This window comes from Equus asinus, chromosome X, assembly GCF_041296235.1.
Source record: "Equus asinus isolate D_3611 breed Donkey chromosome X, EquAss-T2T_v2, whole genome shotgun sequence".
In the NCBI taxonomy this organism is placed as follows: Eukaryota; Metazoa; Chordata; class Mammalia; order Perissodactyla; family Equidae; genus Equus; species Equus asinus.
In genome coordinates, this window is record NC_091820.1 from 60036843 (window position 1) to 60181021 (window position 144179).

General features: G+C 38.0%; 1 protein-coding gene across 1 annotated transcript; it reads right to left on the reverse strand.

The window, feature by feature from the left end:
- Positions 1 to 6400: 6400 nt before the first annotated feature.
- Positions 6401 to 88673, reverse strand: ZDHHC15 (zinc finger DHHC-type palmitoyltransferase 15). The gene is made up of 12 exons (XM_070503276.1): positions 88333 to 88673; positions 81620 to 81646; positions 67605 to 67699; positions 52621 to 52741; positions 49211 to 49280; positions 47378 to 47410; positions 46499 to 46619; positions 42049 to 42181; positions 39992 to 40118; positions 37545 to 37648; positions 26837 to 26915; positions 6401 to 20491 (listed from the first exon to the last, which is right to left on the reverse strand). Exons 1-11 carry the CDS (start codon positions 88466 to 88468, stop codon positions 26869 to 26871), a joined length of 1014 nt encoding a protein of 337 aa, XP_070359377.1. The 5' UTR covers positions 88469 to 88673; the 3' UTR covers positions 6401 to 20491; positions 26837 to 26868.
- Positions 88674 to 144179: the final 55506 nt, after the last annotated feature.

A 144179-nucleotide genomic window follows, 5' to 3' on the forward strand; every position in this document is an offset into this window, starting at 1 on the left:
CCCTTGTGATTTTTTGGAACAATTTGAGAAAGATTGATGTTAATTCTTCTTTAAATGGTAAAATTCACCAGTGAAACCATCTAGTTTGGGGATTTTCCTTGTTGGGAGATTTTCCATTACTGATTCATTCTCCTTACTAGTAATTGGTCTATTCAGGTTTTCTGTTTCTTCCTGCTTCAATTTTGATAGGCTGTATGTTTCTAAGAATTTTTCCATTTCTTCTAGGTTGTCCAATTTGTTAGCATATAGTTGTTCATGGTAGCCTCTTATGATCCTTTATATTTCTGTGGTAGTAGTTGTAATGTCTCCTTTATCACTTACAATTTTATTTGAGTTCTCTCTCTTTTTTCTTTGGTTAGTCTAAGGGCTTGTCAGTTTTGTTTATTTTTTCAAAGAAACAACTCTCAGTTTGGTTAATTTTTTCTCTTTTTCTGTGCTTCATTTCATTTATTTCTACCCTAATCTTTATTATCTCCTTCTTTCTGCTAACTTTGGGCTCAAGAAGTTAGAGTAGGTTGTTTATTTGGGATCTTTCTTGCTTCTAATGTAGGTGTTTATTGCCATAAACTTCCCACTTAAAAGTGCTTTCACTACATCCGATAAGTTCTGGTATATTGTGTTTCCATTTTCATTTGTCTCAAGAAACTTTTTAATTTCCCCATTAATTTCTTATTTGATCAGGAGAGTGTTGTTTAATTTCCATGTATTCATGAATTTTCCAGTTTTCCTCTTGTTATTGATTTCTAGTTTCATGCCATTGTTGTCAGGGAAGATACTTGGTGTGATTTCAATCTTTGTGAATTTACTAAGACTTGTTTTGTGGACTAACATCTGGTCTGTCCTAGAAAATGTTGCATGTATGTTTGAGGACAATATGTATTCTCCTGTTGCTAGATAGAATGTTCTGTATATAGTCTGTTAGGTCCATTTCATCTATAGTGTTGTTTAAATTCAGTTTCCTTATTGATTCTCTGTCTGGATGATCTATCCATTGTTGCGAGTGAGGTATCAAACTGCCCAAATATTATTGTATTACTGTTTACTTCTCCTTTTAGCTCTTTTAGCTTTGGCTGTATATATTTAGGTGCTTTGATGTTGGGTGCATAAATATTTACAATTTTTATATATTCTTGATGTATTGACCCCTTTATCGTTATATACTGACATTCTTTGTCTCTTTTTACCATTTTTAAAGTCTATTTTGTCTGATATAAGTATAGCTACTCCTGCTTTTTTTGGTTACAATTCTCTTGAAATGTCTTTTCCCATACCACTCTCAGTCTACAGGTGTCTTTAAGGCTAAAGTAAGTCTCTTGTAGGCAACACATCATTGAATCTTGTTTTTTTATCCATTTAGCTATTCTCTGTCTTTTGATTAGAGAATTTAATCTGTTTACATTCAGAATAATTATTGATAGGTAAGGACTTAGTATTTCCATTTGTTAATTGTTTTCTGGTTGTTTTGTAGCTACTTTGTTTCTTGTTTTTTATCCTGCTGTCCTTTTTTGTGTTTTGATATCTTTTGGTATCAGTATGCTTTGACTTAAAATCATATTCTTTAGTGTAATTGCTACAGGTTTTCCCTTTGTTACCATGAGGCTGACATAAAAATATCTTAAAATTATAACACCCTATTTTGAGCTGATAATGGCTTAACTTCAATAGATTTCCTAAACTTTACACTTTTACTTCTTCTCCTCCTCACATTTTAGGTTATTGCTGTTGCAATTTACATATTTTTATATTGTGTAACTAATGGCAGATTATTGTGGTTATGATTATTTTTATTATATTCATTTTTAAACTTTTAAACTAGAGTTATAAGTGTACTACATACCACCGTTATTGTATTATAGACTTTAATTTTGACTATGTATTTACCATTACCAGTGAGTTTTATGCTATCTTTTTATGTTTTTATATTAATTAGCATCCTTTTACTTCCACTTAAAGAACTCCTTTCAGCATTTCTTGTAAGGCAGTTCTAGTGGTAATGAACTCCCTCAGCGTTGTTTAGGAAAGTCTTTAGACCTCCTTCATTTCTGAAGGACAGCACAATGGGTATAGAATTCTTGGTTGACAGTTTTTTCTTTCAATATTTTGAATATGTCATTCCATTTTCTCCTGGTCTGAAAAGTTTCTGTTGAGAAATCTGCCTATAATCTTATCTGGGTTCCCTTATATGTAACGTCTCTCTTTTCTCTTGCTGCTTTTAAAATTCTTTCTTTGTCTCTGTCTTTTGACAATTTAATTATAATGTGTCTTGGTGTAGCCCTATTCAGATTAACCCAATTTGAGATCCTTTGGGCTTCATGGATTTGGATGTCCATTTCTCTTCCCAGGTTCAAAATGTTTTCAGTCATTACTCTTTAAATATACTTTCTGTCACTTTCCTTTTCTCTTCTTCTGGAATTCCCATAATGTAGAATATTGTTTCTTTTCATTGTGTCCCAGAAGTCTCTTAGGCTTTCTTCAGTATTTTTTATCCTTGCTTTTTTTTTTGCTTCCCTGACTGGATAATTTCAAATGCCTTATCCTTCAAGTTGCTGATTCTTTCTTCTGCACATTTGAGTCTGCTTTTTGAAACTCTCTTTTGAATTCTTCAGTTTAGTTATTATATTTTTCAACTCTAGACTTTCTGGGGTTTTTTTGATGGTTTCTATTTCTTTGTGAAACTTCTCATTTTGTTTATGCTTTATTTTCCTAATTTTGTTAAGTTATCTGTCTGTATGTTCTTGTAGTTTGCTAAACTTCCTTAAGAGGATTATTCTGAATCCTTTTTCTAAAAGTTCATGGTTCTCCATTGCTTTAGAGTCAGTTACTGGAGCTTTATTAGTTTCTTTTGGTTGTGTCATATTTAACTGCTTTTTCATTATCTTTGATTTCTTACGTTGATATCTGTGCATTTGAGTAATCGAGCTCATTTTCCAGACTGCACAGGTTTGCTTTGACAGACAGATCTTCACCTGTCACCTTAGTTGGGATTTATGGTGCTATCTGCTGGTAATTTCCTTGGACAGGTGGGGCTTGCTATTATGATCTATTTTTGGTTAAGGCAACTGTTTGAGCTCTGAGGCTGGGAATGGGGAGAGGGTGTGTGCCACTGGCTGAGAACAGTTAGATAGGACTGTGGCCTGGTTCCCTATGCAAGTGAGGCTCTAGGATGGATTCCTTGGCTGCCTAAATTCTCTGGTCAGGCTTACTGGGTGGTCAGAACTGGGTACTATATTCATTAGTAAATGGGGCTATGAATTAGCTTGCCTGCCCCAGCAGGGCAGCAGGATGGGACCCAGGGTCTCTATGACTTGTTGTTTAGCGACCTGAATCAAGCAAGAGTGTACACTGAATTCCTGGTCAGAGAGGCCACCAATTTTCCTCTGCAGACAGGGAGAGCCATGGGCTGTGCTCTATGTTCAAGTGCCACTGTAAGCAGGGCTTCTGGATGGGCTACACAGCTTCCCATGTGCTCTGGTTAGGTTCCCTGTTTGGGCAGGCTGGAGGCTGTGTTCAGCAATGAGCAGGACTACAAATTAGGTTCTCTGCCTGGGCACAGTGGGAGAAACATCTCTAAAGTTGGTAAAGGTCTTTGTTGTCTTTAACTCAAGCCAACCCACATCCCAAGTTCCCTGGCTGAACACGGCCACTGGCTTTGCTCTGCAGACTATTGGCTCTGCTCGAGTGTTGTTGCCTTATGCAGCTTCCAGTTGTTCTCACCAGCCCTTCTGGTCAGATGAGGCCAGAAGACACTCTCCACAGTAGGTATGGCTATGTCTCAGTTCCCCGGCCTGGGAAGGATGAGGAGGAGCCACTTCAGGTCTCTCTCAACATTTGCCAAACAGGCTTTCTGATCAGGAGGGGTTGAGAGCTACTCTCAGCCTAGGCTACAAATTAATCCCCCTACCTTTGGCATGGCAAGAGAACCCTCCATGCCCTGTACTGGCTTTGCTCTGGGGGTAATCAGCTGTCTGCCTGCCTCCTGGCTTGAGCATTGCTGGGTGGCACAGCTTCCAGGTGCTCTCACCAGCACCTCTGACCAGAAGGGTCTGGGAGACACAGTCCCCAGTGGGTGGGACTATGAGTCAGCTCCTTGCCTGAGTGTGAGGCTCTAGGGCTGGCAAAACTCATTTGAGGGCCTGAATCAGGCAACTCTGCACCCCATTGAGTTCCCTGGTCAGAGTGCACTACCAACTTGGTTCTGCAGATGAGCAAAGCTGCTGGTTGGGATTACTACTTGGGGATTGCAGGTATGAACTCGGTCTCCCAAGATTCATGTGATGGTTGTTGAAAGCCCCTTCCTCCTTCTCTGTCACAGTCAGATTCATGGTGGTTGAGCCCCACAGATTCCCCCCTGCAATACCTCTGGGGCAAGACCAGAGTAGGGGCTCCCATGAAGTAACCCACAATGCTGGGGGACTGGTTATCACCCCAGGCTCTCTTTTCCCACTGGAGGAACTGGAGGCTCAAGGGAGACTTCTCTGTGTGGTGCTGTGTTGGCCTGGGGTAGGGGCAATGTGGTCAGTGTGTAGCTGCTTCTCTTACCCTTCTAATGCAGTCTATCTTGGTCTCTGTGGTGCAGGGGGATGCTTTAGCCTCATCCCCATGTTCTGTCTCTCTCTCTATGTATATATCCTTAATATATATATATGTCATATATGTTCTAGTTTGCATGTAGTGTTGTTCAATTCCTGTATTTTGTTATTGATCCTCTGCCTAATTTTTTGATCCATTATTGAAAATGGTCATTGAATTCTTCAACTATTATTGTACAACTGTGTATTTCTCCTTTCAATTCTGCCAGTGCTTGCTTTATATCTTTTAGGCCTCTGTTAATGGCTCATATATGTGTATAATTGTTATATATATATGTGTGTGTGTGTATGTATATATATATATATATTTTTTTTTGATGAGGAAGATTCACCCTGAGCTAACATCCATGCCAATCTTCCTCTATTTTGTATGTTGGTCACTGCCTCAGCATGGATGCCGATGAGTGGTGTAGGTCCATGCCTGGGAACTGAACTTGGGCCACCAAAACAGAATGCACTGAACTTAACCACTAGACCATGGGGTCAGCCATAATATAATTGTTATATATATTGTTGGTGAATAGATACTTTAATCAATATTTAATGTCTGCCTTTTTCTCTTGTAATAATTTTTGACTTAAAGTCTATTTTTTCCCTAATATTAGTATAGTGATGTTTGCCTTCATTTGGCTACTATCTGAATGGAATATATTTTTCCATCCATTCACTTTTTAACCTATTTGTATCTTTGGATCTAAAGTGAGTATCTTGTAGACAGCATGTTCTTGGATTATGCTTTTTTATCATTCTGCAAATCCCTGGTATTGATTGGAGTATTTAATCTACTTACATTCTTGATAAGATGGACTTCTGCCATTTTTTTTCTATCTTACAGGTTTTTATCCCTCATTTCCTCCATTTCTTCCCTTTTGTAGTTAGTTGATTTTTTGTAGTGACCTGTTTTGATTCCCTTCTCATTTCCTTTGTGTATATTATTTAGGTATTTTTGTTGTGGTTATGATGGGGATATTATTTAACATCCTACATTTATAAAAATCTAATTTGAATTGATACTAACTTAACTTCAATAGCATACAAAAACTCTGCTCCTATATAAATTACATCTTTATGCATTGTGTGCCCAGTAACATAGACTTATAATTATTTTCATGCATTCATTTTTTAGATCATGTAGGAAGTTAAAATTAGATTTACAAACAAAAATACAATAATAATGCCTTTTGTATTTGCCCATGTATTTACCTTTACCACAGATTTTTATTTCTTCATATGGCTTTGAATTACTATCTAGTTTTTCATTTAATTTCAAACCGAAGGACTCCCTTTAGCATATTTTGTAGGGTAGTCCTAATTTTAACAAACTCCTTCAGCTTTGTTTATCAGGGAATGTCTTAATTTCTCTCCCATTTCTGAATGACAGTTTTGCCAGATAGAGAATTCTTGGTTGACAGTTTTTTCTTTCAGCACTTTAAATATGTCATTTGACTGCCTTCTTGCCTCCATAGGTTCTGATAAGAATCAGTTGTTAATCTTATTGAGGATCACATGTATGTGATGAGTTACTTCTCTCTTGCTATTTTCAAGATTCTCTCATTGTCCTTGACTTTCAACAGTTTCCTTACACTGTGCCTCAGTATACTGTGCTTATACTATGTCTCAGTGTGTGCCTCTTTGAGTTTATCCTGCTTGGACTAGATTGACCTTCTTGGATTTGTCAGTTCATGTCTTTCATCAAATTTGGTTCATTTTTAGCCATTATTTCTTCAGATATTCTTTCTGTCTCTTTCTTCTTCTTCTCCTCCTCCTTCTTCTCCTCTTCCTCCTCTTCCTTCCTCTCCCCCTCCTCCTTCTTCTCCTCTTCCTCCTCTTCCTCTTCTTATTCTCCTACTCCTCCTTGTTCTTCTCCTCTTCCTCCTCCTTCTTTTTCTTGACTTCCATAGTAAATATGTTGGTCCATTTGATGATACCCCACAGGTCCCTTAGGCTCTATTCATTTTCCTTCATTCTTTTTTCTTTTTGCTCTTCAGACTTGAAAATTTAAATTGTTCTTTCTTCAAGTTCACGGAATCTTTCTTCTACCTGCTTGAATTGGCTATGAAATCTGTCTATTGAATTTTGGTTTCAGTTGTTTTACTTTTCAGATCCAGAATTTGTGTTTAGTTTTGTTCATAATTTCTTTTCTTTCTTGATATTGTAATTTTTGCACCTATTTTTTGATTTTCTTTCATTTTTGTCCATGGTTTCCTTAGCTTTTTTTAAAATCATATTTAAGACAGTTGATTTAAAGTCTTTACCTAGTAATTTCAATGCCTGGGCTTCTTCCGGGTTTGTTCCTGTCAAGGTATTTCTTCCTTTGGGCCTTACATTTATGTTTTTCTTGTATACTTTGTGATATTTTTTGAAAACTGGACACTTGAATATTATCATGTGGCAAGTCTGAAAATAAGATTTTCCCCCTTCCCTGGTATATTAATCTGCTCAGGCTGCCATAACAAAATAGTACAGACTGGTTGGCTTTAAACAACCGAAATTTGTTTTCTCACAGTTCTGGAAGCTAGAAGTCCAAGATTAGGGTGCTGGCAGCATGGTTTCTGCTGAGACCTCTCTTCTTGGCTTGCAGATTTCTCACTATGCCCTCATATCACCTTTCCTCTGTGCACATGCATGCCTCGTGTCTCGTCCTCTCCATAAGGACAGCAGTCTTATTAGAGTGGACCCCATACTTATGCCTCCATTTAACCTTAATTACTTCTGTAAAGGCCTTATCTCCAAATACCATTGCATTGGGGGTTAGGGCTTCAACTTATGAATTTTGAGGGAACACAATTGAGTCCATAACACCAAAGTTTGCTTTATTATTGAATGCTATAGTAGTTCATTTGTTTAGTGACTTTTTGAAAATATTGATATAGTTGGATTTAGGATGCCATTTTACTTTTTATTTTCTATATGCCTTATGTCTTTTTCCTTCCTCTATTCCTCCTTTACTGATTACTTTTTACTAAATGGATATTTTCCACCATAACATTTTAATTAGGTAATAATTTTTCACTATATGTTTAGTGACTTCTACAAACTATTTTGTGTAGACTATGCTTTTTTGTGTGTGGCACTGAAGTCTCTGTTCCTTTTGCTCATGTTCAGCTGATGTTATGACAGAGACTTTCTCGAATGCCAGAGCTAAAGACAAAACAAGGGAAAACAAAAGAAGCATATAAGAAAAGCAAAATCCCTCCCCCCTGAAACCAAACAGCTCTTACAGTTTTTGCAGATTGGCTCTGGACTGGGGCACTCCTTTAACACTTACCAGGCTTGCACTGACCCTAGGGATAAGCCCAAGGTGAAAGCTTAGACCTTCTCAGGTCTTTCCTGAGCATGCATCTTGCCCTGGGTGGGCACATGGGTTTCTAAATTCCCCTGTATCCATGGGTGCTTTTGGGTGTCCTAATTTTCCAAACAATCTCCTTCAGCTTTTCCTCTCAGGCTCTATGTGGTCTATGGTCTCAACCATATCTTTTGCCCCAGGTATCTGTGAGTTTTTAGTTCTCCTTGCAATATTTTCCAGCAATGCCCACCACTCTTCCAGCCTGAGTTCCAAGTTTGGAAAAACAGAGACTAATGCCATTCATCAGTCCTTCAGGTTTCCCCCAGACAAGTTAGAACAGACATACAGGGGTTAGAGCAGAATAAGTTCTGCTCTGCTCCCTGTAGAAGTAGAGATCAGGATCCCACAGTGGGAACATGGTCTGCCACCACTTCAGTACTGCCACTGCACTAAGGAAGGGGTGTGGCAAGGGCAAGTAAAAATGACACAAAGCTTTCCTGTTTTCAGATTTCTTTTTTATTCATTCACTGTTCACTTGGTTGATGTAACCATCTGACTGTTTTCCAAATTTCTGACAAAGTTGATCCAGACAGTTTCTGCTTTTTCTTAACGTTTCTGTGAGAGGACAAGAGCTTGGAATTGCCAACTCTGTCATTTTGCTGATGTTACTCTCTCTTTCATTTTTGAAAGATAGTTTTGCTGGATTTAAAATTCTTGGTTGATAGATTTTTTTTCTTTCAGCCTTTTGAATCTATCTTCCTTCTGTTTTGGCCTACCTTGTTTCCGGTGAGAAATAAAGTGTTACTCTTATTGAGATTGCCTTGTACATGATGAGTCATTTTTCTCTTGCTGCTTTCTAGATTTTCTCTTTGTCTTTGGATTTCAAAATTTTTACTTTAATGTATCTGAGTGTCACTCTCTTTGAACTTATCATACTTGGAGTTCACTGAACTCTTGCATGTATAGCTTAATATTTTTCATTAAATTTTGGAAGTTTCCAGCCATTATTTCTTTGGATATTTTTTATGCTCCTTTCCCTCTCTTGTCTTATTGTGGTACTTTCATTACACATACGTTGATATACTTAATGATGCTCCACATTTATTTGACTCTGTTCATTTTTCTTCATTCTTTTTCCTCTCTATTCTTTGGATTGCCTAATCTCCATCATCTGTCTTCAAGTGTGCTGATTCTTTCACTTCTAGCTCAAATCTCCTGTTGAGCACTTCAGTGAATTTTTCATTTCAATTATTGTTGTTTTCAACTCCAGAATTTTCTGTTATCTTCTCTTGTAATTTCTGTCTCTGTTGATTTTCTTTATTTGATAAAACAGTGTCATCATACCTTTATTGCTCTAATAATGGTTTCCTTTATTTCTTTGAACATTTTTATTATAGCTGTTTGAAGTCTTTGTCTGCTAAATTTGACATCTGGGTCCTCTCAAAGGCAGTTTCTATTACCTATATTTTCCCCTGTGTATTGGTCATACTCATGTTTCTTTGCATGTTTCATAATTTGTTATTGAAAATTGGAGATTTCTGATAATATATTGTAGTAACATGGAGATATTGATCACCCTGCTGTGGGACTTTTTTTTAGCTTGTTTTTTAGTTTAGAGACTTGGCTAGGCTATTTTAGTGAAGTCTATTTCCCCTGCAATGTGAAGTCTCTGATGTCACTTTTCACAGGATGCATACATTCCCATGAGACAACATACTTTTAGCAGGTCTCCTTTTTACTGTTTCTTTCTCTGATTTGTTAAGCCGTCTGCCTTTGTTGGTGTAATACCCAGCTGTTAGCCTCTACTAATTTGCTCTATTTTTTTTTTAAAGATTTTATTTTTTTCCTTTTCCTCACCAAAGCCCCCCGGTACATAGTTGTATATTCTTCATTGTGGATCCTTCTAGTTGTGGCATGTGGGATGCTGCCTCAGCGTGGTTTGATGAGCAGTGTCATGTCTGCGTCCAGGATGTGAACCAATGGAACACTGGGCCGCCTGCAGCAGAGCACGTGAACTTAACCACTCAGCCACAGGGCCAGCCCCTGCTCTATTTTTTAAAACAGTGGCCTCGGGCATAAATTGCCCTACAGTCTGATCCAGTTAAATTTGGGCACTTTTGCAGCAGTAGTCTTTGAAACCAGTCTCTGAGGTTTGCTCCTACTACAGGACTGCTCTTGCTTTCTGTCTCTTACCATGATTCTTTGTTAAACATCCAGCTGGGCTATGACTTAGCTTGTTGCTCTAATGGAGCTGTAGCCTCCTCTTAATTGCTTACCACTAAAATCTCCATTGGATTTAAGAGCATCCTAGCCTTGAATTATCCTACATTGTGTTCCAAATAAATTCTGTTCTCTTGGGAAGAGCACTGAGCTATCTCTTCTTATGTCCTGCCTTTCATCCTTGAGCAAAATCTCTATACCACTGCTGCAGAACAGTTTGGAAGGAAAGTGGCCCACTTTTCTCAGAATGAAACTCCTGCTTTATGTGCAGGGCACTGGTTTTGGGTAGTAAACTCGGGTCTTCTTGGTTTACCTCTTCTGGAGCTCTCTCCTTGGCATCCTCTCCTTGCTGAATGAGCAAGCATGTGTGAGGGTGATCAGGGCAGCGGTATTCTCAACTTGCCTTGCCTGAGGTGGAACTACTGTTCCACAATTATGGGCTGGTGGATGAAGAGTCCCCAAATTCTAAACCACTCTTGCCTGGGATAGAGCTTCTGCCACATGGAACCAGAGCGTAGAATGAGAAATGTTGGTGGTCTGCCACTCCATGGCAGATACCATAGCCTTCACTGGTGACTAGAGGGAGAGGGAGCCCTGTGTTCTTGCCTGCATCTGCTTGGGGTAGAGCTTGAAACATGCTGAGCTGGTGAGGGGGGCAAATGGAGGGAGCAGGTTGTTTTTCAAATGCTACAAACTTGCTGTTACTAGTGAAATTTAGTAGATTTTTTTTTAAGATTGGCACCTGAGCTAACAACTGTTGCCAATCTTTTTTTTTTGGTCTCCTCCCGAAAGCCCCCCAGTATATATCATTGTATATTCTAGTTGTGAGCGACTCTGGTTGTTCTATGTGAGATGCTGCCTCAGCATGGCCTGACTATTGGTGCCATGTCTGCGCCTGGGATCCAAACCTGCGAAACCCCGGGCCAATGAATCAGAGCATGCAAACTTAACCACTTGGCCATGGGGCCGCCCCAGATTTTTTTAATCATTATTTTTTCATTTACTGTATGCTCTTAGGACAATTTCCAGAGATTTTAAACGACTGTTTTAAAACTAATTTTTACCAGTTATGATTCTTTTGCTAGAGAGAGTGTCTGTGGAGCTCCTCACAACACTATTCTGGAATTTATCTCCTTTGGCCATTATTTCTTCAAAATGTTTTTCTGCTCCCTCCCCTCTAGGACTAACAATTACACTTATATTAAGCAGCCTAAAGTTATCCCACAGTTCACTAATTATCTATTCTTTCTTTTTCAATCTTTTTTCTTCTTCTATTTAATTTTAGTTTCTAAACTAAACTTGCTATATGATCAAGTTCACTAATCATTTTTCTGTAGTTTCTAATCATCTGTAAATGCCATCCAGCACATTTTTCATCTGTCATTTTTTTAACTCTAGAAGTTCAATTTTTATATCTTTCGTGTTTCCTCTTTAACATGCTTTTCTTCTACCTTTCTGAACACACAGAATGTAGACATCATAACTGTTTTAACACGTTTTTCTACAAATTCTGTTGTCTCTGTCACTTCTGGGTCTGTTTTTACCAAAAATTTTTCTTAACTTTATTGGTTTTATTTTACTGCTCCTTTGAACGCCTTGTGATTTTTCTTTATTGGATTCCAGATACTGAAAATTTCATCATGTTTAGTGCTAGATATTTTTGTTATCATTAATATTCTTGAGTTTTGTTCTGGGACACAGTAAAGTTACTTGTGAACAATTTGATCTTCATAAAATGTTGTTTTTAAGCTTTCCTGAACAGGTCCAGAACACCCCTTAGTCTAGGCATAATTTTCCCACTATTCACTACATAAAACACTTGTGAGCACTCTATTTAGACCATGGTCCATGAATTACCAGTTTTTTCCACTCTGGCTGGAGATAAAATTAACTGTTTCTGGTCCAGAGATTCAGAGGTTGTTTCTCTTGTTACTTTTGGATGGTTCTTTAGGGTCCCCACTTTGAGAACCACTGCCGTGCAGCATTAATACATGCACAATTTAAAAATCTGTTAAAACTTTAGGCATGCATCTTACAAAATCCAATAAATAACAGGATTTGAAAGTAAAAAGGAGCATAATGCTCATACTAGAAAATTCTCTTTAAAAACCCATTTCTGACATTTAAAAACCAATGTCAATGTCACTAAAAATAACAGACATGAGCTAAATATTCCAACAGCTGTCATCTTAAAACTCCTTTAATTTGATGAGAAACATTTGGTCCTCTGTTGAAGGAAGAGAGGACTTTATATAGCACCTGCTGTGTACACAGCCCATCTCTCTGATATCCTTAGCAACAACCATTCTGCTGCTCAGCCAACTGCTCCAAAGCCTTGGGTAATGGGGTGGAGGATTATGGAAATAGCAAATTCTGAAAAATATAATAAACTCAGTAATAGACTTTGCATTAATTGGTAACCCATAGCCCAGTTTGATAATATAACACAGTATCACATACAAGTTCACTTATTTGATTTGATGATTCTATAAAGATGGGATACAACTTAAGGTAGGAATTCTTAACTAGGGTATATGAATATATTTCAGAGTCTCTGAAAACCCTCTGAAACTAAAATTCTATGTGTGCATGTGCACATGTATTTTTATGTGGAGGCTGTCAATAGCTTTCTTTAGATTCTCAAAGGAGTGCATGACCAAAATAAGGTGAAGGTCCCTGGTTTAAGGCAATCTCAAATGAGTTCGAACAACTTTCCTCTCTCCCTCTTTTCCTACTCCCCCTTTTTTCTTTTGTAGGGGAGCAGAACTTGGCACCCCAAAATGTGTCTCTTTGGTTTAATTATTTTTAAGAACCAAATACTCAGGAAGAAACTTTGACCTTCCCCCTAACTGCCTAAAGGAATTTAAGGTAGAAGGCCTGTTTCAGAAAGGAGCTATCATCATAGATAACTGTAATATAATATGAACTAGGTGTGGTAGACAGGGAGGAACCTAGCAAGGCCCATTTGATCAAAGTGCTCCCCATGTCCCATTGTCTTCACAAGGTATGGCAAACATTTGTTTACTAAACATTTGCTTTTCCATCAACATGTGAATTGCCTTCCTCCCCTTTGCAGTACCACCCTCCCCCAAGATCCTCTTTTGTTTTTAGCTGAAGATGGTATTTAAGGTGGTAGCTTCAGCCATTTTGGGGAGTTACTCAGTTTTCCTGGGTTTCTCTCATGTAGACATGTTATTAAACTTTTATTTTCTCCTGTTATTCTGTCTCATGTCAATTTAATTCTTAGGCCAGCCAGAAGAATTTATAAGGGTAGATGACTATTTCCTCCTCCCCTGTACTTTCTTGACAATAGTGTTCACAAAGTTGGTAGCTCATGGCAGTGAGAATTATCATGAAGAAGTAGATTTAAAAGCTAGATTGGGTAGCAGTAGAAAGATGACATTAAAATACATTGTTTTATTTATCAACTAGGATTGTAGTGTCTATACCCTTTGAAAACAGTCATATGGAGGCAAAGTTTTTTCTGATAACTTTGGCTGAACTGAGGTTGTCCAAAACTTTCAGGTGAATAAAAAGTAGAAAACTTCATAAGTTCATGACAAATTAAAGTATTTAAAAATAATGTTTAGAAATAGATGCTCCAGGTCATTCTGTTAAGATAATCAAAGGCAGTGATAGAAATGCAAATCTGAAGTTGTCTCTGGATCAGTCAGTAGGATACATAGAGAAGAGATAAATTAACTTTACCTTCAACAAAATTACAATTTAAATAGATTGAAAATATGTAGGTAGAAAATAGAAGGCTTCAAAGTTTAGAGGAAATTATAATGAAGTGGAAAAGGGGTTAAATTGTTAATTGTTAATGTTTCCTATCTCATCTTGGCTCATTTCCACCAGTATTCCCCTTTGATTTTTTTTTTTTTTTTGAGGAAGATTAGCCCTGAGCTAACATCTGCTGCCAATTCTCCTCCTTTTGCTGAGGAAGACTGGCCCTGAGCTAACATCAGTGCCCATCTCCCTGTACTTTATATTTGGGACGCCAACCACAGCATGGTTTGCCAAGTGGTGCCATGTCCGCACCCAGGATCTGAACTGGGAAACCCTGGGCTGCTGAAGTGGAATGTGCAAACTTAACCGCTGCATCACTGGGCCGTACCCCCACTGATTTTTTATATGTCACAGAACCCTCAACCCTCAGCACCCAGTAGCCCTGCCACACACAGACTCCTGTGATTCAGAAATGACTTCAGGTTTGCATTTGTAGTGGGTCCCTCAGAACCACATTACTCTAAGTGCTTTCTAATTGTCCGGGGCAATTTATGTATGGTATGACCGTGAATGGGAAAGTATAATAACACTTTTTGACTAACTGATAACCTATATTCTTTAATGTTTCAATAGCAAAACTTATGCTTCCCCTACAGCCAGTTGTATTTTATTTTCATTGAAATTCTTATATGCTGTGGCCAAATTTATTTTAGAGTTTGTCAACGTTGTCAGGATCTAGGTCTGATACCGTGCTAATTTCCAAAATTGATTTGAATACTTCAGTTAAGGTTTATGAGGAAAATTTCTTTCAAAACCATAAACATATTCAAATACTTTTTTTAAAGAGTTTGCTAAAATGTGCTTTTCACTGTCATAAATTTTCCACCCATGTAGAGTTGGAAGTCTAAACACTGAAACATTATGCTACTGTGTGAGAATGAATATTTTAATATTCAAAGAGAAACTGACTAGTTTTTCAATGTCCCTGCATATGGTGAGAAAATTAATTTCAAAATTTTGTTGTTTATAACACGAAGAAAATGCATGTCAATATGTTTACACATTCTTATATAAACCATTATATCTTTATAAAGTTTCCTTTTAAACATCTATGTCTTGAACTTCCTTAGTAACCTCTATTCAAATAAGATTCTTCTGGGGCCGGCCCTGTGGTGCAGTGGTTAAGTTCACACATTCCGCTTCAGCGGCCCAGGGTTCACCGGTTCGGATCCCGGGCACAGACCTATGCATGGCTTATCAAGCCATGCTGTGGTAGGCGTCCCACATATAAAGTAGAGGAAGACGGGCACAGATGTTAGCTCAGGGCCAGTCTTCCTCAGCAAAAAGAGGAGGATTGGCAGGAGATGTTAGCTCAGGGCTAATCTTCCTCAAAAAAAAATCAGATAAGATTCTTCTATAAAGGTTTCCTCTGTTATGCCATTTTTTTAAATCTAGAAAGAAATTAGTTGTCCTTTGTTTCTAGTATTTGAATTTTTTTGCAGTGTGCTCATGATGCAAATTCAAGCTGTTTGTAGCTGATGCATTGGAATAAATAAAATGGGATTTTCAGCTAAGATGTTTCAAGTCTTTACCTGGGACAAAGTAAGCACTTTTTTTATAAGCTTAACTAGAATAAAAGACTTCTTTCTGGTTTTGTGTTAAGCCTGACCTTTACAGGTTGGGCATCTCTGAGGTGATTCAAATTCTCCATTATTAATTAGTCACGATCAGCACTGAGTGTTCCAAACTTCAGTTTTAAATGCTCTGCATTTTTGTGGACTTCTGCCTTCTTGTTGGCTAACTGGGGGGCTTTTCTCTATTCTGTCTGAAAAGGACTCTGTGCAAATGGTGCATCTAGTGAGGGAAAACTTATTTGGGGCTTACTTAATAAGGGTCTCTTAAAATATTTCTCTGAGGGTAATGTATAATTTAGGAACAAGTGGACAACTGTGTTATTTTCTCAGAATCATTATATTCTTTTTTCAGGTGACATGCATCTGGAGAACAGTAAACATAGTCTTCAGTGTAAGAAAAAGCAAGCCAGAGTTCATATCACCCTTAGGCACAAAAGGGAAGTTCTTTCTTTTACTTTTTACTTATCACAATAACAGGAAAAGGCAAAAGATGTGTGAAGCTGAGCAGAAATTGAACATGATTAAGTGCCATTAGACAAGTCAGCTTTCTATCTAAAAGCCATTGCTGCTAATTTACCAACTCATATCCATGTTTGAACGTAAGACAGAAATACTGAGCATGGGTGTTTGGAAGATGAGATGTTACAGAGGAGTCTACATATCACACATACCAATCAACCTGGGAGTGAATAAACTCCACTATACCCCCATGAATTGAGATATACAGAAACTTCCATCAAAGTGGTTTGAAATTTTGGGCTTTGCCAACGTTGTTTAACAAAACCATAATACATAAAAGAAATGACAATTTTATGCATATACTTTTAATAAAGAACATAGGAAGATAATGCTGGTCAGTGTTTGTGGATATTTCTGTAGCAATACATATGTTTTTAAGAATACTATATACAATCACTTTGAGCAGACTGGTGGAAAGGATTTGCAGCAAATGGCAACTTGAGCTTAACTGCTGAGGTCCCCAGTGCCTTTCTTTTTATGGCTCTCCAATACATTTCCTATATTACCAAGACCCAGTACCAGATTTCCTGCTGTGTCCCTTTGCTGATTTAGCTAGCAGAGTGACAGCAGTTATTCCTTGAATGCATCTTATCTTATTGGTTTTTTTTCTTTTAGTGTTTTCCCTACTAAAAATCCATTTCCTGATATATTGAATTCATTGTCTGTTTTAACTCATTTTGCTGATGGCCATATACCAGGCTGCTATGAAGAACACATTTAATAGTTTTGACCATTATGTGGGACACAGCCCTAGCCCTTTTGGGGAAGTAAATAGTCATGGGTTGCATGCTAGTAGGAGCCACCCATTCATTATTATATTGCATAACACCTGCATGCAAAAGGCTACAATTTAATATGGTACATTACAGCTATGGTTAAAGAAATGCAGATGTACCATACCTCATAGACCATTTCCTACTGATTGGATGGAGCTCATGAATTTTCTAAGACGATGAGACTTATGGAAGTGTCTGACAATCTTTTTAGATGCCTTATGTGCCTCTGATAGAGGCACAGATCATGTCTTTTGCACCAACTGAGTACCTCAGGTACTCTGGGAGCAGAGGTTCTAGAATGTGTGAATGGAATGTTCTTCACTTGCAGTGACTATTGGACTTTTTTCTAAAAGGAGAAGACAGAGAATCATTCCTTTAAAGCATTTGCTCCTAAAGACTAGGCAGCCTGCTTTGGGGGGCAGTGTGTGTGTGTGCATACGCGTGTGCACACCTGTATGTAGATATGTATGTGTGATGAGAGGTGAAAAAGATAGGTGTTGCAAGACTGCTACATTCCTGTGAATTTGGGCCATGTAAAATTTCAGGTGCACATTACAATAACGTATATTTAATTTTCTTAAAACATACCTGCTAGGATTGTGCTTAAATCTCCATTAAGCTCAATGCCTATACTTGGTGCAATTTGGCATAAACATAGGGAAGCATATTCTTTTCCTTGGCAAAGACAGCCCTGAGATTGGGCTCTATGGGTGCTGGAGGAGATAATGACACTGGCTGATGCCATGTAGTGTGAAATATGTGTCACATGGGGCCAGTGAGGGAAAGAGGCACATATTACATTTCTACCACATAGAAAATGAGTTTTATAAATTGCATACTTTTAAGATTTTGGACAAAATGGGACTCTTCTGAAATGTGATCCTGCCCTCATTGCTCTCAGTGTTCTAAGCTGCTCCATGGTAATTCCAGTACTCGGAAGCCAAGTCACTCTAACAGTGTACTGGACATGGTAACTGTGAGTTCTGCCCCAAATAACTATGTGCTTTTGGAGGGCACTTCATTTCTTTTGCCCTTAATTTTTCCAGCTGTACCATGGGGAAAATAATTTCTATTCTGTCTCTTTCTAGTTGGAATGAAAGGAAAAACATTAATAAAGTACTTTAAACTCTGCAAGAACAAATCAGCAATGAGAGCGTGGAAGAAAAGAATGGAGCACACTAGTTTGCTTAGAAATGCTGTTATAGTTAAACTTTTCATTCCAGTCCTGCAATGAAAGACATATAAGAGCACTAGGGAGTTACATAGCACCTTTCAACTGTAGGATCCTAATAATGAGTGTCTTTGTTTTGCAAATGGGGAAAATGGGTACCAAAGATTGGGGAATGAGATTCTGCAGAGGTTATTGGACAGGGCCCCAAGGAAAAGCAAGCAAAGGAGCCAGATCAGGGTATGATAATTATCAAACAAAACTTTGTCTTTATCAATATTCAATTGGTGGGGATGCCTATGTACAGTAGTCAATACTCAATGATCTATGGATAGGGATATTATCAGAGTCTATAAACTAGTGGAACAAAGGTACAGATAGGAACAAGGTTTCTTTATTTCTCCAAGCCCCCACGTAAAACCCTGATTTATTTGGCCTTTTGAAGACAGTGTAAGTCTGGAAGACATTAAACAATCAGCTTTGCATTATAGCTCTCCTGAGCTTTACCCTTCCTGTGTTTCCCTGCCGTTTCCTGACACTGTCTTTTATGACCTGATTTCTATGAGTGCTGAATGCTGATACACTCTGTGCATCAAAGAAGTTCTTGATTCCTTCCTGGTTTTGAATCATAGTTAGCAGCTACTCTGCCTAAACCTCTGGCAGAAGATGATAGATGGAAAAGGGAAAGATTGCTTTGAGGCCCACTGGCTATGGAGTAAGTAATGGCCCTACCTTTAGAGAAAGGTGCATTTCTATATGAATAGAAGGCAAGGCTTATCCATCATAAGACCATATGGATGGCCAAATAAACTTTCAAGAGAAACCTAGATAGGATAGTGTTTTGGAGGGAGAGAGGAAGGAGAAAAATCTTCCTATCTGAACATATACAATTTCATCGTGAAACCCAGTGTGCATAGTCTTCTAGCCTGCTTCTTGGTGTCTGAGTTTGAGAAACAGTCCCTGGTCCCAATAGACTTAGTCATTTCTAGTGTTCTCTCAAATGAAATGCTGGCCACAATCCATTTAATGTATGCTAAAAGTCTTACCTTGACCAAAATTTCCTAGAGAATCCAAATGAACAAGTTTTTTGTTGCTTTAAGGAACTGGATTGCTCACTTTCTCAGCTCCACTAGAGCCCTAAGACTGAACCGTTTGTGGCAGGCAACTCTTTTTTTACTCAAAAAGCTTTCAGGGGGGAAAATTTAGTAGACCTAAGATCCCTCTGGGAGCTCAACTCCTTGGTATCTCTAAGATGCCTCTAACTCTCACTGATCTCTGTAAGAGTTGGGGCTTCTATTGTCAGCAGATGGGCACTGGCTGAGAAATGAAAACCATCAATACTCTTAGGTATTATTATTATAAAGAAGCAGCATTAGTGTCCATACTCACTGATTCAGGCACTAGGACTAAAAGAACGGCTGATTATAAATAAATGGGGAAATGGATGTAAACTATCTTAATGGCTGAGCTGCCACTGAAGCTAAAAAAAAAGAAAAGAAAAGAATTGTCACATTACTATTAGGCTATCACTATCTGTACACTAACCCCTGCTGTGAAAACATTGATCCTTTGTGCTAATCCTTAGGCTAATTTCAACTGTGAAACTTCGCCTTTATGAACAGTACTGTAATTAAACCTGAAAATCACCATTAAACCCTTTAAAAAAATCTATGGTCTGTAACTTAGGCTTATAGTTTTTCTTTCATCATAGAGTAACCCATAAAGGCTAAAATAAAGCTAGGTAGCAAAGATAAGAATAAAAGTAATTGGAGAATTTTACCACAGTCTGGCATTAAAAGTCTTTAAAACACAATCATTATATTTAATACTGTGGCAATCTGACCTGATCTTCTCTGTTAGCTGTGGTGCTTTCAGGAACACCACACCTCTATGACAGAGAAGAGGTTTTACATTGTTGTTCAATTCCCAGTTCAAGCACCTTGATCACAGTGTATTGAATCTCCCTTTCGAATTTTAGGTACCTGATTTAGGGATGGTGTTCACAGCTCAGCAAATATCTAAATTTCTATTTATGGAAAAAGCACGATTGAATAAAACCATCAGAGTTTTTCAACCTTGATTTTCGCAACACTACGGTAGACTTTTGTGTAAAGATGCTGCACATATGCATGCTTATAAATGCACATGCACACAAGCAGCAAACATAGTTTGATTTCCCACAATACCACAAAGACCCTATAGATATGATTAATAGTTTTTCCAAGGGAGATAAAGACTCTGAGGAAGTCTTTTGAATTCCTCTTTACCTGACAAGAGGAATGGAAAGAGCCCTGGAAAGATATATATGTTACACATTTAGGCTTTCAAAGATTGGAGGAGGGGAAATAAAGAAAGAGAGGAAGACTAGCTTGAATTAATTGCTACCAGATTGATGAGTTCAGTCAGTAAATTAAATAACTTGTAAAGTCCTGAAACATCTATCTGCACAGCAAGTATTTGATGGGATGCTTTCAAACTGTGAAGGTTTCACTCCGCCATGGTGACTTATTTTGAAGATTAGAATGGTTCCCAACATTGAACTCTGTAAGCCTCATGGGAGATGGAGGGTTCTAGGAATGAAAAGAAGAAATTCACAGGTGAGCTGAACAACTGTAAATATCCACACAGTAACATCTATTGACAATAATACATAACTGTAAAATTATGTTTATGAAGAGTATGGGTCAGCATTGAAAAACAAGTGAAAAAAGCAGGATGCAAAATATTTACAATGTTATAATTATTTTTAACCCAGAAATTGTATCTGGAGCAAAAGACTGAGGAAATACACTAAATTGTTAAAAGTGGTGGATTCATGGGTAATTTATTTTCATTTTCTTTACTTTCTATTCATATTTCCCACATTTTATCTAGGAAATAGATAATAATTTGATAACACAAAATATTTATTTTTGAAATTCACATGGAAATAACATGAGCTTTGAAATTGGGCAATTCTGAATTTGAATTCTAGCTTTGCTACTTGCTATCTCTGTGATTCTGGACAAATAATATCAATGGACCTTAGTGTCTTCATCTGTACAACAGACATAATAAAATCTACTTAAAACAATATCTGGCATACAGTAGGCGCTCAAGTAGTTATTAGTACAAGCTTTCTGGAAAACAATTCGGCCATATATATTAAGAGTCTTTAAAGTGTTCATACCAGTAATTTTGCTTCTAGGATTCTATCCTAAGAAAATGAGGAAATGATTTATAAGGAAATAAATCAGGAAAAAGATTTATGTTCAATGATATTATTGACAGCCTTATTCATAATAGTGAAAAATTGGATACAATCTTAATGTTGGACAGCTGAGAATTGGTTAAATAAACAATAGTGCCTTGATATAATGGGAAATTGCTTTTTAAAAAAACTTTTACCCATCCAAGTATGGGTGTGAAGAAATCTCCTTGTGGTTTTAATTTGCGTTTTCCTAATGGCTACTGATGTTGAGAATCTTTTCTTGTGCTTATTTCCACTTCCTTGGTGAAATCTCCATTCAACCCTTTTGCCCATTTTTTATCATGGTGTTTGTTTTCTTATTTTTGAGCTTTTAGAGCACTTCACATATTCTGGATACAAGTCCTTTATCAGATATGTGTTTTGCAAATATTTTTTCCTAGCCAGTGACATGTCTTTTTATTCTCTTAACAGTGTTCTTCTCAGAGAAAACACTTTTAATTTTGTTCAAGTTCAATTTATAAATTTTTTCTTTTATGTATCTTACTTGCTTACTTTTGATGTCACATCTAAGAACTCTTTGCCTAACTCAAAGTGATAAAGATTTTCTCCTATGTTTTCTTCTAAGAGTTTTATAGTTTTACATTTTACATTTAGGTCTATAATCCATTTTGAGTTAGATTTTGTTTATGTTGTGAGGTGTACATGGCGTAGGGATATCCAGTTGTTCTAGCACCATTTTGTTGAAAAGACTATATTTTCTCCATTGAATTACCATTACATCTTTGTGTAAAAATCAGTTGACCATATTTATGTGGTCTATTTCTGTATTTTATTTTTTAGTCTGTTCCATGGGTTTATGGGTCTATCCTTTTGCCAATACCACCCTGTCTTGACTACTGTAGCACTATAATATGTCTTAAAATTGGACAGTTTGAGTCCTCTGACTTTATTTTTCTTTTTCAGAATTCTTTTGGCTATTCCAGTTCCTTTACTTTTCTGTATAAATTTTAGAATCAGCTTGTCTGTATCTACAAAAATTTCTACTAGAATTTTAATTGGGATTGCATCAAACCCGTCTATCAATTTGGGGAGCATTGACATCTTAACTATATTGAGTCTTCTGACCCACGAGTATAGTATGTCTCTTCATTTCTTTAGGTCTTTTTTGGTCTTTTTCATCAGTGTTTTGTAGGTTTCGGCATACAGATCTTGTATATGATTTGTTAGATTTATATCTAGCTATTTAATTTTTCAGAGTTATTGTAAATGGTATTGTGTTTTTGATTTTGGTTTCCTAACTGTGCACTGCTAATGTATAGAAACACAATAGGTGTTTGTGTGATCTTGTGTGCTGTGAACTTGCTAAACTCATTTATTAGTTCCAGGAGTTTTTGTAGATTCTTTCGATTATCTATGTAGACAATCGTGTCATCTGCAAATAGGGATAGTTTTATCTCTTCTTTTCCAATCAGAGTGCCTTTTATTTTTTTTTTTCTATCCCTGTTGCATGTGTTAGGACTTTCATTATGATATAGGATAGGAGTGATATGAGAAACTGTATGAAGTTGTGGTTGACAAAGGAAAGAACTACTGGTAAGTAGCTAAGTAGGTAAGTAGTGAAGACCTATTAGGCCAGTTTAGGCTGGAGACCACAAATGTATAATCTCAGTTCTGTTATTTGTAATCAGCTGCAATCAGTATTTATAATTAGTTGTGTTATTCTTGTAGTAGTTCTCAGCGGCCTGAGTATAGAAATGGAGAAGGCAGATGGCTGGATTAAATCTGAAAGTTGGGCTTTTGCTGGCTGAGGCAATGGTATAAGTGAGATAAGAATATTGGTCAGACAGAGGTTAAAGTGTCAAAACTGGATAGACAAGGAAGTAACCCATGTACAAATTTTGTTTTTATTTATGTTTTTGGTATATTTCCTTTCAGTGTTTTTCTACATATGCAGATATATTTTAATACTTAAAAGTTTTAAATGAAAATTAAAAATGTAATTTTATAAAGTTTTCAAGGTTCATCCATGTTGCAGCATGTATTCTTTTGGTTGCCAAATCGTATTCTACGTCTGGATATGCCACATTTTATTTATCTGTTCATCAGTAGATGGACATTAGGGTTGTTTCCACTTTTTGGCTATTATGAATAATACTGTGAACATTCATGTAGAAGTTTTGTGTGGACGTATGTTTTTATTTCTCTTGGTTATATCCTTAGGAGTAGAATTGTTGGGTCATATGGTTATTCTATGTTGAACATTTTGAAGGACTGCCAAACTGTTTTCCAAAGTGACTGCACCATTTTATACTCCCAACAGCAATGTATGAGGGTTCTAATTTCTCCACATCCTCATCAACACTTGTTATTATCTGTCTTTCAGATTATAGCCATTTTAGTGGAGATTAAGTGGTATCTTGTGGTTTTGATTTGCAGTCCCCTAATGGCTAATGATGTTAAGCATTTTTTCCTGTGCTTATTGATCGTTTATATATGGAGAAATGTCTATTCAGATCCTTTGCCCATTTAAAAAATTGGATCTTCTTTTTATTATAGAATTGTAAGAGTTTTTTTTTAAAAAATTGTTTTATGGAGGTCATAATAGTTTATAACATTGTGTAATTTCAGGTGTACATTATTATATATTACTTTCTGTACAGACTAGAATTGCAAGTGTTCTTTATATATTCTGCATACAAGTCTCTTATCAGATATTTAAATATTTTCTCCCAAAAGACCACATATTGTATGACTCCATGGAATCATGGATTATACAGAAGGTCCAGAATAGGCAAATCTACAGAGATGGAAAGTAGATTAGTGGTTGCCTAGAGGTGGGAGTGGAGGAATGGGGAGTGACTGCTAATGAGATTGAGGTTTCTTTGTGGAGTAATGAAAGTATTCTAAAATTGATTGTGGCGATGGTTACACAACTCTGTGAATATCCAAAAACCACTGAATTGTATGCTTTAAGTGGTCGAATTAGATGGTATGTGCATCATCTAAATAAATCTGATAAAAATGTACTTTTAAAATTAAACTACACTTATACAGTTTTTTCACATAACTCTATTACTCTTCAAAAGAATTACTCCTAATCATGCATAATATTTTATCATAATGATGTAACAATTTATTTCACCATTCCTCTATTGTGAGATATTTAGTTTTGTTTGCAATTTTATGCTATTATAATAAATTGATGATGAATACTTGTGCAGATCTTTGATTATTTTATTAAAATACGTTCTTAAAATGGAGTTATCAGATAAAATTGTATGAAAAATTTAAGGTTTTAATATATGTTGCCAAATTGCCCTCAAAAAAAGATCTATGAATTTAATCTTACATCAGCAGTACATAAGAGCAGCTGTTTCAACATGTCCTGGGCAACACTAGGTACTATAATTTATAAAAATTGTCTGCTTTAGTGGAGAAAGTTGATATTTTGAGTTATTTTAATTTGCATTTCTTTCTATTGAAATTGAACAATTTTCACGTTTACTCTTCATAACTTTTTTGTTGATTGTTCGCAACCTTTGCCTATTTTCTGTCGTATTTTTCTTTTTCTTACTGATTTGCAAGATCTTTCTAAATTAAGGATGTTAAATTTTGTGTTATATATTTTTCAATGTTTCTTCAAGTTTGTCTTTTCATTTTGAAGGAAATATCATCTAGAATTAGTCCCTTTTTGTGTAAAAATTATGGCAATAATTTCCTTTTTATATATAAAAATTTGAGACAAAATGATAAAATATGTTAGCATTTGTTAATTCTGAGTTGTAAATAGATGAGTATTCACTTTGTCCCTCATACTTGAATTTTAAAAACTTTCAGGGGAAAATATGTATAAAATATCTAATAATTTGGACATAATTTATTCGACCATTCTATTGATAGACATTCTGGTTGTTTTCCATTTGGAGCTTTTACAAACATCATTGTAGTAATTATCTATATACATTAAAAATTCTTCATATCTTGATAAGTTTTGAAATGATTCTCCTACTCTTCCCGCCTGTGTCCCCAAACACTTTTCTGTTATTATCAGAGCATGACTCTTGCTGTCCCCACAAAATTAATCAGTTAATTTATTTGAACAGAGTACCCTGGGAAAAGCATTGTTTAAAGGCAATTTTGCTTATCTAGGGAATCATATCAAAAATATATTTATCATTTAATATTCACTTAAGGTGTTCTGAAAAAAAAAGGGTTACATGGTCATATAAGTTTGGGAAAAACTTATTCCACTTTTTGGAATTCACAAAGTTCCTTAGCATATTAGAAGTCCCGACAAGTACTGCACTAAAGACAAGGTTTCACAATCTGCACAAAAGAAAATAAGTTCGCAGGGCTACTACATCCTCTGGGAGCATCACAAAACTCATTTGCATAGTAAAAGCCTTGAGAATTCCAATGCTAAAGACAACTCTCTAATTTTGCTTACATAGGGTTTCCTAAATTTATTTCACCAGAGAACTTTTTTTTTCCGTCCAACATCTGTTAACATATCAAAGTACTAGAGCTCCATAGGATACCCATAGTAAAATGGTAAAATAGGAAAATGAGAGAGATAAACACCATGGATAACTGAAATCTAGATAATACTAGCATACAAGTTGTCTCACTTAAACATCAAACATTTCCTCAGGGTTTTGGAGAAGAAGACAGATTTAATTCTTCCCTCTTTTTAACCTTTAACTATAAGTGAAGATACACAGTAAATAGCCCAAGTCAGGTTTTTAAATGTAGTGCCACAGTAGAAAGAGTATGCTCTAAGGTTACATAGACCTGGGTTGCAATCTTAGGTTATCCACTTATTAGCTGGACAGGTGGTTTACCCTGTCTGGACTTCAGTTTTCTCATAAGTAAAATGGGAATAGTAACATTGACCTCACAGACTTGATGTGAAGATTAAATGACATAACATATATCAAGTACATAGCAAAGGAGCTTGGCATATACAAGGTCTTATGTAGTATCTATACTGGTACACAGCAGAGTTCTGTAAGGGAAAGATGTAAAGACTTGAGAACCCACAAACAGACTGATAGCCTTCTGAATAATTGCTAGCTTTTTCATGGGAATAGAATTGGAAGACTTATCAAATCAGAGCTTTGAGCTCCATGCATGGTATTTCTATTATTGAAATTCTCCTTTTAATACTGAATTACTTGGGTTTATTTACCTGTGAATGCTGCAAAGAAAAGGTTGTTTAGCTTTTCACTAGGCCAAAGAGAATCTTATATGTAAGGCCACCTGCTACTGATGAACAAATTAGTAGCATTTTGGGAGTTGGAGTGCGAGGATGGTGCTTTTTTGCCTGTGAGTGGGTAAGAGGTTATTAATTGACATAATGGAGTCAGGCAAAAAGAATCCATTGGTAATCTATATCATTTCAGAGACCTGAAATGCCCCAGGACAAGGTTTATAACTCACAGTATGAAAGTAAATAACCTGAACAGGATGCTTGGCTGTTTCTGGATAACCTGGGGCCCTTTAGCCCAAGTGAATAGTGTGAGTGTGCAGGGAATAAGGGCATCTTTTTCATTATGTTACACAGGGAAATTACGTAAAGGATTTCTGCTTATGTGAATAATACAACAGTGAAGAATTTAACATCTTGTTTGCCAGGATGAGAAGTTACTCCTTTTCTAGATCTGCTCCCAAGACTGATTCTTAGCAGTCCAGGTGGCACTCTATATGCCACCTTCAGAATACTGACCTGTCTGAGAGATGCAAGAAATGTGAAAACAGCTACGTTTCCGTTTCCACGGCAAGAGATGATGAACCTTCTGGATAATCTGCAAGGTTGAAAAGTGAAGGTGATCAAACATGCCTTTCTCTTACATGGGTGGGTATTCATTCATTGGCATATTTCCTTTTGTTCAATCCCTGGAGGCAGCAGACATCTGCAGATCTCTAAAGACTGGTTCGCTGCACCAAAGCATTTGTAACCAGTCCAGAAATTTACATTCCAAGAGTAGTCAGCCTATTGTACCATGAACTAAGATTATTTTATTTATCAGTATTATCTGATCTATAATACTGGCTGGTATTTGACTTAAGCTCAACATCATATGGCTTTAATGTAATGTTTTGGGTCTTGCTACTTACAAAATCACCCTGTCTTGCTATTATTCCACTGGACATAACTGAGATAGCTATTATAGTACTTTAGGTATTGGTGTGTCTCTAAAAATGAATGAGATATCTAGAAAATAAGAAGCTTTGGAATTAACAAGCAACATCATTTATGGTACAAATGTTTTTGTTTCCAACCTCCAGCCGTTTGGTGGTAGCAAAATACACTCTAAATCAGCTTGCTTAATGTACAGATAATCACTTTCTTTATACTCCCTGCATAATAATATACTTGGCACTTTGAGATTAAAAAAAATGTTGACAGTGGTTGTCTCTTACAGTTTCTGTTTTGTATCTTCTCCTTTATGAAATTAACGTGCCATTCAGAGTGCTCCCATAAGTGTGAGATCTGGATCTCAGAAGATAGAGGCCAGCCAAAATGGGTTACTCTTGCCACAGCAGGCTGGCAAACTCTCATGCCACTGAGTTAATGAGGCAGGTTCCAGAGATAAGGTTTCTTTCTTATAGAAAGAGTGGAAAAGTAAAAGTGGCTCTGAGAATGTCTGTCTTTAGAATTATGGTTCCATGGTGGGCACAACATTCTGTCTTGCCTGGAATCCCAGACTTAGGGTATTTTTGCCCTTAAGTCTGAACAGAAAGCAGCCGTATTGGCCTAGCTCTCTAGTGAAGGACATATAGAGAATAGTTCATGTTTGTCAAACAACTCAAAGAGAAAAAGAGACATCAAGTTCTTAAGCATACATCTCATCACACCTATACATTTCTACCAAGAAACTGATTGATAAAGTGTTAAAGGCAATTCTGGAAGTGCAATGCACTATTTTCCTTGCTGCTCCTTGCTGATGGTTGGCTGTCTCAGAATTTTGCAGGTATCGTTTGGCAATGCACCTTTTCCATAATTGGCATTTAGTATTCTGCTAAATAGGTTTCATTTACTTTTCACCACTGCATTCCGCACTCATATTTGGCACAGAATACTTCCTCTTGGCAATTATTTGAGTTAAAATAAGGCTGGCAGACATTGAAGCCTGAGCTGAAAAACCCAATCATCAACTTCTTTCATGGTTCCACTCCTGGGGAAGATTAAGCTAAGATTGTAAAGGTAGACTCATACCTGGTGAGGACTAAATTGAAAAAATGCAGATACTTCAAAAAAATCAGGCTCTGCCTAATAGAAGACAAATGCAGAATTTAGGAAGTCAATTTACCTTCTCCGTCTACCATCTGCATCTATACTGCTTTCCCCACCCTCACCTGCTCTTGCTGCTGATGCTGTAGTGATTTCACCATCAGTCAATAGATGTCTACTTGAACGAAGAACAATGTCATTTTAGTCTTCATGTATGCTGGCTTCCTTTAAAATCTCCTGTGTTCCCACATAAACCCATGATATTATGGGAAGTGACCATTAGAGTATATGTACACTTCTTTCTAGCCATTAGTTCTCAGAGATTGGGAAGAGTAGGGAAATGGACACAATATGGAATCTGGAAGAACTTAGGTTGAGTTGTGACTGCTTCATGGCTTTAAATTAGTCACTTTAACTCCCCAGCCTCAGCTTTTTCATCTGTAAAATAGGGCAATACTCTCTCACTCACAGTATTTTTGTGATGCTCTCCCTTGAATTATGAGTGTCCTCTAAGGTTGTATCCTTTACCCTGACTTTCACTTTCTCCATTTGTTTCCTTGTCCACATGGATGCATGTCAACATGGATTAGATGATTCCAAATTTTCCATTTTATTTCCTTTCCCTAGCTTTATTCTCTCCCTTGATTATCTCCTATACCTCTCATGGGTTTAATTGCCATCTCTATACAAATGACTCCTAGAGCTCTCTAGTCACTGGGACTACTCCCAGTTATTTAAAATGTCTCCAGGCTTTGATCCTTCCTCTCCATTTCTAATGTTACCACCACTCACGCAGCCATTGTTACACATGTCCAACTATCTACTGATCTCTCTGGTTCTTGTTTCTCCAAATTTCAATCCATCCTGCATACTAGTACCTGAGTAATCTTTCTAAAATTTATCTTTCACTATATCAATATCACTCAAGATTATAAAATTAATAGCTATTTCCTATTGTATCAAGTTAACAAAGCCCTCTACCATCTGGCCATATCTCACCTGTCTAGGATTACTGCCCACAACCCACAATGCCCACTCTGTACTTAGGAATGGATGGCCTCATCAGTGTTCTTGCCACATTCATGTCACACGCCTTACCTGGAATGTTATTTTCTTCTTCCTAGCGTCTATCAAGACATTACTCATCCTAATAACATCTAGCTTAAGTCCTGCCTCTTCCTCAAAACTTTCACCACTATAGCCCATATGCTTTCCCCCTTTATTGATATACTCAATGTTTAAGCATCACTACAATCACACACTTACCATGTGTACCACACAGTACTTAGCAGAGGGTAAGCCTACATTAAGTGTGTAATTGCGAGCATCGCTTTTATGGCAATGGACACATTACATCTTGTGTTAGACTTGTGTGCTTTTCCTATCCTTTCTTACAACTGCAAATTCCTTGAGGGCAGAGGCCACATTTTATTTATCTTTGTCTCCCCCACAGTACCTTGTTAGAGGTCTATCTTCAGGAAATGCTTTCTGAATTGAACTGATTAATTGGAGACCTGCAATATTTCAGAGACACATACTAATTCAGAGCTCAGGGTTGGACAATGCAGGTAAAGCAGTAAAAAATGCCTAGCTACCCAAAAGAGTAGCCCCTCCATAACCCAGTATATTATGTTTGCTGCTTTCAGGGATGAGACCTAGGATTCCCACTCTCTAGTAAAGGCAAATGACAAGTGTGAGAATAGGTTCTGGTGGTCAAAATGCTAGGTAGAGATGATAAGAGGGAGCAACTGGGTGTACCCAGACAGAGTACTTGAAGAAAGAAATCTGATTCCAGAATATGGAAGGTATATTAATAATGTAAGTTTACAGTGGCCTCTAGTATATATTTCTTCCAAAAAAAGAAAAGAGGCATTTGGTGAAAGATGTCAGGTGTGGTTATTCAGCTTGACTTCTGACTCCTCAGTATCAGACGGGATCATAGAACGTCATGCCCTGGAGCTGAAGATGGCTTAGAGATCATGGAATTGAAACTGAGGTCCAGAGAAGAGAAGGGACTTTCCAAAAGTCATACAATGAACCTAGTGGCAAAGCTGGGAAATGATTCCCGTGTCAGAGCTTTATCCATGTTTTTCCATTATTCTATTTCTGATGAAAGAGGCACAGGAACTGATATAACTTTTGTTTTTTTTTTTTTTTTTGAGGAAGATTAGCCCTGAGCTAACATCTGCTGCCAATCCTCCTCTTTTTGCTAAGGAAGACTGGCCCTGAGCTAACATGCGTACCCATCTTCCTCTATTTTATATGCGGCACGCCTACCACAGCATAGCTTGCCAAGTGGTGCTATGTCCGCACCCAGGATCCGAACTGGCAAATCCCGGGCTGCTGAAGCAGAATGTGCACACTTAACTGCTGTGCCACTGGGCCAGCCCCGATGATTGTCTTTTAAATAGACCATAAAAAGGTCTATAAACTGAAAAGTAAACAGGAGCAAAGGAAAGACACTGACTGGCTGGCACAGTGGTTAAGGGTTTGGACTTTGGAGCCAGATTCTGTCACTTACTTGCTGTGTGAATTTGAGTTTCTCTGTACTTGAGTTTCCTCATCTATAAATGGAGTTATTTAATATTTACAATTCACAAAGTGATTATGACTCTTAAATGTGACAATGCCTGAAAATCACCTGGCACATAAGAGTCATTCAATAAATGTTAGTTGTACCCTTGGAATCAAACAATCATCTATATGCACCATTATTTTGCTAGAGTTGGAGAGAATAATGAAATAAAGGAGATGAAGTCTCGGACTTCAAGGAGTTCCTATGCAGTCCCTTACCATCCAAACTCTTTGGTGGCACCAGGTTACTTTCTTCATCACTTAGCTTGAGGGTCTCGTGAATTACTTATGACTTTCCTTGTACCTTTTGTCTCTTCATTCCTTGCCATCAATCTAAATCCTATCTAATCTTTAAGACCCAAATTCTACCTCCTCTGTAAAGCCTTTCCTGACCAGCCGTGCCTACGGGAATCACTCTCCTTTGAATTCCTGTAGCATAAACTTTATGGTTTTACTCATTTGGTCAACATCATATCCTGTATTGTGTTTTGTTAGGCAACTTTTCACGTATGTGTCTTATCTCCCCAAATAAATTTAACAGATGTTAATTTCTCCCTCTTCTCTCTCCTTTTCCTATATATTCTTGAACAGCCAGCCAGACATCCTCCCCCAGAATGGTACTGCCTATTATATTGTAGGCATGAGAGAAGAAAGCCTTTCGGAAAACAGTCACTCACCTAATCATCCCAAATGTGTAATCATAAGTATATGATTCGTGGAAAGATCAGGTTGGTAAGATGTTAGTATAGCCCCATGTATCTTGAATTTCTATATAGAAAGCTGGTAAGAAAAAATTGACTGAGGGGCCGGCCCCATAGTGCAGCAGTTAGGTTCACATGTTCCCCTTCTGCGGCCTGGGGTTCACCAGTTTGGATCCCTGGTGCAGACATGGCACCGCTTGGCAAGCCATGCTCTGGTAGGTGTCCCACAGATAAAATAGAGGAAAATGGGCATGGATGTTAGCTAAGGGCCAGTCTGCCTCAGTAAAAAGAGGAGGATTGGCAGCAGATTTTAGCTCAGGGCTAATCTTCTTCTTAAAAAAAAAAAGAAAACTGACTGTGACTAAGAACTTTTCCATAGTTGGCCCTACCTACTGACACTATGCATGGGAGTAAATAAGGGCAATTTGGTGCCCCTGAAGGAGTATATTCTTTGAGGTAGAAAGCATGAATTTAACTTAGGACCTTGCTTAAGTCCTGTGGTAGTGTCTTAAAGTTCTTCAGGCATAATCTAGAGGTCTGGTTAGGCCCAATGAACTAAGTGATAAGGTAATTTTTTCTTCATGCAAGATTTAATTGCTACCTCTGACTGGGGGGTGACTGCACAGAATATCACTCAAAGATGTTTCTAAAAAACAAAGCTCTTGATGTGAAAGGCCTCTTATCTCAGAACCAGAGCACTTATATACAGGATGTACTTGGAGGGTTTGAGTTCTGATAAAGAGAAGGGCTCTTACAAATCTCAAAAGGTGTGGGGATTAGAGCAATGTCTGGCATAGGATGGGAGTGTGCTTTGATAGGAGTATCACTTCATTATCTTCCTAAAAGAACATTTTCCTGATATCATAGCCTTGCTCAAAGACCATCAGTAGTAGTAGTTCATCATCTGTAGAATAGTGTCCTTAGTCTTGTATCTAAGGCTCTGCCCAATCACACACCAATTTACCTGCTGAATTAATCTAACAATTATCTTCTATGTGCAACCCTATTTTGCAAGGGTTGCAGAGAATACTGAAATGAAGGTGACAAGGTCTCTAACTTCAAGGGGTTTCCACCTAGTTCCCTACCATTCAAATTCTTTGCTGGAGCTTGGCTACTTTCTTGGTACCCTCTTCACTTAGCTTGGGGTCGCATACATTACAACCTGTGACTTTCCTTGTCCTTTCTGCCTCTTTGTTTCTTGCCACCAATCCAAATCCTATCTAATCTTTAAGGACCAAATTCTACCTCCTCTGTAAAGCCTTTCCTGATTAGCCCAGCCCATAGGAATCACTCTCTCTTTCGAATTCCTAAAGCACAAAGTTTATGGTTCTATTTATTTGGTGAATAACATATCCTATATTGTGTTTTGTTAGGCAACTTTTCAAGTATGTGTCTTATCTCCACAAATAAATGCAAGACTCTTGAGTTCAGAGACAATAATGTATAATGCCCCTTATGGGTCTAATGTCACACCCTTAATATGCTGTCAACAAATACTAGTTTATTTCTTCTGTTATTTTTCCTAATGGATGATTTACCATGGCAGCAGAAATTACCAGACTGAAAATAAACCAGAAACCTCTTCTACCTTGAATAGTTACTCATGGTCTCATACAAAAAAAGTTTTACTCAAAGAAGTAGGAAATTAGGCTATATTTAAAACACTTAACACAAACACTTCAGCTAGCGTCTGAAGTCAATGTTTTTCTAGATAAGTGTCTAGCATTTGACAAGTCAGAGATTAATTCTTCCAAGCCCTGGTTATCACCGATACCAGAAGATTGTATTAGAAAATTAAGGCAAAGTTTTTTGTATTATAGAGATTTTTTTACTTTATAAAAATATCCCTTCTGGGATATACTCTTTTAAAATTATCAAATTAAAGAGTTAATTTTCAGTCTCATTAGCTGGAGATAGAAAGCAATTTTGGTTAGTTCAGGAAAGCTCAGTTCTTCTTCTGCTGGCTTCTTGTAAAGTGTTGTTCTTGTCATAGTTAGTGCATTGATATAGAGTAACTGGAATATGCCGTGCATAATTATTGTGTACCCTAGGACTTGATCCTGACCTGGAGCTCCCTACGGAATTCTCAAACCAGGCTTCTGGAAGAACTGGGTAAGACGGAGGAAAGGAACTAGCTTTACTTTCCTTACTACGAAGTAAAGGAACTAAGTCTAACGGATAGAGGTCATGTAATTACAATTGACAGATGTTAACCTTAGTACTTTTATCAAAGCCAAAACTGAGTTCAGTCCCTGTGAGATGACCACAGAATAGGTGTTCTTGGCAGTATTTTTTGAAGACTTCAATCTGTGAGTCTGGGCTGGGGAATATTGCAAAACAGATTACTATGAGTTTAGGTTCATCCTACATAACAGGGAGAACTGGGAAGTTCCCTGTAAACTCTGGGACAACTTTTCTCCGGAAGCTCTGACTCTCTCTATTAGGGTTAAGTCTACACTCTTACGAAGTTTCACGGCCGCCATCCAGGGCTCAACTGACTTGCTTCTCTTACAGCTTGGGCAAATTCATACCTCATGGGAAAGTGTGTAGGAAGATATTGTCTGGCCAATCATAATATACATTATTACATAGTTCCCTATTGGGCTTCTCTGTTGGAGGACCCCAACAAGAGGACTGCAGGTGACTCGAAGCTGCTTATTTGAGTCACTATGAAAACAAATCTCTCACACTTTCTTTGGTAAAATCTTGCAGAATAAATTTTCCTAACAAGTGGGCTATTTTAATATTTACCTTAAAATATTTCTGGATGAAAACCTCTCCAGAGCAAGATAATATCATTCATTATTCAATCAGTGGTGTTGACAAAAGAGTTACTCCCTTGCATGTGGAAAAAGCCATTGCTCTGCTGTTGGAGTCTTTGTCCATGTCACTGTTAAGTTCACTGCCTAGAGAAAATCACTACCTGCTCTGAATTCCAGGGATGCTGTATCTTAAATAAATGTCCATGATCAAATAGTTCAGCAACTAATCTGAAAGGGGTGATAGTTGGAAAATGGCATAGGCTCTGTTACCTGCTGAAACCATAAAAGGACATAGAGCATTTAGAAAGGCACCAGAGCCATAAACACAAAAAGAATATTGAGAAATCACCTGTATGAAAAATTATTAAGGAACTAGGATTATTCCCCCTGAGAAGGCTGAGGGGGTTCTTTATGGGTTTTGCATACAGGCAGACTTTGACTTACAGCAGTTTGCATTTGAGAATCACCCTGACAATCACACCCATCTTATTATTCATGACATATATGGCAGGCAGGGCCATAGATGCCACCCATATTTGGAGGAAATGGATTCCAATTTTGAATAGAGCAGAAAGACTTATATTGCAATCTCTAACTCTTTTTATGCAAACTACAGAAAATTAGTAATGAGTAACAGAACAGATATCTCTGCATCATTTCCTCAAAAAGCTTAAATGTAGCCCGAAGTCTCTGAAAAGACTTTTAAAAGATGCCTGTTAAAATCTCCTCAGAAGAATATATTGATTTGTCACTTTTGATTTGCACATTTTTTTCTATGCATTTGTATATTAAACACTTTACTGTAAAAATATCATCAGAGAAGCCTATTTAAATCTCTTGACTTCATAAAAGTGTTTCTTTGCCTAGTACATTGCTGTACTAAAATAAGGCAGGGATTTCAAAGAAGGCAAAGACTTTAATTAGTTGCTGACTGTGAAATTACATTTTTACTTAACACGTTACTGTTTTACCATACTTTATCAATTTATATACAATTTAGAATGCTTTGCATTACACAATGTACATCATTTATAGTAAACTAAATCTTATGTTTTGGGCAAGAACAAACCTTGATATTATTCCTAAAAGAAATTAGGTTCAACACACATAATTTTAACTTATAGCACCTTTATCAGGAATCTAAGTTGTTAAAAGTGCAAGGACTATTTGTATATGACCAGTTATGCACAGAAAATGGAGGCAACTGAGGATAACACAGAATCAACTGGATAAACAATGCAGTATGAGAACTTGTGTTAGAGAAAAGTACAGTTTTCTAATAGTTAAATTTGTTAGATACTGGAATGGGTGATAAAGGAGAGTTGTGAAAACTCTGTCAATCGACTTAAGAAACCTCATATATCTGGGACGGCATGGTGGTCCTGCTAAAGCTACAGGCAGCTTATAGTCTGATTTTACAATGTATGTAGGAAGCAGTTGAACGTATCAGGTAACAAGACGGCATCCAATCACACCACTGTGTCTCATATGTATTTGTTCAAAGGACAGACATAGAATTGTATAGAAAGAATCCAGGATTTGGAATCAGCGTACCTTACTTTAAGTTCAAGTTCTGCCTCTTTCTTGCTATGTGATCTTGGATGAGTTACTTAAAATCTCCAGATCTCAGTTTCCTCAATTATAACATGGGATGGTATTAATAAAATTGCCTACTTAACCTGGCAGTTGTGAGAGACAAAGGATATAAAAAGTATATGAAAGTACTTTGTAAACTATAAAACGGTATACACATTTTTTTAATGATTGAATGTTTTTGAAAAAGTCTGGAATTGGAAACCACTTCAAGAAAATAAGCTCTTTATAATGTAGTGCTATATCCATACTCAAAGTGTTCCACTTGCCAACACAAGGCTCAGATATGAATAGTTTTTTTTTCCATTGTGGAGATATTTCAAACCAGGTTAAGATCCTATAAGTCTCCGATTTCTATTAGAGTTTGGGTTTCTCAATACCAAAATAAAAGTTCTTATCACTTGTAATTGCTGTGAGTAAAAGAAACACTGTTCAGAAACACCGACAGCTGAAGAAAGGTAGGTCAAAATACAGTCAGAGTTTCAATAGAGTCAGCAGGAGGAGGTAAAGGAGTCGCTTGCATTGAAGTTCTTTAGGCTGGGCAAGAACTCTTTCCTTTTGTAACTATGGATTTTGGACTGTTTTGTTTTCTTTAGTCCTATTAACCTGCCTTGTTGTAAAACTGGACTTCCAGGGAGAGAACCTGGGCCTAGCTACTCTAACTGGGTGAACATTTAGAAATGCTTGTCTCCCATCTCTGGGCCCCACTTCAATGCCTTTCCATGTCCTCATTCAGCCTCATTCACCCCAACTACAGTTTGTGACAAGTACTACAAGTTCCCACTCAAAATTTCTGTCAGCTATTGAATTATTGGGACCAGCCGCTAAAAATTACTCTTTGATTCCTGGAATTAGCAACATAGACAAATGTTGGAGGCACAGTAGTAAGCAGAGCATCACACGGAGACAAAGAATAGGTGGCAAGGAGGGTACATGGCACGAGAACTTAACTTTGAGCTCTTCACAAAAAATCTCAAGACGATCCAATAATCTGGTGGGAAAATGTGGACGGGCAGTTCTGCTTCCTTATTTTTCCTTTGCTCTTCTGCCTTTTAGAAAAGTAGACCACATGCATGTGTAGGTTTGCCCCCATATACTATCTTTTTGTGTGTGTGTATTTAAACCATCCTAACAGAGAATAGGAAGGAGATTTTAAAGAAAACTTAACCAATGTGAATTAATCAGAGTAGAGAAAGGTGATCTGTTGCCTATTGATTGAATTAACTCAAGCAAAGCACTGTGAGTAACCAACTGGCAGGTTGTTTACAAACATTCATCAACACTGTTTTAGTTTCCTTATTCATCTGATTGGTTATAAATCATGGTATCACAAAGCTGGAAAGGAACCTCCCAAGCTGCTGTCTAATCCTACCTAAGCCACCCATATTTGCTAAACAAATCTGGCCATACTTGTTCTTCTCTATCCAAAGGGCAATTATGAGGTTAACATGCTTATATAGTCTTTCTGGACACTATTTTCTCACTACACTACGTTGGTTGTGTTAACATGGTCTTTATCAGTGCTTGGTCTGCTGGGTGGAAAAAAGACTTCCTTCTGAGCCTACTTACCTCGGTTGTCATCCTCATTGTCTTCCCAGGGCTCTTCATTTGCTAGCAATGGGTTCTGCGACTCATTCATAGACCTCATAGGGAAGGAGTGTCCATCACCAGGGCTGGTGGGGAAAGGAAGACAGTGAGCTCTTGCAGCTGACATAGACTTTTTATGAAGGTAATAATCCTATTGGGAATATGGAGGGGGCTCTTAGCAAGATTTTAAACCATTTAACTTATTGGTTAAAGCCATGGTGGAATAGGCTCTCACAATAGCATCATTTAGTTGCTGTATTGCTCTCAATTTCTTTTTTTTTTTTTTTGGTGAAGAAGATTATTGCTGAGCTAACATCTGTTGCCAGTCTTCCTCCATTTTTGTGTGTGGGACTCCACCACAGCATGGCTTGATGAGCAGTGTGTAGGTCTGTGCCTGGGATCTGAACCTGTAAACCCCGGGCTGCTGAAGTGGAGTATGAGAACTTAACCACTGTGCCAGCAGGATGGCTCCTCAATTTATCTTGTTTGTTTGTCTGCATCAGACAAAAACTGTTTTTGTTTGTAAGCACCTTCTTAACTTGCTCCCCACAATGCCCATTATGGTAATATGCACACATAGCAAGCTTCATAAATATCTTTTAATGAAGATGATTCCAATTTATATCTCATTATCTTAATGATTTGGTTCTAAATTTTCAAGAAAAATTAGCAGATTCAAAATCAATGAATAAAGTGGAGATAAGCTGCTGTGAACTGGCTTGTATGGCAGAAAGGTTATTACAAGCTGGAGGAAAGAGCCAGAGTGAGGCATCTCTAAGAGTATAGATTCTGGGGGAAATTATCCGTATGTGGGATCCACTTTGAGGATATCTATGGTAACTTAGGGCCACCACCCTGGTTAATCTCTGGTCACTAACAGATGGAATGCACTGGAGGAAACTGAGCTGGCCCTGCCTAGAGTGGGTTACAGTTTGAATATTTGAGTCTGTATATCTCTGAATGCATTCCAAATTTACATCTGAGTGACTTTTGGATTATTCATTCAATATTACCTATGCCTTTTCTCCTGTTCACAAATGTGGTTAATTGAAAATTGACAGATTTTGTTGATAGTTCTCTACAGAGGATGTAAGTCTACTGATTAGTAAGTAAATGGGCTTTGATTTTTGCTTTTGTTCCTTATTCCAGAGAAGACTCATCTTAGACCCCCCTTTGATGTAATCATAGTGTATGTGTATTTGTGTGTGTACATGTGTGAGTGGGGTGTAAATAATTGCTGGTAACAGTTATTAATCAATATTTCCTGCAGACACAGTTTTGTCCTGTGATTTATAGCCAGGATAGTAGGATATACCACAACTCTTATATATATGAGCCTGTAAAACACTAACTGGTGTAGAGGAAGTACCAGGGCCATGAGTGAAGGGGACGAGAAAATTTTTCTTAATTATCACCCTACTCCAACAAAGTTTCCTCAGTTAAATGAACAAATGGATGTGTCCCTGTCTGAGGAATGGATCTAAAGGGGGCTGCAAGAAGCCTCCAAAGAAGCTTTGCTCCAGAGCTAGTTTAGTTGATGGCAGCTCAATCTGGTTCATGAAGTCACTCAGAGGACACAAGCTCATCTCTTCTTCACTGCTTTCCTTTCACTCCGATTGCAGTTCTAAGAATTACCTACAATCTCTAAATGAATCTTTTTTGTTCTTGCTTTTAGTTTTAATTTTTTCTTCATAAAAGTAATATAAGCATTTGACCCCAAAGTATGAAAAATGGAGGCAAGAAAAATAATTTCTAAGACTATTGCCGTTACTACTTATAGCATATTTGGGGTATATTTTCCCTCTGTTGTTTTTCTTCTGTGTGTATTTGTACATATTTTTAATCACAGTGCACATACCATTTTGAATTCTACATTTTTCACTTAAAATATAGTAAGCATGTCCCCTTATTGAGACATAGTCTTTATAACCATTACTTTTGACTACATGATATTCCATCCAGTGGAGATATATATATATACACATGCACGCACACATATATATATATATGTGTGTGTGTGTGTATACAGTCCTATATTGTTGGATGTTTAAGTTGTTTCCTAATTCTTGGCTGGAAATAATGCTGTGATGAACATCTTTGTACCTAGTTTGTCTCTGTCTTTAGGATAGACTCCCAGAAATGGAATTACTGAGACAATGGATACATAGATTCTCATAGTTTTGGATACACATTACCAAATTCATTTATAAAAGAGTGGTACCAGTTTACAGTGCCACAACAAAGCATGAGAATGCCAACTTTATTATACTCTCTCCTCCTGATTTGTCTTTATTAACCTAGAAATGAAATATTTGGGGATTAGAATTTTACATTGAACTGATACCTACTGCATACTACCGTCAACATTGAATTTGCTACTTCAAGGCATGGTCCAGCATCACCTTCTTTCATTGGTAATAATTACCTACCTCGACCCAATAGGTATTAACCAGAACTTCTTGTTATCTCCAAACACCTGCTGGATATTTTTGATGAAGCCAAGGTTGAACCCATTTTTCTCTGGGCCACTTGTAAACACTGGAGTACAGAAGGCCTCTGTGGCAGGGTAGGGGAGTTGAAGAAAAGAGGAAGAAAGCAATAAAGGAACAAATTTCAGGACCACCATGATTTTACAGTTCTCCATGAATGTGACTTGCTTCTATAGTATCTTTTTGCTGTGAGAGCATAGGCTCCTCATTTTTAGTTATTGCTAAATTACTTGGCAAAAATCAGTTTAATCACTTAATACAAAGTAGGTTTGCTATTACATACAAAGAATCAATACCTTCTTTTTTTTAACAGCTTATTCTTCCTGCCACTCTCTTCTAACCTTCAATCCACCTGCTCCTTTCTTTTTTTTAAAGATTGGCACCTGAACTAACAACTGTTGCCAATCTTCTTTTTTTTCTGCTTTTTCTCCCCAAATCCCCCTAGTACATAGTTGTATATTTTAGTTGTGGGTCCTTCTAGTTGTGGCATGTGGGACGCTGCCTCAGCATGGCCTGACGAGCGGTGCCATGTCCGTGCCTAGGATCTGAACCAGTAAAACGCTGGGCTGCCGAACCAGAGCGTGTGAACTTAACCACTCGGCCACGGGGCCAGCCCCCAATACCCTCTTTTTTTAAAAAAAAAGTCAGAAGAAACACATGATGTAGAAATAATTAAGCAGCCATGGGGGTAGTATTTTGTACTGCTGCATGTAAGGAATGAAAGAACAAATTTACACAGCAATTTGTTTGAATCAAAGTGGCAACAACAGCCAAATGGTCTCCATCTTTAGAGCTGGGACCAAAGTAATGACACATAAAGAGATGGTAATGACATTGATTTCGTTTTGAAACATTTCAGAAATGAAGATGTTCACACTGAAGACTGCAATGTAAGAAACTGAGTTTTACTCCAGAAAAAAATGTTAATGGGTGAACTATAATCACCTCAAAGACTATGAAGAATTGGACCATGTTACTAGTGCACGTTATTTTTGGACACACATCCCATTGAGCAAACACTTTCACTATTGGACTCTGGCTGCATGTGGCCATTTCCCACTTGTTCTTTGTTTTCAGATTCTGTTATCATGAAGCTTTTGGTACTTTTCTACTTTGCAGCTGACCTCAAAGCCAAATGTGCTAATCTACCATGCTAGCATCTAAGTGCTACGTATATATTTGGTTTAGAAAATGAGTGCAAATACTTTCTTAGCTGTTAGCATTATTAGCAAAAGAGTTCCAAAAGCATAGAGGCTTTTGCACTAAACTTTCCTCAAATCTATCCTAGCTAAACATTAGACACTTTCTCCTCATTCCTCATGCATTGATTTGTATACAATGTAAATGTTTGTTTCAGCATACATGAAAAAAATTGTTGTACTGGAATTCATCAAAAATATAGTTCTCCAAATAACAGCCCAGAGTCTAAAGGACGGAAAAAAATGTTCATTTCTTGTACTCATTTTCTAGAGACTCACTTGTGCAAAGTGCATATCTCATTCCCACAGTCTCTACACAGCTTCTTGATGACTGTAGATATTTAATGATTTGTTGATTTGGATTCTTTCCCAGGACTCTGTCTTTGGATGTACTCAGTAAATTAGATTCTTCTGTCTTTATTGACCTTCATCTCTCCCTTTTGATGTTTCCTTCTGCACTGATTCTTTCCTTCACTTCCTCAGGTGAACAACTTTTAGAAATTTTCTGAGCTGTAAATCTAGGGCGCTATTACCCAATACGAACTATAAAGAACAATGGTCATTTTTGGTTTTGTGTGAGGTTTCATTCACTAATGCTTTCTTTAGTCTGTAAGCTTTATTCATTATGGCTCTCTAGTTTGGTAAAATGTGTTTACATCTGTCTCAGTTTGGACGCAAAGAGATGTCACTGCAGCTAAAGTGCTTCACTGCAAGTTCTTCTCTGCCTTAGGAACAATCCACAGGTCACTGTCATATACATCAGTATGTTTTTTTCCTAGTCTTAATATCCAGTCTTACCTAAAGTGGTTTTGTTTCTGCTGACAAGCCAACAATGGTAACCAAAGAGAATCACAAGGCTGACAAAAAACATGCAGGCCACAAAGAGGAGAAAGAGGACATGGAACTTAGAGCGAACACTGGGCAATTCCCCCTAGAAAAGAAATAAATAGAAACAAAGAATTAAATTGGTAAGGTTTGGCTAGTTTTTCCATATAGGTTAGTACTTTTTTCATACGTATAAAATATCTAGGCGCAATTTAAAAACAAGATTTTGTAAAATTTTTACAAGACAGTTCTTTTTACTGATGACCATACCTCATTATGGATATGCTTTCAACATACAAATCCTAAAATGGATCCTTGTTTAAGCACAAATCAGTGTAAAATAAAAGTATATAATGTACTAGTTATAAAAGGGTAATGTGAAAAGGGTATACTCAAGCTGTAATTGGTATGCAACCTCTTATAGCTTTTACGCCACTTTGTCTGCAAATTATGAATCATTGGCTAGAGGCGATCTTGAGGTCATATGGTTCATCCTCTTGTCTCAAAGTGCTTTATTCTGGAATACTTTACATGTCATGTTTTCTTGGACATATGTGTGTTGAAAATGTCATGATGATATATGTAGGAAGTTAAAACACATAGATAGAATTTTAAAATGTTCTACCTATAAGTCATGACCTGATTTTAAAGCTACTGCATATTTTGTGTAGTTGTTTTTCACAGCTGAAGTAGAATGTGCTGGTGTATTACATCCTGTGGAAGAGCTGTTCAGATAGTAAAGTCAGGCAGGATTTGACAGGCAACTGTAGAAGTAGGTAGCTAAAGATTTTTATAGTTAGCTAGGACATCTTATTTTCCATGTGGTGCCAGCTTTTTTTTTTTTTTTTTACATGTAGAACCTAGATCAGAATGAATTTTCTAAATTTTTATAGCATGCACAGCATGTAACATTTTGTCTTTTGAAGAGAACCTTAGAAAACATTTTCAATTTTGGAGTGAGCAGTTGGGAGAATGACTTTTCTTTATTTCCTCCTTTCCTGTGTTGATCATTATTTTGGGGTGCTAAATTGCTTTGAAATATTTCCAAGTCCTCTTGAGTAATAAAGCTAAAGGTGATTCTTGAAGTGGACCTTAACGTTAGGATCTGGTTCTACTCCAGTTTGCAAGGAGAAAGTTAAGGCTTAGAAACACTTGGCAAATTCAGATAGTACATATTATTTTCTTCTCTTAGAGGTTTTCATTCATTTTGATGTAAGGAAATACTGGGAATCTTCCAGAGTGTATATATTTGAAGGTATGAAGATAAGGGGGAGTAAGCCAGTCAGATGCTTTCGGCTAAGGGATAGCTTGGGTGAAATTTGCATGGGGGCAGGGCACCCCAGGAATAGCTACCCTACGGACTTCAACCTTCAGGAACTTTTATCTGAAGCTCCCTTTTAAAATGATCCCTCTATAAAATCTTGGCCTAAGCACTCAAACTGAATTTGACTGCTTTTTGATTTGTTTTGTTTTGAATTTATAGGAAACTGTATATATCACTTTGAGGTGGTTTTTGCCTGGCTGGGTTCTTGCTTTCATAATCTCTACTTTTTGAGTCTGTTTTTTTCACAGCTTTTAAAGCTTACATTTATTTTACTTCTTATCTTTCATGTTTAAATGGGCAACAGGAAATGGCTAGGCAAGAGAAACTGATGTAAGTCAGTTCACACCCTGGTTAGCTGAGCTGGCAGTCTTTCCTTCCCCTAATTACTCTTACAGAACTCTCTTCCATCTGCCAAAGCATATCTACTGTGTTGTCCTTTGATAAAGTCCTTAATATTTAAGCTTTTTTTTTTTTTGTTAGAAGAGGATGACAGCTCTCTGTTCAAAATTACCTTCTCAGGAGATAACCAAGCTAAATTACTCAATGCAATAACCACCAGAAACAGTTCAGGGAATACTGGTAGAATACTACTATTATCTTGGTTCTAAAATAATTCATAGCCTCTGTGAGGAGATTCATGGCCCAGTGTGGGAGGTGTCTATTACTATTTTTTTCCTAAGGCAAAGATCAGTTTCCTATCCAAGTAGCCACTCTTTAAGTTAATATTGAGAGAAGAGACACGATCTGATGGTCTTCTGAATTCCTTATTCCAAAGGAGCTGGAGCTTCTCCATAGTAGGACCTTAATGAGCGGTAGGATATGGCTCAGTGTTTAAGATCACTGGACTTAGGGTCAGACAGGTTCAAGTCCTGACTTTGAAACTTACAAGCTAAGTGATCCTGAGCAAGTCACTTAACCACTATGAGCCTCAGTTCTATCGTCTTTAAATGAGACTAATAATTCCTGCTTTGTCGTCTTCACAAGGTTATAGTGAGGATAAGATGGGATAATAGATATGAAAGTGTTTTGAAAATGGTACAGTACTATACAAACGGAGGTTACTGTTCTTAGGAGCACAGTCTCTTTGATACGTGGCTTTTAACATACATGGCAGTGTTAACTCTTCATTTTAAGAGGAGACTCAATTTAAACTGAGAAAGCCATTCCTAAACCACACCAAAGTGCTCTCTGGCTGGAGAGACTGTGAAGAAGCATTTCTCTGAACTGTCAATGCCCTTTTCATTATGAGGGCAAGCCAAGACAGGTTTCCTTGCCTCTCATCTGTCAGGCATGAGCTAGTCTATCGTGGAGAAAAAATGAGGGAATAGGAAAAGGACTAGGCTATGTTCACCCCTGATATTTCTTGCGAATACTGGAATGTTTTTGGTGATTAATTCATGTTCAAATATTATCTTTCAAGAGTAAAAACAGCAGATAGTACCTGGCCACCTGGCTGGCATTGTGGTATTTGACTATTGGCCAACTAGGAGGGCCAAAGGCAAAATGTGTGAAATGCAACATCGTTTACTCTGTTATGAGAGTAAAGGATGGTTCTTAAACAGCAGTCTACTGTGTTAAGGACCAAGTAAGGTCTGTAGTGAAGACCCAGGCTGACACTTTCTCTGCTGAATTGGATGCAGTAGAGTTTCTTTACCTTCAGGATAGTAGCTCAGCGTGTGAATGCAATGCCAAACAGGTCATAGAAACCTGAGCAATAGATAAAAGATCCTGTGCTGTGGAAAGTGGCCAAAGAAAAGACACTAACATGGTGAAGCATTTTGTATTTGGGGAAAATTTATGAGAAAACTTCATTTCTGCTTATACTTTTGTATCTTTGAGTTGAAGATTTTGATATCCATTATATAATTCCTGATTCTTAACGTTATTAAATATCTGAATTGATTAAGCAAGTTGAAGGGAGAATGGAAAGCACAAATCATTATAAATTTCTACACTATATTTTCTACACTAGTAGGGATCAAAGCACTAATTAATAATTTAAATATTCTCAGCTATTTAGTTCCTCACTGCCTTGTCTCTCCTTTTTTCACCAGTTTATTATAATCTATAGTCTGGTCACAGGATTCACATTTTCTCCCTACTGCTTTACCTCTCCACCTGAGGTGAGATATTCCTCTTGTGCAATTCCTAAAGCAATTATTAGTAGCTCTGCTCGCATCCCTCTTTTGCTATTCAGGTTCAGTTTGGGCAACACTCATCATGGAAGGTTATGATGTCTTAGCAACTGTATTGAAGCTGTGGGGAAGGGATGTCTTCTGGAGTCCATTGGCGTTAAAAAAAAAAATGTCACTATACTTTGCCAGACCCTGTACACATATGCAAACTGAAAATCTGCCTTCAATTCTTTTGGAAATAGGTGGGGTAAGATTGATATCTTCAAATAGAAGAAAGATGAAAGTAGGAATTTTTTTGGATTTCATTATAATTATTGGAATCACATTTTGAAAGGTAAAATACCTTCAACATCTATGTCATTTGCTCTTAGCAATGAGCCAGTGAGGCAGGTAACAGAGCTAGTATTAGAACTTAGTTCTCCTAATTCCCAACCCGGTGTTTGTTATACAAAGTTCAAATACGACTCCCCATTTCATTTTGGTCACATGTGAAGATGAGTCAATGAATCTTTCTGTTCTATAGGAATTTTGCAACTCTCCTTTGAACAGGGAATTAGAAAGTATTTTCTAACAATGAGGGAGTACTTTGTTAGCCTTTTTCTTAGGAAACTAGGGATTTAGAATTAGTTTCAACATTTTTTAAATCTATAATTGGTAAGAAGTGGATTTTTAAAACTTGACTAGAGAAGTACATTGTAAAGAATCAGTAAGAGTCAAGAGGTTAAGTTCCTGAAGGCCTTAGCAAGATTCTCATATATGATAGAAATTTGTTTAACTGGAATCTTTAAATAATAGTCTTCTAAGTCTCAGAATACTTAACACAGGTAACTTTTGGTGCTTTCCCTTCTGGTTACTTCAGTATTAGCTATTTCAAAATGTAAAAAAAAGAGAAAATAAACAATGTCACAGACTGGAGTAGGCATGTGTTGGCTCTGGGGGGAACCTTCAGGATTTTTTAACTTACTCTCCAGTATTTGATGAAATAGCTGAAGACTGTTGTAGCAATGTACAGGCAGTAAAGAACAGAATAAGCTAAGAACTGAAGGAAGAATTTGTAGTTGGAAAATCCAATGCAGTTGTTAACCCTAAAAAAAAAGAAAAAAGAAAAACTAATTTGAAATCAGGACCCACTGATTGAGAATATACTGATACTTAAGTGAACTAAGCAATGGAAGTATGTTACTCCTGCTGCTTCATTATGTGTTCTGTAGAAACTCAACAGAAACAGAAGTCCCTTAATAGGAACAGACTGGTAAAACAAGTTCACGTCTCACTTATTTCTTCTTTCATTTATAGGCACAGAGACACCTGGCCTACCTAATAGTTCTGGAGTTGTTCCTGACACACCCAAGCAAAACTGGATCTTTGATGCTGAAAACATATTACAATCTCAGTACACTTAGTACACTTAGTACCGTGTGACATGTGCTCTTTGTAGTTAGATGGTTTAAGACTGGTCTAGGTCAGACAAACAAAATTTGGAGAAGACTTGCTGAGGTTAACAATCTAGAATATTTCAAACATAAATACAGCTAAGGATAGAGCTGAATTGTATAATATCAAAGAGGAGAGCCATTTGCGCTCTATTCCATTACTATGCCCAATTACTAAAGCTAATGGACAAGAGACTATTGGCTTTGTGACCCTGAGAATACATTACCATAGCTTTGGTGGCATATTTATTCTTGCTTTAAAATGTTATGCCTCCTCTTTCCCCATACAAATACAAAGCCCAGTGAATTATGGTAGCAGAAATAGGCATGTTACAACTATGCTTAGGAAACTAGGCATACTAAAGAACTTTGACCCTTTTAGAGGAGAGAAATGAATCAAAAGGACATACCAAGGGCAATGATGGTCCATTTTTAATACGCACCTACAAAAGGAACAAAATACAATATAAGTGGGGCTATGGGAATGAAGCAACACCTCATAATTGAACTAAAGGTCTCAACAATATTTTTACATGGTACCAGTCCACTCATTCCTAGATTTCCACTATAGCTACTCCAAAACTATTGCGTCCTTAGTTATTCCTAGGATGAGCCAATCACAACACTTTATAGGATCATGCTGGCAGCAAGTTACATGCCTAGAAGTCCAACCTTTAAAGGGATTGGGATCCCTAGGATATTGATACAGAGAAAAAATCCAAGATATCGCCCCTCATTTTTCTCAATACTCAGTTTAATAAACATACGGAAGAAAACATATGGCTACAGCCTGTGTTTCAATCAAGGGTAAGAGAAATATGGGTGGAGCAAGCACCCAACAAGAAGGACATAAAGATTGTATTTATTAACACAAAAATAGAGTGTTACAAATCTGGAGCAATTTGAGTATCAAAATAAAGTACTATTGAGCTATAACCCAAAATATAAAATGATTATCCACGTCTACATACTGACATAAATAAATAAACAAATGAGGGAAAAGACACGAATCTCCCATGCAGAAGAATTCCAAATAATTTACGTAGATACTCTGGCTTCAAGGAACTGGAGTATAACTTCTCATTCCTTTAGCGGGGGCTGCACATAGTGACTTCCTTCCAAAGAGTGCAGTATGGAAGTGGGAAGAGGGTAACTTTACAATGGAGAAATATGACAAACACTACCTCAGCCAGATGATCAAGATTAACATCACAATGAAAAGTCATGTTTATGGTATATACCCTTCATATGATATGAAAATGGCACTTTATCTCTATGGTCTTCTTTCCAAAAACACATTATCCAATCCAATCATGAGACATATATCAGACAAATCCCAACTGAGGGATATTCTACAAAATACCTGACCATTAATCCCCAAAACTGTCAAGGTTATCAAAAACAAGTAAAGTATGAGAAACTGTCATAGCTAAGAGGAGCCTAAGAGCACATGACAACTAAATGTAATGTAGTATCCTGGATGGGATCCTGGAACACGAAAAGAACATTGGGGTAAAGCTGAAGAAAACTAAATAGACTATGGACTTCAGTTAAAAATAATATACAGGCATACCTTGGAGATATTGCAGGTTCAGTTCCAGACCACTGCAATAAAGTGAATATTGCAATAAAGCAAGTCACATGAATTTTTTGTTTCCTGGTGAATATAAAAATTATGTGTACACTATACTGTAGTCTACTAAGCATGCAATAGTATTATGTCTAAAAAAACAATGTACATACCTTAATTTAAAAATACTTTTTGCTAAAAAATGCTAACCATCATCTGAGTCTTTAGAGAGTCATAATCTTTTTTCTAGTGGAGGGTCTTGTAAAAACACAATATCTGAAAAGCGCAATAAAGCAAAGTGCAATAAAATGAGGTATGCCTGTATCAACGCTAGTTCATTAAGTGTAACAAATGCACCATATTAACATAGAAGGTTAATAATAGGGGGAACTGGGTGTGGGACATACGAGAACTATCTTCACAATAATTCTATAAATCTAAAACTGTCCTAAAATAAAATGTTTATTTGTAAAATGGGGTTTTATTTCTCTTTCCTATATTTAGAATAGTTTGAATCATCATCATCCCTGTGAGGGTGTCTGGCATGTGCTCATTATGATTGAAAGGAAATGCTCTTATCTAGGCACGGTTACATGTTAGGATCAGTCACTTTGTTGTCTAGGCAACCATCAGTGGCCAAGCTCAGCCCAGGGGAAATATGGCTGTCACTTACACGGCACAGACAGAGCAGTGGTGGCAGCGATCTGGCTTGATCAAATGGCACCGGTCACAGAATCGTACAGCTAAAGGAAAAATAAGGTGGTTAGCACTGGTTAGGCTCAATATGACACCATATATCTTACTAGCCTATCTGGATCAAGCAGTCAAATTCATCTCATTTCAAGTCACCAAGCAAAAGGCACATCACATGAGAGGATTGTGGTATGTATTTTTTCCCTGTTGGATTGATCTTGAAAGCACATTTTGGGGGACGAAAGTAAGGGGAAAAGTTTTCATATCTGGATATCTGATCACAAGATTTTGTATTATTGGGGCCGGCCCCATAGCCGAGTGGTTAAGTTCACACTCTCCGCTTCGGTGGCCCAGGGTTCGGACTCTGGGTGTGGACATGGCACTGCTCATTAGGCCATGTTGAGGTGGCATCCCACATGCCCCAACTAGAAGGACCCACAACTAAAATATACAACTATGTACTGGGGGGATTTGGGGAGAAAAAAAAAAGCAGGAAAAAAAATTGAAGATTGGCAACAGTTGTTGGCTCAGGTGCCAATCTTTAAAAGAAAAAGATTTTGTATTATAAAACAAACTATATTGTTAACTGCTGAGTGATCTTGGGAAAATCATTTAGCTTCTGTTTACTCCAACTTTCCTACCTAAAAACAAGGATTCATAACTTATCTCCTGTCTCCAGAGGCTGGGTTGTATGAGGTAGATAAAACTCCTAAAGCACGGTAAAGAGAGTGGTTCTTAGAACAACAACTTGGAGAATACAAGAGACATTCTAGAACAATTAGTTCAATTGACTGTTTCACAGATAAAGGAAGTAAAGACCTGAGCCATATCAAGTGACTTACACAAGGTCACATAGCAAGTGAGTGGCAAGGCTATGACCAGTACAGCTTTTCTGACCCCTTAGTTCAGGGTTCTCTTCATTCTGTAAGTCTGATATAAAAGATCATTTCTCTTTCCCTCCCTTTTTCCTTCCTTTCTTTATTTCTCTTAGATGAAAGGCATTCTCCTTTCCTTCTTATTTTCTCTGTGTTCATTGATAGAGTATGACTGTGTTTAATGTGATTATTATTAAGTGTAATAACTAAAATTATGAATAATTTGAGCTAATATAATAACAATGTAAAGTGTAGATTAAATACAGATAACTGATTCAACATAATGGACGGCTAATTCAGCAGAGTTTGTGTTCATTTCTAGCAATTGGGAGGGGTGACCAAAGTATGGGTATAATTGAGACAATGAGGAAGGGAGAGGGACATGCATGTTTGGGTCCTTCAGCATGTTTTTAAAGATATGGTCAACGCCACTACCCAGTTTAAGCCACCATCATCTCTCGCTTGGATGACTGCAATAGCTTCCTGATTATTCACTCTGCTTTCATTCTTGCCCCCCACAATACATTCTCTACAGAATATCTGGGTGATCTACTAAAATGTAAATCAGATCACACCACTGTACACTTAAAACCTTCAATGGATTTCCAACACCCTTAGAATAAAATCTAAACTCCTTACCATGGCTTGCATCATCTAGCCTCTGCCTACTTCTTCAACCTTAACTTGTACCACTGTCCATCTACTATACTCCAGCCACACTGGCTGCCTGGCTGCTTTTCTAATACTGCAAGCTTGTTCCTGTCTCAGGGCCTTTTGTACTTGCAGTGCCTTCTGCTGAGGACTCTAGTCCCTCTGCTCTTTGCATGGCTAGTTACTCCTTATTATTCAGGTCTCAGATCAAATGACATTTCCTCAGAGAAGCCTTCTCTATTACTCTATACCACGGGGGCTGCAAACAAACATTCAAGAGTCCAGGGAATAGTGAATAGTGAGTGAAGCAGCCATTTGGAGACTGTGGGAGAAACTGAGAATTCATGCCATGTTTAAAAAGAGTAACTACTGCTCAGCTCTAGCTAATTTTTGCCATGTGAAAATGCAGATCGAATGTTGCCAGAGTGTCTGAGTTTCCAAGAGAAGCCAGAAACCTGGATTTTCATGAGGAAATACTCTAATTGTTAAAAAGTAGTAACAAATGCAAAGTTTTAAAAGACATCAAAGATCAAACAAAATATACCTCTGGGCCCAATTCATCCAGTATGCCTCTACTTTGTAACTTCTACTCTATCACAGCATTCTGTTTACTACTGTTTGAAATTCTATAGGTAATTTCCTGTCTGTCTCTTTTTCATCATATTTGAGTATGCATAAAGACTTTTAAAAAATCAGAACCACCATGACTAATGCTCTAACAAAATTAAGAATAAGTCCTTAATGCCATCTAATATCCAGACCATATTAAAATTTCCCCAATTGTCATATAGGATATTAATAAATATTTGTTGAATAAATAATGATAAACAGAAGAAGATAGATGACTAACAGTATACTTCCCCAAGCCTTGAAACACGATCTTTCTTTTAGAAACATTAGGACGACTTGTCAAAAGAACCTTGGTTTTCAAATTTTAGAAGGCAGAGAATTGGTTCAGCTAGTGCTGTTCTAATCATGCAGATGGAAACTAAAACTCCACAGTGGATGTTTACCAAAGACAAATGAAGACATATCTCTGCACAAACTCTTATACAAGAATGTTCAGAGCAGATTTACTCATCATAGCTAAGCACTGGAAACAACCCAAATGTGCATCAACTGGTGAATGGATAAACAAACTTTGATATATTCATACAGTGAATTACTACCCAGCAACAAAATGAATGAAATACACAACAACATGAATGAATCTCAAAAACATTATGCTGAATAAAAGAAGTCAGACGCAACAGTATGTACTGTATGATTCCATTTATATGAAGTTCTAGAGCAGGTAAAACTAACTTTTGGTGGAAAACTATCAGAACAGTGATTATCTTTGGTGGTGGTGGTGGAATTGACTGGAAAGGAGCACGAGGGAACTTTCTCGGGTATGGCAATATTTATAGAGGTTTTGGTTACACAGGTGTGTACTTTTGTTGAAACAGTGAATGGTACACTCATGATTCATGCGTGTTTTTGTATGTACATTTCACCCAAAAAAGAATGATAAAATATTTAGGTGGATATGTACTGATATCTGCAACCTTGAAATGAATCAAAAAATAGGATGGCTTGCTGGGTGATGGATAGAGAGATGGATTTGTGGACAGATACGTGATAAAACGATATAGTAAAATGTTAGTGGTGGACTCCAGTGGTGGATATACAGATGTTTATAAAATAATTCTTCCATCTTGGATGTATGTTTGAAATTTTTTATAATAAAATACTGAGAAAAACTCTATAGTGTTTTTCAGAAGAGAGAGGAAAAAGGGGGCTAGCTAGCCTGAGGATGTACATGACTCCGCCTTTCTGAGATCCTTGCTGATCTGCCTCTCTAGCTGACTTTGGATGAACTGACCTCCACTTCCAGTTCTCGTGTAAACTGGTAGCTTTTTGGCCATATCAACAAGCATCTGCTTCTGGACCTCAGGTCTCTCTTCGTTTTCATAGCGCTCCTTGTCTGTACAGGACAAGTGGAACTGGAAGCAGAAGCGAGAGGCAAGAGTTTATTTTCCAAGGTTCACAGAAAAGATTAAAAACAACAGTAACTATTTAGATGAAAATATTTGTTACCTACCCTTGGAGCCCAGGTACCAATTTGGTTTATAACTTTCTCTGGATAATTATCTTATCTGGCTTTTATCTCAATCTTCATAATTCTATTTGATAGGTGGTATTGTTTTACAAATAAAATAAAACTTAGGGAGATTAGGTACCTCATCCATGATTATACTCACTCAACTAGTAAGGAGCAAAACTAAGCCCCCAACCCAGTTCACCTGACTCCGAGACTTGTGCCCTTTCCGCTCCTTTATACTCCAATATGATGGTGCATACAGATGTGTGACACCTTGCTGCCAGGACCATACTGATGATTAACTTTGGTTGCTATTAAGTTGTGAGTATTTTTCATATGTAACACTCTTGGAGAAGCTGGAGGAGACTGCTTGCAACATTGTCTGCATATTTTAATCTTGCAAATGAGTAGAAATGCAGATATTCTTACTATTTCAGATATTTTTAGTCTGGTATAGAGCTCGTGGCCATGTTTGCACCAAGCTTTGCTAATCTTGCAAAAGATATGCCAATGATTTTCCAAAGTAATACAGACCTGAAAGCTTTCTTCTGTCTGGGCCAAAGGGTATGCAGAGGTAAAAAAGAGAAGGATCTATGGTCAGATTTTCTGGGTTTAAACCTTATCTCTGCCACTTAACAGCTAAAAAAATCACTTTGGAAAATGAGACACTCTCAGTCTTTGTTTCTTCATCTGTAAAATAAAGGAAATAATACCTACTTCACAAGATTGGTGTAAGTGCTGGATAACAACAAGTATTTACAGTTTCTTTTACAAGTCCAATTTCTTAAATCATTTAGAAGTATTTGATCCTGCCAATCTTTTAAATTTTAACTATTCTAGTTAGTGTGTTATGGTATCTTCTTGTGATTTTAATTTGCACTCCCCTGATTACTAATGACATTGAGCACCTTTTCATGAGTTTATTGGCCATTTGGGTATCTTTTTGTGAAATGCCTATTTAAGCCTTTTGTCCACTAAAAAAGAATTGGGCTGTTTGTCATGTTTTGTATTGATTTGTAGGAACTTTTTACATATTTTGGATACTAGTCCTTCGTTGAATATTTTCTACCAGTCTGTGACTTTCCTTTGTACTTCCTTTATCAAGCATTCTGATGAACAGAAGATCTTGGTGGGAGTGTAGATTTATGCAACCACTTTGGAAAAGTTTTTGGAATTATCTACTTAAGTTAAACATATGCCTACCCTATGATTCAGCAATTACATTCCTAGTTATATGCCCAAGAGAAATGAGTGTGTGTGTGTGTGTATGCCAAAAGACATGTACAAGATTGTTCATAGAAGCTTTATTCATAATAGAAAAAAACAACAACCCAAGCGTCCTTCAACTGGTGAATGAATAAGCCAACCGTGATAAAAGGAATAACTACAGCAGTAAAAGGGAATGGAAAACTGGAACATGCATCAACATGAATGGATTTTGAAAACATTATATTGAGTGAAAGGCTTACATAAAACAGTGCATATTATGGTTCTTTTCTTGTGAGGTTCGAAAACAGGCAAAACTAATCTATGGTGATATAAGTCAGATTTGTGGTTACCTCTGAGAGGAGGTTGATTGGGAAGGGGTATAAAGGAGATTCCTGAGGTGTTAGAAATATTCGAGATCTTAACCTGTATAGCGATTATATGGGTGTACATATAGGTAAAAATTCACTAAACTGTAGTCTTGACAACTTAATTCTGGGAGTAGAGCATGTATGTTATACATCAGTAAAATAGTAAAACAAATAAATTAATAAAATATTTAAGATATTTTAAATGTATCTAACTCTAAAAATTAGAAATGTATAAATTCAAACACTGTATTTTTTTTTTTAGGAAGATTAGCCTGAGCTAACTACTGTCAATCCTCCTCTTTTTTTCTGAGGAAGACTGGCCCTGAGCTGACATCCATGCCCATCTTCCTCTACTTTATATGTGGGATGTCTACCACAGCATGGCATTTGCCAAGCAGTGCCATGTCTGCACCCGGGATCTGAACTGGCGAACCCCGGGCTGCTGAGAAGCAGAACGTGCGATCCTAACCACTGCACCACCGGGCCGGCCCCAAACACTGTATTTTACGAACCATACCTAGTGGTGCGTTTTTATGGTAGGTCTTTCTCAAGTAGAGTGAGAATTGAGTACCTAGCTGGGGGTATGTAGAAATACGTAGGGGCGCTTTTGCCTTTTATAATAAGTGTGGTGCACTATGGGCATTTAATGAGTGGGGGCCTGGTGTGCTAAGGGTTCTGCAATGAACTGGACAGATGCAGAGAACTAAGAATTTTCCCAACCAAAAGGCTATAGATCAATGTTATAAAATAGTAATTAAATAATGTAAATTTAATATAAAAACAACTTGTTATTTTGTTTTCTTAGAAGAACAGTTATACTGACTAACAGTATAAATTTTTAAACAATTCTTTTTAATTTTGATAATTAAAATTAGCACTTTGGGGCGGCCCTTTAACTTTTGGGATGTCCTTGGGAATACAACTTTCTTGTGGTATACTATATGTGCTTAAAAGGCAGAGACAGAGTTGTTACTGCTTGTATGTGATGAAAACCTTGCGGATTATTCAAGTAGGCCTTGGTTTGGAATAAAGATGTCATGCCCAGATGCCTTATTTCTGGCACTAACCAAGCCTTTCTAAGAATTACAATGCAACGAGCCAGTAAATGTATTTTGAGTGGGACAATTGGTGATAGACTGGGATGTATTTGGTATTAGACAAGTTAATATGGTGGCTATCAAATAGGCCCAATGACTCACCTTTTCTTTTTACCAATTAAAAATGATGATGATGTGGTCTTAAATGCTAGACATTTGCAGTATGTATCTAAATCCTGTCATCATCTCACCCAGTTTAGGCCTACAAAATTCCCAACCACTCAGTCTTTCTTCTGGCCTACAAGTTTCATAAATAGCATGAAGGGGACAATTATTTTCCTTTTCTCTTTTTTAATTGAGGTAACGTTGGTTTATAACATATAGATTTTAGGTGTACATCATTATAATTCGACTTCTGTATACACTACATCGTGTTCACCACCAAAAGTCTAGTTTCCATCCATCACCATACAAACGACCCTCTTTACCCTTTTTGCCCTTCCCCTCCCCGCTTCCCCTCTAGTAACCACCCATCTGTTCTCTGTATCCATGTGTTTGTTTGGTGGTGGTTTTTTTTTTTATCTTCCACATGTGAGTGAAATCATACACTAACTGTCTGTCTCTGTCTGACTTAGTTCACTTAGCATAATACCCTCAAGGTCCATTCATGTTGTCACAAATGCCAAGATTTCATCTTTTCTATGGCTGAGTAGTATTCTATTGTTATGTATACCACATCTTTATCCGTTCATCTCTCACTGGGCACTAAGGTTGTTTCCATGTCTTGGTTACTGTAAATAAAGCTGCAACGAATATAGGGGTGCATGTATATTTTCAAATTAGTGTTTTCATATTCTTTCGATAAATGCCCAGAAGTGGCATAGCTGGATCATATGGTAGTTCTGTTCTTAATTTTTTGAGGAATCTCCATATTGTTTTCCATAATGGCTACACCAATTTACATTGCCAAAAGCAGTGTATGAGGGTTCCCTTTTCTCCATGTCCTCTCAAACAATTGTTATTTATTGTCTTTTTAATAATAGCCATTCTGATGGTTATGAGGTGATATCTCCTTATGGTTTTGATTTGCATTTCCCTAATAATTAGGGATATTGAACATATTTTCAGGTGCCTGTTGGCCACTGCATGTCTTCTTTGGAAAAACGTCTGTTCATGTTTTAATTGTTTTTTTTTTCTGTTGTTGAGTTGTATGTGTTCTTTATATATTTAGACATTAAGCCCTTATTAGATGCATGATTTGCAAATATCTTCTCCCAATTGATAGCTTGTCTTTTCATTTTGTTCATGGTTTCCTTTGCTATGAAGAAGCTTTTTAGTTTGAGGTAGTCCTATTTGTTTACTTTTGCTTTTGTTTCCCTTGCCTAAGGAAACATAAGCAAGAAGATACTGCTAAGACTGATGTCAAAGAGCATTCTGCCTATGTTTTCTTCTGGGAGTTTTATGGTTTGGGGTCTTACATTCAAGGCCTAAATCCATTTTGAGTTAATTTTTGTGTAAGGTGTAAGACAGTGGTCTACTTTCATTCTTTTATGTGTGGCTGTCCAGTTTTCCCAGCACCATTTACTGAAGAAACTTTCCTTTCTCCATTGTATGTTCTTGGGTCCTTGGTTGAAAATTAGCTGTCCGTAAATGTAGAAGTTTATTTCTGGGCTCTCAATTTTGTTCCATTGATCTGTATGTCTGCTTTTCTGCCCGTACTATGCTGTTTTGATCACTAGAGTTTTGTCATATACTTTGAAATCAGGGAGTGTGATACCTCAAGCTTTGTTCTTTTTTCTCAGAATTCTTTTGGCTATTCGGGGTCTTTTGTTGTTCCATATTAACTTCAGGATTCTTTGCTCTATTTCTGTGAAATATGCTGTTGGAACTTTGATAGGGATTGCACTGAATCTGTAGATTGCTTAAGGAAGTATGGACATTTTACCTATGTTAATTCTTCCTATCCAAGAGCACAGAATATCTTTCCATTTCTTTGTGTCTTCAAGTTCTTTCAACAATGTTTTATAGTTTTCAGGGTACGGGTCTTTCACCTCTTTGGTTAAGTTTATTCCTAGGTATTTTTGTTGCAATTGTAAATGGGATTGTATTCTTAATTTCTCTTTCTGCTACTTCGTTGTTAGTGTATAGAAATGCAACTGATTTTCATATGTTGATTTTATATCCTGTACAGTTCTGAGTTTAGTTTGAATTTTGATGTATGGCTTTTCCTTAACTTATGATAGGTTTACATCCCAAAAATTCCATCTTAAGTTGAAAATATTATAAGTTGAAAATGCATTTAATACACCTGACCTACCAAAAAGCATAGCTTAGCCTCGCCTACCTTAAATGTGCTCAGCACACTTACATTAGTCTACAGTTATGCAAAATTATCTAACACAAAGCCTATTTTATAGTAAAATGTTGAATATCTCATGTAATTTATTGAATACCATACTGAAAGTGAAAAACAAGATGGTTGTATGGGTAAAGACTGGTAAGTGTATCAGTTGTTTACCTTCAGGACTGCATGGCTGACTGGGAGCTGTGGCTCACTGCCACTGCCCAGCACCATGAGAGAATATCATACTGCATATTTCCGGCCCAGGAAAAGATCAAAATTCAAAATTTGAAGTATAATTACTCAATTTGTATCACTTTCACACCATTGTAAAATCAGAAAATTGTAAGTCAAACCATCATAAGTTGGGGACCATCTGTAGTCCAATTTATCTATTTTTACTTTTGTTTCCTCTGCTTTTGGTGTCATATCCAAGAAATCGTTGCCAAATCCAATGTCATGAAACCTATCCCCTACGTTTTCTTCTAAGGATTTTACAGTTTTAGCTTTTTAGATTTAGGTCTTTAATCCATTTGAGTAATTTTTGTATATGGTATTAAGGACCCAACTTCATTATTTTGCATGTGCATATCCAGTTTTCCCAACACCATTTGTTGAAAAGACCATCTTTCTCTACTGAATTGTCTTGGCATCCTTTTCAAAAATCATGTGATCATACATGTGAGGGTTTATTTCTGGACTCTATATTCCATTCGTCTTCGTGTCTGTACCACACTGTTTTGATTACCATAGCTTTGTAGTGAGTTTAGAAATAAAGAAGTATGAGAACTCCAATTTTGTTCTTTTTCAAGAAGGTTTTGGCTATTTGGGGTCCTTTGAGATTCCATATGAATTTCAGGATGGAATTTTCTATTTAAGCAAAAAATATCATTGGGATTTTGATAGAAATTGCAATGAATCTTCAGACTAATTTGGGTAACGATTACATTCTTAACAGTATTAACTCTTACAATATGTGAACATGGGATGTTTTTCCATTTATTTGTATCTAATTGCTTTCACCAACATTTTTTTGTTTTCAGTGTACAAGATTTTCACTTCCTTGGTTAAGTTTATTTCTAAGTATTTTATGTTTTTCCATGCTATTTTAAACGTCATTGTTTTCTAAATTTTTCTGATTATTGTTAGTGTATAGAATTGTTATGATTCAATGCAACTGATTGTTATGCATTGTTATGATTCAATGCAACTGATTGTTATGCATTGATGTGTTGATTTTGCATCCTGCAATTTTGCTGGGTTTGTTTATTAGTTCTAACAGGTTTCTTTGTGGAATCTTTAGGATTCTCTCCATATAAGATCGTGTTACTGTGAACAGAGATAATTTTACTTCTTCCTGTCCAATTTGGATGCCTTTTTTTTTTTCTTGCCTACTTGCACTGGTTAGAGGAGGTGTTCTTCTCTCTTCTATTTTTTGGGAAGAATTTGAGAAGGATTGCTTTTAAGTATTCTTTAAATGTTTGATAGAATTTACCTGTGGAACCAGCTGGTCCTGGGCTTTTCTTTCTTGATAGATTTTTGACTAATATAATCTCTTTACTTATTATAGATATATTCAGGCTTTTTATTTCTTCTTGATTTAGTTTTGGTAGTTTGTGTTTCTAGGAATTTGGTCATTTCATCTAGGTTATCTAATTTGTTGGCACATAATTTTCCATACTATTTTCTTGTAATTCTTTCTGTTTCTTTAAGGTCTGTAGTAATGTCCCACTTTCATTTCTGATATACTAATTTGTGTCTTCTCTCTCTCCCTTTTTTTTGGTCAGTCTAGCTAAAGGTTTTTCAATTTTGTTGATCTTTTCAAAGTCCCACTTTTGGTTGTATTGATTATCCCTATTGTTTTCAATTCCCTATTTAGTTTACCTCTGCTCTAATCTTCATTATTTACTTTTGCTAACTTTGGGGTTAGATTGCTCGTCATTCTCTGATTCTTTAAGGTATAAAGAATATTGAACTGATATGTTACTCCTTTTATAATGTAAGTGTTTATAGCTATAAATTTTCCTCTGAGCACTGCTTTATACATTCCATAAATTTTGGTATGTTGTTTTTCATTTTCATTCATCTCAAAGTATTTTTTAATTTCTCTTGTGATTTCTTAATTCATTGGTTGTTTAAGAGTGTGTTGTTCAATTCTACATATTTGTGAATTTATAGTTTTCCTTCAGCTACTGATTTCTAGTTTTATTCCACTGAATTCAGAGAAGATTCTTTGTATGATTTCAAATCTTTTAAATTTATTGAGACTTGTTTTGCGGTCTAACATATGGTCTATACTGGAGAATGTTTCGTGTGCACATGACAAGAATGCGTATTTTGCTGTTTGGGGGTGGAGTGTTCCATACATGTGTGTTACATCTAGTTGGCTTACAGTGTTGCTAAATGCTCCTTTTCCTTATTGCTCTTCTGTCTTGGTGTTCTATCCATTATTGAAAATGAAGTATTAAAATGTTCAACTATTATTGTAGAACTGTGTATTTTCTCCTTCAGTTCTGTCAGTTTTTACTTCCTATATTTTGGAGCTCTCTTGTTAGGTGTATACATGTTTGTAACTGTTACATGTTCTTGCTAGATTGACTCTTTTATCAATATACAGTGTCCACCTTTGTCTCTTTCTTTTAGGATTAAGTACTGTATTTTATTTTTTTCCAGCTTTATTGAGGTGTGATTGGAAGATAAAAATTATATATATTTAAGATGTACAAAGTGATGTTTTGATAAACATATACACTGTGAAATGATTACCACAATCAAACTAATTAACCTATCTCACCTCACATAGTTTCATTGTTGTTGTGCTTTAAACATTTGAGATGATTTTCTTGGTATTTCTTTCTTTTCTTTTTTTTAAATTTCGTTTTTTTAAGCTTATTTATTTATTTGGATGTACATCATAATATATTTTGAATTCTGTGTAGATTACATTATGTTCACCACCCAAAAACTAATTATAGTGCATCCCCTCACATGTGAGCCTAATCACCCCTTTTGCCCTCCCCCTTCCCCCCTTCCCCTATGGTAACCACCAATCCAATCTCCAATGCTATGTGTTTATTTGTTGTTGTTTTTATCTTCTACTTATGAGTGAGATCATACGGTATTTGACTTTCTCCCTCTGACTTATTTCACTCAGCATAATACCCTCAAGGCCCATCCATGTTGTCACAAGTGGCCGGATTTCATCATTTCTTATGGCTGAGTAGTATTCCATTGTGTATAAATACCACATCTTCTTTATCCATTCGTTCCCTGATGGGCACCTAGGTTGCTCCCAAGTCTTGGCTATTGTGTATAATGCCGCAATGAACATAGGGGTGCAAGTATCTTTATGCCTTTGCGTTTTCAAGTTCTTTGGATAGATACCAAGCACTGGGATAGCTGGATCATATGATAGATCTATTCCTAATTTTCTGAGGATACTCCATACTGCTTTCCATAGTGGCTGCACCAGTTTGCACTCCCAACAGCAGTGAACAAGGGTTCCCTTCTCTCCACATCCTCTCCAACATTTGTTGTTTCCTGTCTTGTTAATGATAGCCATTCTGACTGAAGTGAAGTGATATCTCATTGTAGTTTTGATTTGCATTTCCCTGATAGCTAATGATGTTGAGCATCTTTTCATATGCCTGTTGGCCATCTGCATATCTTCTTTGGAGAAATCTCTGTTCAGGTCTTTTGCCCACTTTTTAATTGGGTTGTTGGTTTTTTTGTTGTTGAGCTGCATGAGTTCTTTGTATATTTTGGATATTAACCCCTTATCTGATATATGGTTTGCAAATATCTTCTCACAATTGTTAGGTTGTCTTTTTGTTTTTTTGCTGGTTTCCTTTGCTATGCAGAAGCTTTTTAGTTTGATGTAGTCCCATTTGTTCATTTTTTCCTTTGTTTCCCTTGCCCGGTCAGACATGGTCCTTGAAAATATGCTGCTCAGACTGATGTCAAAGAGCGTACTGCCTATGTTTTCTTCTAGAAGTTTCATGGTATTTCAATTACACAATACATGATTATTAATAATAGTCACCATGCTGTACATTAGATTTCCATAACTTATTCATCTTATAACTGAAAGTTTGTACCCTTTGACCAACATTTCCCCTAACTCCCATCCCTCAGCTGCTGGTAACCACCATTCTACTCTGTTACTATGAGTTTGACTTTCTTTTAAGATTCCACATAAAAGTGAGATCATGCAGTATTTGTCTTTCTGTGTCTGGCTTATTTCATTTAGCATAACGTCCTCAAGGCACATCCATGTTGCTGCAGATGGCAGGATTTCTTTATTTTTAAAGACTGAATAATATCCATTATATGTATATACCGTATTTTCTTTATTCATTCATCCATTGATGGACATATAAGGTGTTTCCATATCTTTATGACTGTGAATAATGATGCAGTGAACATAAGAGTGTAGATATCTCTTTTGAGATACAGATTTCCTTTTTTCTGGATATATAGCCAGAAGTGGGATTGCTGGATCACATAGGAGTTCTATTTTTAATTTTTTGAGGAACCTCCATGTGTTTTCCATAATGGCTGTACCAATTTACATTCACACCAACAGTGCACAAGGGTTTCCTTTACTCCATATCCTCACCAACACTTGTTATGCTTTGACTTTTTGATAATAGCCATCCTGACAGTTGTGAGGTGCTATCTCATTGTGGTTTTCGGAAAGTGTGATGCCTCCAGCTTTGTTTTTCTTGCTCAAGATTGCTTTAACTATTTGGGATATTTTGTGGTTCCAAATAAATTTTAGGATTGTTTTTTCTATTTCTGTAAAAAATGCCATTGGACTCTTGATAGAGATATCATTGACTGTCTAGATGGCTTTGGGTAGTAGGGATATTTTAACAGTATTAATTCTTCCAATCCATGAATGCAGGATATTTTTCCTTTTATTTGTGTTTTCTTCAATTTCTTTCATCATTGTTTTATAGTTTTCCTTGTACAGATCTTTCATCTCTTTGGTTACATTTATTCCTAAGTATTTTATTCTTTTTGATGCTATTGTAAATAAAATTGTTTTCTTATTTATTGGATAGTTTGTTTTTAAGGTATAGAAATGCAACTAGTTTTTTTTTTATCCTGCAACTTTACTGAATTCGTTGATTATTTCTAAAAGATTATTGGTGGAGTCTAACATATGATCTATCCTGGAGAATGTTCTGTGTTTGCTTGAGAAAATTGTATATTCTGCTGCTGCTGTTGCATAAAATGTTCTGTATATGTCTGCTGGGTCCATTTGGTCTATAGGGTTATTCAAATTTGCTTTTCCCTTATTCACTTTCTGTCTGGATGATCCATCAATTGATAAAAGCGGGCTATTGAAGTCCCCTACTATTATTGTATTGCTGTCTATTTCTCCCCTCAGTTCGGTTAATATTTGCTTTATATAGTTAGATGTTCCAGTGTTAGGTGCACGTATATTCACAATTATTATTCCTCTTGATGAGTTTACCCTTTTATCATTATATAATGACCTTCTTTGTCTTCTGTTACAGTTTTTGACTTAATGTCTATTTTGCCTGATATAAGTATAGCTACCCTTGCTCTCTTTTGGTTTCCATTTGCATGGAATACCTTTTTCTATCCCTCCACTTTCAGCCCATGCGCATTCTTAAATCTGAAGTGATTCTCTTATAGACAGCATATATAGTTGTGTTTTGTTTTTTTTAATCCATTCAGCCACTCTCTCTCTTTTGATTAGAGAATTTAATCCATACAGATTCAAAATAATGATTGATAGGCAAGGATGTAATATACCATTTTGTTAAGTGCTTTCTAGCTATTTGTAATTTCTTTGTTCTTCTCTTCCTCCTTGCTGTTTCTCCTTTGTAGTTTGATAATTTTCTGTAGTGGTGTGTTTTTATTTCTTTCTCTTTATCTTTTTTGTATCTGATAGAGGTTTTTTTTATAGGTGTCATGGAGCTTTCATAAAACATCTTATATTTATAACATTCTATCTGAAGCTGGTAAAAAGTTAATTTCAATTGCACACAAAAACACTACCCTATTACTTCCCATCATTTTATGTTTTTGATTTCAAAAATACATCTTTTTATAGTGTATCCATTAACAAATTATTTCAGCTACAGTCCTTTTAAATATTTTATCTTTTAACCTTATACCAGAGTTAAAAGTGATTTATACACCACCATTACAGCAGTAGAGTATTATGAATTGGTCTATATACTAACCATTACCAGTGAGTTTTTTTACTTTCATATGTTTTCATGTTACTAATTAGCATCTTTTCATTTCAGCTTTAAGTACTCCCGTCAACATTTCTTGTAAGGCAGTTCTCCTGGTGATGAACTCCCTCAGGTTTTGTTTGATGGGAAAGTCTTTATCAGTCCTTCATTTCTGAATGATGACTTTGCTGAGTAAAGCAATCTTGGCTGGTAGTTTTTTCTACCAGCAATTTTAATATATCATCCCGTTCTATCCTGGTCTGCAAGGTTTCTTCTGAGTAATCCACTGATAGCCTAATGGGGGTTCCCTTGTTAAGTGACCAGTCTCTTTTCTCTTTCTGCCTTCAAAATTCTCTCTTTGTCTTTGATTTTTGAAAGTTTGATTATAAAGTGCTTGGTGAAGCCTTCTTTTGGTTGAAACTGTTTGGGGACTTTTGAGCTTCATGTACCAGGATGCCCATATCTCTTTCCAAATTTGAGAAGTTTTCAGCTATTATTTCTTTAAATAAGCTTTCTGCCCCTTTCTCTCTTCTCCTTCTTTTGTTCCCATAATGCATATATTCTCATGCCTGATGGTGTCCTACAGGTCCCATGAGGTGTCTTCACTTTTTCATTCTTTTTTCTTTTTGTTTCTCTAACTGGATAATTTCAAATGACTTGTCTTTGAGTTTGCAGATTCTTTCTTCTGCTTGATCCAGTCTGCTGTTGACACTCTCTATATAATTTTTAACTTAATTCATTGTATTCCTCAGCTCCAGAATTTGTTTGGATCTTTTTTTATGATTTCTCTTTGTTTAACTTCTTATTTTGTCTATGTATTGTTTTCCGGATTTTGTTAAGTTGTCTGTGTTCTCTTGTAGTTTGCTGAGCTTCCTTAAAACAATTATTTTAAGTTTTTTTCATAGATCTCCATTTCTTGCAGTTGGTTACTGGAATATTGTGTTCCTTTTGTGGTGCCATTTTTCCCTGAGGTTTTGAATTTCTTGTAGTGTTTCATTGATGTGTGCACATTTGATTGAGCAGCCACTCTTCCAGACTTTATGGACTGGTTTCAGTGGGGAAAGACCTTCACCTATGGGTGGGTGCAAGGGTACAAGCTGGTGAGATGAGGCAGTTCCAGCTCCAGGGGATGTGCAGTGATGTAGTTTCTGTGCAGCTGTCAGCTGTCACCAGCATCAGAAAAGACTAAAGAGGTCCTCAGTGGCTAAAGCTGTGGGTTTCTGCAGCAGCCATGAGGGCTGGTGAGTCTTCAGTGGTGAATGCTGCTGGAGTCCTCCTGATCTCTTTTTCTCCCTTGGTAGAAGTCATGGCTGAGAGGATTCCTCAAGGCTCTGGGTCCAGCTGGTGGGCACACTTACAGTGGCTGTGTCAATGGTGTTTGATGCACAGGTACCAGTGGTGTGGCCATGAAGCCAGAGTTTGGAGTGGAGGCATGCATGAAGCCATTGGAGTGGCTTTCATGTCTGGGGCAGTGATGATGCTTAAGTACAGACACCCCCACTGCAGCGTTGGTAATGGTGTGTGAGGTATAGGTGCTTGTGGAGCAGCCATGGAGCTAGGGTCCAGAGCACAGGATTGCACAGAGCTACAGAGGGTCTGGGGTCTGAGGCACAGGTACTCTTGCTGCAGCAATGACTCTATGCCCTAGGTGCATGCACTTGCAGAGAAGTTACAGAGCTTGGGTCCAGAGAATAGGTGTTTGTGGTGCATGGATGAGCCTGCTATAGCAGTGGCTTGGCTGTCCTAGGCTTGGGCACTTGTGGAGCAGCTATGGACCTGGGTTCTAGAGGGCAGGTGCACCCACTGCAACAGTGTTCCATTTTCCGTGGTGTAGGCAGTTGCAGAATGACCATAGATCCAGGGTGCAGAGCATAGGTGTGCATGGAGTGATACTGTCTCCATGGTCTGAGGCATGAGATCGTCCACAGCATCAATGGCTCTGGAGTCTGAGATGCTGCTGCATGTGGAGTGGCCATGGAGCCAGCGTCTGGAGCATGGGCATGTGTGGAGTGGCTGTGAAGCTGGGGTCTGGTGGCAGGTACACATGGAACAGCCATGGTTCTGGGGTTTAGCATAAGTGCAGGGTTGGGGGGGCGTGGCACAACAGTGGCTTCTTCTTGTAGGAAGGTCTCAGCAGCATCTCACTCTCTGGGAAGTCTGTGGCAGTGATGGCCTTTGGTTACCTCAGTGGCAAAAGCTGCCAGTATCCTCTGTGGAGCAAACTGCTGAGGTCCACAACAACAAGCACTCTGGGCTCTTCTGCTGTTAAAGCAGTGGACATTCATGGCTGTCACGGGGGCCGTTGAGTTCCTCAGTGGCAAAAGCTGCCAGGGTCCTCCGCAGAGCAGGCCACTGGGCACTGCCACCTGGCTGATACTGATAGCCCCTGCCCTGTTTCTTTGTTCTCAGCCTTCTCCAGATGTCTCAGCCATGCTGATCTCCCCAGCAATCCTTTCCATGTGGTTATTTTCCATTTTTTGTTCCACTGTGTTGTTGCAGGTTCTAAATTAGACTCTTGAGCCCTCTCAGGGTGACTTTCATTCATGCATTGCTGTCTGTTGTTTTTTGTGAGGGGACGAAGGCTGGTATCTTCTACTCTGTCATCTTTCTGAGTTCATTCAGTAAGGTCTTTTTCTTTTTTATGTCTTGTAACAGTTTTTGGCTTAAAGCTTCTTTCATGTGATATCAGTATAGCTACCTTTGCTCTCTTTTGATTACTATTCGCTTGGAATAACTTTTTCCATCCTTTCACTTTTGACCTACTTATGTCTTTGGTTCTAAAGTGAGGCATTTGCAGACAGCATAAAGATAGATGATAACGTTTATCCATTATACCAATGTCTGTCTCTTAATTCTATAGTTTATCTATTTATATTTCAAATAATTACTCATAAGGAAAGACTTCTGCCGTTTTGCTATTTATTTTCTCTATATATCTCTTATGCTCCTCAATTCTTGAATTACTGCTTTCATCTGTGTTTAATTTCACTTTTTGTGTACCATTTTGATTCCATAAATGGGAAAATTTAAACCAGTACTTTTCTTAATGTTTGGAGGCCGTTAAAATCTCTTCCATTTTTTTTTAAATTCAGAACCTAATCTGTTTTACAGTAGTCACACATTATAAATGCCTAATATGATTACAAATTCTTTGATGAACCCTCCCAAATATTGCATGGAACACTTTGATTCAAGGGAACACAGTTTCAAAATGATCAATTTAACAACTGTCATTTTTTTTCTAGGAGTTGTCTTCCAGAGTCTTGCTGGGTTCTAAAATAATATAGTTTCATAGACTTGAACTAGATAAGACCTCAGAATTCAAGTGGGTTCTTGTTTCTCTAATTATATTCCTAAAGCAAGTAGTGGTTTCCTAGTCTTAAAGATATCCGTGGCTGGTGATTTCACAAACTCCTTCAATAAGACTATCCTACCCTTAATTTACCTTTATCACTAAGAGTCCTTTGTATAGATAATCCTGAATCTCTCTTTCATAATGGAAGGTTATTTGCTCCTCTTTTTGCCCCTTTCTTGCCTTATTGGCACGTCTACTTTCCTCTGATTTTAGACTTTATAAAGTAACCAGTATTCTTACCTTTTGGTTTGGCTGTTGTGGGAGTGTAAAAATAGACTTCCAGTAGGTCCAGGTAAAGAACACAAAGATGGCATGGTAGAATATGAGGTAGATAACTGAAATTTAAGGGGAAAAAAATCAGTGTTTATACTATCTTTTTGTCCATATCTAAGAGTTCAGAAAGACAAAAAGCTCAACAACAAATTTCGATTTTCTTTCCTATTATCAAGTATTTTCTAGCATTATAATGAAGCATTAATTCTTACCTTTCTCCTATGCAGTGACAGAAACAAGTTATAATGCCCAATTTTGAAACAGAGACTTTGTGGAAGTTGCATGTTTTAAAAGTTGCCATATGATTCTGAGAGTAAAGGGGAAATGTCCTTTATGACAATGTGGGGGAAGCTACTGTAGCCAATTGTCACTATCTCTACCACTGTGGGTGCTAAAAGATAATGATAGTATTTGCACAGCACTATAGAGTTTACGACATGCTTTCATAATATCGCATTTTATTTTTTCAATAACTTTGTGAGATAGGTAATAGGATAGGGATAGTTGACTAACTATCAGGGGTAGTTTATTATCCAAAGTCACACAGCTACTATATAATATAGCCAAGTCTTAAACACAGAACTTCTGACTCTAAATCACAAGTTCTTTTCAGTAGCCCCAAAGACTACACACTGTTGAAATGTGAGTGGTAGCTTTGAGACAGTTGTAAAAGTGGCTCCCCGCTGCTTTTCTTTTTATACTCTTTGCCTCCTAGATAGTTCTTCTGATATGAGAAATTTCAGTATTCTCCACAGAGTTCATTATAAAGCTGAAAGTCAGTTTCCTGTTTCATTGTTAGTCCTTGCATGGTGAGGTCACATTACTCTAACCCATCAGAGAGACTCGAGGGAATGCTGTGACTCAAGACCAAGTTAATAGGGCTGAGACTCTCATACATACATGGCAGAATCGAAAAAAGGCTGCGCTCTCCTGGCCCAGTGCTCCTAGCCCTATGGTACAAGATCTTTTTTACATGCTTAATTTGTGTAATTAAGAAATTCCATTTTCACATTCAAGCAATATAAACTAAAAAGTAAACGTCCATTTCACACATACATCTAACCTCACATCTCCCCCTCCTAAGGCATAACACTTATTTGGTGTGTATCATTCCAGATCTCCTTATTTTTATATGTTTATATAAAATAAATATACAACATATACATATATGAACACTATACACATATGGAATTTTTATAATATTTAAAATTTTTTTCATTGTATTTCTTTTGAAAGATAATACATTCACAAGACTCAAAATTTGAAGATATAAAACAGTACATAGGAAAAAGTCTCCCTTCTATCCCTGTCCCTGAGCAACCCAGTTTCCCTCCCTGGAAGTAACAAAGGTCACAGCACCATGAATTTATTCTGTATCCTTTCAGATTGTATATATATAAAAAGCACGACAATAGTGTGCTTTTTCACACAAATAGCAGTATTCTATATACACTGTTTGTACCTTATTTCTCTTTCACTTGTTATAAGTTGGAGATCATTCCACTTAATATAACTTGGAGAGAGTGAGCTTTCTCACTCTTCTTTTAAAAAGTAGCACAGGATTCCATTGCATGAATGTCCCATAATTTATTTAACCAGACTGTCTCTGATGAAAACTTAAGTTTTTCTTCTTCTTTTGCTAATACAAATAATGCTATAATGAATAACTTTATATATGTGTTCTTGGCACATGTACTAAAACTATCTATAGGATCAATTCCCTGAAGTGGGATTGCTAGGCCCCAACATAGGCCTTTTGGTAGATATTGCCAAACTGCCATCTAAAAAAGTTTTATTTACTTTACATTCTCATCAGCAATGAACGAGAGTGACTCTTCCTCCACAACCTGGCCCTTGGGAAGTGTTACTAGAATTTTTGATCTTAGGCAAGACTTTTAAATTGTTTCTTTATGTGTTATCTTTTGCTATGTTTTTGTTTCTTCGATTTTATGAGGTTTAGATGGGGCAGATTCCATGATTATCCAAGTTAGAAAGGACATATGTTAACCACTTGTTCCTTCAGTGTGGAGTGGGAGTATGGAACTTTTGGTTGCAAAGAAATTAGAAGAAAATAATTTTATGTTTACCCTCTTATTATGCACTTCAAAGGTAATAAGTTTCAGCAATTTGGGTCACCTGAATGGTGAGAACTAAGCTCTTACCCTTGGTAATATTTTAAGGGTGTTTATTTTTTGTTTCAACGATTGAGATGGGAAATGTGGGACTTTAACTTCTTCCAGGTCACACTACATATTAACAACTGCTTTAATCATGGAACTGAAAACAGCTAGCTCCCATTCCTGTATTCCAAGGTTTCACAGAAGTTATAAGTAGTTTTTTATAGATGAGTGGAAAATGAGGGATTATGAGGTTAAACGACTAAGTCAAAGTCATTAAGCAGATTAGTAGAATAGGAACTATACTATAGATCTCACAACAATCTTAGAGTTGGGTGAGAACATAGAGATCATCTAGTTAAACCTCCTCATTTACAGACAGATAACTGAGGCCCAGAGAGGGTAAGTAACTTGATCAGGGTTACCCAGCAAAGTTATGGAAGCAATGGAACCGGAATCCAGGTTTCCTCACTTCTAGTCCAGAGCTCTTTTCCTGAGAGCAATGGTTCTCAAATTTCAGTGTGCATCAAAATCACCTTGGGAGGCTGTTAGAATGCAGACTTTCAAGCTCTACACCAAAGATTCTGAATCAGTGGTCTGAGATGGAGTCCAAGAATCTAGAAACACCCCCAGGTGATTGTGAGGCAGATGAACCATGAGAAACAGGGCCATTTGGTTGTCCAGCCTACCAGCCCAAGGAGGAAGCTCCTCTCCAACATCCCTGGCAGGCAATTACCACATCTCTGCCACATTTCACTCTGCAGTGAGTATTGAAGTATGGACAGGCCCCATGATTCTTGGTTTTATGTCTCTCTCTATATATATGCTGCTCCTGATCCCAAATGTGTGGAAATCCAATCTTTTTCTACCTTAAAAATAAGCAACATTTTGTTTATGATTAATTATTTTGTACCTAGAATAATCATCCTTATATACGGCAGGGACATGGAGTCTTTCTTTTTAAGTGTGATGCACTAGTGAGATTTCACATCACTAGAGAAATCAAACAGCTTGTGAACTGTATCCCTGCATTGCCACTACTCATTAACATTGGAATGAAATGGGAAAACATCTTTTTTAAGTAAATGTGCACAGTAGAGCCCTTCCCTTATCTGGTAAGTGATCATAGTCATGGGGCATCAGAAGGTGCTGGAGCTATGATTACCATATGAAAGCTAAAAGCTTTTCAAATGTTCTTTTTTTTTTTTTTTTTTTTTTTTTTTTAAAAGATTTTTATTTTTTCCTTTTTCTCCCCAAAGCCCCCCGGTACATAGTTGTGTATTCTTCGTTGTGGGTTCCTCTAGTTGTGGCATGTGGGACGCTGCCTCAGCGTGGTCTGACGAGCAGTGCCATGTCCGCGCCCAGGATTCGAACCGACGAAACACTGGGCCGCCTGCAGCGGAGCGCGCGAACTTAACCACTCGGCCACGGGGCCAGCCCCACAAATGTTCTTTTTTCTTTCACAATGTGCAAAGGTTTTCAGGAGAAGCAGAAATCAGCCATTAGGAATGTGACCAACTGCCAAAGAAAAATCCACCTAAGCATGCAGTTGTTATGAACTTAGTCACTGTGTTGCAATGGCAATATCCCATTATGGGAATAGCTTCTGAAGTGAGAATGACTACTTGAGATTTTTTTCTGAAATAATGATTCATAAATACCTGATAAAATTATAGAATCTGAAACTACATGGTGAAAGTAGCATAAAGCTGCTATTAACAAAATCTTTGGCCAGCAGGATGTTTTTTCTAGGTGTTACTCCCAGGGACTAATGGGAAGTGAGAGACTTTTGTGTGTGTGTGTGTGTGTGCATGTGTGCACATACATACCATTCTTGTGTGAATAATAATGAACACAGCAGATAGACTGCTCTGAATGCAGCAAGATGAGCAACAAAATGGAGAAAAGAGAAAATAATGAAGCTTTACTATATATATTCAGAGACATAAATGCTAAGGCTATTACTGTGGAATTCTCTAACATACCTCTTTTATTAAAAAGCTATTTTTGAAAACTACGTTTAGTTTAAAAAGATACTATTTTCTATAATATCTTTTATATCAATTGATGACTAAAAGCATTTGAGTTAGTATAGGGGGATATTGGGGTGAGGGGTGCACGTTTTAACTACATACTATAATTCAAATAGGAACCGCAGCTGTAGCTTTAGCAATTGAAAGAGTCCTCACTGAAATCCCCATTTTGGCTCAAGATAGAAATCTCCAGATTATGATCAGGGCAAATTTTTCAGACTTCTCCCTTTGAACAGGACACCTAGCAGTGAGGTATTGACTCTAATATCTGAGTTCACTGTCTTACTTTACTTTCACTGCCTTAAAAGTTCTTACAAAGAGCTGGACATTATCGCTCAGCTATTTGAAGAAGTATTTGGAGAAAATGGAGTTAGAGGCACAGAGGTTGTAACCAAGGAGCTAAGGATAGTTAATGAGAATATAAGAAGTATTCAAAAGTTGTTTTCATGATTTAGCTACCCCCAGGAGAATACAAGACTTTCTCAAGAGTTATTTCCAAGGTTTAGTCAGCTGCCCCCAGGAGTCTCTCTGATGGTGGCATCAAATTCTAGGCCCAATATATGGCATCATGTTTTGAAAGAGCATGGTTTTCCCTATTGATATCAACTTCAAAAGTTAGGGTTGTCTACCAAGTATACTAATTTCCCTTAATTATCCATTAGGCATCTACCACTTATATTGATAAACCCTTTATGAAGTTGGTTATGTCTTTAATCTATATCAATTCTAGGGGGTAATGAGTCTCACGAGTTTGCCAGTCACTGTGCAAAGCAGGGCTTCATTTTGGTTGTCTTAAATTTAGTATTTTTCAGTTTGAAAGAGCTTTCTAGTACAGGTGTATCGAGATTTGGTAAACAACACAAAGCTCATAAAATCTATAGCCTTCATGTGTTTATGAACTTGGATTATAGCCTCTTTCAGAATTTTTTCTCCATGCCGAAGAGGTCTCCCTTTTGGGTCTGCTTCAGGCATTGAGATGTCGTGCAAAATACACTGGATTTGGAATCAGATGACTTAGATTTGAACACTGGATCTGCAACTTAATAACTGTGTGTCCTTTAGAAGTTGGTTAACCTTGCTGATCTCATCATATGTGTAAACACATACACAACAATACACAACAATAACAACCACCTTGTCAGGTTGACATTAGTTTTCTTCCTCTCCCATCCTCTTAAATTTTAGTGATTTGTCTCCTGAGATACGGTGGTAAAAATGACACAGATTTCAGGGGCAGACACACCATGACTTTATTCAAAAAGAGGAAAATGGTTTGTTTCCAGTCCTCTTCTTGATAATGTCTACTTAACATTTCACTGATTACTGATCTTGGGGATAAAAAAGTACTCAGGGCTACATCTGTTGGGGAATAATCTTTGGCTACTTTCTTGGTTTAAAATGGATAGTTGAGATGTCATAATTCTGTACGTATCTTTTGGCTTAAGTATAGCCCAATACCCGCAGGTTGTCAGGGATGCTCACAGCGGACACCAAAGCAGAACAGAGAATCTCTCTGGTCTGTACAGTGGCTAGGGATTTGTGAGCCAACTTTTCACTTTCTGGGAAACTGGCAGGGATTATCACAATCCCAGTTTGGTTCCCTCAGAATGTATTTCCTTTTGTTGATGCAACCAATAAATTCTCTACCTCATTAATAAGATGTTGACTTGATTTATTTTAATATTATAAAATTTTAGATTTGAAAGAGTCCTTAGGTGCCATTTGGTCCAACAGTCTCCATGATACATAAATCTGCTTTGCATTATCCCTAATAATTGGTTACCCAGTTTTTGTTTAAACACCTGAAGTAATGCTTATCAACTCTCGGGACAGTCTATTCTATTGTTGGATAACTCTGATTGTTAGACACATCTTTGTCCTATTAAGCAGAAATATGCCTTCTGCTAACTCCCTCCCATTGATCCTAATTTTGCTCCCTGGAGGGGCATCATACTTGCTTAAAAACAAATAGACTTGTATCTGGACATTTAAACATCTCTTACAATGCAAAAATAAGACAAACAACTCAATAAAAATAGTCAGAAGACTTAAACAGATACTTCATAAAAAAAAGATATACAGATGGCAAACAAGCACATGAAAAGATGCTTATCATTAGTCATTACAGAAGTATAAATTAAAACCACAAGGAAATACCACTTCATACACAATAAAATGGTTAAAAGAAACCTGACAAGACCAAGTGACAGTGAAGATGTAGAGCAACTGGAATCTCATATATCACTGATGCAGATGCAAAATGGTAAAGCTGCTTTGGAAAACAGTTTGGCAGTTTCTTAAAAAGTTAAACATACAATTACCATACAACCCAGCAAAAATACTCCTAGATATCTACCCAAGAGAAATAAAAACATACATTTCCATGAAGGCCTGCAATGGATATTCTTCTCAGCTTTATTCATAATAGCCAAAACTGGAAACATACCAAATGCTCATCAACGAGTGAATAAATAAGCAAATCGTGGTACATCTATAATCTAGAATACTACTCAGCAATAAAAAGGAACGAACTACTCATACACTCACTGACAGGGATGAATCTTAAATGCATATTGTTAAGTGAAAGAAGCCAGATACAAAGGGCTATGTATTATATGATTTAACTTATATGACATTCTGAAAAAGATAAAACTATAGGGACAGAAAACAGATCAGCTGTTGCCAGGGTGCAGAGCGAGAGGACTGCTTGCAAATGGGGCAGAAGGAATATTTTCAGAGTAAAGTAAATATTGTATATCTTGATGGTAGTAGTGTTTGCATCACTGTATACATTTGTCAAAACTCATCAACCTGGGGCTGGCCCCGTGGCCGAGTGGTTAAGTTCGTGCGCTCCACTTCGGCGGCCCAGGGTTTCACTGGTTCAGATCCTGGGCGCGGACATGGCACCGCTCATCAGGTCATGCCAAGGTGGCGTCCCACATGCCACAACTAGAAGGACCCACAACTAAAATATACAACTATGTACTGGGGGGATTTGGGAAGAAAAAGCAGAAAAAAAAAGAAGATTGGCAACAGTTGTTAGCTCAGGCGCCAATCTTAAAAAAAAAACTCATCAACCTGTACACTTATAAATGATGATTCTTGCTGTATGTAAACTATATCTCAATAAACATGACAAAAACAAAAAACAAGGGGATCTAAGAATGGGCCTTTTCCAGAGGTGAAGTGATCCAGTCACAAACCAAGGAACACACGCCGTCACTGGAAACTGGAAGAGACAAGATTGGGACTCTCCCCTTTAGCCTTTAGAGGGAGCATGGCCTGCTGACACCTTGATTTCAGACTTCTGCCCTCCAGAATCATGAGAGAATAAATTTCTGTTGTTTTATGCCACTATGTTTGTGTTAATTTGTTATGGCAGCCCTAACAAACTAATACACTCTCTATACTCAGTATTTTCATCCATAAATGGGTATATGATAATACTTAATTCATAGGGCTGTAATGAGAATTAAATGAATCAATACACTTAAGGCACATTAGAGCAGTAGCTGGCAAGTAATAAGTGCACTTGAAATAGTATTTATGATGACTCTTTAATAGTTAAGTGACCTTAGCTATCTTTGAGCCTCCAATCCCTTTACCTGTTAACTGATAATAATAAAAATACCTAGTCTAACAACCTCAAAATAAATAAATAAGTAGATAATAAAAATGGGCTTTTTCCTTTGATGTTTTTCATCTTAGATTTTCTAACATAACATAGTAGATAGCTATTTATTCTGACTTCCCAGCCTAATAGTTTTATTTTCTTCATAGTCATATTTATTTATTTATTTTGATGTGACTTTGGTTTATGACATTACATAAGTTTTAGGTGTACAACATTATAATTTGACATCTGTATACCTTACAGCATCCTCATAGCCATATTTAAATGTGTTGGGAGTTACAGGTTGTATGATTGAAAGCAGTGTCGATAGGTATACAGCTAGGGTAGAAAGCAAAACCATGACTGCGAAACCCAGCATTGGCTGCACTCTGGCTGATCTTTCCTCACACATATAGGTCTCATCATTTTGGCTCCATGTATGCCCCCAACAAGTAGTAACCTAATACAGGTCAGGGGTTCCAGGAGTCATATTGGGAAGGGCACAAGACCACGGAAGCTCAAGCCCAGCCCACTGGGGAGGGATGAATTGAAGCATGGGAGAGTCATAGCTTTGAAATGCTACATTCAGATGTAGCAATATCAAAAGAGATTTGTCAAAACGTAAAGGAGCAAAATCATTTTTTAAAAGATTTACCAAGTGGTACAATAGACAGCACTGAATCTTACCCCATCCTTAACCCCTGCAGTAATTACAAACAACTTACACTTTCTACCTTATTCATTTCTATATCATTTGCATTTTATGAGGTTATATTACTTTTATAATAATAAAGTTTTATTTTTAAGTTCATTATTGGGGAATGGTTAAATAAATCACAGAACATGCATCCTGAGATCATTAAAAAAATGAAATACATTTGTATATACTAACATGGAAAGATATCTATGAGATATGATTAAGTGAAAAAAGTAAGTCATAGACTAATATGCACAGTATCACCCAGTTAAAGAAACAACCAACCCCATGTAAATATACACTTCTATACTCGTATTTTTGTAAGTAAATACACAGGAAAAGATCTAGAAGGATACAAATCAAAGTAAATAGAGTAGTTATCTGTGAATAGCGATAGCAGAGGGGGCAGTGTGAGGAGGACTTTAATTTTTTTATTTTATACATTTTCGTATTGTCTGAATTTTCAATAAGCATTATTTTTATAACAAAATTATATTAATATTAATTATTATATTAATTATATATAATAATTATTATTATATTAATATTAATATAACATTCTTTTAGAACTGAGTTAGCCTCTAAAGAAAGCTTTTGTCTGCTCTCCCAAATCCTCACTATAAAGTAATTTTATCATAATAAATATAAAATAGTATATTAAGAGCACTGAGATAACTGCTCAAAACCTTATTGAGGATTTCCTATGCAGTCTGGAGGTGAGTATAAAACATCATACTATGGCCCAAACTTTTTCCTCCCAGTGGTTTCTCACCCTCCTGGTGTCTAATATATCACCAATAAACTAAGGTTAGTCTAATCAAGAAGCCAACACAAAGCAGATATGTCCATGCTCTGGATTTTCAAATGGAAACCTGAATAAGTTCTTGTACTAGTTTGCTAGGGCTGCCATAACAAAGTGCCACAGATTGAATGGTTGAAACAACAGAAATTTACTTTCTCATAATTTTGGAGACCAGAAGTCCAAGATCAAGGTGTCGGCAGGGTTGGTTTCTTCCAACGCCTCTCTTGGATTGTAGACGGCCGTCTTCTTCCTATGTCTCCACATGGTCTTCCCTCTCTGTGTGTCTGTGTCCTGATCTCCTCTTCTTATAAAGACACCAGTCACATTGATTAAAGGCTACCCTAGTGATCTCATTTTAACGTAACTACTTCTTTAAACCCTACCTCCAAAGACAGTCACATTATGAGGTGCTAGGGGTTGGGATTTCAACATGTGAATTTTGGGAGGACACAATTCACCCCATAACAGTTCTATTATTTAGAAATTACATCTATTTCTAAAAAGGTAAATAATTACAATAATTTTTAACTTTAAAGGAGAAACCAGAGAATTTAGTATGCAAACCATTCAAAATGCAAATGAATTCTCAGAGAATTAAATTTTTGCTTAAAATGATTAACGGCCCTTTTTGAAGATGAGCAACTGAGGTCAATACATTACTCTTGCTTTTATGTGGATTGTCTGACAGATGGTGCCTAATCCCATTCCTAAATTCATGTGTTAGCCTCCCCAAATCCTTGGACCCTACTAAATTTCCAACCTCCATCTCATCTCAGATCCTCACCTCAGGGGTAGACAAGGTAAGATCTTTCAGTTAAGATCTTCAAAATGTAGACAGTGTGATGCTGAATGAGATCATCTATACAAACATTCTCGTGAAAGCAAAATAAATACATTATTATTATGTTTTCTAGTATGATCTATGGAAGAAGATATGGACTCATGTCTTAAAAAAAGATTTTTTGAGTCCTGTATAATCAAGGATGACATAACATATAACATTCTGGACTGTGGTTCAGATGATCTGGGCTTTAATCCTTTCTGTGCACTAGAATCAGCGTGACTAGGTCAACATATTTTACTTCTTTGGGTCTCAGCTGTTCTATTTACAAAAGACAAGTGCATGGATTGTAACAATATATTTACGAGGGTAGTAGCAGGAATCAGGAACAGTCCTGAAATGTTATGCTCCTTAGAAGAAACATCTTTTAGGTCCTTTCCAATGTTAATGACAATAACAATAACAGTATCTACTATTTTGTACTTATCATATGCCAGGCATTGCCAAGAGACTTAAATACACAATCTCATTTAGTGCTCCAAATGACCATAAAAGGTAGGTATTGTTAGCCCCATTTTACTGAGTAAGAAAGTGAAAGTTAGTGAGGTTAAGTTCTCCAACTTATACAATAAGTGGCAAAATCAAGATTTGATCCCAGGTATATGTGACGCCAAAGTCTGTGCTTATTTGCTACTGTTACAATGCTCTTTTAACAGTGCATTAGAGATTGAAATTTATCAGGTACTGTCTTAGTTTCCTAGGGCTGTCATAATAAATTACCACAAACTAGGTGGCTTAAAACAACAGAAATTTTTTCTCTCGGTTCCAGAGGCTAGAAGTCTGAAATTAAGGTACAGGCAAAGTCAAGCTCTCTGAAGGCTCCAGAGGAGGATCCTTCCTTGCCTCTTCCTAGCTTCTGGTGGTTCCTAGCAATCCTGGATGTTCCCTGGTTTGTGGCAGCATCACTCCAATCTCTGCCTCCTTCTTCACATGGCCATCTTCTCTCTGTGTATCTGTGTATCCAAGTTCCCCTCTTCTTATAAGGACACCAGTCATGGGGCCCACCCTAATCCAGTATGACCTCATCTTAATTTGATTACAACTGCAAAACTCTATTTCCAAACAAAGTCACATTCACAGGTTTCAGGTCGATATGAATTTTGGAGTGATACTCTTCAATCCAGCAGAGGAACCATTAACCAGACAAGAAATGGAAAAACTTTTGCAATATATTTGACTATGGTTTTCTTAAGCTGTGGAGACTGAATAAAAGGTTATGTGATTAGAGGCTTTCATTTCTTTGCCCCTTATATTTTCTTTGCCTATGCCAAACAATGTTCTTACTGGCAGTCATATGCTATACTGTATTCTACTTTAATAGTGAAGTGTAATTTCAAACAACCCACAGATTCACAGGGTTAGAAAGGACCTCAGATAGTCATTGGACCTACTGGTTTGCTTCTAGGCATGGCTCACTGATTCATGCCAGAGTTGGGTGTCTGATACTTTCTGAAAAGGAGATTTCATGGCATCTCCTAGTGTTTCAGAAGTTCTTTATAAGTCTAACTTTCAACCTTCTGGTTATAATCAAATCTAATTATAGTTTATGGATTCCACTGTCTTTGAGAATCCTGACATTCAAAAAAAATGTTACAACTGAGATTGTTAATACTTAATATTTACAAAGCAGTTTACTGCTGTATACTTTTACTTGTGCTAGCTTATGATAAATCTGTAAGATGCTATTAAACTAGCCCCATTTTACAGAAATTGAGGTTCAGAGAAGTTTAGTTACTTACCAAAGGTCATAGAGCTAGTAAATGATGGAGCTGGAACTCCAACCCAGATCTTCTGTCCCTAAATCCTGTGCTTTGTCCCATTATGCCCCACTGCACAATAAAGAAGTAAAATCTAATCTTATTCTTTACTGTATCAATAAATTTAAGAGCTATCAGGAGAAAGTGTCTTGGAACCACAGAATTCTAGAGTCAGAAGGGACCTTAAGAATCATAGATTGTGGTTACAATCTCCTAAAGAGCTCAAATCCTGGTAACCAGATTGATGCTACTTGGCAGGCTTTGAACTGAGTTGACATTACAAGTAACACTTTACACTGGCGTGGTTCAGTTCACAGATAATATACAAAAAAATGATGACATAGTACTCTGGACATTAGAAAAAGGAGCAACTGAGCATCAAGTTTCTGAGTAAGGAGCTCAACTAAACAAATGAGGGAGCTGCAGATTGAAAAGTAAAAGACAAGTGCAGGTTTGCTTAAGAGCATTGACTTTGAAGCCAGACAGTTCTGGATTTGAATCCTACCACTTACTAGTTAGATGACCTGGGATAAGTTACTTAACCTCTCTAAACTTCAGTTTCCTTCTCAATAAAAATGGACATAAGAGTGTCTACATCGTTGTGATGATTTAATATTGAAAAACGTATATACAATACTTAGGAGGGTACCCGGCACAATAAATTGTAGTTTCCGATAATAACAACAATATTGCTGTCATTATTCCTATTATGGTAGAGCATCATCTAAGCCCCCACCCAATTTGTCTTGAAAGTTTATTGCAGAAAATATTTATTTATAATTATTTCATATATGTATACAAAAAATGATCTCTGAGCCTAAGAACCATATAGAAGAATAAGAGGCAACTCACAACTTGCTCTAAGCCTACAATGATAGTAGTAAACATTTATTGAGTCATCAGAATGTGCTTTACTCACCACTGTCCTAAGTGCTTTACTTGCATTAACTCACTAAATTTTCACAACTCTATGAAATAGGTAGTATTATTATTTCTAATCTACACATGACTAAGATGATCACGAGGAGGTCAAACAATTTGCTAGAAAGTAGCAGAGTCAGGATTTGAATTTGGACAGTCCAGCTCCAGAATTCATACTTTTTTCCTAATTTTTGTTTTGAGGAAGATTAGCCCTGAGCTAACATCAGCCGCCAATCCTCCTCGTTTTTACTGAGGAAGATTGGCTCTGAGCTAACATCCGAGCCTATTTTCCTTTATTTTATATGTGGGACGCCTGCCACAGCATGGCTTGATAAGCAGTATGTAGGTCTGCACCTGGGATCTGAACTGGCGAACCCTGGACCACTGAAGCGGAGTGTGTGAACTTAACTGCTACGCCACTGGGCTGGTCCCAGAATTCATACTTTTAACTACTATGGTCTACTGTCTTCCCATCTCTCTGCTCTGTTGTCTCTATAGCTAACACCTCTGTCAAATGAGTAATAGCATATTGGAGCTTTAAAAGAGCATAATATGAATGCTACATAGTTAATGAATTACAACAATTAATTCCCATGAAGTGAAAATTAAAAGTGACTATATAAAGTGGCTACATAAATACTTATGTTAATATCTGAAAAAATAATATAAAGCTAAAATTTTGTTAAGACTCATGCTTAGCTTACACATTTTTAATGAAAAATGCCTCAGTCTCTTGTAGCTCAAGCCAAAATGGGGGTGAGGAGTGGAGAGGGGTACAGTAAATACGTTGGAACTGTGATGGTGATGGACTTAACCTTTAAAAGCCTCCAGTGGGTCCCTTACTCCATGCCTTGAAGAGGGGATGAATTGGGCAGAAAGACAAGGTACGGAGGACAACAGTGATGAACCAAAAGAAAGCCTAGTGTCACTGTGGCCAACAGAGTGGTACCTGTGCCCTTCTCTATCATAAATTCTGGTAACTTTCAATTTCTGTCATATAGCCAAAGGGGTCACTAAAAATATACTCTGCTCTACCTCTGGGTAAGCTTCCTGAAAACTGCCATCCTAAACTTTCCACTCACCTCAGTGTGTTCCTGGGAAAGGTGCTCAATTTATAGGCTTTTATGTAGATAGATAGATAGACTTTTAGATAGAAAGAGGGATATACTACCGACCAATACAATTTACAATACCCTCTTACCTTTTTCTGCTGGGCTCAAAACAGTTACTGTGAAAAAAGAGAGAAAGGTCAAAATTAGTGATATTTAAAAACAGTATTTTTCTAATCCATTTTTCCATAGCATCATTTTTGAGCAATTTATTCAATGGTACTTTAGGAATCCACCAGCCTGCTAAGATAAGGAAAAGCAAGGATGATTAAATTACATCCTTTCCTATCTTCCTTCATCTTACAACTCTAGTAATTAAGAATTTCTACTCCTTCAACAAATACAGGTATAACTTGATTTTTTTTAAAAAAAACCCCAACAAATAGAAACACTCAAGCTAAACAAAAAGGTAGTAAGAACTGAAAAGCTGAAAAATTAGGAGATGTTTATTCATTTTCCTAAATTATTCACTGTAGAATACCTTTAAATATCAAGCTTCACTTGTATATTTAGAAGTAATATAGTGTGGAGGTTGCATGCCAGCTCTGAAGTCAGACTGTCTGAGTTAGAAGTCCAGTTGCACTATTTTGTGACCCTGGGCAACTTCCTTAACAGTATCTTCCTCACAATGTTACTTCAGAATTAAATGAGTTAATGCATGCAAATGATGTTTAGCATAGTATCTAGCACAAGGTAAGTACTTAATGAATATTAATTATTATATTTGAACTAAGATTTCCTAGAATATCAGAACTGGAAGGGACTTTAGTGATTATCTGGTTTATCTGTCTCATTTTACAGATGGGAAAAATGGACTAGAGTAGTATCAAATGATTTGCTCAAGGTCATAGAGCAAGTTAGGGGTAAAGATGGGACTAGATTACAGCCTCCAGGATTTTTTCCATGTACTGTGTTTACCTTCCCCAATCATTCCTTGCTAGCTTACTGTGATACATATATAACTTTTGTTCAGAATGTCATTTGTACAAAGTGAGGCCTACCTGTTTTTACACCACCACCATTTGTGAGCACTTGTATTTGGTGCTAAGGTAAAGTGAAATTTTACCTTAGCACCTCAATCTTAATTGGTTCTCAATCTTAATAAGCTATTAAATTAAGACGTTTTTCACACACAATGATAAACACTTAAGGGTCAGAACAATGGAACAAAAATCCAAACAGAGAATGGGACCATATTCTAGGGGCTATTCCCTCAGGTCCTTCAATAGTCATACCTTCTCTTTCTCTTCATTTACAGGTCTATTTTTGCTGAGTCTTAAAAAATTCTCCTTTTTAATGATCATTTGAATGGACATCGTTAAAACTGTTCCATTTGTGTTAAATATGACCAACGTCTTTTTTTCCTTTTCAGTTAAAGAATCCTGGTTAAGAATGATTGAAAGAAGCACACACTCTACTTTGACAATACGAATGGAAGTGGAAACAAGAAGCCTTGATGGCCCAACCTGGGATTTCATGATTTTGCACATTCATGTTGCATGTCTGCATCAGTTCTACGAGGCCCTGAACTGGGTTAATAACATCTCTTTAAAATAGAATGAGAGAGAACACAGTTTCTTGGAGACCAATCTTAATAAAGAGTAGCTGACAAATTGCTGTTTGGCATATCTTCATCTGCCTCTACGGGGGAACACTCACTGCTAAACAAGAAGTGGAGGTCCTGACTCCCATTTGCTACACTTGCCACAGCACTTGTGGATGAGGGAAGGAGATCACTCAGTGCTTTGCAGATGTTGGAATGCGACAATGTATATACAGAAAAATGAATGGCAACCAGTGAAGCCCCCAGGTGGAGGGACACCCTCTTTAAGTAATGTCAGGACTGTTTTGTGCAAGTGGGATTGATTTATATGATCCAAGAACAGAGGGCAGAAATAGAATCAATGGGTAAAAGCTGCAGGTCAACACATTTTAGCTCAATATAAGAAAAAATGATGAAGATGATGATGATAACAATGATGACCAGCCAGACTAGCAGCATTGGGAATAAGTGAGTTTCCCATTACAAACATTCGGAAATGTTGTAGAGGACATTTAGACATTAGTTAGGCAGTGGACTTAACTTTTAAAGTCCTTTTCACTCCTGAAACCTGTGAGGAGTCAATAAATCTAAGAAAAAAATATTTTCTTGCAAAATTCCCTGTTGGAAGTTACATACTTGTGAGGGAAAAAAGGGGGCCTTTATTCTAAAACATTGTGGTACTTATGTTGGTAGTTCTGCCTTTCCTTTATTTTTCTAATATTGCCTTTTACATTATTAAAGGAAGAGACTAAGAATACTTCAATCGTATTCAAAATGAAAATGTTACAAGAGTCATAATAAACTTTTAAAAAATGAATCCTCTATCATGAATCTCTTGGGAAAACACAGTTAGCCATTCTATGGGAAACTTGCCATGTATGATTATAGCGATATGTGCAATTACACATGTGCTCTGTTCCTTCAAATTTTAGCTCACTACTGGGGAGTTAAGTGACTGGAGTTTCCTTAAAAAGTTACACATAGAATTAACATACAGCCCAGCAATTCCCACCTCTTTCCCTGGTATTTACTCAAAAGAACTGAAAATAAATATCCAAACAAATACTTGTACACGAATGTTTATAGCAGCACTGTTCAGAATAGACAAAAGGTGGGACAACCCAAATTTTCATCAATGGATGAATGGATAAAATGTGGTATGTACATACAATGGGATATTATTCAGACATAAAAAGGAATGAAGTAGTGTTACATACTACAATGTGGATGGACCTCAAAAACATTATGCTAATTGAAAGAAGCCAGACACAAAAGGACACAGTTTGAATGATGCCATTTAGGTGAAACATCCAGAATAGGTAAATTCATAGAGACAGAACACAGATTAGTGGGTGGTAAAGACTGGGGGGAGGAGGGAATGGGATGTGACTATTTAATGCCCATGAGGCTTCCTTTTGGGGTGATGAAAATGTTTTGGAACTAGGTATTAGTGATGGTTGTACAACATTATGAATTTACTAAATGTCACTCAATTGAACACTTTAAAATGGTTAATTTTATGTTTCGTGAATTTTACCTAAAAAATAGATACTGTTACCTTTCCCTCTGTCTAACAGTATAAGCTTCTTATTTTTTTGAACTAAGTGGAATTCCTTATAGCTTCATTAATAATAGTAATAAGTTACCATTTAATGAGCTCTTACAATGTTCTGTCAACTGTGATGCATGCTTCTTCTCCTTTTTTTGTTTTTGCTGAGGAAGATTCACCCTGAGCTAACATCTGTTGCCAATCTTCCTCTTTTTTTCTTTTTTTTGTAAGTGAGCCACTGCCACAACATGGCCACTGACGAGTGGTGTAGGTCCACACCTGAGAACCGAACCTCGGCCACTGAAGTGGAGCATGCTGAACTTGACCACTAGGCCACTGGGGCAGGCCCAAGTGATGCATGGTTTTTATGCACCATATTATTTAAATCTCACAACAATAATGCTATATTGGTATATAGTAGGTACTAAGCAAGTATTTGTGGTATGAATGAAAAACCATATAAGCAAGATGCATGTGAGGCAACTGAGGTTGAAAGAGATTAGGGAACTTGCCTCAGGTCTCCTAGTTAGTAAGTGGCAGAATTCAAACTCTAAGAATTGTAAGACAAAAATACCACTTTTGGCTTCAGCCATAACCTGACACTAGGGAGAAAGACTCAGGTTCTATTTCTAGAAAGAAGTTAGATCCTTAATATTACTTCTTGAGTCATATTGAAACTCAAATCTGTTAATTTGATTGTGTTGCTTTGATATCAGGCAGCCTTGACATCCAATTCTCCATTACTTAGTAAACATGTGACTTTAGGAAAATTTGATTTAACCTTTCTGAAACCCAGGTCGCTCATTTGTTAAAGATTGTAAAATGAAGATTACAGGATGGACTGGTGGAGCCAGAATTGGAAGTCAAAGCCTTCTTACTTTCCTGGTTTTTAAATAATGGTAATTGATGAAAAATGTTAAGAAAATACTGCGCAGTCCAAATAGAATATAGCTGCAGGCTACAACTGGCCTGTGAGTAACAAGTTTTGTCCTCTGTATTAGTTGAGAGGAGGCAGAGAGTTAAGATACTGTGGTGGTTAAAGCCTGGATTGTGGAATCATACTGCCTGGGTTGCTATCCATGTTTGGCTGTTTACTAGCCCTGTGGCTTTAGGCAAGTTTCTTAATCTGTCTGTGCCTCATTTTTCTTGTCTTTAAAAATAGGGATAATAATAGTATGTCTCTCATAAGGTTGTTATGAGGATTAAATTTGTGTGTGTGTGTGTGTGTGTGCATGTGTGTGTGTACAGTCATTTAAAACAGTAACTGGCATGTAACAAGTACTCTGCAAATACATTAAATAAAACAGAATAAATAAGCTCTAAGTTTCCTTCCAGTTTTTAATATTATATGACTTAGCAAGAACTTGTAGAAAGCTGATTATTTGCACTGATTCTAACTTAGTCTTTACTTCAGTTTGCTCATCTGTGCCTCAGTTTGCACATCTGCACAATTGGGACACTAATGATACCCATTGGGAGAGTAACGGTACAATAGTAATGGTTATTGTGAGGATTAAATGAGTTAATATATGGAGAATTAATATATCTACAGTAGTTAGAACATTGCCTGGCACAGATAATGTACTGTGTAAGTATTAGGCATTATCATTATTAATTTTTAAAATGATTACTTGGCAAACCTCATGTAGATCAATACTGAAAAACTCCAAAATATGTTTAATAGTGTTCACAATATGGCATTGATCCTAGGAGCAAAGTCCATATCCTAATAATGGAGCTGAACTTCTAACCCTTCAATTAATCATTCAAAAAAGCAACGTGGTGAGGTCTGAGAATAGAAAAACTTCCCAGTCATCACACAGCCCACTTAGTGCACCTCAATACCAGATTGAGATAAAAATGAAAAACAGCCTAAATTTGTATCTATGAAGGCAATGAATTGAACTTGTTTTTAATAACTCTTTCTGCATTTTCCATAATGAATCTAAGAAGGAGATGAAGAAAATTCAAATTCTGGTGAACAGATTAGAAGAAAGTTCTATATTGGAAAAGAGGGTTATCTCCTGCCTCCCTAGTTAATCCCAGTCTACCTGGAGTAGACTATTGCTTGTGGAATATGTAAGAGAAGGAAGTTATAAGTGGAGTCAGGCCCTGGCGTTGGAAAAAGCAGGACCCCAGCCATAATTTTTAAGATGAGAAGAATCTGGTATGAAGAACAAAGAAGTCTTGGAAGGACTTGGGGGTGAGGGGATATCCAAAGGGACAAATAGGAGTCCTAAGGTGAGGGGACTGGAAATGTACTGGAACCTCACACTTAACGAATAGGGAACATTGTAGGACATAAGTTTAAGGGTGCTAGAAGTAGGACTCTAGTATTGAAGTGACAATAACTATATAGACTCTCCTTTGAGAAGAGATGGGGATTCTTCACTGTGAAAGGACAGGGGCAAGGGGAGATCTCACTGTGAGAAAAGCAGAGGGGCTGTTGTGAGGAGACAGGATAAACAGGAAAACTCCATTGTGGATTGATAAGAACACTATAAGGCCATTAGTGATAAGGATAGGGGACTAGGGAGATAATCCAAGTGGGGAACATACATGATAGGGTCTTAGGGTTTGTGTTAGGAAATGTTGTGGAATTCTGAGTTTGAAAGCACAAGACATACTTGTGGAAACCATTTTATAGATAAGGAGGAGATGGAATGTTCCCTAGTGTGACAGGACAGGGTACAAGAGGAGACCTCAGTTTTATAAAAGGGGTGGTCTAAAAAGAGGGGACAAGAAATGAGGCTCTCATCGGAAGGAGTAGGAAATATTAGAAATCTCAATGGGAAAGGATGGTGTTTCCCTAGTTTGAGAAGATGGGGGATAAGTGCAATCCTACAGGGAAGTAAGAGAAAATAATAATAAGAAACCCCACAGAACGAGGAAGCAAAATGCGGGACTAACAGCGGAAGAGGACTACAGGAGGTGGGGAGTAGTTTTCAAAAAAGCTAACAAGCTGGGGGGGGGCGGAGATCATCATTAGAAAAGTAGTGGCAGTTGGAAGGGGTATGAAAGATATTGTGGGAACCCTTGTGGGAGGGTAAAGAGAACACTCTAGTGTGAGAAGACAGTGGACAAGGCAGGACCATAGTGTGATAAAAGCTGGGTGACTAGTATGAGGTGTCAGAAAATAATGTATGGTCCCCAAAGGCAAGGAAGGCAGGAGACTAAGGAGAACCAGAGGATCACGGGAAAAGGATGAATCCCAGAGTTGGAAAAAGGAGAGTTGGTAAGAGAGTATAGGAAATATTTTGGGATTCCTATTTGAAGGGAATGGGAAAATGTGGGGCTCCTAATTGGATGCATTGGTGGGATTTGTAGTATAAGCAGACAGTTTAAGGACACAGGGTATGTCGTTTCCTCAGTTCGGTAGCGTGGGAGCCCCCAGAACGAGAACACATGGCACAAGTGGTTGTCCTGTATGAGAAAAGGGGGCCCTAGTGGGAAGAACCAGGAAATTCTTGTGAGTAGGGTCAGGAAATGTTAAGAAACCCTAAGTGGGAAGCAATGGCGACACGGTGGGACCCTGGTGGGAGGACACAAAAATACTGTGGGAAGCCAGAGGTTGGAGACGAGGAGCTCTCCATGGAGCTAAAGGAAAACCGCAGTGTGAGGGCTAAGAACACAGGGGACACCGGTGTAAAGGGTAGGGCAGACGATTATGCTGGAGCATAATTTCCCCACCTTAGGTGCCCAGCTCCACTTACCCAGGCAGAGTTCAAAGACGTAGGCATAGTAGGACCAGAGCACGACGAGGACGATAACAAGCACTGGCACCCAGGAAAGTACCCGGCGGCAGCACCGCAGACCCCCGGACAGAGCCATCTTCCAGCCCCGCCGCATCTTCCGCTCGAAGATCGACCGAGCAGGCCTGCTGGCGCTGGGTCGGGACTGCTGGGGCGGCAGCTGAGAGGCGGGAAGGCGCGCTGTGCGGCGCTCCACTGCCTAGCCTGGCGGGAATCGTCGCACCGAGCCGATACCACCTGTGGGGCTGCTGGGCTGAGTGCGCCCTGCTTGGCACAATAGGCATGAGTCATGGCGAGGAGAAACTAGCCATGCTGGAGCGGAAGGTGATCTGTCAGGCAGTTGAGGCTGGGCACGCTCAGAGCGAGTACAGCCCCTCCCCTTTCCTCCTCTCCCACCCCTTTGCTACAGTGCTAGATGCAGGGCTGAACCTCTGCAAAACTGAAAAGCGGAAGAAATTTGGGGCCGCCCATCTGCTTTTACTGCACTGCGTCCCCTTTCATGTCTTCTCTTATCTCTGTCTCTCTCTGTTTGTCTCTCTTTGTCTCTCCCACCCGCGCCCTGGCCCCCTCCACACACAGAAGCACACCTCCACGCAGTGTGAAAGATGTGAACCATGGCACCTCATAACTTAAAGGTCATCCAGTCCCATTCTCCCACTGCTGCTAGAACAATATGCTTGACACGTAGTGCCGCAGTCGCTGCTTGGGTAAGTCCATTGGCAGGGCGCTCCCCACTCCTTCTCTTCTTCCCTTCCCCCTGAGTTAGCTTAGTCCATTTTCAGAATAAATAAACACGTTGATACAGAATGGGGGAGACATTAATTCTGTGAGGAGTCAGAGCAAGCTATAAAGGTAGTAATATTTTAACTGAGCTTTAATAATAAGAGTTTGATGAGGCAGTTGAGAGGGGAAGAACCTTTCAGACAGAGGAAACAGCATTTGCAAAGGCATAGAGTAATAAAAATCCAAAAGAGTTCAAGGAACAGCTAGTATGGCTTGAGAGGGTGCGTGAAGAGGAGAGGCTGGGAGTGAAACTGGGAATATAGGCTGAGGGCAGGGTGTGAAGGTCCTCATATGCCCTGCCAAGGTGTGTGGACATAATCCTGTAAAGCAGATTATGAACAGCCACTAAAGTTTTGGGACAATGGAATGACATTATTAGAGATGTATTTTTGTAAAAGAACTGGCAGGATTTTGAAGAGGATGGCCTGTAAGCAGAGAGACCAATTAGGAGGCAATTGAATTCAACAAACGTTTTTTGAGTGGTTGCTTTGTGTTAGGTCAACTTTGGTATAAAAAGAATGACAAAACAGGGGCCCTGTCCCCAAGAAGCTCATGTTCTTATCAGGGCAGTAAGTGTTCAAGGACAAAAGTACAATAAGAGAAGTATAGTAAGCTTTTGACATTTATAGATTTGATACTCACTGTTTAAAGATTTCCAAAGATCTATGACATGAAGTAATTTGTGGTTTTGGTAAGATCCATATTTGATTCACATTCTGTATGACTGCAGTGTGGGAGCAAGGATTTCAACAAGGTTGCTCTCTGTTCTTATTCATGGTTATATATACAGTAAATTTCCTGAAGTGATAAGAGCTTTGTTGTTTCTTTTCAGATGAAGTTAACTTCATCGTTGATATTACTAAATTAATGATATAATGAAATGCAGACTCATTTCAGTTGGAATATTTATTTTAATCGCTCAATTAATTATTTGAGCCCCAAGGTTCAGGCATGGATACTTAAATATTATTTTTTCCAGCTTTATTGAGATATAATTGAGAAATAAAAATTGTATTAAGGTGTATAATGTGATGATTTGATATGTGTATATACTGTGAAATGATTACCACAATCAAGCTAATTAACACATCCATCACCTCACATAGTTAACATTTTTTGACAATTATTTTTTTATTGAGCTGTATTTGACATACAACTTGTGTAAGTTTAAGGTGTACAGCATTGATTTGGTACATTTATATTGCAATATGATTGCCATTGTAGCATTAGCTTATACCTCTATTGCATCACATAATTATAATTTCCTCTAGTGTTGGGAACAATTAAGATCTAGTCTCTTAACAAGTTTAAAGTTTATAATAAGGTTGTTATCTATGATCACTGTACTGTGTTTTAGGTCTCCAGGACTTATTTATCTACTTGCAAGTATGCACCCTTAACATCTCTCTCATTCCCTCATGCCACAGCCCCTGGTAATCACCATTTTACTCACTGATTTTACGATTTCAGTTTTTTTAGATTCCACATACAAGAGGTATCATACAATATTTGTCTTTCTCTGACTTATCTCAATTAGCATAATGTCCTCAGAGTCCTTCCATGGTGTTGCAAATGGCAGAATTTCCTTTTGTTCTCACGGCTGAATAGTTTTATGTACATATATCTTGCATCTTCTTTATCCGTTCATGTGTTGATGGGCACTTAGGTTGTTGCCATATCGTAGCTATGGTGAATAATGATGAGGATTATTTTAGGCTGGTTACTTTTAAAAACTGCAGATGAGAAGGAGGCTCTGAGGAGTGGAGTTTGCTTGCCCTTTGATGAGAGACATTTGCATTTGTGAAGGAAGTCTCCATCTGTGGGGGTGTCTCCCTCTCTGCACCAAGAGGAAGGGGGGATGACCTTATCTCTAGAAACTCTTAATGGGGTTGGCGAGGACTTAAGTCTTGTTTATTGTGCTTGTCTGGAAACCTCATGTAGCTGACTCCCCCAACCACCAACATCCTCCTTTGTCTTTAGCTGAAGATAATATTTAAGGTGGTGGCCTCTACCATTTACTTAATGCGGTTTGATTCTTATCTAAAAGTTATAAGTCCACCCAATAACCAGACCCCACCTGCACTGATACCATTTTAACGACTTTTTACATAGTCTTTCCTTTGTCTTGTAAAGAGATAACTCACATACCTATGCCTTAAATTTAGCCCTACTCTCAACCCATGTTTGCAGCAGCAGCAGCAGCAGCTCTGACTGCCCATGGGTCCTGTCCCCATGCAGCAGCAGCACCAGCAGCAGCAGCTCTGACTGCCCATGGGTCCTGTCCCCATGCAGTGGCAGCAGCTCTTTACTGCCCATGGGTCCTGTCCCCATGCTATTCCACACTATTCTTTAAATAAAAGAGCACTACTGCCAGACCTTGAGAGTCCAAGAAATCTTTCTTTCAACTCTTTGGCTTGCCGACCCTGCATCAAATAATGCTACAATAAACGTGGGGGTGCATATGTCTCTTCGGTAACCTGTTTTCATTTCCTTTGGATATATACCCAGAAGTGGGATTGCTGAATCGTAAGGGTAGTTCCATTTTTAATTTTTTGAGGAACCTCCATACTATTCTCCGTAGTGGCTGAACTAGTTTACAGTCCCGCTAACAGTGCACAAGAGTTCCCTTTGCTCCACGCCCTTGGCAACACTTAATCTTTTTTGTCTTTTTGGTATTAGCCATCCTAACAGTTGTGAGGTGATATCTCATGGTGGTTTTCATTTGCATTTCCTTGATGATTAGTGATGTTGAGCACCTTTTTATATACCTCTTGGCCATTTGTATGTCTTCCTTGGAAAAATGACTATTCAGATCCTTTGTCCATTTTTTAATTAGGTTTTTTTTTGCTATTTGATTAATTGTGTAAGTTCCCTATATATTTTGGAGATTAATCCCTTATAAGATAAGTGGCTTGCAAATGTTTTTTCCCATTCTGTGGGTTGCCATTTCATTTGGTGATTGTTTCCTTTCCTGTGCAGAAGTTTCTTTAGTTTGATACAATTCCACGTGTTTATTTTTACTTTTGTTGCATTTACTTTTGGTATCATATCCAGAAAATTGTTGTCAAGACCAATGTCAAGGAGCAATTTTCCTATGTTTTCTTCTAGGAGTTCTATAGTTTCAGGTTATGTTTAAGTCTTTAATCAATTTTGTATTGGTTTTTGTGTATGATGTAAGATAAGGGTCCAATTTCACTCTTTTGCATGTGGACATCCAGATTTCTATTTTTGTGAAAAATACTACTCAAATTTTGATAGAGATTACGTAGAATCTGTAGATCCCTTAGGGTGGTATGGACGTTTTCACAACGTTAAGTCTTCCAATCCAGAATCATTGGATATTTTTCCATTTATTTGTGTCATGTTCAATTTATTTAATCAATGTTGAACAGTTTTCAGTGTACAGATTTTTCATCTTCTCGGTTAAATTTATTTCTAAGTATTTTTTTCTTTCTGATGCTATTGTAAATGGGATTGTTTTCTTAATTTCCCTTTCAGATTGTTTGTTATTAGTATATAGAGATGCAAGTGATTTTTGTATATTGATTTTGTATCCTGCAGCTTCCCTAAATTCACTTGTTAGTTCTAACAGGTTTTTGGTGCAGTCTTTAGGGTTTTCTCTATGTAAGATCATGTTTTCTGAGAACAAGGACAATTTTACTTCTTCTTTTCCAATTTGAATTCATTTTATTTTTTTTCTTGCTTAATTTCTCTAGCTAGAACTTCCAGTACTATGCTGAATAGAAGTGGCAAGAGTGAGCATCCTCGTCTTGTTTCTTATCTTAAAGGAAAAGCTTTCAGATTTTCACTGTTGAGTATGATGTTAAGTGTGGGCTTGTCATATATGGCCTTTATTATATTGAGGGACATTTTTTCTTAATTTGTTGAGAGTTTTTATCATGAAAGGATGTTGAATTTTGTCAAATGCTGTTTCATGTATTGGGATGGCCATATGATTTTTATTTTTCATTCTGTTAATGTGGTGTATCGCATTTATTAATTGCATATGTTGAACCATCCTTGCATCTCAGGGGTAAATCTCATTTGATTATGGTATATGTTCCTTTTTATGTACTGTTGAGTTTGGTTTGCCAGTCTATTGTTGAGAACATTTGTATCCGTCTTCATCAGAAATATTGGCCTGTAGTGTTCTTTTTTATAGTGTCCTTGTTTGGCTTTGGTTTCAGGGTAATGCTGGCTTTGTAAACTGAGTTGGAAATGTTCCCTCCTGTTCAATTTTTTTGTAAGAGTTTAAGAAGGGTTGGCATTAATTCTTTTTTAAATGTTTGTTAGAATTCATCAGTGAAGCAACCTGGCCCTGGACTTTTCTTTTTTGGGAGATTTTTGATTACTGATTCAAAATCCTTATTCATTATTGATCTGTTCAGATTTTCTATTTCTTTATGATTCAGTCTTGGTAGGTTGTATATTTCTAGGAATTTATCCATTTCTTCTAGGTCATCCAATTTTTTAAAAAAAGATTGGGATCTAAGTTAACACCTGTTGCCAATCTTCTTTTTTTTTCCCTTCTTCTTTTTCTCCCCAAAGCCCCCCAGTACGTAGTTGTATATTCTAGTTGTAGGTTCCTCTGGCTCTGCTATGCAGGATGCCAACTCAGCATGGCTTGACGAGCGGTGCCATTGTTACCGAACCTGAAGCGAGTTCGCTCACCCGTTGCACAGAAAGCCAATTTCTGACACCGGGTGTGGTGGAAGAAAGTAGGAATTTTATTTTTGCACAGTGCTGAGCAAGGAGAGAGGGCAGCTAACGCTCAAATCCCAAACTCCCCGAAAAGCTAAAAGGAAGGGTTTTTATTTGGGGTTTTAGGTAGGGGAGGGGAAGCATATGGCCTTGCTGGTCGGAGCTTTCCCACCAGCCTGTCTTTGGCCTTAAGACATTTACAGAGAGGAGGAAGCCTGTGACCTTGCTGGTCAGCAGCTTTCCCACCAGTCTGTATCTCTTTATGGGGAGGAGATAATCCAGGAGCTTGTCCTTGAAGGTGTCTATCTCCATGGATGACAGTGGATTCTGGAGCCAGGAAGCCAGAGAGTAAGCAGGGAATGAGTGTTTTGGTTTTAACCCCATATATGCTGGGTTTAATGTGGGGAAACTGATATCAGGGTGGATATCACCATGTCCACGCCCAGGATGCAAACTGGCGAAACCCTGGGCTGGCAAAGCGGAGCGTGCGAACTTAACCACTTGGCCATGGGGCCAGCCCCTAGGTCATCAAATTTGTTGGAATATAATTGTTCATAGTAGTCTCTTATGATCCTTTTTATTTCTCAGTACCAGTTGCAATTTTCATTTGTAATTTTATTTATTAAAGCCCTCTCTCTTTTTTTCTTGGTTAGTGTAGCTAAAAGTTTGTCAATTTTGTTTATCTTTTCGAAAAACCAACTCTTAGTTTTGCTGATCTTTTCTCTTGTCTTTCCAGTCTCAATTTAATTTATTTCTGTTCTAATCTTCAACATTTCCTTCCTTCTGCTAACTTTAGTCTTAGTTTGTTTTTTTTTTTTGAAGATTGGCACCTGAGCCAACAACTGTTGCCAATCTTCTTTTTTTTTTCTTTCTGCTTTTTCTCCCCAAATCTCCCTAGTACATAGTTGTATATTTTTAGCTGTGGGTCCTTCTAGTTGTGGCATGTGGGACACCACCTCAGCGTGGCCTGATGAATGGTGCCATGTCCGTGGCCAGGATCAGAACCAGCGAAACCCTGGGCTGTTGCAGCGGAGCGCGTGAACTTAACCACTCGGCCTTGGGGCCGGCCCCTAGTCTTACTTTGTTCTAGTTCCCTGAGGTGGACTGTCGAAGTGCCCCACTATTATTGTATTGCTGTCTCTTTCTTCCTTCAGTTCTGTCAATATTTTCCTTATATATTTAAGTGCTCCAATGTTGGCTGTGTTTGTATTTACAGTTGTTATATCCTCTTGACAAATTAACTTTTTAAATAATTATATAATGACCTTCTTTGTCTGTTATGACAGATTTTGAATAAAAGTCTATTTTGTCTAATATAAGTATAGTCACTTCCACTCTCTTTTGGTTATTATTTGCATGGAATATGTTTTTTCATGCCTTCACTTTCAGCCAGTGTGTGCCATTAAAGCTAAAGTAAATCTCTTATAGGCAGCATATCTTGGATCTTATTTTTTTTATCCATTCAGCCACTCTATGTCTTTTGATTGGAGAACTTAATCCATTTATATTTAAAGTAATTGCTGATAGATTAGGGCTTACTATTGCTGATTTGTTCATTATTTTCTGCCTTTTTTTTAGTTTCTTTGTTTGTTTATTTCTTTTTGCCTCTTGCTGTCTTTCTTTTTGATTTGTTAATTTTTCTAGTGGTGTGCTTTGATTCTTTTCTCTTTATCATTTGTGCATATACTAAAGGGTATTTTTGTGATTACATAAAACATCTTGTAATTATAACGTTCTGTTTTAAGCTGATAAGAACTCAACTTCAATCGTTTGAAAAAACTTAATACTTTTACTCCTTCCTCCACACATTTTATGCTATGGATATCACCCTTCATATCTTTTTATATTATGTATCTATTCACAAATTATTGTAGCTATAATTATTTTAATACTTTTGTCTTTTAACTTTTAGAGTTCAGTGATTTACATGCCACCATTACAGTACTAGAGTATTCTGAATTTGACTGTGTATTTACCTTTACCAATGAGTTTTATACTTTCATATGTTTTCATATTGTTTCTTAGCTTCCTTTCTTTTCAAATTTAAGAACTCCCTTTAGCATTTCCTGTAAAGCAGGTCTGGTAGTGATGATCTTCCTCAGCTCTAATTTATCTGGGAATGTCTTTATCTCTCCTTCATTTCTGAAAGACAGCTTTTCTGGGTACAGTGTTCTTGGTTGACACTTTTGCCCTTGAGCTCTTTGAACATATCATCCCACTCCTTCCTGTACTGCAAGGTTTCTGCTGAGAAATCCAGTGATAAGCTTATGGGGGTTCTCTTGTATATGACAAGTTGCTTTTCTCTTGCTGCTTCAAAATTCTCTCTTTGCTTAGACTTTTTACAATTTGATTATAATGTGTCCTGGGGTAACCTACTTTGGTTTGATCTTGCTTGGGGATATTTGAGCTTCATGAGTCTGGATGTCCATATTCATCCCAAGATTTGGGAAGTGTTCAGCCATTATTTCTTTAAATAAGCTTTCTGTCCCTTTCTCTTTATCTTCTTCCTTGACTCCCATAATGCATATATTTCTATGCCTAATAATGTCACATAGATCCTGTGTGCTTTCTTTACTCTTTTTCATTCATATTTCTTTTTGTTCCTATAACTGGCTGATTTCAAATGACTTGTCTTCAGGTTTGCTGATTCTTACTTCTGCATGATTGAGTCTGCTGTTGAAGCTCTGTGTTGAATTTTTTAGTTTTTGTCATTATATACTTCAGCTTCAGGATTTCTGTTTGATTCACTTTTACAGTTTCTGTTTCTTTATTAAAATTCTCATTTTATTCATGCATTGTTTTTTTCTCATTTTGTTTAGTTTTATATCTGTGTTTTCTTGCATCTTATTTGGCTTCTTTAAGTGATTATTTTGAATTCTTTGTCGGGCAATTCATAGAGCTTCATTTCTTTGGGATCAGTTTCTGGAGCTTTATTAGTTTCCTTTGGTGGTGTCATATTTGCCTGATTATTCATGATCCATGTAGTCTTGTGTTGGTGTCTGTGAATTTAAAGGAGCCAGCACTTTTTCTAGCCTTTACGGACTGGTTTTGGCAGGTAAAGACTTCTCCTGTTGGGTCCCTGGACTGATGGCATTGCCTCCAGGATCTCAGTTGAATGGAGTTGGAGTGGGGCTTGTGGCTGTTACTGGTTTCACAGTGGGGTCCACAATTGGCAGGCCAGTTACCAGGGGCTTAGGCAGGTGTGGATCCTGCCTAGTCCCTGGGCTGGTGGGACTGCTTCCAAGACCTCGGTCAGTGGAGCTGGTGCTGGGACAACATTCTACTTCAGGGTCCACAGATAGTGGGTCTGTTACCAGGTGCATCAACAGGTGTAATTCCTGCTGGGTCCCTTGGAGGGCTCCCACCAGGTAACTGGGTGGTTCCGTGGGTGGGCAGGAGTGGCTCTGGACTGCAGCTAAGAAGGGCTGAAACCAAGTCTAAGTCACAAGGCTGTTTCAACATCCATAGCCAGGTCTGACATCTTCAGGCCTGCCTCTAGGGGTATGGGTGGCTGTGCCTCCTGCCAGATTCCTAGGTAGGCAGGACTGCTCTCAGATCATGGCTGAGAAGGACTGGAACCAAATCACAGGGCTTCTTCAGGATCCACAGTCAGACTGAGGTTGCTGAGCCTGTTATCCAAGGCATGGGTGGGTGCATCTTCTCCTGGTTCCCTTGGCGGATAGTGCTGATGGCAGGACCAAGGCCAGATGGGGCTGTAACTGAGTCCACAGGAGGACAGATCTGTGGCTGTGTCTGTAACCAGGAACATGGTTGGCAAGCCATCCACATGGATGCATGCCTGCCTTCTCAAAATGACCCTCCTTGATGTTGGGCTCTACAAGGATTTTATTCTCCTACCTGGATCCCACAGCTCTCCCAAAGACACTTTTGTCTGTGGATTGTTGCCAAATTATTGTTGCTGTGGGCGGATATGTGCAGAGGACCTCCTATTCTACCATCTTGCTCTAAATTTTCCATTATTTATGAATTTTGTGCTTTTGAACATATCTCTTGGGAATGTCAAAGGTATATTATTTAAGCCAAGTAGGCTTGGAGAGGCAATGATTAAATGTGGAAGGAAAAATGTGAGCTAGGTTTTGAATAATGAATAGGAATTCACGAAGATAAAAGGTGGGAGTAGCAGTTAAGAGGGAGGGGATTCCAGGAAAAAGGAAATATGTAGTAGATTTGTGAAACATCACAGCATATTTTGGGGACTTCAAATAATCTGATCTTTCTGGAAGATATTACAGTAGCCTAATCAAAAGGTGACACGGTAGGTTAAGAGGGAGAAGTAGGGGCAAATGTAAGAGTGTTTTGAGAAAAGAATCAGCAGAACTTGTTGACCAATTGGCAGGTGAAGAGTGGGATAAGTCAAAGCTAACAACCACATACATAACCAGTGCCTTGATGAGCAGTGTTGTCAGTCACCATGATAGGGGCTATGTTGAGAAGAGCAGCTTTGGTGGGGGAAGATGATAACTTTAATTTTTGAATATGATGAATTTTGTCTAAATCCACCTCTTATATGGTAGCCTAGGCACCAATCAAATAGCCTGGAACAGAGGGCTTATGATAGGGATAGCTTGTATCTAGAGTAGCAGGGAGGGCCAAGAGCCAGAGAGACAATCCACTGACTGTTTTAATAAATAAAGTGTTATTGGAACACATTCATGACCATTTGTTTACCTGTAGTCTATGGCTGCTTTTGCACTATAACAGCACATTTGAGTAGTTGTGACAGAGATCATATAGCATTCAAGCCTAAATTTTTACTCTCTGGCTCTTTGTGGAAAAAGTGTGCCATGCCCTGGTATAGGAGAAAGCCAAGGTTCAAACACCGGAGTCCAACTACAAACATCAAGACCAGAAGATCAAAATCTCATCCAGCCTCTGCAAGGAAATAAGTGGAGACTGGCCAGGCTGGAGGTGGGGGTCTCATGGGGCCTAACTTGGGAGCCGAGAGTTTTCATACAAGGCATCTTGGGATGCCCAAAGGAGAGAACAAGCTGAGCTGAACACAGTGTAGGAAAGATGAGGGCTAAGAAGTAGAGGGGATTGACTTGAGGTTATTCCAAGTCAAAGAATGCTAGAGGCAGGAATTTGAAGCTGAGACACAGAGCCAGCCAGCCAGAGCCAAGGAGATTAAAAGATGAGAACAAGAACAAATGCAAATGAGTTAGGATTAATGCTGGCAGTGAATGGAGTGGGTGAGTGGTTGAGGTAGTGAGAAAGAATGTCAGAATGAAAGTATGTTTTGAGAGGCAGTGAGGAAGGTCTGAGATGATTGCTAGCATGACTGTTAGTGTTTGTAGCTTGGTTTTATGATTTGGCAGAGGTGTAATACTTTGATAGATCAGTCAGATTAAAGGAACAAGGCAGAACAGACACTACCCTTTTCTGGGTTGGGGCACACTATTCCTAGGTTTTCCTGAAGGAAAATTATAACATATTCTGGAGTGTTTTATGGTGACCAAGAGGCTCCCATAACTGCTCTTCTAGCTGATACCCATCCAGTTGCACCAAGTATTGAAACTGATTAGTATTAATGGGAATCTAATACTTGTTTTACCATGTATTCTGGTTCCCTATATGAAGTTTCTCAGGCAGGTGGAGAGGCATGAGATGGCTTTGATGGGTAGGACCTAGCAGGGAGTCAGGGAAGAGATATTAAAACTGTTTTGGTGGGAAGCAATTGGAAATTGAAAGGCCAGCATGGTCTTCAATAGCCACAGATATTATTGGCAGGGTTGGATGATGCTGATGTGTCTAAAAGAGAGCAATATAGCATGTCAAACTTTTATATCTACTCTGGAGCTATTCAGCATACTGTTTTGTAGATCTTCTTGAGTGGCTTTTACCTTTTCTGTGTATTATGGGGACTTCCAGGGTTGTGGTTTTTGCTCCATGGTATGAGGAAGTTGTGGGGGTCCAAGCCACAGTTGTAGATCAGTGTTTTAGTAAACAGTGTAGTGAATTGTTATAAATAAATTCAGTGTTGTAGAGTAGAATTAATTATATTGTTTGAGGGAGTATAACAGTGCAGGTGTCCTTTTAGGACTTGGATAAAGCATGCCCATTGCTTTACCTGTTGTTCTGCAGGTATTGGATGATACAGAGGTGGATCTGCATATGGAGGGCTCTGAATAGTACTTTTCAGATCAGGATATTAAATGAGGGTCTTAGTCAAATTTCAGGTTGTTATGAAGTTCATGGAGATGGATTCCTTCTTTGATAAACAATGTGACAGTAGTAGTTGTGAATGGGAGTCCAGGAAAGGTGATAAAACATGCCATCTTAGTGAGGATGTCTACTACTTCCAATGGTGTTACAATTTTAGAAAGGAGAAAGATCCACGTTGAAGTCCAGTAAAATGGTATTTCATGGAGAATTTGGTGGTCAGGATAGGCTAGAGTAATACTTTGGGCCTTCCAGTCCTGTCCTCAGTCTGAGGCCACAGTGCCTGGGATACAGTAGGTGCTCCATAAATATTTGTTGCACGAGTGAATGAATTTTTCACTTACTAGACATGTTCAGAGTTTTGAGTGGTCTGCACTGGTCCTTTAGGGTAGTGTGGAAGAACCACATACCTGAAGTAGAGGCTACTACCACCAGTACCTAGAGCACTCTTTGACCACTGGGGTTATCTGTGAGTGTCTAGGTGAATCAGCACCTTATGTTAGAGATCCTCAAAACTATCCCCAGGTTGGGTAATTTGCTACAAAGGCTCACAAGACTCAGTGTGTAGTTTTATTTGTGGTTAAGATATATTGTAGTGATGCAGTAAGGATACATAGCTAGATCACAAAGGAAGAAGAAACAGGTAAGGTCTAGAGGAAACCCCGTGCAGGCTTCTTTATGCTCTCTTCCGCCTAGGAGGAGTCACACAGAGTGCACTTTTCTCCCGTCAGTAATACTGCAGCAACATATGTGAAATGTTGTCTACTATGGAGGCCCATTAGAGACTCAGTGCCTAAGTTTTTACTGGGGTCTAATTGCATAAGCACTCTCTTCCTAGCACCTACGAAAATCCCAGACTCCCAGAAGGAAAGCAGGTGTTCAGCATTAAACGACATTGCTCGCACAAATATTCTAGGCACAATGAGCCACCCTAGTCAGTTAATTGTTGCCTGGAAATATTCCAAAAGCCAAGTTCCCAGATGCCAGCCAAAGGCCAACCTTACAAGCAGGCTCTTTTAAGAATAGCAGTCTCAAGTCTTCTACATTAACTCTTTTCTGCACAGCACACTTCAGCTGTGCTTCAGCTGATAGTGATGACCAGAATATTCCCAGACCAGATGATCTTTCAGGATAGGATTCCTCTACCACCTCTCTGATATTTGGGAGCTGTTTTGACCCTAAGATCATAGGAAAAGGAAAAGTTAGAGTATTTGTAAAAGAAAGTCTACCTCACTTGTCATAGACTGAGTTTTTCTGGCATCTGCTGCTCTAAATTGTGATGATTAGATTAGACCTCCATGAAATTTTGAGATCCTTCAAGGTAGTGTGTTCATGTCTTGATGGTGGCCTTGATCATCACTTTCTTTTTCTCACATTGGGTAGCTGCCTTTGGCCATGACCAGCGTTTTTTTGAGAATTAGAGGCAGAGGCGGAGTTTGCCAGGGCAAATGGATGGATCTGGTTAGGCCAAAATTATGGGAGAAATAGTTTTCAGTTTCTAAAATGTGGCTGTTCAGTATAACTCTTTCCTTTCCTGGAAAAATAATTTAGTGGAGTTGTCATTATGAAAAGATGATGAAGAAACTATCAGTGATATCTAGAACTCCCAGGAATTTAATGAACTTCCTTGATTATCTGGAGGGCTTCTCAGTGTAGAACTTCTGAAATTTTCTCTGGAATCATGTGCATACCTTGGCTCAACATAGTTCAAGAACTCTTCTTTCAGGATTTTGAAAGCAAGTTTGACCTAGAGGTGGTAGTGCTATACTTGGTCTAAAATCAAGTGTGTTAATCACTTTTTTTTTTTTTAAGATTTTTAAAAATTTTTTTCCTTTTTCTCCCCAAAGCCCCCGGTACATAGTTGTATATTCTTCGTTGTGGGTCCTTCTAGTTGTGGCATGTGGGACGCCGCCTCAGCGTGGTTTGATGAGCAGTGCCATGTCCGCACCCAGGATTTGAACCAATGATACACTGGGCCACCTGCAACGGAGCGCGTGAACTTAACCACTCGGCCAAGGGGCCAGCCCCTCACTTTTAACAGAGATGTTGCTTAAGAGCTTCATTTTCCTTGAGAATTTAGATAAATGTATCTTGAATCCTCAATTTTACAACCTGGGCAAGTCTGGCATTCTTTCCATGATTTCTGTGAATGTTCAATCTTATATCCTCATGTATGCCTCTTTGCTATTTAGAGACGGAAAGTAGATATTAGTGATTGCCTAGGGCTAGGGGTAGGCGGAAGCATGAGGATAAATGAGGAGTGATTGCTAATGTGTATGGAGTTTCTTTTTGGGGTAATGAAAGTGTTCTAAAATTGATTATGGTTATGGTTATACAACATTGTGAGTTTACTAAAAACCATTGAATGGTACGTTTTAAATGGGTGAATTGTATAGTATGTGAATTGTATGTCAATAAAGCTGTTATTTTTTTAAAGTGAGGACATACGTAGATTTGTTAGAATTGTCAGATCTACTGCCAGAAGAGTTGTAGCCATTTGCCTTCCTACCATCAATGTATGAGAATGCCTATTTCCTCATGGTCTCACCAAAAGAATGTGTTGTCATATTTTTACCAGTCTGATAGGTGAGAAGTGATGTCTCTGTATTTTTACTTTGTATTTCTCTAATTTTGAGTGAGTTTGAACATTTTCTCATATATTTAAGGACCACATTTTTTAAAAATCTTTTTTGTGAATTGTCTGTTCACATCTTTTCCCCATTTTTCTATAGGGCTTTTGGTCTTTTTCTTGGGTGGGGGTGTTGGTCTCGTTCACTCAATTCTTAAGAGTCTTTGTATATTAGATATATCACCCATTGTCTGTCTGCCAACACTCCTAACCATTGTACTCTACTGGTGCTCTGTTCTGGCACTTTATCTATTTAAACCCCATTCTTCTAACCTCTATAATTGGAAGTGGCTCAAATACTTTTCATAGAATAATTTAAATGTAGTGTAGGCCCTTAAAACTCACTATCTAGGACCACATTTCACAGTTGTGTTCCCCTGAAGCTCCACCAGTCCAGTGGGAATGGAGGCAAGTAGAGCAGCTTGATAGCCTATTCTGGGGAGTTTGGGAAGGTCTTTGCTTTCCAGGCTCTTAGTTACTTATTTTTTCTACAGTTCCAGCCCTACAAAGTGAAGAACCTAGTATCTCTCTATTGCAATCTTTCTGGCCAATACTTCAGTGCTAATAAATCAATGTGAAATCACACTTTTTAGGATAGCAAGATTTATTGCCTTAGCAGTGAGCTTATAGGGGAAGGTAGTGAAGGAGGTCCACCATTCTGTTTCCTGGACTGTAGATCAGCTTAAGAAAAAAGCTATAAAGCTTTTATTTTGTTACAGTTTTATCTGTTCCACTGTCAGAAGCTTGTCCAGCATCCTTACTATTCTCCTTTTTTGGAGTGAGCCTGCCTCATTTTTTTTCGGCTGGCCCTTGACTGCCTTCAGCTGCCTTACCCTTGACAAGTTGGAAGTTTCTTAAAAATTAAACACACAGTTACCATACTGATGCGGGCTCAGTGAGTTGAGGAGTCGAAAGAAAGATTTCTTGGACTCTCAAGATCTGGCAGTAGTGCTCTTTTATTCAGAGAATAGTATGGAATAGCATGGGGACAGGAGCCATGGGCAGTAAGAGCTGCAGTGTGTTGAGGGTTAGAGCTAAATTTATAAGGCTTAGGTATGTGAGTTATTTCTTTACAAGACAAAGGAAAGAATATGTAAAAAAAAGTCGTTAAAATGGTATCAGTGCAGGTGGGGTCTGGTTAGTGGGTGGTCCTATAACTTGAGATAAGAATCAGATCAAATTAAGTCAGGATGTCCTTGCCTTCCCCATTAAGAGTTTTTAGAGATAAGATCATCCCCCCTTCTTCCTGATGCAGAGAGGGAGACACTCCCACAGATGGAGACCTCCCTTACAAATGTAAATGTTTCTTAACAAAGGGCAAGTAAATCCCACTTTTCAGAGCCTCTTTCCTGTCTGCAGTTTTCAAAAGTAACCAGCCCAAAATAATACCTCATCAATACCACACAGAAATTGTATTTATCCCAGAGAAATATAAGCATATGTCTGCAGAAAAAATTGTACACCAATGTTTATGTGGCTTTATTTATAATAGCTAAAAAGAACCCAGATGTCCTTCAACAGGTGAATGGTTAAACAAACTGTGGTATATTCATACCATGGGATACTACTCAGCAACAAACGGGAATGAATTATCAATACACACAAGTTGGATGATTTTCAAAGACATGATGCTGAGTGAAAAAAATCCAGTCTCAAAATGTCACATAGAATGCGATTCTATTTATGTTTTATTCTTGAAAAGACAAAATTAAAGTGTCAAGGAACAGATCAGTGGTTCACAGGGATGAAAGGTGGTGGTAGGGCGTGAGTAGTAAATAATAGCACAAGGGGGTTTTTTGGGGTGATGAAACTTTCCTCTGTTATGATTGTGGTAGTGACTATATGAATCTATACCCGTGTTAAAATTCATAGAACTGTATGCCAAAAAAATTCACTTTTGCTTTATTTTAATTTTAAAATAAATTTAAAATAAATTCAATATAAAAATACTAACCATGCAGAGTTAATGAAGTATGGACATAATGCACTTAAAATATAGTGTAAGGGAGCCAGAATGTAAACAACCTTGAATGCCCAACAGAAGAATTTGGGATTTATTCATAAAGTAGTGGAGAGGAAACAAAAGTTTTTAAGTTGGGCAGTGAAAAGTATATTGAGATCTGATCTGTACCAAGACCACCCTGAAAAGAGCGGAGGATAGATTGAAGGGATTGTAACAGAAAGCAGGAGATATTCTAAGTGAGAGATAAATGCCTAAATGAGGGACAAGGAAAGTAAAAACAACAAAGGTTGCATGGGGGCTAGATTTGTTAGACATTATGATAAAATTGGTAAGAATTAGCCACTAATTTGATTGACAGAAGAAAATGCTTTGTTACTGAGTTCTTTATTTGGAAGGACCCTTCCTTCCTATGTTGTGGCTAAGAGCCTAATTCCATAAATTCTAGAGCAGCAGGCCTTTGGGTCTATTTGGTAGACAAAACTCTATCTTGTGTCAGAATGGAAATTCTGGAGTGCTGACCCTGAGGCAGAACCAGCCATGCCAAAGTCTGCAGATTCATCACTACCTGACAGTTCTGTGAATGCTGGCTCTGTCTCCAGATTCCCATAATAATAATAGTAGTTGTAATAATAGTTAACACTTACTGACTGCTTACCATGTGCTAGGCCCCATTTTAAGTGCTTTGTATGCACTGTTTGTTTAATCATGTCAAAAACCCTCAGAGATTGTGCTGCTATCATTCCCTGTTTTGAGATGCAGAAACTGTGACTCAGACTTGCCTGCAATTCACACATCAAGTGAATAAAGCCAATATTCAAAACTTAAGCAGCCTAACTCTAAGGCCCTAGCCCTTGAATGTTTTACTATTCCAGAGGTCCTTGAAAGTAGGTGACTAGAAAGAGAAAACCTCTTTGACAGCTTCCTCTGCTTTGACCGCTTTCCCTCAATCATTTCTCCTTTCTATGTAACTGTAGGGAGGAAGCCTTTTCCTCTGCCTAATGTGGGTTTGTCTGGCCGGAGAATGAATTAAATTCACATGAGACAGAATAGCAAGAGAAAATTAAACAAAGCTTTATGAGGAACCATGGTCCGGGGCCTTTCTTCCCGAAGGAAGAAAGGGCACCGAAGAAGTGGGGTGCACATAGTGGTTATATACCCCCAAACAGGGTATTTCACATATGATTGAAATGTCCCTCCCACAATAGTCACAAGATTGCCCCGTCGGCACAGTGCTTGATGGACACAGCAGGTAGTGGGTCTGCTGTCTTGGAGGGCGTAGCAGGAGGCAAGTCTATTGTCTCGAGCTGGGTGGTCACAGGTGAGCGCAGCAATCAGTTCCTAGCCTAAGGAAAGATGCTTCATCCTGAAGGAAATGCCAATGTTGGGAGGGGGAGGGAAGTCAGTTACAGGAGGTTACCAGACTAGCACAATAAACAAATGCAGATTTAAGTCCTTGCCTTCCCCACTGATTAAGGGTTTCTAGAGATATCTTTACAGATGGAGAGTTCCTTTACAATGTAAATGTCTCTTACAAAGGGTATGTAAATTCTACTTTTCAGTTGCTTTCCTGTCTGCAAAGGAACTAGCCTCAAATAATCATGCCAAAGAGACATACATTGGGGTGGCCAATTCCAGACCCCGACATTACCTAATATTACTGCTATTTTTATTCCCTTTGTCTATCATAAAATACTCCTGTCCCATTATCAGTTCCCTCACAGTCACTTGGTAGAAAATCTCTTCTTAGTAGTCCTCATATCCCTGCCTCCATTGTAGGTATTTTGTCTGAGTCTTTTGGTGAATCTTCCTCCTAGTTTATCCTGATAGGAAATTTTATATTTATATATTTCAGAGTCAGAAAGTGGATGGGGCTGATGGACTACTGGGATAAACTAAGTAGACCTTCCTTCTGAGTCAGTTCACAGGTGTGTGGAGTGGGAAAGTTTTATCTTAACCACAGGCAGATATCAAGGATCCAGGAGGAGGGAGCAAATTTTGCTGAAGGGAGGCTGTGTGTATTAAGAGTGAGTCAAGCAAACTATAGCCAGAAGGTTAAATCCAGCTGTTACCTGCTTTTGGAAATAAAATTTTATTGGAACACAGCCATGACCATTCATTTATGTGTTGTCTATGGCTGCTTTTGTACTACAACAACAGAGTTGAGTAGTTGCAATAGAGATCATATGGCTCACAAAGCCTAAAATATCTATCTGACCCTTTACAGAATACATTTGCCAGCCCTGGTATGTGAGATGGAGCATCCTGTGTGATTGGAGGTTTCTGTGCAGGGAAATGCTAAGAGATTAAATCTGTATTTTAGATAAAGACATTTGGAAGCACTGAGAGGAAGAAGTTAGATGCAGGAACCAGAGTGGAAGTTATCAAAACTGAGTAAAAAAGAGGTAGGGAGGGCTTAGTGCAAATAGATAAAAGGGATCTGCTTTTAGAGATGCCAGTAGAGACAGGTTCTCTAGAATATGGCTGAAATGTGCGTTTGTGTGTGTGTATCTGTGTGTGTGTGTACACATATGTATGTTGGGGAGGGAGAGTCTCTATTCTGAGAAAAAGAGAAGATAGAGAGAGGAATATGGTACAAAAACAAGTAGAGTGAAAAATACCCTCTTGTTTCTTTAATTTATATTTGAAGTGACTGCTACATTCCTTGCTGCAGAAGGAGTTCCAGAAATTTTCTCTAGGACTGGTCTTCCAAGGCCTGTATTTATTAGGCAACATTGCCCCTAGTGTCTTCATGGCAGCATTGCGCTCTGATAGAAAGGCTCATGAGGATTACTTGACCAGGGCTGAAAATGGTATAGACCAATTGCAAAGATCACATTGCTCAGTTTTTCCTTCTTTATCAAAATTGATGTAGGTGACCAGATGGACTCTCACTAGAAGTACATTGGTAAAGTCTGCTTTTTGAAAGAGGTTGTGAAGGGTAGTGGACCTGGGTGTCTTTTTTTTGCCTTGTGAGAACAATTCACGTGAATCTGAAGTACAAAATACTATTATTTACTCTCAAGAAACTGCCTTAAGTTCTACCGCATCTACAAGGTCATGGACTAAGAATAATATCTTAAGAACTTTTGAGGGTCACTTGTTATGGGTGGTCATGTGCAGGAACTACTGAATTCATGAGCTGCCCGTCCTTTCCATCTCCCAGGCCAGGGTTTCTTCCTTCCTGCTGAAGCCCTGTGAAGATGTGAAAGTAGAAAGAATATGTCAAGTCAGGATACAGCCCTGGCTTTGCAAAGCACCACCCCTATCATAAGAAAGGCTGGGTGTCTTAGTCCCCAGGACTGCTCTTTGTCTTTCAGGATATGACCATAATTCTCAACCACAAGGTTTTACTCCCCACCATGAACACGCACTGAGTGTATCAGTTAAGTGCATGGTCCCCCATTACACTTTGTCGGGGGGAGACTGAACTATCTTTTGCAACTAGCCTCAAGGAGCCAAGAATGGCAAACAGCCATGGGCTATGCATCAGGGGGACCAAATTGAAAGTCTAAATGAAGAGAGTATAATGGAGCAGGTCTGCTGTGACACTTGTTTTGCTCTTAGTCGCCACTTATTTTGGCATGGTACAGTTAGAATAAATAATGACTATTTGAAATAATGTCATTATGTTTGTTGCAGATTGAGTATGTTCAAGCACAGATTTTATGGCCTTGTTACCCAAAAGGCTGCTGGCTTCTGGCCCTGCCTGAAGATTTCCTAAAGAGGTCACAAATTCTGGGACACAAGTGAGTAGCAAGTGGGATTGCCCTTCCTACTTCCTTTTTTACTGTTTTCACTATTTCCTTCTCTTTGCTCTGTCTTCCCTGAATCTGAGTTCTGTCCATCTTGTAACACCATCACTGGTATAATCCAGAATGGCATGTAGAACTAGAAAGAATTCTACAACAGGAGTTGTGCAAAGATCCTTCAGGAGCTGTGGCTTTATAAGTAAGTATTTTAATCGCTTAGGAAACATTGCTTAATAATATGTCTGATCTCCAGTTTTCTCATCTTTATTAGGGGGTAGAACTAGATGAGCTCTGAGATACCCAAAATCCGTTTGAGATACCTTCAAATCCATGAACACATTTTTTTGCAGCTCCAAATGTTTCTATGGGAGGATACAGAGATATCCTTCAAGGGTTCACAATAAATGGGGGGGACAGAGAGAGAGCGAGCAAGCAAGAGAGAGAGAGAGAGAGAGAGAGAGGAAGGGAGGGAGGGAGGACGGGAGGGGGAGACAGTGAGAATGAGAATGGAGTCTCTGATAAGTAGAGATTGTTCAGTGAGAGGGGAGGGGAGAATGGAGTTAATTCTAACCCATGACATCTGGGGAGGCCTCTAGAACAAGGTGAGAACTGAGCATGACTTGAATGTAGGGGAAGATCATTTCAGGTTTAGATGTTTGTTTTGAGTCTTGAATTATTAGGGAAACAAGGTTTGGAGCCAGACTTCTGGTTTTAATCCAAGCTCCACCACTTAGCAGCTATGATGTCTTGGGAATGCTACTTAACCTCCCTGGGCCTTAGTTTCATCATCTTTAAAATGGGGATAAAATAGTAATAGTAATTTATTATGATAAAGTGAGTTAATATATATAAAGTTCTTAGAACTCTGTATGGTAGTAAGGTTTCTGGTTAGAGAAATGCTAGGAGACTAGGGAAACCTTTCTATAGATAGAGTTTCTTGTAGGTACTGTTGAAGATGGAAGCTAGAGGTAAGAACCAGAAAGAAAGATATTTCAAGATCACAGATGAGAGGTGACAAAGTATGATCTAGGTAATGCTGGTAGGAACCCAAAGGATAGGTCGGTATTTAGAGATGAAGTATCTAATCTGTAGTCTTTAGAATCTGTGGGAGTTACTTGCTCAACATAACGTGTTTCATCTGGTCCAAGATGCCATCAATTACACCATTATTTTATGGACTAACGGGAAATTAAAAACTCTGCCAATTAGGGGCTGGCCCTGTGGCCGAGTGGTTAAGTTCACGTGCTCTGCTTTGGTAGCCCAGGGTTTCGCTGCTTCAGATCCTAGGCACAGACCTAGCACCGCTCATCAGGCCATGCTGAGACAGTGTCCCACATGGCACAACTAGAAGGACCTGCAACTAGAATATACAACTATGTACTGGGGAGGAGCTTTGGGGAGAAGAACGAGAAGGGGAAAGGGAAGGTGAAGGCGAAGGGGAAGGATAGGGAGAAAAAGATTGGTAACAGATGCCAATCTTTCAAAAAAAAAAACCCTCTGCCAATTAAACTATGTCTTGCCATTAAACTTAAGACTCATCTTGATATACGAGATGTTAAAATGTGTAAAAAACCATACATTTTAGAATGGATGAAATAAGGTATGTACACAGGAAGGATGGTGGAGGGAAAAAAACTCTTTCTCATACATGAAGAGTATGAGAATCTTGATTCTGCCTTGGCTTCCTTCCCTCATCATTCAAGGTGCTAGATATCCTGAGAGTGGCCTTTAATTCCCACCCCTCCCCTGCCACCAACTAGAAGATGACTACAGTTCCCCATCATGAAATACAGTAGTCCACCTTATCTGCGAGGGGTACGTTCTAAGACTCCCAGTGGATGCCTGAAACTGCAGATAGTATTGAACCCTATATATACACTATGATTTTTCCTATACATACATGAGTTTTTCTCATCATACATGAAGATTCAAGAGTTTTCTCTTCATACATGAGCATGAAGAGAAGTAGGTGCTGGTATGTTCCTCTTGAAATCCCATGGTAACATTGAAGTGCCCTGTATAGATAGATGAAGATAAGGAAGATGCTGAGGGACGATTCTGCCTTGGCTTCCTTCCCTCATCATTCAAGGTGCTAGATATCCTGAGAGTGGCCTTTAATTCCTACAAATTTCTGTTTGAGAGGTGAATTCTGTTCTTATTTCAGAATAGTCTTTCCAGAATTTTTCCTAGGACTTTTCATTCCTTTATAGGTAATGCTGGAAAGGCTAGAGAATCTGTGTGCTTTATTTAAGATGTTGTGTTTAAACTACCTCACCCCTTTTCATGCGGTCTGTCTTTAACACAAAACAGTTGGGTTGAGGAATGGATTCAATGAGAAGTGGCCTCTTTGTTTTTCATGCTTGAGAAACTCACTCATGTGGACTCAGCCTATTACCATACAAACGTGTTATATCTGTCTTGAACTTCAAATTTTGAACAGACTGGATCAGAAACTATTAAGGCAATCTTTCTTTCTTCTGGATTTGCCTGTTTTCAGTTTACCCTATTTGTTCTTTGCTGCCACCCCCATCAATGGAAAAACCTTCATTAACAGAAGCCAATGCACCTTGTAATCTTTTGGATCCTTTGTCTTATATAACAGGAGCATGAAGAGAAGTAGGTGCTGGTATGTTCCTCTTGAAATCCCATGGTAACATTGAAGTGCCCTGTATAGATAGATGAAGATAAGGAAGATGCTGAGGGACGATTCTGCCTTGGCTTCCTTCCCTCATCATTCAAGGTGCTAGATATCCTGAGAGTGGCCTTTAATTCCCACCCCTCCCCTGCCACAACTAGAAGATGACTACAGTTCCCCATCATGAAATACAGTAGTCCACCTTATCTGCGAGGGGTACGTTCTAAGACTCCCAGTGGATGCCTGAAACTGCAGATAGTATTGAACCCTATATATACACTATGATTTTTCCTATACATACATACCTATGATAAAGTTTCCTTTTTTTGTGTGAGGAAGATTGGCCCTGAGCTAACATCTGTTGCCAATCTTTCTCTTTTTGATTCCTCCCCAAAGCCCCAGTACATGATTGTATATCCTAGTTGTAAGTCCTTCTAGTTCTTCTGTGTGGGATGACACCACAGCATGAGTTGACAAGCAGTGTGTATGTCCGTGGCCAGGACCTGAACCGGTGAACCTCAACCACTGAAACAGAGCATGAGAACTTAACCACTATGCCACTGGGCCAGCCCCAATAAAGTTTATTTCTAAATTAGGTGCAGTAAGAGATTAATAACAATAACTAATCATAAAATAGAATAATTATAACAATATACTGTAATAAAAGTTACTGTAAATCTTAGCAACTTCAGCATACAATATTTTTCTTTCCTTATTTAGTTGAGAACTTTCACCTTTTCACTTAAAGGAAGCACTTTAAGGCTTCTCTTTGGCATGTCAGAATTGCCAGTATAACTACTCTTGTGCTTTGGGGCCATTATTAAGTAAGATAAGGGTTACTTGAACACAAGCACTGCAATACTGTGACAGTCGATCTGATAACTGAGACAGCTACAAAGTGACTAATGGGCAGGTAGTGTATACAGTGTGGATATGCTGGACAAAGGGATGATTCATGTCCCAGGTGGGATGGAGCAGGACAGCATAAGATTTCATCATGCTGCTGAGAATGGCAATTTAAATCTTATGAGTTGTTCATTTCTGGACTTTTCCTTTTAATGTTTTTGGACTTCAGTTGACTGCAGGCAACTGAATCTGCAGAAAGTGAAACCACAGATAAGGGGGAACTACTGTAGTCATCATTAGAACTGCATTTCCCATGTACACATTATAACTCTATTCCTGAGGCTAGAAGAACTCTTGCTCTTAACCTCAGGTAAACCTGAAGGCTAGCTAGATAAGGGAACTGAATTGAAAGTGTGTGTATAATCAATGGAACAGACACGGTTCCCTCATACCTTTTGTCTTTTTGTTCATTCTCCTCTTTCTCCTCTAGAATTTAAAGAGTGAGGAATCATCATGGCACCTTTATTTATTTTGGGCTGGATAAACCAGGAGTAGGTTGGATCTGCTCAGGCAAGCAGCCTATGGACTTTAGGTTCTCTCGCCAAATTTGCTAAAGAGGCTGAGTATCTGGGGACACAGGCGAAGGAAAGATTGTTTTCTCCTTTTTCCCTGCCTCTGATTCTACACTACTTTAAGCCCCAATCCCTAGTATAATGTATAAAACATGCGCAACATAGAAGGACAACTGGACTCAGATCTTGTCTTCCCATTTCTGACCACTTGTCCCTGAACAGGTTTTGAGTCCTCATCTTGTGCAAGGCAATGTCCTTGGCCCTGTAAGGAGTGCACAGATGGAAAAGACACCTTTGCTGCCTTCCAGAGGATATCTATTGGAAAGAAGAACCCATACACATGCAGATGATCTTAGTATCTAGAGCCAACGAGTGATATGTGCCATAATGAAAGTATTAATTTTAATGATAGAATAGTGGGATGGGGTGGAGGGAGGATAAACATTTCAAATGTGGTAAACTATGATTGCTTCAAGGTGATGATGAGATTTGAGCCTGATCTTAAGTGATGTAATAATGGGAGATTATTGCAGGTTGGAGGGGACAATCTGAGAATTTGTGAGGCCTATTTGTAGGTTAGATTCAAGAATCAGTTATAGCTGGAGCATATGCTGTGGAGATGTGTTTGGGCTAGAATGTAAGCAAGAATCAGTCCTTGGTGGTACCAGTCTGTTTAATCAAGGGGTTTTTAGGTTTATGTTGGAGGAGAAGTTGAATAAGTAATCGTTTTCTCAAATGCCCTGAAGAATGCGTGGCTCATAGTAGACACTAAATAAACATTTCTTAAATGAAAGAGATTTTGGATAGGGGAATTAAATAGAGTTTATATTTGTAACTAGACAGGTTAGTCTAGGAATGACAAAACTTTGCTGATGAATTAGGGGGAGAGAGTCTGCTGATGCAGAGGTCATTTGGGAGGCTCTCCCAGTAGTCTAAGTAAGACATAATAAGGACTTACAATTAATGTAGGAGCCATGAGAATAAAGAGTGGACAGAGTGCATTTTCCTTCCAGAGGTTAAAAGTGTAAAATTGGATGAAGGTGGGATGGGTGTGATGGGTGACATCCAACCACAGTGACTGATAGGAAGAAAGTATGTCTTAGAGAAGTAGAGTGGTAGAAGAAAGGGAAAAAGAGAATGAGAGTGAGTAGAAGGGGGAGAGGGTGGTAAAAACCACCCTGCCATTGCTCCAAGATTTGTTTCCAAGAACCACTCTCTCCCTTGCTACACCTTAAGGTCTATTCTAGAAACTTCCTCCAGGACTTCTGGCCAGTGTTTCCATATTGTTAGGCCATACTGCTTCTGCTGTTTATGAGTGATGCCTTCAATGAGGGGAGATGCCTTCAAACTGAGAAAGCCAAAGACCATGTGAGCAAAGGAGATGCCTACCATACCCAATCAGAAGTGAACTTGAGATACTTTAGAAGAGTCCATTGGCATCGATACCATTCAGTATTATTTTTATTGAGTTCATAATAGCTTACATCAATGTGAGAATTCAGTTGTACATTATTTCTTGACTGTTACCACATAAGTGCTTCCCTTTACCCCCTGTGCTCACCCCCTACCCCCCTTCCCCTGGAAACCACTGAACTGTTTTCTTTGTCCATGTATTTGTTTATATTCCACATATGAGTGAAATCATCAGGTGTTTGTCTTTCTCAGACTGGCTTATTTTGCTTAGCATAATTCCCTCCAGGTCCTTCCATGTTATTGCAAATGGGATGAATTTATCTTTTTTATGGCTGAGTAGTATTCCATTGTGTATGTGTGTGTGTATATATATATATATATATACATATACACACACACACATATATATATATATATACCATATCTTCTTTATCCAATCATCAGTCGATGGGCACTTGGATTGTTTCCATGTCTTAGCTGTTGTGAATAGTGTTGCAATGAGCATAGGGGTACATATGGTTACTTTGGATTGTTGATTTCAAATTGTTTGGGTAGATACCCAGTAGTAGGATAGCTAGGTGGTATGGTAGTTCTATTTTTAGTTTTTTGAGGCATCTCCATACTGTTTTCCATAGTGGCTGCACCAGTTTGCATTCCCACCAGCAGTGTATGAGGGTTCCCTTCTCTCCACACCCTCTCCAACATTTGTTCTTTTTAGTCTTAGTGATCATAGCCGTTTTAACAGGCATAAGGTGATATCTTAGTATAGTTTTGATTTGCATTTCCCTGATGATTAGTGATGTTGAACATCTTTTCATGTGTTTATTGGCCATCTGTCTATCTTCTTTGGAAAAAATGTCTGTTCATATCCTCCGCCCATTTTTCGATCAGGTTGTTTGTTTTTTCATTGTTCAGTTGTGTGAGTTCCTTATATAGGATGGAGATTAGCCCCTTTTCAGATATATGATTTGCAAATATTTTTTACCAATTGGTGGGTTGTTCTTTGTTTTGATTCTAGTTTCTTTTGCCTTGCAGAAGCTCTTTAGTCTGATGAACTCCCACTTGTTTCTTTTTTCTTTTGTTTCCCTTGTCTGAGAAGACAAGGTATTTGAAAAGATCCTTTTTATTTCAATGTCAAAGAGTGTACTACTGATATTATCTTCCAGGAGTTTTATAGTTTCAGGACGTATCTTCAAGTCTTTGATCCATTTTGAGTTTATTTTTGTGTATGGCATGAGATAGTGGTCTACCTTAATTCTTTTGCATGTGGCTGTCCAGTTTTCCTAACACCATTTATTGAAGAGACTATCTTTTCTCCATTCTATGTTCTTGGCACATTTGTCAAAGATTGGCTGTCCGTAGATGTGTGGTTTTATTTCTGGGCTCTCAGTTCTGTTCCATTGATCTGTGTGCCTGTTTTTGTACCAGTACCATGCTGTTTTGATCAGAATGGCTTTGTAGTACATTTTGAAGTCAGGGATTGTGATACCTCCAGCTTTGTTCTTTTTTCTCAGGATTACCTTAGCAATTCGGGGTCTTTGGTTGCCCTATATGAGTTTTAGGATTCTTTGCTCTATTTCCATGAAGAATGTCATTGGGATTCTGAAAAGGATTGCATTGAATCTGTAGATTGCTTTAGGTAGTATGGACATTTTAACTATGTTTATTCTTCCAATCCATGAGCAAGGAATCTCTTTCCATCTCTTTATGTCATTATTAATTTCTTTCAGTAATGTCATAGTTTTCATTGTATGAGTCCTTCACCTCCTTGGTTAAATTTATTCCTAGGTACTTTATTATTTTAGTTGCAATTGCAAATGGAATTGTATTCTTGAGTTCTCTTTCTGTAAGTTCGTTGTTGGAGTATAGAAAATAACTGATTTTTGTAAGTTGATGCTGTACTCGCAACTTTACTGTAGCTGTTAATTATTTCTGTTAGTTTTCTGATGGAATTTTTGGGTTTTGTATATATAAGATCATGTCATTTGCAAACAGTGAGAGTTTCACTTCTTCACTCCCTATTTGGATTCCTTTTATTCCTTTCTCTTGCCTAATTGCTCTAGCCAAAACCTCCAGTACTATGTTGAATAAGAGTGGTGATAGTGGGCATCCTTGTCTTGTTCCTGTTCTCAGGGGCATGGCATTCAGTTTTTGCCCATTGAGTATGATGTTGGCTGTGAGTTTGTCATATATGGCCTTTATTGTGTTGCGGTAATTTCCTTCTGTCCCCATTTTGTTAAGAGTTTTTATTGTAAATGGCTACTGGGTCTTGTCAAATGCTTTCTCTGCATCTATTGAGATGATTATGTGGTTTTAATTCTTCAATTTGTTGATGTGGTGTATCCCGTTGATTGATTTGCGGATGTTGAACCATCCCTGTGTCCCTGGTATGAATCACATGTGATCATGATGTATTGCTTGATCCTTTTGATGTATTGCTGAATTTGGGTTGCCAAAACTTTGTTGAGGATTTTTGCATCTATGTTCATCAGCAATATTGACCTGTAGTTTTCCTTTTTTGTACTGTCCTTGTCAGGCTTTGTATCAGAGTGATGTTGGCCTCATAGAATGTGTTAGGAAGTGTTCAATCTTCCCTAAATTTTGGAATAGCTTGAAAAGGATAGGTATTAAATCTTCTCTGAAAGTTTGGTAAAATTCCCCAGGGAAGCTGTCTGCTCCTGGAGTTTTATTCTTTGGGATGCTTTTGATTACTGTTTCAATCTCTTTCCTTGTGATTGGTCTATTCAGATTGTCTGTTTCCTCTTGACTCAGCTTTGGTAGGTTGTAAGAGTCTAAGAATTTATTCATTTCCTCTAGATTATCCATTTTGTTGGTATATAGTTTTTCATACTATTTTGTTATAATCTGTTGTATTTCTGTGGAGTCTTGTTATTTCTCCTCTTTCATTTCTGATTTTGTTTATCTGGGCTTTCTCTCTTTTTTTCTTTGTAAGTCTGGCTAGGGGTTTGTCAATTTTATTTATCTTCTCGAAGAACCAGCTCTTTGTTTCATTGATCCTTTCTACTGCCCTTTTTGTTTCAATAACATTTATTTCTGCTCTGAGTTTTATTATTTCTCTCTGCTGACTTTGGGCTTTGTTTGTTCTTCTTTTTCTAATTTAGTTAGGTGTAAGTTGAGATTGTGTATTTGGGATTTTTCTTGTTTGCTAAGATGTGCCTGTATTGCGATGAATTTCCCTCTTAATACAGCTTTTGCTGCATCCCATATGAGTTGGTATGGTATGTTATCATTTTCATTTGTCTCCAGATATGTTTTGATTTCTCCTTTAATTTCTTCAATGATCCATTGCTTGTTCAATAGCATGTTATTTAGTCTCCACATCTTTGTCCCTTTCTCAGCTTTTTTTCTTGTATTTAATTTCTAGCTTTATAGCATTATGATCAGAAAAGATGCTTGTTATTATTTCAATTTTCTTAAATTTATAGAGGCTTGCATTGTTTCCCAGCATATGGTCTATCCTGGAGAATGTTCCACGTGCACTTGAGAAGAATGTGTATTCTGCTGTTTTGGAATGGAGTGTTCTATATATTTCTATTAAGTCCAACTTGTTTAGCTTTTCATTTAATTCCACTGTCTCCTTGTTGATTTTCTGTCTGGATGATCTATCCATTGATGTGAGTGGTGTGTTGAGGTCCCCTACTATTATTTTGTTATTTGTAATATCTTCTTTTAGGTTTGTTAATAGTTGCTTTGTGAACTTTTGGTGGTCCTATGTAGGGTGCATACATATTTATAAGTGTTATTTCTTCTTGATGGAGTGTCCCTTTGATCATTATATACTGCCCCTCTTTGCGTCTCTTTACCTGTCTTATCTTGAAGTCTACTTTGTCTGATATAAGTATTGCAACACTTGCTTTCTTTTGTTTGCCATTAGCTTGGAGTACCGCCTTCCACCCCTTCACTCTGAGCCTTTGTTTGTCATTGGAGCTGAGATGTATTTCCTGGAGGCAGCAAATTGTTGGATCTTGTTCTTTAATCCATCCTGCCACTCTGTGTCTTTTTATTGGAGAATTCAATCCATTTACGTTTAGGGTGATTATTGATGTATAAGGGCTGAATGCTGTCATCATATTACTCATCTTCTGGTTTTCCTGCATTTCCTTTGTTTCTCTTCCTGTGTGTTTTGGTCTACCCATTGAATTATGTAGTTTTTTATGATGTGTTTCTTTGTTTATTCCTTGTTATTTCTTGTGTCTCTGTTCTGCTTTTATGTTTAGTGGTTACCCTGAGGTTTGTATTCAGAATCTCGTGTATAAGTCCATTTTCTGATGGCCTCTTATTTCCTTAGTATAAACTGATTCTGTCCCTTTCCTCCTCCCCTCCTAAGTTGTTTTTCTCATATCTTATTCCAACTTGTGTTGTGAGTTTGTGGTTAAAGTGACAAGATTGTCTTTGTTTTTGGTGTTTTCCTTCCCTTTAGCCTCATGCTATAGTTGAATGTTTGCTAGCCTATTCTGATTTTTGTCTGCTTATTTATCTCCTTACTCTGTGTTTTGTGATCCCTTTCTCCCTTTTTTCCTTTTTTCAGGTATGAGGGCCGTCTTGAGGATTTCCTCTAGGGGGGTCTTGTAGCTACAAAGTCCTTTAGCTTTTGTTTGTCTGGGAAAGATTTAATTTCTCCCTCATATCTGAAGGATATTTTTGCTGGATAGAGTATTCTTGGCTGAAGATTTTTGTCTTTTAAATATGTGAATATGTCCTTCCATTCTCTCCTAGCTTGTAAGGTTTCTGCAGAGAAATCTCCTGAGAGCCTGATAGGGGTTCCTTTGTAGGTTATTTTCTTCTGCCTTGCTGCCCTTAGTATTCTTTCTTTGTCATTAATTTTTGCCAGTTTTACTACTATATGCTTTGCAGTAGGTCTTTTTACATTGACAAACCTAGGAGATCTGGAAGCTTCTTCCACACAAATTTCCCTATCTTTCCCTAGATTTTGGAAGTTCTCTGCTATTATTTCTTTGAACACACTATATGCTCTATTCTCCTTCTCTTCACCTTCTTGAATACCTATAATTCTTATGTTTCATTTCCTCATTGAGTCAGATATTTCTTGGAGAATTTCTTCATTTCTTTTTAGTCTTAGTTCTCTCTTCTCTATTGTCTGGAGCATTTCAACATGTCTATCTTTCATTATACTGATACGCTCCTCTATGATGTCCACTCAAGCATTCAGGGAATCTGTATTTTGTTTTATCTCTTCTATTGTGTCTTTCATTTCTAAATTTTATTTTTTTAAAAAAAATTATTTTTCCTTTTTCTCCCCAAAGCCCCCCAGTACACAGTTGTATAGTTTTAGTTGTGCGTCCTTCTAGTTGTGGCATTTGGGATGCTGCCTCAACATGGCTGGATGAGTGGTGCCATGTCCATGCCCAGGATCTGAACCAGCAAAACTCTGGGCCACGAAAGTGGAGCACATGAACTTAACCACTTGGCCACAGGGCCAGCACCATTAATATTTCTGATTGATTCTTTATAGTTTTAATCTCTTTTGTGAAGTAGCTCCTGAACTCTTTGAATTGTTTCTCTACATTCCCTTTTACCTCATTGAGTTTCTTTGATGATAGCTGTTTTAAATTCATTGCCATTTAGCTTACATATTTCTGTGTCCTTGGGACTGAGTTCTGGGTGTTTGTTGTTTTCTCTCTGGTCTGGAGATTTGATGTAGTATCTGATGTTGGAAGGTTGGGTCTTTCTCATTCTGATATTATTTGGTTGCAGTTACAGCCTGCTGCCACTGGGTGGGGGTCAAGAGCAGTGTATTCTGAGCCTTCTGCCTTCAGCAGATATCCCAGGCAGGGAAGCCACAGGGCGTGGGGCGAGTTGAGGGGAGGGGGCTTTCTCCTGTGCTCACTCAGGGATTTCTTGATAAACTCTTGCTTTCTGGTCTCCTGGGGTCTTGGCTTGATAAGGTCACCCCCCCAGCGAAAGCTTTCTCCCTGTTAAAGGGCTTTCCTCTAGGCTGCAGGGGCCCTAGGGAGTCCTTGGTGATCCCATGAATGAGCAACCCCTCCTCCACTACTTTCCTCATGGATCCTCCCATGGTCTCGATGGCAGTCTTTAGGGGAAGGAGTGAAGGTCTCTCTTACCCCATTCCAGCTCCTCCAAGGGGACCTCCAGCCTCTTGACCCTTTGTCGTGTGGCTGCATGTCTCTCTGAGGTTTTTGTGTTGTTAGGATGTCTTCTGTCAGAGTATGGATGCTCCTTTTTGTTGTATGTTGGAGGGGAGAGAGTCCCGGGCAAGTTCACTCTGCCACAATGCTGACGTCACACTGACACCATTGAATATTTCAAACAAAGGTCACTTCAACATGTGTTTTGTTCTGGAACTGGGTATTTAATGTTATTGACTGAGTTTTTGTGTCCCCACACCAAGTCATATATTGAAATAATAACCCTTAATGTGATTTTATTAGGAAGTAGGTCTTTGGGAGGTAATTAGGTCATAAAGATAGAGCCCTCATGAATGGGATTAGTCCCCTTATAAGAAGAGATACTAGAGAGCTTGCTGTCTTTATCTGCTCTCTCTGCCATGTGAGGATACAAGAAAACAGCCATCAGCAAACCAGGAAGTGTGCCCTTACCAGACACCAGATCTTCTGGTGCCTTGATCTTGGATTTCCTGGCCTCCAGAACTGTGAGAAATAAATGTTTGTTGTTTAAGCCACTATTCTATGGTATTTTTGTTATAGCAGCCCAAACTGACGAAGACAGAAATTGGTACTGAGAAGTGGGGTACTGCAGTAACAAATACCTAAAAATGTGGGAGTGGCTATGGAACTGGGTAATGGATAAAGGCTTGAAGAGTTTTGAGGTGCAAGCTAGAAGAGCCAATATTGCTATGATGGCAGTTTAGGTGATTCTGCTGAGCACTCAGCAAGAAAAGAGGAGAGCTGTAGAGAAAATTTCCATCTTCTTAAAAGTATAAATAATCATGTACAGAAAGTTGGTATAAAATGGACGGTAAATGCCATTCTGATGAGATATCAGATGGAAATGAGGAACATATTATGGAGAAAAGGTGACCTTCTTATAAAATGGCAAAGAACTTGGCTGAACTGTGTTTATGTTCTGGTGTTTTGTGGAAGGCAGAACTTGGGAGCAATGAAATTGGATATTTAGCTGAGGAGATTTCTAAGCAATGTATTGAAAGATTGGCTTGGTTCCTCCTGACTGCTTATAGTAGAATGTGAGAAGACAGAAATATATTAAAGATGAAATTGTTAAGCAAAAAGGAGCCAGAACTTAAAGATTTGGAAAAGTCTCCATAACATATGGCTTGTCCATAACATCCCTTTATATGTAAATATTTCAAATATCTATGAATTCCTGTAAAATGGGGCTAAAGAGGGGAGAGCTTCCCTAGGGCTCACTTTACTGAACCAGAGTCAGGCTTGGTTTTTTTCTCCGCTGCCATTCCCCATGTTCATCCATCACTGATTGTTTGGTTTCTCAGACTGGGATGGATGCTCTTCCAAGGCAGGTGCCTGCTTCCCCTGCACATTTCTCTGACACAGTACTTAGCCCAACGTCCCAAGCATCTTTCACTGACATCTTTTTGTCCACGTTTGGCTTCCTCATATCACCGTTGATTAAATAGGATTGAAGAGGTAGAATCCAAAATCTTTGAGCATGAGGGCTCTGTAATGGGTCCATAGATTGATGCTTTTCTGATTCTTTCACTGATCTCTGTTGATCACCAGGAAAACTACTGTACAAAAGAAGCCTGTGTGCATTTTTCCTTAATTGTAAACATGCAGAGACTCAGGAAGTCATTGTGCTTCAATTCATAATCCTGTGAGGTCCCTTTCTTCCCCATCTTTGCACCACCACTCTGATTGGTAAATACATTAAGGTCTAGTCAGATAAGTGAGATGGCAATAGTAAAGATGTGTTATTATTCTCTTTTCCCTCTCAATATCATAGCCCACATATGTTAGAGCCTATTACCAAATGAGTATGTGACTTCTAGTTCTCCAAATGTGTGTAAGAAAGTAAGTGAAGACAAGTTGTGGAGCTTTGAAGCTTAAAACAAAGCTACCTGATTGGTCTCTTGTCATCTAGTTCTCCATATTGTCTCATAAAATTTGAATGATAATCCCTTCACCTGAATAATCCACACACTGACCCACAGTCAGCTGGGTACTTTTGTTTCTGTGTAGAAGCAACATGAAGCAAACCAAGACTGTACACATCAGCATTATGGTACCCTGATTCTACTCCTGGTCATATCACTAAGATGTGTGTGGCCTTGAAAAACTCCCTGGACATCTCTTTTTAGCTTTTCTTGTCTGCTCTGTTATGGGAAATGTGAGGCATCCAACCTAGCCTGTATATCCTTCTGCATTTTCCTGATGGGTTCTCTTATCCATTCCACAAAGAACTGCTTTCGAACTTCTCCACCTTCTTCATGCTCCTAACCTGAAACTACAATACACTATTGAAGTGGGCTAGCATTTACGTGACAAGGTTTCAAAGGGTGATACAGGATCTAGAAGTTCTGCTGAGGCTTGCTGCTTTATTAGTGTTCAAGTCTCAATGATCCACAATTGTTTCTTTGATCACTACCTGTCCCCCTTCCCTACACCTATTCTTCTGTCAGGTCCACAGGACCTTGAATGTTGTGTGTTCTAGATTATATGGAATATGAACAATAAAGAGATACCATGCCTACTGATAGAGAAGTCCCAGAAATTACACTCAGGGAAAAGTTGGGGAAGATAGTCTCATGTATTGTAGACAGCATGCAGATGAAGGGTGTGGTCACAGGTATGGAAAGGCTCTTCCCTGGGTGAATCTGCCAATGATTGGAGGAGATAGGAGTGAAGACTATATGGAGAAATAAGAAATGGAGAAACTGTGGCCTACAAAGTTATCTGTATCCTTCACATATTTATTAGTCTGTTTATTCATTCACTTATTCTGCAAAAGCCTACCTACCCCATCCAGGCACTGTGTTAGGCACTAAAATACATGCAAGAAAATGCTGATCAGAGTCCTTACCTTTGGGAAACTTACCCTTTAGTGAGAACTACAGGAAATTGGAATATACAACACAGTATGGTCTGGGATATCCGAAATGGGGAATGTTTGCACCAAGTTTACTGGAAACTCATAAGAGAGGCACCTGACTAGGACTTGTGTTTTCATCTAGGTTTCTGGAAGGAGGTGCCGTCTGATCTGAAACCTAAAACATCAGTAGTCATTGCACAGGCAAGGAGAGGTAAGAGATAGTATTCTTAGCAATATAATGTAGCATGTGGAAAAGTTAGAGAAATAGAAATTCTGTGAAGTTAAAGAAATATATGGATTTGCTGTTATTTGTCAAGAGTAAGGGAAATGGTATGTAAGACCTGGGAATTATTTTCTAAAAGTTTGAAAAAGGTAGTGGGGAACCAAGTTAGTAGGATATTTAATTGATATAAAGGTTATTTAATAGTGTGAAATATATGGCATTTGAGTCTGGACTGAAAGACTGGGGTAGGTCTAGTGCAAAGTCTAGTTAAAGAAGAACCATTAGCCAGATGTGCAGGAATGTTAGAATGTTTACTGTGAAGGGTGCTAGAAAGTAGAGTGGTAATGTTCTGTTTTCTGAAAAATTTTGAACATTTTTCAAAGAGGAGTTTCGTATATTCTTTAGTACATGGTAAGTTTCTAATTTTTTTTAAATCGTGTTTGTGCTACAGTGCTGAGTGATTTAACTTACTGTGTGGAAAAATCATTGAGAAAACAAGAGAAGGATTGGGTGCATGGGGGAGAAATTGGAGACCAGGAACCTAATCCACAAAGGCTGTCAGAACTGATCAAAGAAAAAGCCTTGAACTGGCTGCCAGGGTCAATGGGAGGGGTGTGGCTTTTCCCAGTCTCCCCTATTTGCATGTGAGACCAAGGTTCCAGGGAAACAGAGTAGTAGAAAGATTGTTTTCTCCTTTGTCATATCTTTTTACCCATACTACTGAAATCCTCCGTCTATGGTATGAAGAAGAGTCTACACACAGAACAGAATGACTGCTGGATTGGAAGTCTGGTGTCCTGGATCTGGATCCTCCTTTCTACCATTACACAGCTGTGTGTCCTTGATCAAATCTCTTAACATCTTAGATTTCCAATTTTCTCTCTGAGAAATAAAGGTGGACATGCATGAGTCCCTAATTTGTGCTTTACAGTATTTGTATGTATCTGTGGGATGCCCAGTTGAAAAAATGATGCAGTCCCTGCCCTTTGGTATCTCAAAATCCATATATATATAGCTGACTGTCATCTTTGAGAGATATAGCCTTCAATGACAGAAAGGAGGAATGATAAAAATTTCAGCCTGGGGAAGCCATAAATTCCTCATGTCAGTGATAAGATGTGAGCATGGCTTCGAATGACGTAATTATGGGGGACAAATAAACTAGGTTGAAGGGGCCAATCTGAGAACATGTAGGGCTTATTTTGGGGACACAGCAAATAGTCCACAATGGATGGATCATGAAGTGTTTTGGGAAAGGATCCATTTTTGAAAAGAAGATGCAGTTAAAACTTAGTGATGCTTATATGCTCAGTCCAGGGGATTCCAGGCTTAGCTTGTAGGTAAACTAGAGGAAGCAAAGGTTTTTGGACCTAGGAATGAAAGAAGAGCGAGATCAGTGTTTTAGAAAGATGAGTCTGGGAATGATGTAAATTTCAACTTCAGGGTACCTGTGAATCTCTCATCCAGGAGAAAGGATTTCAACATGGACTGAAGAACTCATATGAAGTGTGGGAAGTTATTTTTAGATACAGGCCTGTCTGAGAAGAACCATTAGCCAAATGGTAGAATGAGTGAGGGGTATGTGGGGAGCTATCAAGTAAGATAGTGCTATTCTGTCTCCTGGAAAAAGGCAAATATTCATCAGAGGAGATTTGAGTGTATTTTGCAGTCAATGGGAAGTGACTAAAAGTTTGTGAGTGTTTTTGTGGTACAGTGCTGGGTGATGTGGATTTGTGATTGGAATAATCACTGGGACAGCAGTATAGGGGTTGAATGAAGGCTGGGAATCAGTCATTGGGGGATGGTAATAGAGCAAGGAAATGTCTCTGGGGAAGTGAGAGGAGGCCTAGGATTAGGACTCTCACTTTAGAGATAGAGTTAACATAAAATGTGTCCCTTTCTTGGATTAGGGACAAGGGATGCAGCAAGCTTGCCTGGTGCAGTGATGTCTATGTGAATAGGCCCTCTCTTCCATGCTTCAGCTGGACCCTACTTCAGGTCACAGTCCTAAAAACCTCTTGTCATGGAATTCTGTCTCCTGTGAGCATCACCACCTAGTCTCAGGAAAATCTTCTATCCCCAAGCCTTTCATTCACTCTTCACTCTACCTGAAACTCCCTCCCAAAGATCTCTCAATCTCTGCTTCCATGTCCTGGTTGTTATCAACTCAGAGAGCCAACCCTCCTTCTACTTAAAATAGATTACCCCAATATGTCCCTTCCACACCATTTAACTCTATATCACCCTTCCCTGTGTTATTTTCTTCTCAGGACTTGATTAGTGTATGAAATAATCTTAGTTTCATACTTGATTATTCCACTGGAGGGTATAATACTACTTAACACAAATACCGTCAATGTTGTAGGGAGTGTGTCATGTTGTTGCAGAGCTCTGTGGGTCCTGTTGAGGAAGCTTCTTACAAATGGAAGTGATACCATGAGAAAAAGTGTGTTCCTTACAGAGACAGAGCCTATATTAATGAAATAGACAGGCATATGAGGAGACTGGAGCACAGAGTATTCTGGAAGAGGTGTTATAGTTCACTCAAGTACATACAGAATGTTAATTTAGGCAGATCTGCCCATTTATTAGACATAACTTATTGATGACTTCCTGTTACTCTGGTCAGGACAGTGGAAGAGTGATGAGTTCATTGATGAGTTCTAGGTTGTGCCTAGATAGATTGGAGGGTGGGATAGAATAAGACAGGGAGCCTAGTTGAGATTGTGTTGCTGTCATTGGAGCATGTTAACTAAGCTGGCATTTCTGGGACCTGACTGCAGGTTGGTTGTGAAGTGGTTCAGGAGGAGTAAGACTTAGTTAGTTAGAAGTTTTTGAGTATAATCTGTGGCTATTAATAGAGGAAGACCCACAGAAGGAGGGGGAGGAGTGGGAGAATGAGGGGAAATACCCAACTTCCAGGGCTCTAAAGTTCAGGGTGAAACATGTCCAAACATGTCCATGTGACAGTAATTAAAAGAAGAGAGTGACAATTTCACTCACCAACCTACAGACTTTAGTGAGAACATAGGAATTATTAAACTGATTTGCACCCTAGGAGGTGATAGAAATGCTCAGATTTTAGCACAGATTAGAATAACAAAAATATAACTGAAAATGATTTCAAGTTAGAGGTGATAAAACTTGAGACTTTTAGGACTTTATTTGGGAAGAGGCAGGCAGTCACACATGTGAGAAGTGTTCACAGGGTTAAAAATGTATATAAAAGACCTCTGCTTCTGGGAAAATGGAGTAGCCATACTTTTCCCTATTCCTTCTGCTAAATACAAAAAAAAAAAAAACCCTACAGATGATATATAAAACAAATATAAGAAGACTCTGAAAGGTAGAGAGAAGAATACAGAGTGGCTAGAGACCTTGAAACCCAAAGAAAAAATGCTGGTGAGTTCCTTGTGCTTGTTTTTGCCTCATATGTCCAGATTTAGAACTGAAGAAACTGGCAACCTGGAAATGCCAATGGACAAGACAAAAAAGCCCCACCAAGGCCTACTATCTTTAGCCAAAGGACCAGAGGAGGGGCAGGCTAGCAAGATAGAAAACTTTTAGACAATAACCACTCTACTCCAGCCAAACACTAAAGAAAAAAATCTGTGGCCCCACCTCAATCAATGCCAGAAAAGACCAAGTGGAGAGCCTAGACTTGCACACTCACCAAGCTTAATGAGGTACCTCAACTTCTTTGCCAGGGTGGTGTCAGAGAAGGCTAAGTAGGGAGCCAAGACTTTCATTCCTGCCAGGTGGTATTGAGTAACACCCCTCTCCCACACCATGGTGTCAGTGGGAACCAGTGTAGAGCCTGGACTTACACCTGCACTCAGCCATAATGGGCACCCCTCCTCCTCCCTACAAGGTTAGTGCTGGAGAAGGCCAAGTGAGGAGCTAGGACTTTTGTCCTTGCTAGGCATTAACAAAGCTTCCCCCCTCTACAGTGTTAATGTATATTTTGTGGGAAGCCTGGACTTGTACTTCCAACTGGCAGTAACGAGGGACCCTTCTTCATTCCCCTTCCATCTAGGGTGGCGTCAGAGGACTAGTGGAAGATCAGGACTCCCACCATAGCCTGGTGCTAATGAACCACTTCCCCCTCCCTGGCAGGGTGTTAATTGTTGCCATGGTTGGGCCCAGTAGCAAGACACACTCGTGCCTCCCAAACTGGGATGGATCAGGTCAGGCCTAGTGAGGAGCTGTAACTTCTACCTCCATTCAGTTAGCTGTCAATAGAGGCTAAGTGAGGAACTTAGACTTCTGCTCACACCTGAAAGTAACCAAGTGTCACCACCCTTCTTCCCCTGCTGGAGTGGTTTCAGAAAAACCCAGCTAAAATAAAGTTTAAATATATCCAGAGTCTTATAACACAATACCCAAAATGTACAGGTTTTGATTGAAAATCACTCATCATACCAAGAACCAGGAAGATCTCGAACTGAATGAAAAAAGGCAATCAATAGATGCAACACTGAGAATGCAGAGATATTAGAATTATCTGACAAAGATTTTAAAGCAGACATGATAAAAATATTTCAACAATTGCAAACACTCTTGAAACACATGAAAAATAGAAAGTCCTAACAAAGAAATAGAAGATATAAAGAAGAACCAAGTGTAAATTTTAGAACTGAAAATACAATAACCAAATTAAACGCTCAGTGGATTGGCTCAACATCAGAACAGAAGGGACAGAGGAAAGAATCAGTGAACTGGAAGATAGAACAATAGAATTAACAAATTTGATAAAGAGAATGAAGATACACTAAAAAAAACCGAACAGAGCCTCAGGGACCTATGGGACAATGGCAAAAGATCTAATATTCATGTCATCAGAATACCAGGAGAGGAAAAAGAGTCTGGGGCTGAAAAAATATTCAAAGAAACAATGGCTGAAGACTTTCCAAATTTGGCAAGGCATAAACCTACAAACTCAAGAAGCTGAGTGAATCTCAAACAGGATAAGACCAAGGAAATCCACACCAAGACACATTATAGTCAAACTTCTGAAAATGAAAGAGAAAGCAAAAAATCCTGAGAACAGTGACATCAATAGCGTGATCCATAAAAGGAAAAAATGATAAACTGGACATCATCAACATTGAAGACTTCTGTTCTGCAAGAGACTCTGTGAAGAGCATGATAAAACAAGCTACAGACTGAGAAAAAAATATTTGTAAGCCAAATATCTGACAAAGGACTAGTATCTAGAAGATAGAAAGAATTCTCAAGACTCAATAGTAAAAAATAATCAAACCAACTAGAAAATGGGCAAAAGACGAAGAGATATTTCACTAAGAGGACAAACAAATGACAAATAACCATATGAAAACATGTTCAACATCATTAGCCATTTGGGAAACACAAATTAAAACCAAAATGGGATATCACTACACATGTATCATAATAGTTAAAACTAAAAAAAACTGTGACAGCACCAAACGCTAGCAAGGATGAGGAGAAACTCATCACTCATACATTACTGTTGGGAATGTAAAATGGTGCATCTACTTTGGAAAACAATTTGGCAATTTCTTACAAACTAAACATGTAACTACCATACGATCCAGTAACTATACATTTGAGGATTTATCTCAGAGAAATGAAAACTTATGTTCACACAAAAACCTGTGCATGAATGTTTATAGCAGCTTTATTTGTCATAGCCCCAAAATGGAAACAACCCAGATGTCCTTCAAAAGGTGAATAGTTAATATATAAAGTGTGGTACATCCATACCATGAAATAAAAAGGAATGTACTATTGATACACACAGCAACATGGATGCTCCAGAGGATTATGCTGAGTGAAATAAGCCAATCCCAAAAGGTTATACAATGTATGATTCCATTTATATAACATTCCTGAAATGACAAAATTATGGAAATGGAGAAGACATTAGTGGTTGCTAGGGGTTAGGGAGATTAGGGAGGAGATGGGAGGTGGCTGGAAAGTGGATGTGGCTATGGTGATGGAAATGTTGTGTGTTTGACTATATCAATGCCAATATTCTGGTTTTGATATTGTGCTGTAGTTTTGCAAGATGTAACCATTGGAGAAAACTGGGTAAAGAGTACACAGGATGTCTCTATTCTTTCTTTTCTTCTTTTTCTCTTTCTTTTTCAGCTTTCTTGAGGTATATTTGACAAATAAAAATTGTATATATTTAAGGTATAAAACATGATGTTTTTATATGCATGTACATTGTGGAATGATTACCACAATCAAGCTAATTAACATATCCATCGCTTCATATAGTTATGATTTTTTTGTAGTGAAAACACAAGAACAACTCTTAGCAAATTTCAAGTATGCAACACAGTATTATTAACTGTAGTCACCATGCTGTACTTTAGATCTCCAGAATTTATTCATATCGCGTAACTGAACCTTTGTACCCTTTGAGCAACATCTCTTCATTACCATCCCCCATCCCCCGGCAACCACCATTCTACTCTCGGCTTACCTATGGAATGAGAGAAAATATTTGCAAGCCATATATCTGATAAGGGGTTAATACCCAAAATATATTTTAAAAACTCAACAACTCAATAGCAAAAAACACAAATAACCTGATTAGAAAATGGAGCAAGGCCCTGAATAGACATTTTTCCAAAGAAGACATACAAATGACCAACAGATATATGAGACGATGCTCAAAATCATTAATCATCAGGGAAATGCAAATCAAAACCACAATGAGACATCACCTCATACCTGTTAGAATGGCTAATATATATGTATATAAACCAAGAGATAAATTTTGTTTGACTAGGAAGTGGAGAAAAGGGAACACTTGTGCACTGTTAGTTGGAATGTAAATTGGTACAGCCATTATGGAAAACAGTATGGAGGTTTCTCAAAAAATTAACAACAGAATTACCATATGATCCAGCAATCCCAGTTCTGGGTATATAACCAAAGGAAATAAAATCAGTATCTTGAAGGGATATCTGCATCCCATGTTCATTGCAGCATTATTCACAATAGCCAAGATTTGGAAACAACCTAAGTGTCGACAGATGAATGGATAAAGAAAATGTGGTGTATAATGGGAATGAAATATTATTCAGCCTTAAAAAAGAAGGAAATCTTGTCATTTGCAACATGGATGAACCTGTAGGACATTATGCTAAGTGAAATAAGCCAAACACACAGAAATCATATACTGTATTATTTCACTTATATGTGGAATCTAAAAAAGGTGAACTCTATTATTTCTTACAATTTATGTTACAACTGTAGTTTAATTAAACTGCAAAGTTTAATTTAAAATATATATAACAGAGTGTCCACTCACTTTGTCTCTCCATGTGCCCCTTTGCCAATTTGCTGCAACAAGTTTCTAGTCAGGACTTGATGGATTGATGAACCACCTATTGACAATAGTGGATGGATTCCTGAGAAACTCAGGAAGTGGAAGTGGAAAGGACAGTTAGGAAACTTCTTGATTTGCTGTGAGAGGCATGATAGAGGTAGAATATACAGACGTGGGCTGTGAGTGTGTGTGTGTGTGTGTGTGTGTGTGTGGTGTTTGTGTATGACCATCTTCAATGACTAGGAGGAAGCCTGGGGGCATTAACAGAGGGAATAACCCAGGATGTAGAGGAAAGGGAGGAAAACATTCCATGCCAGTAATTGTAGTTTTTATTTGAAATCTCCTTTCCGTTCTCAGAGTTAAAGCCCAATCCCAGATAATTCCTGAATGATCCTGGCTCTTGTGATTATTTGTTAGGCAACACCGCCTCTAGTGTCAGAATTGCTGCACTGCACCCTGAATTACGCGTGTTGGAAGCCTGGAGGCAGCAAAAAGACGCCGCCTAGGGGGAGACTGACAGGTGCAGGTACCAATGACTTGCAGGCCTAGCTACACTTTCCTCTTTTGAATTGAGACAGATACAAAGAATCAAGTTCCAGGACCTCATCGTAGCTGCTGCGGTAGTCAGGAAACAGTTGGGTTTGCTTATAATTATATATAAAAACAAAGGAGATGGGGCTGCAGAGCTTATGTTCAGTCTGGATGTTGAAGGAGGTTGAAGGGTCTTCATGTTGGGAGTTGAGGTCTCTGTTCCCATACCATGAGGACTGCAAATGAGTGGTGGAGCTGGGGAGTGCTATGATATAGCCCAGGCAGTGTAGTAGGGGTCCATGCTTCCACCATTGGGGATGCTGGTCAGGCTGTGGTTTGTAGGCAGGCCTGGTTGTATGGCAGGATCCATGAGAGGGGTACATGATGAGGAATTTTGGACATCAGATATGTAGGTGTGTGCATACATTTTCCTTGTGAAGCTATGGGGAAATCTGAGAATGATGTAATCTAAAAGATGCACTGGAGAGAGTAAGAGGTGTCATCTAGGTGGAGTGTTTTTAAGTATTCCAGGTAAGACATAATAGTGTGGGAATATAACTGAGACATTATAGAATTATGATCTACAGAAGTTGCTTATTGGATTATAGGATCGTGATAGAGTGGTTTAATGGTCAATGCTAAAGGATGGTGATACCATTAATAGAAAGGGGAACGGTGGAAGATGGGGTGGGGGAGAAACAACACTGCGGTTTACTATAATCTTTCTTTCCCTGGTAGAACTTGAGACCTATTCCGTAAACTTTCTACATTGTTTTCAGTCACGTGCTTTATTTGTTAGATGATACTATCCATTGTGTTTGAATGTCCATGATGTGTGATGACAATGTGTGAGCCAGGGTACAAAAGATGGAGAGCAGACCCTTTATGAATACTGAGTGACAGGTAGAGGGCCCAGTCATGGGCAGGCACAAACTGATTCCTCAGGGTAAATATAGATATCTTATTTTTGGGTTCAATGTCAGGTGTCCTCTAGCTGTGTGGGTGCCGAGATTTTTGGGGTGGCTAAGTGATGTTTATCCCAAGAGCTCTCATACATTACTGGTGAGAATGCAAAGTGGTACATCAACTCAGGAAAATCATTTGGATTTTTCTTTTAAAATACAACATATACTTCTCCTTATGACCCAGCAGTCCCACTCCTAGGTATTTTTACTTAGAGAAATGAAAACTTAAGTTCATATAAAGAACTGTACATGAATGTTTATAGAAGCTCTTTTCATAATCAGCAAAGACCATGTACAACCCAAATGTCTTTACATGGGTGAATGGCTAACCTGTGTTACATCTATACCATGGAATACTACTCAGCAACAAATAGGCATAAGCTATTGATACATACAATTGGATGATTCTCAAAGGCATTATGCTGAAAAATGTCAGTCTTAAAATGTCACATACTGTATGATTGCATTTGTATGACAGTCTTGAAAAGATAAAACTATAGTGACTGATCAGTGGTTGCCGAAGGTTAAGAGTAGGGGGAAGATGTGACTACAAAGGGACAGCACAAGGGAGTGTTTTGGAGTAGTGGAACTGTACTGTATCCTAATTGTGGTGGTAGTTCTATGAATTTATACATGTGTGAAAATTCATAGAACTGTACATCAAAAAAGGGTAATTATACTGTATGTTAATTTTTAAAATAAAATTAAAAAAATGAAAACTATTAGAGGATTTAATATATTTGTTACCAAAGGATAGAAACTGTTCCCCAAGAGGTCTTTGACTTTCGGCCATGCTATTTACCACAAGCCTTCTGAGTAAAGAATGAATAATTAGAAAAATGTCCATCTACTTTTTTCTCCCTGAGGAGGATTACTCTCATACACTGAGGGATAGTAACTTGTAGGCCTGAGGCTTCTGGCTCTGCTTTCAAATTTTCTCAGGAATGTAATGGGAGACTGAGCAGGAGGCTGCTGAAGCTTTTAAAGATCCCGCTTTGTTTGCCTTTCTTCAGTTTGTCCGCTCTATCCTGCAGTTGATGCGTAGGCCTTCCCTGAATGATTCACACTCAGTACAGTCTTGAAAATGATTTCTGTTAATGTAGCCTAAAGGGAATATGAGAAGTTTGTTTATAGGTGCCTTCATGGCCTGTTTTATTATAAAATTCAGTAAGATGCATGAAAATGATAGTAATAACCTCTAATATTTATTGAGTTCTTTTTTTCAGTTATTTTATTGAGGTCATAATGGTTTATAACATTGTGTAATTCAGGTGTACATTATTATTTATTGGTTTCTGTATAGACTGCATCATGCTTACTATCAATACTCTAACTTTTTTCCATCACCATATATGTGTGCCTCTTTACCCCATTTGCCCACCCCAAAACCTCTTTCGCCTGTTGTCTTTAATATGTGCCAATTGACAATGTTCCAAACACTCATCAAGGGTTATGTCATTTAACTATCATGATAAAACCAAAGAAGATAGTATCATTATCTCCATTTTAAAGATGAGGAAACTGAGGCTCAATGAGATTAGGCAACTTGACTAAAATCACATGAAAAGGAAGTTGTAGGGCCCAGGATAGAACTGTGGCTTTCTGCTTCCAGAATCTTTGATTTTACCAACTGTGACTGAAGCTTAGATTGGAGTGTCCGTCCATCCGTCCGTCCATCCATCCATCCATCCATCCATCCTTCCTACTAAGTTTCACTGAAGCCCTGCTTGCCAAATGCCTGTCACGCTGCTAGGCACTAGGAAACAAGTGTGGAAAACCAGAATCTTTGATGTTGAAAGTCTTACACTCCAGTGGGCAGAGAAACATATGATTACAGTTAAAATATGTAATTGCAATTCAGTGATATGCAATGCTATGGTTGGGGAGATATATGTGCATTAGAATTACATAAAAAGGACACCCAACAAGGCCTTAAAATTTCAAGAGGAAGAGGCAACACCCAATCTAGGACTTGTAGGGAGAACTTGTTGTAGACCAAACATTGTGTGAAAAGTTCCAGGGAGAACTAGGAAGTTGGCTAGCTGAAAGTAGTTCAGTATGTCTGGATTAGAGATTAGAGATGCGGATAAGTGGCCTGGACCATCTTCAGTTGTTGTCTGAGGACAGTGAGTTGGATCAGAGAGTGATGGTCATGGATTTCTTTCCTTGAGAATCAGAAGGTGAGAATTTTAATTAGGAGTGTACTGATTTTATATTGAACAGGTCCAGTAGGAGCTACTGGGATAAGGCTGTTGCCATTAACAGAAAAAGTAATACTGGGTGGAAATAAACAGTCCCCTTAGGAGTTTAGAGACTCTGGCTGCTACCCCCAGATATTTTGATTCAGAAGGTCTGGAGTGAGGCCTGTGAGTTGGTTTTGAAGGAAAATTTCCTCTACACTTACCTAATTCCCCAAATCAGAAACCCAATCTCTGGAACCCAAAAAACTGTAGATCATGAAAGGATTTTTTATTTTGTCAAGTGTTTTTTCTGTATCTGTTGAGATTATATTATTATTTTTATCTTTCATCCATTAAAGTAGTTTATCACATTGATTGATTTCCATATGTTGAAACATTCTTGCATCCCTAGGATAAATCCTTATCTGTTAGGGAGGATTTGAGCATGGCCTGAAGGGTAAGAGACAACTGAGAATTCCACTGTGTATATATGTGTGTGTGTGTGTACATATATATTATAGGGGCCAGCCCCATGGCCGAGTGGTTGGGTTCACGTGCTCCGCTTCAGCAGCCCAGGGTTTTGCTAGTTCGGGTCCTGGGCACAGACATGGCACCGCTCATTAGGCCATGCTGAGGTGGCATCCCACATGCCACAACTAGAAGGACCCACAACTAAAATATATAACTATATACTGGAGGGATTGGGAGAGAAAAAGCAGAAAAAAAAGCAGATTGGCAACAGTTGTTAGCTCAGGTACCAATCTTTAAAAAAATTTTTGTTAAATTTATTATATATAAATTTATTAGATAAATAATATTTTTCTTATCTATTCATCCATCAACAGACATCTAGGTTGTTTCCATATCTTGGATATTGTGAATAATGTTGCAGTGAACGTGGAAGTGCAAATATCTCTTCAAGATACCAATTTCATTTCCTTTTGATGTATACCCAGAAGTAGGATTGCTGGATCATAAGGTAGTATTACTTTAAAATTTTTTGGGGAACCTCCATACTGTTTTCCACAATGTCTCTACCAGTTCACGTTCCCAGCAACCGTGCACAAAGTTTCCCTTTTCTCCACATCCTTTCCAAAACTTGTTATTGTTTTATTTAGGTTTCTTCAGAGAAATGACATAAATTTACATATTTATTAATTATGGGAATTAGTTCACATAATTATGGAGGGTGAGAAGTCCCACGATCTGCCATCTGCAAGCTAGAGAACCAGGAAAACCAGTGGTGTTATTTATTGAATACAAAGGCCTGAGAATTAGGGGAGCTGATGGTGTAAGTCGCAGTCCGAGTCCAAAGAACCAGGAGCATCAACATCCAAGAGTAGGAGAAGATGGATGTCCCAGCGTAGGCAGAGAGCAATTTGCCCTTCCTCCACCTTTTTGTTCTATACAAGCGCTCAATGAATTGGATGATGACCACTCACATTGGTGAGGGCGATCTTTACTGACTCAAATGCTGATCTCCTCCAGAAACACCCTCACAGATAAACCTAGAAATAATGTTTTATCAACTTGTACAAAATAGAAAGACTTCTGCCCTGGAAGTCTGGAGTCCTGAATAAAAATCCTGGGAGTAAAATTAAGTAGTTATATGACCTTGGAAGACATTTACCATCTATGATTTCAGTTTCCTATTTGTGAAATTAAGAACTGAGGCTGGTTGACTACTTAAGTATGTTCCATTTCTATCCTATATTTCCATGAACATGTCTTGAATACCCATTTTGTGCAGGTTGGTGTTCTGAGCTATGCGTGGTGATGTACAGATGAAAAGGCCATTTTTCTACCCTCTAGGGTCTCATAGTCCAAGGAGAGGTAGAACCAAACATATATCAGTGACTGTAAACAAGAGATCCCAGTGGTGAGTGTATTAATATAAGTCCAGGTATCACTCATTATCCAATTCTCATATTCTGAATATAAGCTATAATAACTTCAAAATGTTTTGACCCAAAACTCACTATCTGAATGGAAAATCCATTATAATTAATGCATACAGCAGTGAAAATGGTTAAGTTGTGGGCAGATTTGGGGGTGAGAGTATGTAGTGTTCCTGGCAGTCATAACTCATCTGTTTTCTTCGTGGGTTTTGCTTTGTGCTCTTGTTGTTTAAACATCATTGCTATTATCTTTCAATCCCTTTCTCTAGGATTTCACCTTTCAGGGTCCTAGCGTTTGTTCTTCCTAGATGCCTGAGTTATTATAAGTCAAGGTGAGCAAGCAAAGGGTTTTTGGACAGACAAATAAAAATAGCTACATCTGCGCTTGGTAAAACTCACTCTGGAGCAGAGGGTTCCATGTCAATTTAAGAGGACGTATTGAAGATCAGAGAAGGTAAACCACTGAGGAGGGTTTTGCAAACTCTAGGTGAAGTATGAGTCTTCTGATCCATGAATATGATGTATCTTGATACTTATTTAGTTATTATTAATGTCTCAGCAGTGTTTTATATGTTGTAGTACACAAGTCTTATACATGTTTTAAAAATTTATTCCTAGGTGGTGGTTTTGACATTATTGTAAATGGTATTTTTTAAAACTTTTTATTGGGAAATAATTACAGTCACAGGAAGTTGCAAAGAGAGGACAGAGAGGTGCTGTGTCCCTTTCACTCAGTTTCCCCCAATGGTTACATCTTACATAGCTGAAGTACAACATCAAAACCAGGGAGTAGATATTTGTACAATGTATGTGTATTGCCTCTTCATCTGTGTGTATTCTCTGTTATTTTATAACTTGTGTAGATTCATGTAAACATCACCACAAATAGGATACAGAACCGTGCTATCCCATAAAGATCTTTGTGCTACTCGTTTTTAGTCACAGCCTCATCGCTTGCCCCAAACATCTCCAAATCCTGGCAGTCACTCATTTATTCTCCATCTCTATACTTGTGTCATTTTGAAAATGTTGTGTAAATGAATTTATGCAGTGTGTGACCCTTTGAGATCTGCTTTTTCATTCAGCATAATGCCCTAAAAATCTGCCTAAGTTTTGGCCTTTATCAATACTTAATTCATTTTTATTGATTAGTAGTATTCCATGGTATGGATAGTCCAAAGTATGTTTCACCACTCATCTAGTAAAGATATTTGGTTGTTACCAATTCTGGATATTACAAATAAAGATGCTATGAACAATCTTAAACAGGATTTTATGTGGACATAAGTTTTCATTTCTTTGGGTAAATGCCTAGGAGTGCAATTGCTGGGTCATATGGGAAATGATGATTAACTTTTTAAGAAACTGCCATATATTTTCCAGAATGACTATACGATTTTACATTCCCACCAACAGTGTGTGAGATATCAAGCTTCTCTGCATCCTCACAGCATTGGTATTGCTACTAGTCTGTTGCTTTAGCAGTTCTCATACATTGTAGTGATAGCTCATTGCAGTATTAATTTGCATTTCCTTAATGACTACTAATGTTGACCATCATTTCTTGTGCTTATTTGCCATCATATATTCTCTTCAGTGAAATGTCTCTTCATATCTTTTGCCCATTTTCTAATTGGGTTGTTGTTTTCTTATTGTTGTGTTTTGGGAATTCTCTATATATTCTAGATACTAGTCATTTGTTAGTTATGTGTTCTGCATGTATTTTCTTCCAGTTTGTAGCTTGTCTTTTCGTTCTCTTGACAGGGCATTTCACAGAGCAAAATTTTAAAATTTTGATAAGATCCATTTCATCACAATTTTTTGATGAATTTTGCTTTTGCTATTGTGTTTAAAAAACTCTTCAATTTGCATTCTCACCAGCAGTATGGAGATTTCTCAAAAAATTAAAAATAGAAATACCATATGATCCAGCTCTCCCACTACTGGGTATTTATCCAAAGAACTTGAAATCAATGACCCAAAGAGATTTATGCACCCCTATGTTCATTGCAGCACAATTCACAATAGCCAGGATGTGGAAAAACCCAAGTGCCCTTTTATAGATGAATGGATAAAGAAGATGTGGTATATATATACAATGGAATACTACTCAGCCATAAAAAAAGACAAGATGACCCCATTTGCAACAACATGGATGGACCTGGAGGGTGTGATGTTAAGTGAAATAAGCCAGATAGAGAAAGACAAATACTGCATGATTTCACTCATGAGGAAAGTAACAAATACATGGATAAAGAGAGCAGATTAGTGGTTACCAGAGGGGAATGGGGTTGGGGGGGGTGGGTGAAATGGAAAAAGGGACACATATTTATGGTGATGGGTAAAAATTAAACTAGTAGGGGTGAGCACAATGAAATATATTCAGGAATTAATAAACAATAATGTACACCAGAAATTGGCACAGTGTTATAAACCATTATAATCCCAATAAAATTACTTTAAAAAAATTCGTCACCAAGCCTCAGGTCACAAATATTGTCTTTTATGTTTTCTTCTAAAACTTTTTATAGTTTTATGTTGTACATTTAAGCCCATGATCCATTATGAGTTGATTTTTTAAATAAGTTTCGAGACTGAGGTCAAGGTGCATTCTTTGGCCTATGGATGTCCCATCGCTTCAGCACCATTTGTGGAAGAGGCTCTTCTTATTCCATTGAATTGCTTTGTCACCTTTGTCAAAAATCAGCAGGCCATACTTGTGGGCCTATTTATGGGTTCTCTATTTTGTTCCATTGATATATGTATCTCTTCACCAATGTCATATTTATTTAGGTCCTCATTGATATCCTTCATCAGCGTTTTTTAATTTTCAGCCATATAAGTCATGTATATATTTTCTTAGACTTATATCTAAGTATTTCATTTTTGAGAAATTTTAAATGGTATTGTATTTCTAATTCTGTTCCCACTTGTTCATTGTTAGTATATAGAAATGCAATTTTTTTTTATGTTGATCTTGTAAGCTGCCATTGCTGAGCTCACAACTTCCGTGAGATTTTTCCTGTAGGCTCCTTGGGATTTTCTATGTAAATTATTGTCATCTGAAAATAGAAACATTTTTATTTCTTCCCTTCCTATGTATGCCTTCTTATTTTCTTTTCTTGCATTATTGCATTGACTACAACTTCCATAAATATGTTGAGTAAGAGTAGTGAGAGGGAACATCTTTCTTTTGTTCCCAATCCTAGGGGGAAAGTACTCAGTCTTTCACCACTGAGTGCAATGTTAGCTGTAGGTTTTTGTAGATACTCTTTATTAAGTTGAGGAAGTTACTCTCCATTCCTATTTTTCTGAGAGTTTTTATCATGAATGGATATTGAATATTGTGTAATGCCTTTTCTGCATCAGTTAATATGATCATGTGATTTTCTTTTTTTCTTCTGTTAATATGGTGGATTATATTGATTGATTTTCTTAATGTGGTAAAAAAAAAAAAAAACCCCACATAGTATGTAATCCACCCTCTTAACAAATTTGTAAGTGTACAGTTCAGTGTTGTTAACTATAAGCACAATGTTCTACAACAGATCCCTAGAACTTTTTTATCTTGTGTAACTAAAACTTTGTACCTGTGAAACAGCAATTCTGCATTTCCTCCTCCCCTCTGGCCTCTGGCAACCACCACTCTACTTTCTGCTTCTATGAGTTTGACTACTTTAGATACCTCGTATAAGTGGAATCATGCATTATTCGTCCTTCTGTGACTGGTTTATTTCACTTAAAATATTGTCCTCATGGTTCCTCCGTGTTGTTGCATATGATTGGATTTCTCTGTTTTTTAATGCTGAATAATATTTGCTTGTATGTACATACCATGTTTTCTTTATCCATTCATTCATCAATTGACATGTAGGTTGCTTCTGCAACTTGGCTCTTGTGAATAATGCTACAGTGAACATGGGAGTTCAAATATCTCTAGAGACAGTGATTTCAGTTCTTTTGGATAAATACCCAGAAGTGGAATAGCTGGATCCTATGGTAGTTCTATTTTTAATTTTCTTGAGGATCCTCCATACTGTTTTCCGTAGTGGCTGCACCATTTTACATTCCTACCAACAATGCACAAAGGTTCCAATTTCTGCACATCCTTGCCAAAACTTATTTCTTTTTTTGATAATAGCCATTCTGACAGGTGTGAGGTGATATCTCATTGTGCTTAGTTAATCTAGGTAAAGGTTTTTCAGTTTTATCTTTTTAAAACACAACCTCTTAGTTTCATTGATTTTTTCAATTGTTTTTCTATTCTCTATGTTGTTTATTTCTGCTCTATTTTTATTATCTATTTTTTATCTATCTATTATTGTTTCCTTTCTTCTGCTAACTTTGGGCTTAATTTGTTTTTCTTTTTCTAGTTGTTTAAGGTGTAAAGTTAGGTTGGTTGAGTTCTTCCTTTTTTTAACATATGCATTTATCACTATAAACTTCCCTCTGTACTGCTTTTGTTGCATCCTATGAGTTTTGGTATGTTGTATTTTAATTTTCATTTGTCTCAAGATATTTTATGATTTTCCTTTTGATTTCTCCTTTGACCCATTGGTTGTTCCAGAGCGTGTTGTTTAATTTCCACATGTGTGAATTTTCCAGTTTTCCTTCTGCTATTAATTTCTAGTTTCATTCTATTGTGGTTGGAGAATATATTTAGTATGATTTCAGTCTTTTTAAATTTTTCAAGATTTGTTTTGTGACCTAACGTCTGACCTATCCTGAAGAATGTTCTGTGTGTGATTGAAAAGGATGATGTATTTTGCTGCTGTTGAGTGGAATATTCTGTATATGTCTGTTAAGACATTTGGTCTATAGTGTTATTCAAGTCCTCTGTTTCCTTTTGATCTTCTGGCTGGATATTCTATCCATTATTGAAAGTGAGGTACTGAAATCTCCTACTATTATTGTGCTGCTGTCTATTTCTCCCTTCAATTCTGTCCATGAGTGCTTCACATATTTGAATACTTTGATATTGGGTGCATATATATTTATAATTCTTATACTTTGTGGTGAATGGACCCTTTATCAATCCATACTATCCTCATTTATTTCTTCTGACAGTTTTTGATTTAAAGTCTATTTTGTCTGATATAAGTATGGCTATCTTTTACTCTCTTTTCATTAGCGTTTGTGTGGAATATATTTTTCCAGCCTTCACGTTCAACCTATGTGAGTCTTTAAACCTAAAGTGAGTCTCTTGTAGACAGCATATAATTGGGTCTTGTCTTTTTAAATTAATCTAATTAGTCAGTTTGTCTTTTGATTGGGGAGTTGTGTGTGTGTAAATTACTAATTAGAGGGGTTTGCTGGGTTTTTTTTTTAGAAATTCATAAAATTTTGTTCCCTCTGTTGTCTGTCTGCTGTAAGGTGGGTCTTCTGGAGCAGCAGCATACCGCCCAGCTTTTTGTTGTTTTTGTTCTCAGTGTTCCCCCAGCATCTAGAATATGCTAGATTACTTTACCACTCTGAGGCAGGAGAGACAGAAACCAATCCCTCTCATAGCGCCCCCCCCAAGTCTGAACAATGGCCACATGTTTCAGTCTTTTTGTTCCCTCTACAGGAAAATGCTGGGGGCTGTGAGTTGTCCCAGTAGTGTTATGCTGAGCTGGGGGGAGAGGCTCTCGTAGTGTGTGCGTAATAATCAAAACCATTGCCTTTGTTCTCAACCATCCCTAGGCACCTAAATTGTGCAAGGTCCAGTCAGTGCTCTGAGACAGGTGATACAGAAACCAGTCCCTTGGGCAGCTCCCTGTGAAACTGGAACATTGGACAGATGCCCTAACTCTTTACCTCTCAGAGAGAAGCTGGGATTTGGGAGTTTTCACTCACTCCTTCTCTGCAGAGCCAGGGTGAGATGCTATTGCCAGTGAGTGCATAGTCGAAACTGTCACCTTTGTTCTCAGAAGCTTCCAACCTGGGATGTCTTCCTGTCAGTGCTCAGATTCAGGCAAGACAGAAACCAGTCCATCAGGCAGTACCCCCCAAAAGTCAGAACACTGGATGTACAGTTTGGTCCTCTCCTTCCTTTCCCAGGGAGAAGCTGGAGCTGGGAGTTTCCTTTCAATTGTGTGATGCTGTGCTGGGAGGAGAGATCATGGCAAGAAGGTGCCAAGAATTTTCCTACCAGCTTCCATGTGCCTGGTTTCATGCTTGTCTGGGGTGCAGGAGCTTCACAACCGGTCTCTGGAATTCTCACAAAGGGAATTGGTCTGTGCATTGCTGTTGATTTGGTGTGTCTGTGGAGGTAAGGAGGTCTTGGGTTTTCTATTACACCATCTTGCTGATGTTCCCTCTCAATATTTATTGATTTTTGAATAGTGAACCAGGCTTGCTCCCTGGAATAATCTCCACTTGGTCTATATTAGTTTCTTATGGATGCTGTAACAAATTACAAAAAATTTAGCGGCTTAAATAATATGAATTTATCTTATACTTCTGTAGAACAGAAGTTCAGCACAGATCCACTGGGCTAAAATTAAGGTGTCTGGTGGCTGTAGGGGAGAAGTCAGTTCCTTGCTGTTTCAAGCGTATGTAGCCTGCTCACGTTCCTTAGCTCATGGCCTCCTTTATCCATCTTCAAAGCTAGCAGTGTTGTATCTTTCTAACCCTTATTCCATCTTCACATCTTTCTCTCTGATCAAAGCCTGGAAAGGTTCTCTGGAAAGGATTCATGTGATTAAATTGGGCACATTTGGATAATTTAGGATAATCTCTCCATCTCAAGGTCTCTATTCTTAATTATATCTGCAAAGTCTCCTTTGCCTTATAAGGTAACATATTCACAGGCTCTGGGGATTGAGGCATGGACATCTTTGTGGGCCATTATTCTACCTACTACACTCATGATGCATAATTCTTCTTATATATTGATTAAGTCTATTTGTTAGTATTTTGTTAAGGACTTTTGCATCTAAATTCATGATGGATATCAGTCGGTAGTTTTCTTTTTTGGGCTGTCTTTTTCTGCTTTTGGTATCAGGGTAATAATGACTTCATAAAATTCTTCTGGAAGTGTATCTTTCTCTTCAATATTCTGGAATAGATCATGTAGAGTTAGTGTTAATTCCATTTTAAATGATTGGTAGAATTCTCCAGAGAAACCATCTAGGCCTGGATTTTTCTTTTTGGGGATTTTTTAAAAATTAAATTTTCTTAATAGCTACTGGGATATTCAAATGATCTATTTCATATTGGATACGTCATAGTAATTTTGGTTTTGGAAGTGGTTTATGTCTTCTAAACTGTCAAATGTATGTGTATATAGTTGTTCATGATATTCCCTTGTTATCCTTTTAATATCTGCAGAGTCTGTAGTGATATTTTCTGTTTCAGTTCTGATATTAGTAATTTGTATCTTCTGCTTTTTTTGGTCAGTCTTGCTAGAGGTTTGTCAAAGTTATTGATCTTTTCAAAGAACCAGCCTTTGTTCATTGATATTCCCCATTGTTTTTCTGTTTTCAACTTCATTGATTTCTGCTGTTATCTTTATTATTCCTATTCTTATGCTTGTTTGAGGATTATTTTGCTCCTCTTTTTCTAAGTTCTTGAGGTGGCAGCCTAGATTAGTGATTTGAAACTTTTCTTCTATTTTAATGTATGCATTTAGTGCTATACATTTCCCTTGTAGCACTACCTTAGCTGTTTCCCACGAATTTTGATCTGTTCTTTTTATTTTCATTCAGTTCAATTAATTTTTATTTTCCTTGAGACTTCCTCTTTGCCCTATGGATTCTTTCAAAGTGTGCTGTTTAGTCTCCAACTGTTTAGAAATTTCTCTGTTAACTTTCTCTTATTGATTTCTAGTGAGATTCCATTGTGGCCAAAGAACACACTCTGTAAATTTCAATTAATTTGAATTTGTTGAGTTCTTTTTTTTTCTGCTTTATCTCCCCAAACCCCCCCATACACAGTTGTATATCTTAGTTGCAGGTCCTTCTAGTTGTAGGATGTGGGACGCCGCCTCAACGTGGCCTGACAAGCGGTGCCATGTCCACGCCCAGGATCCGAACCCTGGGCCGCCGCAGCCGAGCACGCAAACTTAACCACTCGGCCACAGAGCCGGCCCCTTGTTGAGTTCTTTTTATGGCCCAGGACTTGATCTGTCTTGGTATATGTTCCTTACAAAGCATGTATAGTCCACTCTTGTTGGGTGAAGTATTCTATAAATATCAATTATGTATTGT

Bases quoted from the DNA above. Each gene is read 5' to 3' on its own strand.
- ZDHHC15 (XM_070503276.1), bottom strand. From the start codon at position 88,468: ATGCGGCGGGGCTGGAAGATGGCTCTGTCCGGGGGTCTGCGGTGCTGC. The intron at 52,742-67,604 runs GTAAGAATACTG...TTCTGCTTCCAG, and splicing joins CACAACAGCCAAACCAAAAG to TTCCACTTGTCCTGTACAGA. The intron at 26,916-37,544 runs GTAAGTAGGCTC...TCAACCTTGCAG, and splicing joins CAATGAGGATGACAACCGAG to ATTATCCAGAAGGTTCATCA.